The sequence below is a fragment of the Anolis carolinensis genome, chromosome 2 (assembly GCF_035594765.1).
Source record: "Anolis carolinensis isolate JA03-04 chromosome 2, rAnoCar3.1.pri, whole genome shotgun sequence".
In the NCBI taxonomy this organism is placed as follows: Eukaryota; Metazoa; Chordata; class Lepidosauria; order Squamata; family Dactyloidae; genus Anolis; species Anolis carolinensis.
Genome location: NC_085842.1, coordinates 108,877,287 through 109,002,945, shown reverse-complemented (window position 1 = coordinate 109,002,945; position 125,659 = coordinate 108,877,287). Strand labels below are relative to the sequence as shown.

Sequence of the window (125,659 nt, the reverse complement as noted above, 5' to 3'; positions counted from 1 at the left end):
ACTCACGCTGCAGCCTGGCTGGGCCAGGGCGAGTAGTGCAGGAGGCGGGGCCAGAGCTGGCCCCGCCTTCCGCACATGTGTCCTGCCCCCACCTCTCACACTGCACGCCCTGGCCCCGCCTCTCGCATTGTGTGGGAGGCGGGGCCAGGGCACGGGAGGCGGGGCCAGGCCGGGCCTGCCTATATCCCAGAATATCAAGGCAGAAAATCCCACATTATTTGAGTGTGGACTCAGATAACCCAATTCAAAGCAGATATTGTGGGATTTTCTGCCTTGATATTCTGGGATATAGGGCTGTGTGGAAGGACCCTAGGTTTGCTCCAGATGGATAGAGGAGAAGAGACAGATTAAAGGGCCCTTCTACACTGCCCTAAATCTGAAAAGAAACGGAGATATTTTATTCCAGTTCTTCAAGAGATTGCGGCCCCACACCTACCGACAACCTGAGCTTTCCCTGGGGTGGGGGGCTAAATGTCTTTTCAGGTCAATCAGAGGTTGACCCAGGTGGACATGGAGCCAACCCCTTAAACTTACCTGCATGCTCAGGAGATGGTTGTGGGGACTGACCCCCAGGATTGCAGAGCTTTAGCCAAGGGGGGGGGGGGGTAGGGGTTAACTGCCCCCTGAAAATTTTCAGTTTTTTTTAAAACCTGCTTTACTTGTGAATTTCAACTGGTTAACCAAATCCCCATGAGTGTCCACTAAAGGTTGTCTGTCTTCAGTGTCCATTGAAATTTATCGATGGAGCCTGATTTCTACATTGTTTTGCATTATGGAACTACTCTTCATGATTCGCTAAAAAAAAATTTAACACCCTCCTCCCCCTGAATTTTTTTTCTAGTTATGGCCCTGCAGGATTGTGAAAGCAGCCTCAGGAGTCAATCCATACAGGGCCTACACCTGGAAAGATCTAGACCTTAGATTAAGGTCCAGATCTTTCCAGGTGTCTAATTATTCTGGAGTAAACTGGGAAATCCCAGGGCCCTTCCACACAGCCCTATATCCCAGAATATCAAGGCAGCTAATCCCACAATACCTGCTTTGAAATGGGTTATCTGAGCCCACACTGCCATATATTCCAGTTCAAAGCAGATAATGTGGGATTTTATTCAGCTGTGTGGAAGGGGCCCCAGTTTACTAAGGTAAATTTGGGTTTACCTTAGGCATCATTTGGCAGGCTAATCTGACTTCTATTATTCTTTCTGCTTTGTTATTCACAAATGCTCAGAAGGGATTCTGGATGCAGCAACTTTCTGTTGTGTGCCTTCAAGTCATTTCGGACTTAATAGGCCTCTTCTAGACAGCTGTATAACATTTCACATTATCTGCTTTGAACTGGGTTACATGGCAGTGTGGACTCAGATAATCCAGTTCAAAGCAGGTATTGTGGGATTATCTGCCTTGATATTCTGGGTTATATGGCTGTGTGGAAGGGCCCATAGTGACTCGATCATCAGCTTTTCAGGGGTTGAAAGAATGTGACTCACTCAAGGTCACCCAGTGGCCCTGCCTTTTCTAAGCAAGTACATAAGCTACAGTAAAGAAGAATGCTATTTCCCCCCATATCAAATTTTACTGCATTGTTTACTGCATACATACTGCTGCAACCCAGCAGTAAAATTTTGTGGTTTTGCAGCCCTTCTTCACCATTCTTCCAATGGTGTGCTTGTAAAAAAAACCTGCCAGCTAGGAAGATAACAAAGAAGAAAAGGGAAGGGTGAAAATGTAAAAAGAGCTTCTTGGTAAAATAATTTATTAACTGAATTATGCCTATATGGGCCCTTTCATACAGCCATATAACCCAGAATATCAGGGCAGATAATCCAAAATATCTACTTTGAACTGGATTATCTGAGTCCACACTGCCATATAATCCAGTTCAATACAGATGTTATGCAGCTGTGTGAAAGAGGCCTATGTTACTACCATGCTTCTTTTCATACATTCATCAAAACAAAGTCTTTATCATAGACTACTATCAACATTGTTCTATTCTTCCATTATTCTGAAACAAAGTCCAGCTATGCTGTGGTAATATTAAATTGCATAGTACCCAGTTTTAATGGACTCAGCCTACAGAATTTGGGGCGAATGTTTGTAGCAGTCTGGGAAAGTTTAGACAAATGTTACAACAAAATATCCTAATTGGAAGATTTGGGGGATCCTCCCAAAAGGAGTTGGGGCTGCTATCAGCCCACTTCTGGGTTCAAGCATTAGACTAGGAGTCTGGAAACCCAGCGTTAAGTCCCTTCATGAGTCATGTAAACTCAATGGATGACCTTGGGCCAGCATGATATACCAGCAACGAGATTTTTCTGGACTAATTGCAGTACCAAATTAAGCATGCGGCTTCCAAAGTACAAATGTTGGAAAGAGACAGCCATCTCCGCTTTGTACATGGTATAGAAACAAAGCAACAGCAGAGGGCAGTAATTTAAGGATTGCCAGCTATATCTTGAAACCAGCAGGTGGCAATCCAGTATTTAAAAATAAGATTGACACAACCTGAGGAGAGGAAGTAATATATGTGTTTCTTTTTCCCTTTGCCATACTTCTGGGTTGATTCATTTTCCATTCACTCTCTTATATTCTATTCTCATACAACTCTCTTTCTTTCATGCACTCTTTCATATACAGACACGTGCTGATACCTTAATTTAGGGATAGTAAACTGGATCCACAGCTGACTTCTAGGCTCAAAGCTACAGGGGGGAAACTGTCTACATTTTAAGTGATGGAGAAAGTCCCTCCTTTTGATTGTAATGCTCCAAAAGTGCCTGAACATGTGATCCCCCGTGGGGTACTATACCCCATGATCCTTAACAACAGCAATTTTATTTGCAGAGTTTGATCATCCAGGCTTTCATGCAACCTTCCAGTCCCGAGACTATTTTGTGGAACCCTTTCAAACTACACAATTATAGCATTAAGATCCCACTACTATAGTTGCACCCTATGAAAATCTGTGCTTTATTGTTCAGAGGGAAAACAGGAACTCTTTGGGGACTGTAAATGCCACAGATCCTAAGATTCCATAGGAAGTTGCCATGGCTGTTAAAGTGGGATCATAGTGCTATATTGTAGAGAATGAAAGGGCTTTGGTACAGCACAGTGGACCCCAAGGACATAGCAGTTGACCACCTTTGTTCATTCCCTTCAAAGCTTTATAACTTTGTGACGCTCTATTTGTTGGACTCCTAAACTCCTAAGCAGCACAGCCAATGGCAAGATGGTGAAGTGGAATAGCAACAGGGTTGCAAATATGAGTAGATCAATAGGTACTGCTCTGGCAGGAAGGTAACGGTGCTCCATACACAATGCTGGCTCTTCGGCTTAGAAGTTGAGATAACCCCCCGAGTCAGACACAACTAGACTTAAAGCCAGGGGGAAACCTTTACTTTTACCTTTACCTTAACCTACATGTTCTCCTCCACAGTCTGGAACCAGTCTTCTCTCTTAACAGATTCATAATGTTGATTCTTTTATTTTGAGAAAGAATGAAAACATTACTCCACATTATGGACATGTTCATGTTAGATAATACGTATGATAAGACAGCATGAATGTGTCTATAATTTGAAGTAACTGTGTAACTCTCTCCACTGTATAAGATGTGGAAACTATTTGAGGGGAAAGGATTTGCAACCTGGGATGCAGACTAAACAGCCCAGGCATCACTACACTGACATACAAGCCTCCAACTGCCACTGTCATATTATCCAGTAGTTATTATGTCACAGATATGTGTGTTCATGGGACCTGTTATAATTTATGCACTACAGAAAGAGAGCTTTATGTTGCTCAACATGTTTTAAAATAAGTAATTGCCTCATTCAGTTGCAAATCATTGACACATAAGATGTACTTAACTCTAATTCACCTTATGGCAGTCCTTATTAAACCCCACAAATCAGTTAAATCCTGTTGTTCTTATCCATGCATGAAGTCAAAATGATTTTTTTGCTAGGAGAGAGGAGCTTTGAGTCTTTTGGAGATTTTGAACAATAACCCCTTGTAGAAGCTATAGCGATATAGGCATAGCTATGTGGATCATAACACTAATCCAAAATACAGATTGTGGTCATTCCTGTGTTAGGCCAACTAGAAAATACAAATAAAAATTGTGACACTAACTTTCAAGGCACACTGTATTCTTCATAAAAAGGGATATTGAAAGTTACCTGGGAAGGCCAAGAGCTCGAACACTGTTTCCATCCTAAATATCTCAGTGCCACCTTAGATCACTTAGGAAACACTGTATGAATAATACCAAGTACAAAGTAGCTGCATGCAACAACATCCTGCAGAAACTTACTGGCTGTGCATGAGGTGCAGACCCAAAATTAATAAGAACATCAGCCCTGGCCTTGTCTTACTTAACTGCTGAGTATGCCTGCCCCATCTGGCATAAATCTGCTCACACGAAGCAGGTGAATATAGCACTGAATGAGACATATAGAATAATTACAGGATGTCTTAAACCTACACCAGTTGATGAACTTACAAGCTAGCTAGCATTGCCCCCCCGCATATGTCACAGGAAGTTGCTGCTAACTGGGAGAGAAATAAGGCTGAACATCATGAAAGCCATCCTCTGCACGGCTATCAGCCTCCTCCCAGTAGACTCAAATCAAGGGAAAGCTTCATGAGAACCAATACTTCTCTTAGTGTTCCCCCAGCAACAACAGGAGTATCCCCCTGGGCAGTTTAACCAGGGAATCCCAAATGGATGGTCCCCCACGAGGGTCTTGCCTCCAAGGGCAAACCAAGAATGGGCAACGTGGAAGTCCCTGAACAGACTCAGAAGCGGAGTGGGCAGATCAAAAGACAACTGGCAAAATGGCACTACCTAGAAGAATCCTTCGCCTTGTGCAACTGTGGAGCAGAACAAAAAACACCACATCTGTATGCTTGCCCACAATGCCCTGCTTCATGTACAGATCTGCTTGTGTTCCCTCTATTTTTATCAGTTTTATACTTATTTATGCATTACTTTTGATATGAAATAAGTTTTTAAAAAGGATGAAAAATCATGTGGATTAAGCAATGTGACACTGCTGTTATGTAAGGAAATACTCCTCACCAGATAGAGGTCCATCCGCTTGGCTTGGCACACACTCAAATACTTCTGGCACCTCCCTATTAAATAGATCTGTTTTTATTTTAGAAATGACCTCTATTATTACTTTCAACAATGACTAAGGAAACTGGCGGTGCTCCACTACCAGCTGCATTTTTGTCCCTTTCTTTTAAATTCACTGGGAATTTCCTAACTGCTGCCTTTTAAGAGACTGAGCATGTTATTGATGAAATTCACCAGAAATTATTCTCAGTCCTCAACCAATTCCTTCCAAATAAATTTAGATGTGCAATGCATCCTCATCTGCATAGGCTTGCAAAACTGGAAGGAGTGTTGACTTTTCAAAACTAAAAAGGGGCACAGGCTGGCAAATTTGTAACATTTACAAGAATTTTAGCTGAGCCAAGATGCCATGCATCATGACTCCCTCTAGATGGTGCTCACTTCTCAACTCATTCTGAAAACTGACCAAGGTGACGCTTTCCACCTAGGCCAGCCTGGAAGCCTGCTGTGTGTTTTATTTTTGTTTTTATCTCAGTAGGAAATCTCTCTCTCTCTCTCTCTCTCTCTCTCTCTCTCTCTCTCTCTCTCTCTCTCTCTCACACACACACACACACACACACACACACACACACACACAGAGCACACACACACACGCATGTGCATACACACATTCACTGGCTACTTGGTGACCTGTTTCAAAGGACAGCAAAGAAAAAAAAGAGGTACTTTTCAGCAAGGACTTTTCCCAAGGCCATGGATTTCCCCTGACTTGCCTCAAACTGGAAGTTCCAGCTATTTTTCCCCAGTGGATTTGCGCCCAGGGATGAGTCATCCGCTACAACTCCAGCAGGGCAGTGGCACGCACAAACATAGTAATTTTAAAAGGGCTTTTTCTGGGACAATATGTGGAGGGTCAGAGGCAAAGATTGGCATCCTCTGGCTCAACCTCCAGAATACTGGAACAAGAAAGTCTCTGAGCAGATATGAATGCAAAGTATGACTCACATCACCAGGGAGGATACATTCCCAGACTTTGTATGTACTGTATTCACAAAACTGCAGATAATAGCACTTTATTAAATAAAGAACTCACGCCCCAAAAATAGCAACATAGAGTCACACTGGTGGACCTAGAAAATGCCCAGAGATAACATATTTTGATAAATGAAAGCACAGATATCAGTCCTGCAGATATAGGGTCATTCTTCTTCATTTGCGCAGTTGTTTCTGACTCTTCGTGACCTCATGGACCAGTCTACACCAGAGCTCCTTGTTGGCCATTGCCACCCCCAGTTCCCCCAAGGTCAAGCCAGTCACTTCAAGGATACCGTCCATCCATCTCGCCCTTGGTCGGCCTCTCTTTCGTTTTCCTTCCATTTTCCCCAGCATCATGATCTTTTCCAAGCTTTCCTGTCTTCTCATGATGTGGCCAAAATACTTCATATTTGCCTCTAATATCCTTCCCTCCAGTGAGCAGGGAGCAGGGTCATACCGTATCTATTTGATTCAAACCCTGCCTCTGCCCCAAGGTTGGGTCCAGATGGGTTTCATGTCTGTAGAGCTATGAATCTTCCTCAGGAAAAATCTGGGATATTTTTTCTGAAGTTTGGACTAAAATGCACAGAGGATTCAACACCAGAATCTCACAGCCTCCACTAAGGGAAGCTAACTGTGACTGAACATTAATACTAAATAAAATATATAGATAAAAACATCTCACTGGTTTTATTGGCCCCAAAAGAGAGTGAGGTCCAACAATTTATCATTCCTACAAACTCCAAGTGTGGCATTGATCTCCCAAAGCAAAGCACAAAGCCATGCTTGTGTGTGTGTGTGCGTGTGCGTGCGTGTGCGTATTTGTAGAGTTTTCTTTTAAAAATAAGCATTTCATTTTGGAAAGGGTTGCAGTCTGCTGCCAGACGTCCAGGAGGAGGGAGCAAAACTGGTTCCAGGCCTCCAGAGGTTGCTCCCTTTCATGGGCACCATACTGTTGCTGCCCAGGAATATCTGTTTTAGCTAAACCAAGTGAGCTCTAAGGAATCCGCAAACGAACAGCAGCAATGTGTTAGAGGGGACATCTCTCTGTGGGCACACCTACACTGTAGAAATAATGCAGTTTGACACTACTTAATGCTGTGGAATCTCAGAAGCTGTAGTTTTACAAGGTCTTTAGACTTTTCTGCCAAAGAGTGCTGGTGCCTCATCAAACTACAACTCCTCTGATTCCATAGGCATTGAGCCATGGCAGTTAAAGTGGTGTCAAATTGCATTAACTCTATAGTATAGATGCACCTTCTGGGTAGCTCAGCTTTGTGACCCCTAAACTACTCCACTGCTGATGTAACAGCATCAGCAATTTATTTATGCCCTGGCTTTCCTGCAAGACTGGGACTCAAGGCAGCTTACAAATTAAAATGATTGCAATTTAGTTAAAACCTGCAAAAACTCAATATTAAAACAGAATTTTATTAACAATACCAAAATAACCAAAAGTTGGATCTACACAGTTCAAATTGCATTACAGTAGAGCCTCGCTTATCCAACATCAATGGGCTAGCAGAACGTTGAATAAGCTAAAATGTTGGATAATAAGGAAGGATTAAGGAAAAGTCTGTTAAATGTCAAATTAAAGGTAAAGGGTAAAGGTTTCCCCTGACGTTAAGTCTAGTTGTGTCCAACTCTAGGGGTTGGTGCTCATCTCCATTTCTAAGCCAAAGAGCCAGCATTGTTGTCGGCATGACTGCTCGGAGCGCCATTATCTTCCCGGTAGAGCGGTACCTATTGATCTACTCACATTTGCATGTTTTCGAACTGCTAGGTTGGCAGAAGCAGGCGCTCACCCTGCTTCTCAGATTTGAACCGCCAATCTTTTGGTCAGCAAGTTCAACAGCTCAGCAGTTTAATCCGCTGCGCCACTGGGAGCTCCCAATGTCAAATTATGTTATGGTTTTACAAATTAAGCATCAAAACATTATGTTTTACAACAAATCAATAGAAAAAGCAGTTCAATATATGGTAACGTTATGTAGTAATTACTGTATTTATGAATTTAGCACAAAAACATCTCAATATATTGGAAACATTGACTACTAAAAGGCAGACTGCGTTGGATAATACAGAACGTTGGATGAGCAAAGGTTGGATAAGCAAGACTGTACTGTATATGGCAGTGTAGATCCAACCAAAAACAGTCTCAAAATGATTTTTAAAAGCAGTGTAAGCAACAGAATGTAAAGCAATATAGAGTCCCACTTTCTGTTCTGACATCATACTACTTTTAATACTAGAACTCGGGCACTATTCAATAAATCTGAATCCTGGAAGATGAAAGGAAGTACTCCTTCTGGTGCATTATTAAAAATTATAACTCAATGTATTGTTGAAGACTTTGGAGCGCACATTCATAAGATGTAGCTACTATATCCACCTGGCTATCCAAGCAAGCCCTTACCGTAGGTGTTGTGGCAAGTGAAGTGATACCCTTACTGTGTTGTTCTTGTGTGCCTTCATGTCATTTCCAACTATGGTGACCTTATTGGAGGGTGTTCTTGGCCAGATATGTTCAAAGGGGGCTTGCCATTGCCTTCCTCTGAGGCTGGGAGTGTGTGACTTGCCCAAGGTCAACCAGTGGGTTTCATGGCTGAGCAGGGATTCAAACCCTGGACTCCAGAGCCATGGTCCAAAGCTGAAAGCCTGGTTATAACTGCTTTTAAACACTCACAGGTAGTAGATCACCCTCATGTGTTGGTCTTAAACTGATCTCTGCCTTTCCCCTTCATTCTCATTCCTTTGCCTTTCTTGTATTCCTGCCTTTCTAAAGCAGAGGGCGCACCTCTCTCTTTTGAGCAATATGAGATTTCTTGGAAACCAGTGTCTTTAGAAGAAAGCAGCTCACGGAAAAGCAAGAGAAAAATGCAGACAGCACAGTGGCAACAACACGTCCCGTTTCAACATTCTAAAAGCCCTTCCGAAAAGACGGAGCTGTGTGCATGATGCCACTTAGGAACATGGGCAATATCCTCAGCATGATTAACTGAGAGCAATCCTTTCCTATGGTACTTAGGGAGAACATCAACTTTGTGTTGTCAAAGGCTTTTGTGGCTGGAATCGCTGGGTTGCTGCCAGTTTTCCTGGCTGTATGACCATGTTCCAGAAGAATTCTCTCCTGACGTTTTGCCCACATCTATGGCAGGCTTTCGATACCATCAACCATGGTATCCTTCTGGGGCGGCTCTCGGGAATGGGTCTTGGGGCATTGCTTTGCAGTGGCTCCGCTCCTTCCTGGAGGGTCGTTCCCAGATGGTGAAGCTGGGGGACACCTGCTCGGACCCCTGGCCTTTGACCTGTGGGGTCCCGCAAGGTTCCATTCTCTCCCCCATGCTTTTCAACTTCTACATGAAACCGCTGGGAGAGGTCATCCGGGGTTTTGGAGTTCGGTGCCATCTCTACGCAGATGACACTCAACTCTACTACTCTTTTCCACCAAACTCCACGGAAGCCGCTCAGACCCTAAACAGCCTGGCAGCTGTGTCGAACTGGATGAGGGCTAACAAGTTGAAGCTTAATCCAGACAAGACAGAGGCCCTCCTGGTCAGTCGTGGGACCAATTGGGGTATTGGGTGGCTACCTGTGCTCGACGGGGTTGCACTCCCCCTGAAGGTGCAGGTCCGCAGTCTGGGGGTCCTCCTAGATTCATCTCTGGCGCTTGATGCCCAGGTGTCAGTGGTGGCCGGGAGGGCCTTTGCACATTTAAAACTTGTGCGCCAGCTGCGACCATACCTCGAGAATTCTGACTTGGCCACAGTGGTCCATGCCTTAGTAATCCAGTAATCCAGACTGCAATGCTCTCTATGTGGGGCTGCCCCTGAGGACGGCTCGGAAACTCCAACTGGTTCAAAGATCGGCAGCCAGATTTCTAACGGGAGCCGGCTATAGGGAGCACACAATGCCCCTATTAAAGCAGCTTCACTGGCTGCCGATAAACTGCCGGGCCCAATTCAAGGTTTTGACCTATAAAGCCCTACACGGCTTGGGCCCTACCTATCTCCGTGATCGCATCTCCTCCTATGAGCCAGTGCGGACCTTGAGATCTTCCGGGGAGGCTCTTCTCGCGCTCCCACCACCGTCTCAAGTGCGGCTGGTGGGGACGAGGGTACGATCCTTCTCGGCAGTGGCCCCCCGGCTCTGGAATGCATTGCCAAAAGAGATCAGGCAATCCCCTACATTATCCAATTTCCGTAAGGAACTGAAGACCTGGTGGTGTCGGCAGGTTTTTGAGTAATTATATTGGACTACCGCCGATTTCTGAGCCTGAATATATTGCATAAGATTTCCCTTTATGGTTCCCGTCCCCTTGATCTGGTCATGTAAGTGTGATTTATTGTTATAATTGTATTATTTTACTTTGTTTAATAATGTGTATTATGTTGTTATGTAATGTTTGTGTTGCTTTTATGACTGTAAACCGCCCTGAGTCCCATCCGGGAGATAGGGTGGTATATAAATAAAGTTTTATTATTATTATATTATGAGGGTTGTGCTGTCAATTTTCGAGGTTGTGGGTTGTTTAGTCTACCGGCTGTTAGGAATGGTGAGAGTTGAAGTCCAAAACACCTGGAGGGCTGAAATTTGCCCACGCCTGTCATGCTGCCTCATCACACTAGAGCATGAATCCACCTTAAAATCGGTTTCTGCCTCCTGCAGAATTCTGGGGTTTGTACTTTGGTGAGGCCCAGGGCCTGTCTGGCTGAGCTGTTTAAAGCCCCCTCCCTAAAGTGGATTTAAAGTGGATCCAAACTCTAGTGCAGGAGTCCTCAAACGTTTTACGCAGAGGGCCGGTCCATGGTCTGTCAGAGTGTTGGGTGGCCGGACTATAGTTTGAAAAAAAAAACTAACAAATTCCTATGCACACTGGACATGTCTTATTTGTTGTGCAAAAAGAAAGAAAGAAAGAAAAAAAACAAAAACCCCCGCCAAAGAACAATATAATATTTAAAAATAGGAACAATTTTAACCAACATAAACCTATTAGGATTTTAATGGGAAGTGTGGGCCTGCTTCTGGCCAATGAGATAGTCAAGTTAATTAGGATTGTTGTTGTTGTGTGCCTTCAAGTCATTTCGGACTTTGGGCGGTCTAAAACTGAGGGTGGGGGCCAGGTAAATGACCTTGGAGGGCCACATCCGGCCCACGGGCCTCCGTTTGGGGACCCCTGCTCTAGTGGGATGAGGTCCTTTGATAAGGTAAAGGTTTCCCTTGACGTTAAGTCCAGTCATGTCTGACTCTGGGGGTTGGTGTTCATGTCCATTTCTAAGCTGAAGAGCCGGCGTTGTCCATAGAGAGCATGTGGCCGGCATGACTGCATGAAGCGCAGTTACCTTCCTGCCGGAGCGGTACCTATTGATCTACTCACATTGGCAAGTTTTGGAACTGCTAGGTTGGCAGAAGCTGGAGCTAACAGCGGCCACTCACGCCGCTCCCGGGGTTTGAACCTGGGGCCTTTCGGTCTGCAAGTTCAGCAGCTCAGTGCTTTAACACCCTTCACCACCGGGGTTCAGTCCTCAGATAGTTTGTAGCATTTGTTATTCTTCTATTCCTAGTTCGAGCGCCCTCTAGCGGCCGGCCGCTGCAACGCACCTGTTCCGGGAATGCTCCCTCTTTCACGGAGGCAGCTCCCTTTGCAAGAAAGCGAAACCTAAAGGCGCTTTGGAGGGAGAGGGGCTGGCCCAGTGTCGCTCGGCTTCCCGCCCCGCCTTTTCCTCGTGGACGTGCTCCCGGGGCGGGGCCAGGTCACCCACATGTGAACCCAAACCCGCGTGATGTCGAGGCCGCTCTAAGCCCGGTTTCTGTAAATCACCCGACTTAAAGCTACTGTAAGCGAAGGAGGGGGCCCGGGGCGGAGGCGGAGCTCCTGGCTCCCGAGTTCAGAGCAAACAAGGCGACTTTTCTGGCCATGACAATCTCGGGGGAATTCAGGGAGTTGTTGTTGTTGTCTGCCTGCAAGTCCGCTCCTATCATGGGGTTTTTTGGGGGGAGGCCCTCGCTTTCATAGAATGGAATCATGCAAGGTGGAAATGAACCCAAGGAACTGCCAGTCCAGCCCCGTTCTGCCTTGCAGGAGTACACAATCAAAGCACCCCCGACAGATGGCCAGCCAGCCTCTGCTTAAAAAACCCCAGAGAAAGAGACTCCGCCAAACTCCGTTCAGGTGGAATTTCTTTTCCTGCAGTTTGAATCCGTTCCGCCTTGTCCTAGTCTCCAGAGCAGTAGAAAACAAACTTGCCTCTTCCTCAATGTGGCATCCTTTTCTCACTGAGTTTTCCGGACTGTGTGGCCATGTTCCAGAAGCATTCCCTCCTGACGTTTCGCCCACATCTATACCAGGCATCCTCAGAGGTTATGAGGTATTTTGGAAACTAGGCAAGAGAGGTTACATATCTGGGTGGGAGAAAGAACTCTTGCCTGTTGGAGGCAAGTGTGAATGTTGCAATTAATTGCCTTGATTAGCATTGTATAGCCTTGCAGCTTCAAAGGCTGGCTGCTTCCTTACTGGGGGAATCCTTTATTGGGAGGTGCTAGCTTGTCCTGATTGTTTCCTGTCTGGAATTCCCCTGTTTCCAGAGTGTTGTTCTTTATTTACTGTCCTGATTTTCGAGTTTCTTTTAATACTGCTGGCCAGATTTTGTTCATTTTCATGGTTTCCTCCTTTCTGTTGAATCTGTCCCCATGCTTGTGGATTTCAGTGGCTTCTCTGTGTTGTCTGACATGGTGGTAGTTAGGGTGGTCCAGCATTTCTGTGTTCTCAATATTCTGTGTCCAGGTTGGTTCATCAAGTGCTCTGCTATGGCTGACTTCTCCGGTTGACTGAGTCTGCCGTGCCTTTCATGTTCCTTGATTCGTGTCTGGGCAATGCTGCGTTTGGTGGTCCCTATGTAGACTTGTCCACAGCTGCATAGTATACGGTAGACTCCTCCAGAGGTGAGAGGATCCTTCTTGTCCTTTGCCAATTGTAGCATTTGTTGGATTTTCATAGTGGGTCTGTAGATAGTTTTCAGGTTGTGTTTCTTCATCAGCGGTCAGTGGTTCCCTTGATGCATGGTAAGAACACTTTTCCTCTGGGTGGAGCTTTGTCTTGACTCTCATGGCTTGTTCTTGGCCCTTGCAGTTCTTCTGATGACTGTGGTGGAGTCTCCATTGGCCTGTAGAGGCCAGTTTAGGTGGTTCAGTTCACCTTGGAGGAGGTGGGGTTGCAGATTCTTTTTGCACAGTCTGCCAGGGTTTTAATTGTGCTTCTCTTTTGACTTTCAAATATTCAAACATTTCCCTCTCAGCCTTCCTTTCTCCATGGTAAACACACTCTGCTCCCCCAGTCCTTCCTCATTGGGCTTGGTTTCATTTATCATTTTGGTCGCCCTTCTCTGGACACAATGTTATTCCAGGTGAGGTCTGACCAAAGCAGAATAGAGGGGACTATGATTTCCCTCGATCTCAGCACAATACAGCCCAAAATCACATTGGCTTTTTTAGCTGCTGCATCACGCTGTTGCCTCATGTTCAGCTTGTGGTCTCCTAAGATTCGTATACCCTTTTCACATGGACTGTTTTCAAACTGAGTGTCATCTATGCTATATCTGTGCATTCAAAGTGCTTGTAGTACTGTACAGTTTCCCCTATTGATCTCCACTTTGTTAGTTTTGGCCCAGCTCTCTAACTGGTGACGGTCATTTTGGATTCTGTTCCTGTCCTTTGGGGTATTAGCTGTCCCTCCAAATTTGGTGCCATCTACAAGGCTGAGAGATTATAACTTGCTCAAGTGCATTATCAAAACCAAGCTCACACCACAATGTCCTGCTGGCTCCCCTGGGAGTGTTGTTAATGTGGGATTTGTGTATTGGTAGTGTTTAAATGAAATTTGTGTCTTGTCTGTATTGCATCCAAAGTGTACTATAGTCTGGAAAGAGTTAATTACTAAGAAGCTGTGATGGCCTTGATGTGTGACTGGAACCAGGGAGTGTCCAGACACAAGTGTTTGTACATTGCTGATTGCATTCAGTTCTGAGTAGAATCGAGTTCTGTCTGCCTGGAGTGAGAGTCAAGTCCTGTGTTCGTCCATTGTCTGGACGTCTGTTTGTCTTGATTATTACTGAATACAGTAAAATTTGTATATAGTTTTACCAACGTCTCTGATGTCTCTTCGTTCTGCGTTCCACTGATTCCATCCAACTACTGCTGCGCTGCAAATTACTCTGACAAGTTTCACATGTTGAGTTGCCTTATCCATAATACCTGGGACTGAAAATGTTCCCTATTTTGATTCCCTGCCCCCAGATTTTGGAGTACTTGCATATATACATAATGAAATACATTGAAGATCAGACCACTGTCTAAACGTGAAATTCACTTTACACACATAGCCTGAAGGTATGTTAATGATGTGCATGAAACAAAGTTTGTGAACAGGAACCAACCCCCAGTAATTTCCTGATCTTTAAAACCTCTGTGCATGAAACAAAGCTTGTGTATATTGATTAGAAAGCAAAGACGTAACTATGTCAGCCACCCATGTGCACAATTTTTAATTTAGGGTTTTTAAAAAAATTCTGGATAAGGGAAACCCAACCTGTAGCTGAATATTTTTAGTTTACAAAGTTCAGGATGCCTTTGCAGGCCCAAAAAGAACATGTCACAGAAATAGTATGGTGTCTGTCTGGCCAGTTAATCAGCAGAGCACAACAAGGCACAAAGGTAAGGATTCTGGGTGAAATATGGTTGGTGTCACACTGTTTATTTTGCCCTGGAAATGTGCTATTTGTAGGACCCTTGGGAGGTTAATTTAAGAAGGGCTGTAAAAAAGGGAGTTTCTGAGATGTTCTACCATTTGAAACAACAGAGATGGAGGGTTATCAAAACAGATAGGGTGCAAGTTAGGAATGAGAGGAGGGGTTGAGGAACAGGATTTCTTTGGCTTGTTTAGTGCAAGGATGGGCAATTTAGCAACCCTCTGGGTTGCTTCAGATCTTATGAAGTGGGACTGTCATTAGGAGCAGAAGGGAAGGGGACCATTCAGGGAGACCATCCCCTCTTGGGAAGCACGAGGATCTTGTTGACTCAGTATAGAGTAGTCATCCTTCCCTCCAAGCCAAACATTACGTGGAAGGTGGAAGCTGTCGAGGGGTTATTGCTTGCAGAACAAACATTTGGCATGCAATGTATAGCATGGAGAAAGATTACTGGCTCAGTTAAGGGCTAGGAAAGAACCATGATAGAGACACTGAGGATAAACAGTAGCCAGAACATGGACAGAGTAAAGCCAACACCGACAGGGGCTTTCTTGTGAGTGTCTGCCCTACCTGAGTATATTTAAAAGCTGAGAAAGCTGCCACCAGTTGATATTAATGCTATTTGGCTTAAAAATGGATGAAAGGTCTGACTCAGCATTAGGTTATTATTGTCCTGTCCGTTTCTAACATTACCCCATGGTAATATCCTTAGTTTCCGCAATCTAACCTCCAATCTACCCCTTATTTCCTAACCTTTTGTTGTTGTTGTTGTTGTTTACCTTCAACTCATTTCCAACATGGCGACTCTAAGGTGGCATTATCATGGGGTTTTCTTGGCAAAATTTGTTCAGAGGAGGCTTGTCTTCTCTGAGACTAAGGGCCTTTCCAGACAGCCATATAACCCAGAGTATCAAGGCAAATAATCCACAATATCTGCTTTGAACTGGGTTATCTGAGTCCACACTGCCATATAGCAGTGTGGACTCAGATAAAGCAGATAATGTGGGTTTTTATACAGCTATGTGAAAGGGGCCTTAGAGTCCAACTTGCTCAAAGGCACCGAGTGGGTTTTCATGATTAAGTGGGGATTGAACCCTTATCTCCAGAGTCACAGTCCAATGCTCTAACCACTGCAGAACACTGTCCCATTAGCCTGAACACTGTTAAGGGAAAAAACCAACACTGATAAGGAGTTTTGAGAAACCAGTAAGCAAAGGGAAATGGTTAAACATCTCTTTTTTGTAGGTGCTTGCTCCTTAGAACATTTTTGCAAATTGAGAATAGCTGGTGGGTTGAAATTACACATGGCTACAGTGTAATCCATGTTTTCCCCCCACGTATGCCATTAAATTAAGAATAATTACCCTTTGCAGGTGACATCTTTGTTCGCTGAGCCACAACACATTGGGGGCCATGGGCCTCTCCAATATGATGTCTTTTAGTCTTCCTAGAGTGAATTGTTTTAAAGAGGACAGTCTTTGTTTATTTTAGGCAAGAAATATTCCAGGCCCTGCCCTGAAAGCTACCAACTGTTGCTGCGTATATATAAATAAGGCAGTAACCAGGGAGTAGCAGCAGTGATTTCTTGTTTACTTGAGCTTTTAGCAGAATAATCAAGGAACATTGAAAATATCTCATGAGGTTTGTTTCGTTGCGGGCCTGAATTAAATTTGGAGGTAGAAGTGCAACTTGCTGATAGAAACTGACCATGTAATAATCAGTACATTTTCCACATATGAAATTATTTTCTGCAGTCTCCATTCTTTCTATAATGTAGCTTAGGCCAACCATTCCTCAGGAAACATTTTTTGTATCATTCTAAAGCCTATGTGTACCAGGAGCACAAAAATGTATAGAATATATTATTGGGGAAGAGCAAAGCTTTCTGAACAGACACCTCCACCTCCCCGGGTGCTGCTTTTTAAAAAAAAACCACAGGCATGTATATTGGGGACTGCCTGTGGGGCTCTCTTAAGATGGAAAGGCAGATGAACGCAATCTCCAGCACTCAGAATGTGATTTCACTATCCGGCATACTCCAAAATGAGCCTTTTATGTTGTGCTTCAAAATTCATTATGAGGCAGTATGGACACAACAGATAAGTAAGTAACATCATGCATGCTACCTTGTTCTTTGTACATTGTTTAACGTAAACGACTATCATTATTATTGACTGCCATTGGGTGCTTCTCTAGCATATTTATTATTTTGTTTTGTTAACATCCACTTAGGAATTTAGACTAAAAGTTACGTTTGCGTGGAAGACAACACAGAAACCTGATAAAGGGAAAGTTTCCCGAAACGAGATTACAACAACCCAGGGACCCTTGTCGTCTATTTTTGGCATCTTCAAGAACATCACAAGTATCTTTCAAGTAAATACTGACTTTTTGAACTTAAGTTACAACCAAGAAGAAAGCGGCATAGTTTTGTCTGGACTAGAAATCTCCCACGGGAGGGAGAATTCACAAGTTTATATACTCTGTCCTTTACTTTGTTAACTACTATTAATTGTTAATATGTTATTTTGATGGTTGAGATACATTAAACTGGTGGTTATATATTATAACCATTTCAATCAGTATTTACAAGAGTAAACAACTTTTATTTGGTAATAGTCGTAGTAGCAGTATGGACCTTCCCATACAGGTCTTATGGTTTATCTTCAGCTGACTCCCACACTTCTCTCCTTCTCAGAGAGATAGGGCAGAATAGAAATAAAATTATTATTATTATTATTATTATTATTATTATTATTATTATTATATTATTATCATCATCATCATCATCATCACCATCATCATCGTAAAAAATAGACTGCAGTACTACATCCTCAATCTGCTCAAGGACAGCTGGTGGGGTCTACTTAGCAAATGAAGTGGTAACCTCAGATGGCAGATACTGGGAGGTGGCAGAAAGGTGTTAGAGCAAAGAGCTGTATACTTGCAACCTGTTGTGAATTCCCAAGTTAGTCTGGGGCCTGCAATGAAATACTGTTCTGTCATAATTTTGATAATATTCCACATCAGTTGTCCTATCAGCTTTTCTAAATGAAGAGGGAAGAGGTAATATCACCACTTTGCCTCACAGCAAAATAATTTGAACGAATGAATGTTTCTGGAAAACCATGGCAGCCTTAAGAAAGATGTAGTAGTGTGGTAGTGACCTTCTGTGTGGAAGCACCCTTAGACTATACAGTGTTCCCTCACTTATCACGGGGGTTACGTTCCAGGACCATCCACAATAAGCGAAATTCCCCAATGTAGGGGCGCTATATTTATTGCAATATTTACACATATTAGTAGTTGGGTGGCCTTTCTCCCCTTTGCAATCCTTCTTCCTGTGCTTCTTTCTCTCTGGCGCCTGCCCGTTTCCCTTTTGTGCATGCGCCTCCCTCTCATCAGCATCCAGAGTGGCCCGGCTGGATGCCGACGAGAGGGAGGGCACATGCGCAAAAGGGAAATTGGCACCTTTTGCGCTTGTGCACCTCTCAGAAAAAAATGCAAAGCAGTGAGGGAGCAAAAAGCGAACCACAAAGTAGGGAGGGAACACTGTATTACCATGGTCCACCCTTCAGGTCGCTGGGGCATGCATCCATGTCTAGGGATACCCTAAGATAAAGCTGATCAAAAGTGTTTTGGTACACCTATATTCACTGCAACTACCACCATGAAGGAGGCTTTTAAAATGGGCTCGAGTTGAGTTGAGTCAGATTCATTTGAAAGTTTCACCCCATCTGGCTTAAATTAGTCTATTTGCTGCTGCATCATGTGGAATACTGGGGAAATTCATGAGTTGAGCAGTTTGGGAACAGCACTTGGGGACAGTCATATCAGCTTCCCAAATAAGGGTTGAAGCAAATGTGATATTAAATATATGAATGAATCTAGTACTTCTGTTTTCTCCATGAAAGTGGTAACATGTGAGTATGGGGTGCTGAGGGTCAGGGCAATGATGAAGAGAGAGGATTTAACCTCTATGCTGCAACGTCACCAGAAATCTTCTCTGGAGCTGCTGAAGTTCCCCTAGCTTTGGATTCTTCTCTAATGGCTAATAACTATGTATGATAGGAGGCAATTTCAGAAGGCCTGCACGATACAGATGAACAATGTCATCCTCTCTTTCCACATGTTAGTGGCGGCTGATGACTCTCATATTAATACAATGGTGAATCCACATCCTGTTCTAAGGGATCTGTCCAAGGTGCTGAACCCTAACCCACCCAATGGATGCAAAACGAGCAATTCCTTTAAAGCTTCAAAACATGGAGTGGATTAAATGACCCACCAACATGAGATCCACAAGCCGCAAAGGCTGCACACCATGGACCAAATTATTCCCATTGGTCTCTGCCACTTAAAGGAAAGTAGGACTGCTACTGATAGAATCTCAGAGTTGGAAGGGGCCTCATAAGTCATTGTGTCCAATCCACTGTATCTTTGGCCTATATCCTGCAGAGTAAAAAAGAAGTCCACTTGTATATTAGAGAACATAACCTATTAGAGAAGAGCCAAAAACCTTTGAGAGCATGATCTCCTCTAGTAGTATACAACCAAATATAATTATGCTAGGCAATGGTTTCAGTTGTTAAGACTGAATAACCTGCAATCTCCAATCTGTCAGGAAAACAGAGATTTGCCAGTTCATAAAAAACTGGTAAACTATTTTCAGTGCCTCCCAAAAAATACTCTCCCATAAAACAACTTGTTTCATATCATGCACTCAAAGAGACAAAAATTAAATAGACTTTGATGGAAATAACATATTTGGTTTACTCACAACTTTCATGTGTTCAGCATACACAGGTACAAAACGTATTAGTCCAGTTTCAAATATCTTTGAGATGGTTCCCTGTGTCAGCCAGCCAGGGCATCTCTCTTATAACAGAACAGCTATCAACAGGTCACATTGTCAAAAGGAGAGAGATGAAGAGAGAATGTGGTCTGCAGCCCCTTTTATAACTTCTCAGAAACCATAGAGTAAAGGAAACTGCACAACAAAACATACATGCAGGAAACAGTAAGCAACAAGATAATAGACAAACAAATTGCTAGAGAAGGCTTGATGAAGGTTGTCATTTCTAACATAGTATAGCTGATCTAGAGTAAACTACAGTACTAGATAAGCAGTAGTCCAAGAGGCAATGTACCCCCACTATTTCTTTACAACAGTGCCTGCAATAAAACACCTTTTAGGTTTTGTTACTGTTGCCTCAATAAATGAATACTAGCAGAACAGACCTCTCCAAATATTAATACATAATAATAAGACAATTAGCCTTGGACCAGATACCTGATTCAGTGCCCTATAGAAATGCATGGAGCAGCAGAGTTTTGCGAACAAGATGGCTTAGCACAGCAGTTTTCAACCTGTGGGTCCCCAGATGTTTTGGCCTTCAACTCCTAGAAATCCTAACAGCTGATAAACTAGCTGAGATTTCTGGGAGTTGTAAGCCAAAACACCTGGGGAGCCACAGGTCGAGAACCACTGCCTTAGCACAATACAGGGTTTTTCAAAATGATAGGCACACTTTCAAAGCAGTGCATTTAATGATGTCAACATGTTACAATTACGCAAAATGTTGCAAATGATTTAATGAGTTCTCAAGGTATCAGGTTTTCCTAACCACGTTGAGCCAGAAACAAATCTAAAAAACAACTCTGCAAATGGAGAATATCTCCTTAGACCTTATGTTGCATTATCTCCATATTGCGAATTACTGAGGCTAGGGTTTTTTGTTTTTTGTGCTTTGGGAGAGTTATCTAGTGGTAATCATTGGAATCTCTATGCCCCACTCTTTCTTTTTTAAAAAAAAGATTTTAATTGAAGGTTTATATTTACAAAAAGTGAAAAGTATGGGGTAGGGTAGGGATAAGGAACGTTGGTTATTGGGTATTTCCTAGGTATCTACCAGCTAAAGGGGAATCTACAGGAAGTGTTTAAGGAGAGAAATAGGGTAGTAAGGGTGGAGGGGATTGAAGAGTTTGGCTTCCAATCTTCTCTATTGTGGTTACTTTCCTTCTTGGTTTTCTTAAATTCTAGTCTCGATCGGCTTTTTCCTTTTCTTGTCTCTCCTATATATATAAGTCTTTGTATATTTCAACTATCAATTTAATATTTTCTTGGATCATATAGTCTTTAATTAATGACTAGTTCATCATTTTACTTTTGAAAAATTCATTGTTTTTCATCATCTATGTTAGAATGTCCATATTCATTATGTCCATTATTTTCAAAACCCATTGTTTTTTTGATGGTATTTCCTTCATCCTCCAATGACATGCATAGTTCATTCTTGCTGCTGTTGTTAGATAATGGATGAGTTTTTCTTTGTTCTCTTCCATGCCTGGCTCTGCTATTCCAAGTAGGAGGAGTTCTGGTTTTAGTGGCAAGTTTATTTTTAATGATTTTTCTATCTCTTCGTGTATATCTTTCCAATATTTTTGGGCTATTTTACAACTCCACCACATATGGTAGAAGGATCCCGTTTTTGTTCATCACATTTCCAACATTTGTTGTTCATTTTTGGATACACTTTTGAGAGTATCTGGGGGGTGATGTACCATCTGTACATCATTTTAGCCAGTTCTCCTTTAAATCATAAGCATAGGTCCATCTTGTTTTCTGGTTCCATATCTTTCCCCATTCTTCTAATTTAATTGTATGGCCAATGTTTGCAGCCCATTTGGTCATATGTTCTTTTATTTGTTCAGTTTCTGTAGACCATTCTAATAGTTTTTTATATATTTTTGTTATCAATTTATTCTCTTTTTTCATGATTCTGTCCCAAAAGTCTTCCTTTTTTATGAATCCCACTTTCTTATCTTTCATATAATATTCTCTAATTTGTCTGCATTGAAACCATGAAATTCCTTCTTCCAATTGACTTAATTTCATTTTGGGTTTTCAATGTTATCTCTCCCTCTTGTTTTTTCAAAAGCTCTTTGTATGTTAACCATTTTTCTCTTCCTGTTTCTCATCTGTGGCCTGCTTCTAGTGGCATAGTGCTTCTATACCCCGCTCTTTCAAGTGGTAAAGCTTTCATTCATGGGCACTTCCTGGTTGCAGAGATACAGCGATTTCAAATCAGGTTCATCATTTTGAAACACCCTGTAAATAAGTAAAAATACTTTTTGTTGAGTACATCAATATCCTATGTTATGAATCAATGAGCATCCAGTACAGTTATGTTATGAACCACATCATCCAGTAATTCCATTGATCTTAATTCCTTAATTCCCTTCTAACATGCTAACTGCATTCAAACTGCATTCAAATTTAGGGTGAATCTACACTGTAGAATTAATGCAATTTGGCACCCCTTTAACTGCCATGGCTCAGTACTATGGAATCTCAGGATTTGTAGTCTGATGAGACATCAGCACTCTTGGGCACAGAAGGTTAAAGACCTTCAAAAAATACAGATCACAGGATTTCATAGCATTGAGCCACAGCCGTGGTGTCAAACTCCATTAATTCTATAGTGTAGATGCATCCTGTGTCACATCTCAAGCAGATTTCTATAAATGCTCATTTTGAGGTGTCATAATGAAACAAAACATGCCTGTGTATTCTTGGTCAAGATTAAATTGTATATCAAAGATTAAACTTTTGAATTGTTTCTTTGAAATGCACAAAGCTTGTTCACCTTCAAATTCTATGTGGGAAAATGACCGTAAAGATAACAACTGAAAGACTAATTAGCTAGCTGATCATTGTGGCATAAAGTTTTTCAGATGTACCCTGACTCAAGAAATTAGTCTTTAAGATTTAAGAGGCCACAAATCTAATACTTAAAAGCCACTGATTTCTTGCTGTTTTTGCAACAGAAAGTATTGAGCTTTGAACAAAAATTAACAGGCATGTGATATACTACAGACATTTTCCATAACAATGCCTCCCCTGCCCCAGTTGCTAATAGATAAACTGGTTACATAGACTATTATAACTACTTTGACATTCTTTTGAAATATGCATTTTCCTCCCTCAAATAAGCCAAGGAGATAGAAAATATTCTTATATCTTTATGTCCTTGAACCAAGGCTTGGTTTATTTTTGGAGAACAATTTACACAATTCCCAGGCACATGGGAACTGTCGGCCCCCCACCATACCAAAAGTAGACAGTCCCATGTAGAATACATTGAAGTAGCCAGAGGTATGAGCAAACAGAGCAAGAATGACTGGCAGTCCATCTGGCCAGGGAAAAGACCCCGCTAATGAGCCAGGGCAGTTTCAATAGTCCTATATTTAAGCCCAAGTCCATATTGTAACTGATCTAAAGAAATACAATTTTTTCCCAAGAAAATCAGGCTGGCTAGTAATCACTACAGGATGAAACCCTATGTTTGTATCTACATTGTACAATTAATGCAGTTTGACACTGCCATCACTCAATGCTATAGAATTCGGGGAACTGTAGTTTTTCATGAGGAATAGTTCTCTTTGGCAGAGGGCTAAATATCATGTGAGACTACAAGTCCCAGAATTTCATTGCAAGGAGCCATAGCAGTGAACAGGATGTCAAACTGCATTTGTTTTAAGGTAAAGGTTTTCCCCTGACATGAAGCCTAGTCGTATCTGACTCTGGAGGTTGGTACTCATCTCCATTTCTAAGCTGAAGAGGTGGCATTGTCCGTAGACACCTCCAAAGTCGTGTGTCCTGCATGGCTACATGGAGCACCATTACCTTCCCGCTGAAGTGGTACCTATTGATCTATTCACCTTTGCAAGTTTTTGAACTGCTAGGTTGGCAGAAGCTAGGGCTAACAGCAGGAGCTCACCGCACGCCACAGATTCAAACCACTGACCTTTTGGTCAGCAAATTCATTAGCTCCGCGGTTTAACCCACTATGCACAGTGTAAATATATCAGTTGCCTAAAGTGGAGCTTGGCTCCAGTATTTGATTGTTTTTAAATTTTTGTACAAAAGCTATTTTAACTATTCTTTATTTTTGAAATGCTTGTAAGCCACCTTGAATCTTGTACTCAGAGAAAGGTGGAGTAGTAATCAATCAATCAATCAATTAATTAATAAGGGGTTTAGGTAAAAAAGAATTCAATCCTAAAAACGCAAACAAGTATCTTCACCTTGTTTTAAGGGCATAAAAAAGTTTCCTTATGATATGACCTGAAAGAACTGTCCTCCTTGGCAAGCCTGTTTGCCAGAGCCAGGCCTTTGGCAAGGCATTTAAGCACCGATGTTTGTTGTGACAAATTACAGGCTGAAATCTCACTCCTAAAACTCTCCCTGTTCAAAATATTAATTGCTCAAGTGGAATTGGTTTTTCCACTTTTGAAAAACAGCAAGAACAACAACAGCAACAACAAAACCCTGCTTAGAATCTATATATATAAAAGAGTGATGGTATCACGGCAATTCACAAAACAACAAAACTACAGGCCCCCCAACCTCAAAATTTGACAACACAACCCATCATCCACGCCTCAAGGTTGATACAACAAAAAGAAAAGAAAAATAAAGTCCTAATTAGAGGGAGAGCAATAATTTTTTTATCCAATTGCTGCCAGTTTAGAGGGCTAATCTCTGCCCACTTGGTTGCCTAGCAATCAAGGGACAGCCAGGTTTCAGTTAGGGGACAGGCAGATTTAGGCCTCACTTAGACTTCTTCCACAGATTATCTAATTTGCACTGGATTATATGGCAGTGTAGACTCAAGGCCCTTCAACACAGCTATATAACCCATTTATAATCTTATATTATCTGCTTTGCACTGGATTATCTTGACTCCACACTGCCATATAATCCACTTCAGTGTGCATTTTATACAGCTGTGAAGAAGGGGCCTCATATAATCCAGTTCTAAGCAGATAATTTAAGATTATCAATATACAGTAGAGTCTCACTTATCCAACGTAAACAGGCTGGCAGGATAAGTGAATATGTTGGATAATAAGAAGGGATTCAGGAAAAGCCAATTAAACATCAACTTAGGTAATCGTTATACAAATTAAGCACCAAAACATCATATTATACAACAAATTTGACAGAAAAAGTAGTTCCATGCGCAGTAATGCTATGTAGTATTTACAGTAGAGTCTCACTTATCCAACACTCGCTTATCCAACGTTCTGGATTATCCAACGCATTTTTGTAGTCAATGCTTTCAATATATCATGATATTTTGGTGCTAAATTCATAAATACAGTAATTACTATATAGCATTACTGTGTACTGAACTACTTTTCTGACAAATTTGTTGTCTAACATGATGTTTTGGTGCTTAATTTGTAAAATCATAACTTAATTTGATGTTTAATAGGGTTATCCTTAATTCCTCATTATCCAACATATTCGCTTATCCAACGTTCTGCCGGCCCGTTTATGTTGGATAAGTGAGACTCTACTGTACTGTATTTACAAATTTACCACTAAAATATCACAATGAATTTAAAACACTGACTACAAAAACATTATGAAAAGGCAGACTGCGTTGGATAATCCAGAACATTGTATAAGCGAATGTTGGATAAGTGAGATTCTTCTTTAATATGAAATAATTACTGGGATAGAATAATGCAGAACAATATAATCTCTAAAACCAGGACAGTAAATAAACAGGGGAATTCCACACAGGAAACAATCGGGGCCAGCTAACACCTCCCAACAAAGTATTCCCATCATCAAAGTCTGGCAAATCCTGTTTTCTCAGGGCCACAGACAGTAGAAGCACATAAAATATCGCAAACAACACCACTCTGAAAACAAGGGAATTCCAGACAGGAAACAATCAGGGCCAGCTAACACCTCCCAACAAAGTATTCCCATCATCAAAGTCTGGAAAATCCTCTGTTTTCTCAGGGCCACAGACAGTAAAAGCACATAAAATATCGCAAACAACACCACTCTGAAAACAAGGGAATTCCAGACAGGAAACAATCAGGGCCAGCTAACACCTCCCAACAAAAAATTCACTCAGGGAGGAAACAGCCAGGCTTTAAAGCTGCAAGGCCATTACATCCTAATCATTTTTCCTAATTGCAGCATTCATACTTGCCTCCAACAAACAAAAAAAAACAATCAGAAATATTGTATATTCACAACCTTTAGGAAATAATATCCCCTGGTGGCGCAGCGTGTAAAGCGCTGAGCTGCTGAACTTCTGGACCGAAAGGCCACAGGTTTGAATTGGGGCAGCGGAGAGAGCCCCCACTGTTAGCCCCAGCTTCTGCCAACCCAGAAGTTCGAAAACATACAAATGTGAGTGCATCAATAGGTACTGCTCCGGCGGGAAGGTAACGCCGCTCCATGTAGTCATCCCACATGACCTTGGAGGAGTCTACGGACAACGCCGGCTCTTCGGCTTAGAAAAGGAGATGAGCACCAACCTCCAGAGTCAGACACGACTGGGCTTAATGTCTGGGGAAAACCTTTACCCTTGACCTTAACTACCACCAATTCCTCAATACTTTATTTCCCATACCACCAGACTTCGCCACAGCAACGCGTGGCCGGGCACAGCTAGTCAACTTATAAGGATCAAACATTACTTTTAGGAAGCTACGTTTCTGGGAAATTATAATCAGCCCCTCCCATGATATATTTACTTCACCCAAGTATCTCCAGAAGTCAACAGTTTTATCTGGTGCCAGCTGAGCACAATTTAAAGGTTGTGCATATCATTCCTTTCCCAGGCAGCACTCCTTCCTCATTGCTTCCTTCTAACAGGGCCGTTTATAAGAAATGGAAACAGCTTTAAAGCTGACTGTGGGCTGAAGGAGGCGGAGGGAGGGAGAAGTATAAATAATACTTTTCCCTTCCTCCTCATTGCTGGAGCCGCTAGCTGAGTTTTTGTTGAGTCATCTATAGGCAAGGCTTCAGGTTTCAATGGAGAACAGTGCCATGTAGTCCCCATAACCAGTGTGGACATTTACCGATATAGTAAAAGAGGGAAGTCAGTGCTGAGAGCCACATGTCTCCACCTTTGTTGCTTCTGCTTTGCCTCTTCCTGCCCCTGCTCTCATTCTCCTCTTCCTTTCTCACGGGGTCATGCTTTGACTCACTTAACTGACTGAGGGAAACAGTTTGCTTCGTGGCTTCCCTTTGCAGAAAGACCAAAAAAGGCTGAAGAAGCCATGCTGAGGGCTACATTGCATAATTATACTGCAATGAATCTACATTGCACAATTCAACGCCACTTTAACTTCCATCCTAATGAATGCAACATAGGATAAATAGTAAAGGTATGGAGTGTGTTTGTCCACTCAAGTTTAGCGTTCTGAACAGAGCTTTCCAAACTCTGTGTTGGGACATGTGAGTCCCCGTTTACACTGCCATATAAAATTCATATTATCTGCTTTGAACTTGATTATATGACAGTGTAGAAGGGGCCTTAGTGTGTCCACTGCAGTGTTTAGGCAAACGTAACCTCTGAGTCTATTTGAAATAAGGAATGAATAATATATTTTAAAAATAGAAATGGAAGGTTTTCTATGAGATATTTTGTCTCCATACATTTTATTTATACAATGTGTATATGTGTCTGTATCTTGCAGTGGTTCCCAACCTTTGGGCCCCCAGGTGTTTTGGACTTGAACTTCCAGAAATCCCAACCAGCATACAAACTGTTAGGAACTGTGGAAACTGAAGTTCAAAACACCTGGAGGTTGGGAACCACTGTAAGGGGTTGGTTTATCCCCTGGTCTGCTAGTAAAACCAAATTACAGTCATGAAATGATGCATTTCTAAAAGGTGTGCCATCAACATTAAATGTTTTGAATGCTCTGGTTTAGAGGGATCCCCTGCAAGACCGTGCCACTGTCTTTTGCATCTATCTATCTATCTATCTATCTGTCTATATGGAGCCCCTGATGGTGCATCAGGTTAAACTACTGAGCTGCTGAACATGCTGACCGAAGAGTCAGCAGTTCGAATCTGGGAAGTGGGGTGAGCTCCCGCTGTTAGCCCCAGCTTCTGCCAACCTAGCAGTTCAAAAACATGTGCATGTGAGTAGATCAATAGGTACTGCATTGGCAGGAAGGTAATGGCACTTCATGCAGTCATGCTGGCCATGTGACCTTGGAGGTGTCTATGGACAACGCTGGCTCTTCAGCTTAGAAATAGAGATGAGCACCAATCCCCAGAGTTGGACATGACTAGACTTAATGCTAGGGAGAAACCTTTACCTTTACCATATATATATATGTATATGTATATATTGCCTAAATCCAACTAAGGCTCCATCTATACTGCCATGTAAAATCCAGGTTATCTCTTTTGAACTGGATTATATGGCAGTGTAAACTCATATAATCCAGTTCAAAGCAGATAATCTGGATTTTATATGGCAGTGTAGATGGGTCCTATTAGTCCCATCTGAAACAGAGGCAACAAATCCATTTTTGAATGGGAAATTCTCTCTTTTGTAAATCCCATTTCTTCAATGGGTCTCCTCTAGTTGGATTTGGGTCCAAAGATGGAGCCAGAGTGGTGTAGTGTTTGTTTATTGGACTAAACTCTGGAGACCAGGGTTGGAATTCCTGCTCCGGGCCATGGAAACAGTGAATGACCTTGGGCAAGTCACACTCTCTCAGCTTCAGCAGGAGGTGAAGGCAAACCTATTGAAAGAAATCTTGCCAAGAAAATTCTAGCTGAGTTAGCCTTAGGATTGCAATAAGTCAGGAACAATTTGAAAGCAAACAACAACAACAACAACAACAACAACAACAACAGCAGCATGTATTTGGATTAATGTAAAAGAGAAATTGCAATACTAACTCCCACTCTTTCTCTAAAGGTCAACAAGCACTATGAAAAATTGCTGCTCATCTCCTCCTCACTGCTGGTATTGTTGATTGTTCTGATCTGGGTGGTAAATTTGGGTGGATGACAGGGAAGGTCAAGGAAGAGCTCTGGAGTTCACTTTGCATGGAGGCCCTTCAATACTAATGTTTTTGCTTTCAGTAGTATCACAGACTTATTCATACTATGTAATCATAGTGTTATAATTCCACTTTCAGCCTCATCACACTAGAGCGTGAATCCACTTTAAATCCGCTTTCTGCCTCCTGCAGAAGTCTGGGGTTTGTAGTTTAGTGAGGCCCAGAACCTGCCTCTTGGGATACGTAGTTCAGTCAGCGCCACCAAAGTAGCTCTCTGGCTTCTAAAAGCCTTCCCTAAGCTGCATATCTCAGGATTCCATTGGGACTGTTGTGGTTAAAGTGGAATCATAGTGTTACAAGTGTATAGAGTGAACAATTGCTGAGCAGGGAGGAAAGCTTTCCTACCTCTTTAGGCCCCTTCAGATCTTTCCTTTAAAGTGTATCTGGCTATTTACATTCCAATTGCCTAGCTTCTTGTTTAACAGGGAGGAAATATATTTAAACACTTCCAAGGATACTATTTTATTTTTGCAGGAGGAGACTGATTTCAACATCTCTGCCTACTACAGTAGAGTCTCACTTATCCAAGCTAAACGGGCCGGCAGAAGCTTGGATAAGCGAATATCTTGGATAATAAGGAGGGATTAAGGAAAAGCCTATTAAACATCAAATTAGGTTATGATTTTACACATTAAGCATCCAAACATCATGTTATACAACAAATTTGACAGAAAAAGTAGTTCAATACGTAGTAATGTTATGTTGTAATTACTGTATTTACGAATTTAGCACCAAAATATCGCAATATATTGAAAACATTGACTACAAAAATGGCTTGGATTATCCAGAAGCTTGGATAAGCGAGGCTTGGATTAGTGAGACTCTACTGTAGTTCTCAAATGCATCCCATCTCTGGTGTTATGAGAATAACGTGGGTTCAGAAATTTAATGTTTGGCACACAAATGTAAACTTAAGTGAATTTTTGTATCTTTGTGTTCTTTTCAGAAAATATTTACTTGGGAGATTGTTTATACTATGTTGCAAGATTTAAAATGCATTTTCAGGGTGAATCACAAACACAATTTTTAACCAAAACTGCAAATGTAATAAACAAGTATTTTATTCCATTACTGATTTAGGGTCATTTAATGTACATGAGATTTCAGTCTATAAAATCGCAGTTTAAACTCTTAAACTCTCCTCTGCCAAATAACTAAGAAATTGGCATAAAGTAGATTATCAAACCAGAATTACATCATCAGATCCCAAAAGGCGTTTTTTTTTTTTTAGTGTCAGAAGCAATCTGAGTTGCTTCTGGTGTGAAAGAATTAGCCGTCTGCAAGGACGTTGCCCAGGGGACGCCCGGATGTTTTGATGTTTTTACCATCCTTGTGGGAGGCTTCTCTCATGTCCCCGCATGGAGCTGGAGCTGATAGAGGGAGCTCATCTGCGCTCTCCCTGGGTGGGATTCGAACCTGGCAGCCTTCAGGTCAGCAACCCAACCTTCAAGTCGCAAGGCTTTAATCCACTAGGCCACGGGGGCTCCTCCAAAAGGCATTTAAAAAAGTGGAATCAGAAGTCTGTATGAAATCAACCCGGGGAGAGCATGGATGAGCTCCCTCTATCAGCTCCACCTCCATGTGGGGACATGAGACATCTTCTCACAAGGATGGTAAAAACATCAAAAACATCTGGGCATCCCCTGGGCAACATCCTTGCAGACAGCCAATTCTCTCACACCAGAAGCAGACAGCCAATTCTCTCACACCAGAAGCGACTTGCAGTTTCTCAAGTCGCCCCTGACATGAAAAAAATTGAATTATTATATCTTCTGCCTTTCTGAATCCTAAGGTCATCATTTCATGGCGTCCAGCTGGTTTCCTTCCAAATGGGATGAAAACTGCAACTTTTCAGTGGTGGCACTTGCAATTCCCTCTCCAGCATGGTTTCCTTGGTGCCCCTGAAAATCTCTTCTTAGTGTTGTCTTCTGTTATCTTTAATCTTTCAAAGCTTCTATGGCCTGTTTTAAGTACATCTAGATTTAATTTTAGATAAAATTCTAGATGAGCGTCAGCATGTGTAGTGGCTTGCGTTTTGGACTATACAGCTCCAGAGACCAGGGTTTGAATTTTTGCTCAGCCATGAAAACCAGCTGCATGACCTTGGCCAAATTACAACCTCAAAGAAAAATGTAGCTCCTCTGGGAACATATTCTGCCAAGTAAATCCCATAATGAGTTCACCGTAAAGTAACCATAAGTCAGAAAGAACTTGAAGGGATAACAATGATAAAGATAACAGTAAATCTTCCAAGAAAACCTTGTGATAGGCTTGGAGTGCACCTTCAAGTCTCCCATTAATTTATGTCAACCCCATTAATTTTATCCAGTTTAGTTCCCTTCTATGAAATATAGCATACAGCCCCTGGTAGTCTTTGGCAATATCCCATCCAAATGGCAACCGGGGCTGACCTTGTTTAGCTTCCAAGAGCAGACAGGGTCTGGTACATGTAGAGTATTTTAGCCTTAGGGTTGCCATAAGATGGGAATGGGAGTTGAAAGCCCACACATTTAATAATAATAATAATAATAATAATAATAATAATAATAATAATAATAATAATAATAATAATACTTTATTTATACCCCACCCTATCTCCTCAAGGAGACCCAGGGAGGGGAGAGAGAGAGAGAGAGAGAGAGAGAGAGAGAGAGAGAGAGAGAGAGAGAGAGATATATTGCTGAGGGTTTTCTGTTTTGTGTGTTACATTGTACCTTATGCTGTCAATTTTATCTTTGTTTTATTGGGTAGCACCTTTAATCCCAGTTTATTTATTCTATTTTAGGGTTGCAATATATTTGTTCATTACCCAGAGGTTTCTGTTTATTGGGTGGTTGAAAAGTACATTAAAACAAGCCAACTCCAATGCAGAGCTTCCTGATATTAGGGCCACTTATAAGAAATGCAAACAGCTTGAAGCTCACAGGGTGGAGGGATGGGAGGGACATGCATAGCCATTGGTTTCCTAGATACACATTGGCTGGAGCTGGGTGCAGTTTGCTGAATCACCTTTTGCTGTGTGCCTTCAAACCATTTATGGTGACCCTAAGGAGAGCTTAGTGATACTCAAAATGGTAATCTATTAACTGGTACCAGTCTGTGGGTCATTGGATGCCAGCTGATGGTGAACTTCCAGGAAAGAGATAAACAACTGTAGAGAATGAGGACAAATATGGTAGCAATCCCAGGTACGTTAGAAACAAAAATGGCCAGTCTTGCATATTAGATGTGAAGCACAGAGGTACATCTCATAAAAAATACTTCTTTACACAATAGAATTTAGAATTGTTCCTCCTTCCTGTGCAGATTTTAGACCGCAAATTCAATAGTTATGCTAACTTCATATTCTCAAGTTCTGTTTTTGAAAGGTGCTATATGGTTTCAGGAGGTGAGGGGAAATCTGTTTACTTTCCAAAACCACATTGTAAAAAGTATTATATAAGTTCATTAGCTACCTGAAGGTTTGTTTGGTTCCTTCCACCCACATACTCTCTATCACTTGGGACACATGATACTGTAAAAAGGGAATCACAACAGGGCTGTGACTGATGTGTAGCCCATCGTTTTTTATCCCAGTACTTTTGTAACCATTTATTTGTTGAAAGAATACATTACAACAATTGGGTTACAGATTGTAGAAAGTTGTGTGTGTACATTTTACTGAGGACAATGATAACATATTTATAGCATTTGACACACATTTTAGTAGTTTGATACCAGTTTAACTGTTTTTGTTTCATCCTATGGAAACCTGACATTTGCAATTTGGTATGTATGATGAATTTTCTTCCAGAGAAATCTATTCCATTCTTTTGAATTGCAGCATTAGAACTATCAAATAGAAAATTTCAAGTATCTCACCAAATTATGAATCCCAGGAATCCTTTGTAGGAATCGAACGTTGAATCTACACTACCATACGATCCAATTCAAACAGATAATCTGGGATCAAATACTGGATTATACGACAGTGTAAAAGAAGCTTAAGATAACTTTTTGACGGTGCAGTACACATAGCAGGGTAGTGGTGTTCTTTTAAAAAAAAATTGTAACATTTTTATTTCAAAGTGATAGAACCCCAATTTGGTAGCAATACAATACAAGGAATAATACTTGACATGCTAGTCTTTTAAATATGTTATGCGTTTTCTATATACAGTAGAGTCTCACTTATCCAACATAAACGGGCCGGCTGAATGTTGGATAAGCGAATATGTTGGATGATAAGGAGGGATTAATGAAAAACCTATTAAACATCAAATTAGGTTATGATTTTACAAATTAAGCACCAAAACATCATGTTATACAACAAATTTGACAGAAAAAGTAGTTCAACACGCGGTAATGCTATGTAGTAATTACTCTATTTACAAATTTAGCACCAAAATATCATGATGTATTGAAAACATTGGCTACAAAAATGCGTTGGATAATCCAGAACGTTGGATAAGTGAGTGTTGGATAAGTGAGACTCTACTGTATACACACACACACACACACACACACACATTTAAATCTAACAATAAAACAACAACAATGGTGGATTAGGGGAACACACTTACACATACACAAGGGAAGGGTTTCTGTCCCCTGTAAAGGGATGACACCCAAAAACTAGGCAACAGGGTAATGGTGTTCTTAAGTGATGCCCAGCACTATCAAACTTTAATATTTCTCTCTGCCCCAGAAGCTTTTTAAATGTAATTTAAAACTGCCTGAATACTTCTAAAGATACATGTCTGTCTGCGTGAGTTTTAATAGAGAGTTTGTTTAGATAATTATGCTTGTTAATTATTAATTTTATTTCTTGTCTAGTAATTTATGAGTCTATATTGATGTTTACCTTTCACTGTTTGATTTATGTGCTGTTTATTACCAAGGCATAGAATTTTTCCTTTTTGTTTTTGCCTGCAAGTCACCTTGAGTCCCCCCAGGGAGACAGGGTGGCCTGTAAATAAAGTTTATTATTATTTATTCTTATTTTGGGAAAAGGTAGTTCTTCCCCCTTCCTTTGTCTCTTTTGATGTCATTCCATGGGAAAGGCAAAGGGTAGGATGCAGAAATGGCATAAAAAGGGATGGCTTAAAAAGACGTGAAGTGCTGTGGCATACCCACAGAGTCACCACTCAGAATTGTTCATACCTCAACCACTCCCACTTGGAGAAAACCAAATATGTGAAAGATTTGAGGCTATAAGTTGAGTTATCAAAGAGAAAATGTAGATTTAGCCACAGTGATGCATTCTGAAGTCTACAGAACTTACAGCGAAATTTGAAGATGACAACAACTGGAGAGCAGGAGTGTCAAACTGAACTGGAGTCCTGATAACAGACCCAGAAAATCCTGGTCTTGCTGTTGTTCCCCTGGCAAGGTCTTGTGCCTCTGGATACAATCTCAATTTCATCATGAGCTGAGTCTTTGACCTCATAAGTAAGAGGCCACTAACATAAAATGTGATGATAATACAGTCTAGGCCCAAAGCCCCCATTTGAGGCGCAATGCCTGCTCCATTTTGCCACATTGCACTGAAGGATTTCTAATCTGGCCCAGAACTCTACAGGGCAAAATGTTTCCAGAAGCACAGACCATATAGAAATTAAGGAACAAAACATGAACTATTTCATCATTTACATATATCGTATCTAATGACAATCAACATGCCAGTAATGATGAAAGCATATTGTGTTCACTTTCAGAATAACTATATAGTTAAAGCCGCCATAGATGTTTTATAGCACTTTTGGTCCAATCTAATGGAATCCTGGAATTTGGTGAGATTTGCTGTCTGTGCATCTGAGACACAGGCTGGATCTACACAACCATATAATGCAGTTTGGAAGTGCATTATATGATCAGTGTAGTAGACCCATATAATGCAATTGCAGCCAGTTAAACTGCATTATATGGGTCGACACTGACCATATAATGCACTTCCAAACTGCATTATATGGCTTGTAGATTCCCTCCCCCCCCCAGGTTCCCAAAATACCATGTTTCTATTAACACTACAGGTTCAAAGTTATTTCATCTTCAGTTCCTTCCCTCTCAGAGTACCATGATACCTTTCAAGTATCCCAACAAAGTGCACAATTGTGAAGAGAGCCATGACAATAAGTTATCACACTGATATAAGTATGCAGTGCAGAAACCCCTTAAGATTGTCTCTTCTGAATGGGAGTAGCTTTCCAAGGAATGAGACAGGAAGCGTTACCAGCCCAACCTTGAGATTCCTGGAAATGCACTGGCGCCTTTGGAAGGGAAAGCACGTGCTCTCCTACTCAGAGCAGGTGCAGAGTGGCTGTGGCAGTGGCAACTTAGCCTTGACTTGTGATGAGATTGTAACCAAGGATTCCCTGTCTCTGAGATAATAGTCACACCCAGCTCTCAAGTCCCTCAGAAACACACAAAAAAGCAGAATGGTATGCCTTTAATTTGAATTGTGTGGTTTTAATTGTAACTTATTTTAATATATGTGTGTATGGCATCGAATTGTGCCTGTTCTCATTCCCAGGGTGAGAAGCTCGAGGTACATATATGGTAAATAAATAAATAACCCAGTCATGATACAGTAGAGTCTCACTTATGCAAGCTAAACGGGCCGGCAGAAGCTTGGATAAGCGAATATCTTGGATAATAAGAAGGGATTAAGGAAACGCCTATTAAACATCAAATTAGGTTATGATTTTACAAATTAAGCACCAAAACATCATGTTTTATAACAAATTTGACAGAAAAAGCAGTTCAATACGCAGTAATGTTATGTTGTAATTACTGTATTTACGAATTTAGCACCAAAATATCACGATATATTGAAAACATTGATTACAAAAATGGCTTGGATAATGCAGAAACTTGGATAAGTGAGGCTTTGATAAGTGAGACTCTACTGTATCAAGTTGCTATCATAGTGTTAAGGTTCACATGATTAACTGTTATAATAATAATAATAATAAAAATAAAATATTATTATTTTATTATATAAAATAATAATATTTTATTATTATATAAATATAATAATAAAAATGACAAAATTACGATCTGCCATCTGCAAAAGGCCATCCTGCTGGGATCTGCGCGCATCATCTGAAAATACATCACACAGTCCTAGACACTTGGGAAATGTTCGACTTGTGATTTTGTGATATGAAATCCAGCATATCTATCTTGTTTGCTGTGTCATAATAAAATAATAATAATATAATTTTATTTTTGTATGCCGCCTCCATCTCCCCAACAGGGACTCGAAGAGACTCACATGGGGGCAATCACAATACAATCATATAATATCATAAAATCAATAGTTAAGACATCAAAGTATGCATTTAAAACAAATTAACAAGTCATGATTTAAAATAGACATAATTAAAATATTAAAATGTTAAACAATCATCCAAGGCATTAAAAGGTCCAATATATATGTTACAGCCTTGCCATGTGGCAAATTTCTAGAAGAGCATCCCCTGTGCTTCTTGTGCTGTTTGCTGCTGTCACCTAAAGCAGTGCTGGTTAAAGGCGTGGTCTATGGACCAGTGCCAGTGTACAAACCATCGGCCATGGAGAGTTTTCAGGAAAGCAAGAAACAGTTGAAGCTAATGGATGCAATTACGGTGCCAGTTCCTGGCACATAAGGGGGGGGGGGAACCCTACTGTTCCCCCACCTCAGGTACCATGAGAAGCACTGTCCCAAAGGTGTTGGTGTTATTAGTTGTCTAGTCAGCTTTGACTTGCAGAGATCCTATGCATAAGAGACTTCCAAATCTGTCATCAACAACTCTATGCTCAGGATCATGGCTTCCATGATTGAATCAATCTACTTGTCCTGCCGTTTCTCACTTTTCCTACTATTTTTGACTTTACTAAAGATTATTGTCTTTTCTATGAGTCATGTTGTCTTATGCCCAAAGTATAGCAGCCTCAATTTAGTAAAGTTCACTTCCTGTTCAGGCTTGATTTGCTCCAAGACCCATTCACTTGTCTTCTGGGTAGTCCATTGTATCCATACATCTTCCCCCAGCACCGCATTTCAAATCAGTCAATTTTCCCCATTAACGTTCTCAACTTTTATGCACATGCATAGAACGAGAGTTAAATGAAAAGTAATGCCTCCACCTTCGTTACTTGATATTTTAATAAATCAAATGCAGAAATAATCCTTAGAATGTGCTCTTTAACTTTCTCACTGTGAGAGCTGTTTGGCAGTGGAACTCTCTGCCCTGGACTGTGGTGGAGGCTCCTTCTTTAGAGGCTTTTAAGCAGAGACTGGATGGCCATCTGTCGGGGGTGTTTTGAATGAGATTTTCCTGCTTCTTGCAGGGGGTTGGGCTGGATGGCCCATGAGGTCTCTTCCAACTCAACTCAGACAATTGGATACATTTCTGCCAATGATGAACATGTTTTCTGAAGCCGTCACAGAAGAAGTCAACACTCTGTTTCTGCAATCAGCGTCTCACAGTACCCATCGTACACAGATCTTCCGACAGCCAAGCAAAGCAATAATGTGACCCACACGTTCTTGTGAAATGCCGATTATGCTTGAAATTTCTCTCTGGGCGATACGACGGTTGTCCTGAATCAATCTGTCAACCTTTTGCTTGTGAAACTCGGTGGTTGCTGTCACAGGATGTCCAACTCTTTGTTTGTCACACAAGTCAGATGTTACCACCTCAACATCTTTAAACATACTCGCTGAATGACACACAGTACTCACATCAACACAATCACCCTAAACAGCTTGCATTCTCTGATGAATCTCCTTTGGAGTGACACTTTCTGTTGTCAAAAATTCAATGACTGCACATTGCTTAAATCACATTGACTGACCGTCTGTGCAAGGTTCTATACTTTGCACTTTAACAACACAACCGTTCAATACTAAGGCTTCCCACCAAATGGAACTGTAGAGTCTACTGAACGAGCCAGTACCTGCCGCATACCAGTACTGCCATCTGTTGAGGAGTTATGAAGGTGGAGGCATTACTTTTCATTCAACCCTCATAATTGGGCTTACTATGGCCTGGATGATTCTGACTTTGGGATTTATATGTATGTCTTTAGACTTAAGGACCTCATCAAGTTCCTTCATGACTGCTTTTCAAAGTCTTATTTTGGTTTACATCTGAACTAAGATATGGGAAATATTGTTTCCATGTTTGTGTCCTAAAAGATACATACAGGAAGATTGCAGAAAGCTATCCTCAGGAAATGCCAGAAGTAATCACTGCTGAGTTCTGTACTATTTCTTTTTCCTGTGCATGGTGGACTGACATGAGCAGATTTCAAGGGCTATTTCAGAGCTGCAAGAATTTACAGTGCGCTCCTAACCCCATTTGTCCTAATGCGTGTGTGCGTGTATACAGTGGGCTCTTCTGGAGTTTGGTTCCAGGACCTCCATGGATGGCAAAATCTGTGGATGCTCAAGTCCCATTACATATCATGGCATAAAAAATTTACTTTTGGGGAAAATTGTGGATTTTCAAATTGTGGATATGGAGGGCTGAATGCATATGCCTTCAAGTCAACTTACTGTATGGCAACCTATTATTTGATGTGTTGATGAAGGCTTTCATGGCTGGAATCACTGGGTTGTTGAGCATTTTCCGGGCTGTATGGCCATGTTCCAGAAGCATGCTCTCCTAACGTTTCACCTACATCTATGGCAGGCATCCTCAGAGGTTGTGAGGTCTGTTGGAAACTAGGCATGTAGCGTTTATATATCTGTGGAATGTTCAAGGGTGGGAGAAAGAACTCTTGTCTGTTGGAGGCAAGTGTGAATGTTGGAATTAATCACCTTGATTAGCATTGAATAGACTTGTAGCTTCAAAGCTTGGCTGCTTCCTGCCTGGGGGAATCCTTTGTATTAGCTGGCACTGATTGTTTCATATCTGGAATTCCCCTGTTTTCAGAGTGTTTTCTTTATTTACTGTCCTGGTTTTAGAATTTTTTATTACTGGTATCCAGATTTTGTTCATATTCATTGTTTCCTCCTTTCTGTTGAAATTGTCCACATGTTTGTGGATTTCAGTGGCTTCTCTGTGTAGTCTGACATGGTGGTTGTCAGAGTGGTCCAGCATTTCTGTGTTCTCAAATAATATTCTGTGTCCAGGTTGGTTCATCAAGTGCTCTGCTATGGCTGACTTCTCCGGTTTAGTCTGCAGTGCCTTTCATGTCCCTTGATTCAAGTTGGGGTGCTAGGTTTGGTTGACCCATGAAAATAAACAAAATCTGGTTACCAGTATTTAAAAAACTCTAAAATCAGGTCAATAAATAAAGAACAACACTCTGAAAACAGGGGGATTCCAGACATGAAACAATCAGGGCCAGCTAACACCTCCCAGCAAAGGTTTCCCCCAGGGAGGAATCAGCCAGGCCTTGAATCAAGGTGATTAATTGCAACATTCACACTTTCACAGATGTAAACCTCACTGACCTAGTTTCCAACAGGCCTCACAACCTCTGGAGATGCCTGCCATAGATGTAGACGAAACATCCGGAGAGAATGCTTCTTGAACATGGCCATACAGGCCAGAAAACTCACAGCAACCCATTATTCCTTTATAGGATTTTCTTAGGCAAGGAAATCGCAGAGGTGATTCTGCGAGGTCCTTCTGAAATGTGCTCTGCAGCACCTGTTATTTCTTGGCCATTGCAAGAAATATGCATGTATGCAGATTATGCATGTATGCAGATTGGGCATGTATATATGCATGTATGCAGATTGGGCAGTGTGTGCACCTGTGTATTTAATATTAATTAAATGCACTCTCACACACTTTTCCTTGAATGCTACACTTTTACTCTAAGCAGCAGATAGCACACTTCTCACTTCTTCCTGCAACAACTCTGTGGGAAGGAGCAGGCTAAAGATGGCTGTACACTGTTGAATTAATACAGCTTGAGACCGCTTCAACTGCCATGGCACCAGCATTCTTTGGCAGAGAGGGCTTACAACTTTGCAAAACGACACCTCCCAGGATTTCATAGCATTGAGCCATGGTGTTTAAAGTTGTGTCCAACTGCATTCATTCTGCAACATAGATGCTGCCTAGAAAAAAGGCACAAAAATTTAGTATGGGTTAGAACTAGATGTCCCAAGTCCCAGTCAATCTGCACTGTAGAATGAATGCAGTTTAGCACCCTTTTCATTGCCATAGCTCAGTGCTATGGAGGGGCTGGAGAAATAATACTGTTTAGTTAGTATTGCACCACCTGACATCCGCCGAGAAGTAGCATCCAATAATGAAAGAACAAAGGCAGTGACATTTCCAGCCCATCCCGTTCGGATATCACACAGCACGCCATCAAGAAATAGTTTTCTGAGATCTACAGAGATACTCGCAGGAACACCTCGGCAAGCGAGAGTCCAGAAGTGGCAGACTAAAACCCGGAACCTCAAGCCGTGGCTGATACTGAATTAGATACTCCCTCCTGTGCACACAGGAGACCCAGTGGCGAAGTGTGTTAAAGCACTGAGCTGCTGAACTTGCAGACCGAAAGGTCCCAGGTTCAAACCCCGGGAGCAGCGTAAGCGACCACTGTTAGCTCCAGCTTCTGCCAACCTAGCAGTTCGAAAACATGCCAATGTGAGTAGATCAATAGGTACCGCTCCGGCAGGAAGGTAACAGCGCTCCATGCAGTCATACCGGCCACATGACCTTGGAGGTGTCTACGGACAATGCTGACTCTTCGGCTTAGAAATGGACATGAGCACCAACCCCCAGAGTCGGATATGACTGGACTTAACGTCAGGGGAAACCTTTACCTTTTTAACCTGTGCACACAGAAGATTGGAAGGCGCTGAACAGGCTGCGCTCTGGCATCATGCAATGAAGAGCCAACCTTAAGAAATGGGGCCACAAAGTGGAGTCCACAACATGAGTGGGCGGAGAAGAGCAAACCAGAGACCACCTAGGACAATGCAGCCTGAGCCCTGCCACATGCACAATGGAGGACCTTCTTAGAGCAACACCAGAGGCACTCCAAGTGGCCAGCTTCTGGTATCATGTCAAGCTTTTAACTTGGTGTTTTTAAATACAGTAGAGTCTTACTTATCCAACATAAACGGGCCAGCAGAATGTTGGATAAGCGAATATGTTGGATAATAAGGAGGCATTAAGGAAAAGCCTATTAAATATCAAATTAGTTTATGATTTTACAAATTAAGCACCAAAAACATCATGTTATACAACAAATTTGACAGAAAAAGTAGTTCAGTATGCAGTAATGCTATGTAGTAATTACTGTATTTACGAATTTAGCACCAAAATATCATGATGTATTGAAAGCATTGACTACCAAAATGCGTTGGATAATCCAGAACGTTGGATAAGCGAGTGTTGGATAAGTGAGACTCTACTGTACATTACAACTGTACCCTCGGTTCACTTCTGATACAATAAAGAAATAGGAAGGGCTTGAGCCCCACCTGCCAGAGAGTGCTGCTGCCTCCCCAAACTGCTACTCCTATGGCTGCAAAGTATTGAGCCATGGCAGTGAAAGTGGCGCCAGCCTGCATTCATTCTGCAGTGTAGATGCGCCCTCTCTGGCTCTCCCTCCCTGCCGGGAGTAGCCAACGGGGCTCCAGGCCGAGGGCCGAGGGGCGGGGCCAGGGAAGCCGGACTTCCCCTTCGCTCGCTGGTGCTACAACAGGCTGATTTCCCCGAAATGATGCGGCGCTCCAAGCGGACTCCTCGCCGGGCGCTGATTGGCGGAGTCGCTCCCCTCGGCGGCGCTGATTGGGCGCGGCGCACGGCTCCCTCGGCTGGGGATTCCCAGTGACCTGCGAGAGATAATACCCGCGCTCTCGGTCCAGCGCGGGCAGAAGGTGCCAGACACGGACTGAGAAAGAGGCGCAGGGAGCCCAGGTGGAGCAGGCACATCCCTCGCCCCGGTTCTCTTCTGCAGGGAGGAAAGCGCGCCAGTGCAGCCCATCCGCCACAGAAGCGAAGAAGGTGGGTTGGATGAACTTCTCTGCAGTGTTTTTGTTTTTATTTGAGTTTCCTTTCAGGGATACAATAATAATAACAATAAAAGAAACTTGCAGCGGAGTGAAGCTAGATGCCACAAGGAACATAATAATAATCATCATCATCATCTGCAGTGTAGATAATATATATTAGTAATGGTGAAGGTTTTCCTCTGACGTTAAGTCCAACTCTGGGGGTTGGTGCTCATCTCCATTTCTAAGCCGAAGAGCCGGCATAACCGCATGGAGCCCCATTACCTTCCCGCCGGAGCGGTACCTATTGATCTACCCACATTTGCATATTTTTGAAGTGCTAGGTTGGCTGGAGCTGGAGTTGAGAGCGGGAGCTCACTCCGCTCCCCACATTCGAACCGCCGACCTTTCGGTCAGCAAGTTCAGCAGCTAAGCGTTTAATCCACTGCGCCACCGGGGGCTCCTATTGTTAATATATATCTTAATATAATAATACAATATAATAATATAATAAATTAAAATATAATATATATTATTCTGCAGTGTAGATAATATATTAAATATTAATATATATTACATAAAATATAATATTCTGCAGTGTAGATAATATATAGCAATAATATATAATATAATATAATATAATAATATTATATAATATATAATATATAATGTATAATAATATATTATTCTGCAGTGTAGATAATATATAGCAATAATGTATAATATATTAATATTATCATTATAATATAGTATTATAATATATAATGTATAATAATATATTATTCTGCAGGGTAGATAATATATTAATATATTAAATATTAATGCATATTATATAATAATATTCTGCAGTGTAGATAATATATAGCAATGATCGATAATATATTAATATAATTATAATATAGTATTATATATAATGTATAATATATTATTCTGCAGGGTAGATAATATGTTATTAATATATTATATATAATAATAATAATAATAATAATAATAATAATAATAATAATAATAATAATAATTTGTTCCTTGTGGCATCTAGCTTTCTTCCGGTGCAAGTTGCTACTCTGAACATGTAACAAACACCAGCTCCCCTGGAGCTCAGCAAAGATTTCTTTAGCACTGACCCGCGTAGGATTGCGCCCTGCTTAAATTTGTGCAAGTGGGGGAAAGAACGTGCAGGTTGCGCACTCCAAGCATGCATCTACACTGCAGAATGAGTGCGGTTTGGTACCGCTTTAACCGCAATGGCTCAATGCTGCGATTCCATAGCATTGAGCCGTGGGCGGTTAAAGTGGTGCCAAACTGTATTAATCCTGCAGTGTAGATGCACCCGAAGGGGAAGAGTGAATGGGCACCAATTTCTGGCGGGCTCAAGTCCGTTGGAAGTAACTGTAAAACAACCCGGAGCCGAGGGGTAAAAACAAAGCAAACAAAAAAAGTCGCGCCCGTTTCCAGCAGAAGCGGAGCGAATGCAAAAGGTCTGAGAGGTGGGTAAGGTCCATAGCTGCTCTCAGGTGCTGGTTGAGAAGTTACTCAAACGTGTCGCGACATCCCGATTTCTTCAAAGCTGGGGCGACTTTGAAACGGGAGGAGATCAAAAGTCCATGCCTGCAGCGGGGAGTCCCAGGCCCTCCAGGTGTTTTGGACTTCAACTCCCACAATTCCTGGCCTCAGGCCCTTTCCTTTTCCCCCTCAGCCGCTTAAGCGGCTGAGGGGGAAAAGGAAAGGGCCTGAGGCCAGGAATTGTGGGAGTTGAAGTCCAAAACACCTGGAGGGCCAAGGTTTGCCCATGCCTACTCAAGATCTTGCAAAACCAAGACTGTTTGGATTCCATAGCATTGATTCCAGACAGTGGAATCATTCATTTACTATGTGGATGCATCCCTAGGCGTTCAAGGAACATTCTGGCTGCAATGAGAAGGTGGTTTTAATGGCTGCAGCAATTATTCTATTAAAAGTGCAAAGAGTGAGAATCTCTGCTGGTTTCAGCGCAGCCAAAAGGAACTGACTGTGCAGAAGAGCAAAGGTGCTTCATGTACTGCTGGGACCAGGAAGTAACACCTGTAAAAAGGAGGCAGAGTGTGCAGGGAAACCAACCTAGCTTTGCCTCCTTGATTCTCAGTGTCAACAAGTCTTGAAAGACCTGCTGGAGAAAGTTGGAGGATCTTCAGGGGCATCTGAGTCCCCTCATGGAGAGAGGGTGGTCTATAAATAAAGTAGTAGTAGTAGTAGTTATTATTATTATTTACACTGTAGATAATACAGTAGACTCTCACTTATCCAACATAAACAGGCTGGCAGAACGTTGGATAAGGGAAATGTTGGATAAGAAGGATTAAAGAGAAGCCTATTAAATGTAAAATTATGTTAAATTTTACAAATTAAGCACCAAAGCATGTTTTACAACAAGTTTGCCACTTGTTTGGGAGTGTGGCTGCATTTGTGTTGTTGTTGGGTGTGTTGGCCTGCTGCGCGTTGGTAGTGAGAGAAACAACTGTTGATCTGGGTGGTCAGCAGACTGCGTTGGATAATACAGTGTTGGATAACTGAAGGTTGGATAAGTGAGACTCTACTGTAATAATAATAATAATCTACACTGTAAAAGGACCCCCCCTCCGTAGCGCAGCAGGTTAAAATGCTGAGCTGCTGAACTTGCAAACTGAAAGGTCGGCAGTTCAAATCTGGGGAGCGGGGTGAGCTCCTGCTATTAGCCCCAGCTTCTGCCAAGCAAGCAGTTCAAAAACATACAAATGTGATTAAATCAACAGACAACGCCAGCTCTTTGGCTTAGAAATGGAGATGAGCACCAACCCCCAGAGTCTGACACAACTAGACTTAATGTTGGGAAAAACTTTACTTACCTTACACTGTAGAATTATTGCAGTTTGATACCACTAGTACTGCCATGCAGCAATGCTATGGGATTGTGGGAGTTGTCATTTGGTGAAGCACCTGCATTCTCTGGCAGAAAAGGCTAAACAACTCCGCAGATTCCATAGCATTGAGCCATAGCAGCTGAAGTGGTGTTGAATTGTATTAATTTTATATTAATTCTTTCCAACTTGTGGTTGCCCTAAGGCAGGCCTGCCCAACCTGCAGCCCTCCAGGTGTTTTGGACTTCAGTTCCTAGAATTCCTGGCCATTGGAACAGTTCGCTAGAGCTTCTGGGTGTTAGAGACCCAAACAGTTGGAGGGTTGCAGGTTGTGCAGGCCTGCCCTAAGGCTTAGTGTGGCTTTTCCTGGCAATATTTTTCCAGAGGGGTTTTGCCTTTGCCTTTCTTTGAAGCCGATAGACTTGCCCAAAAGGTTTCATAGTCTCCAGGGTGCTTTCTAGTCCACCACTTAAACTGCAGCCCTCATCAGTAATTTGACTGTAGAAGCTTTTTTCTGGCAGTTCTCAACCTGGGGGTCCCCAAATGTTTTTGGCCTACAATCCCAGAAACCCTAGCCAGTTTACCAGCTATTAGGATTTCTGGGAATTGAAGGCCAGAAACATCTGGGGACCCCAGGTTGAGAACCACTGTGTTAGAGGCTCCATTAGGGCAGCAGGAGGTCTCTATTCAGCAATTGATATTCTTGGAACATTCCTTCCTGTTTGTTTTTTCTTCAAGAATCACAGCAGTTGAGACCAGACTCTTCTTACTAACTCCAAGTCTATTAATAAATAATTAATAATAATAATAATAATAATAATAATAATAATAATAATAATAATGCTGCCCAGTTGTCCCTTAAAATGCTACTCTAATCTGGAACTTGCACAGCCCCGATTCAGAAAAGCACAACCAGGAAATTGGCAGGGCTTGTGTAGACCGGTGCCAAATGGCTCCTCTCCCTGCTGTATCTCACACTGCTTTGTAAACATGTCTCCAGAGTTTTAAGAAACAGTTTGCAGCAATGTGGGTTACAAGATGTATCTAGCCCTTGGCCCAGACAAGAAACTGTGCTCTGCATCTGTACAGTGTTCCCTCACTTATCTCTGGGGTTAGGTTCCAGGGCCACCCGCAATAAGTGAAAATCCGCAAAGTAGGGACACTATATTTATTTTAATATTTATACATTATTTTAGTAGTTATACACTATTTTAAGTCTTTATCAACCAATTGTGTGTTGATAAATTGCCTCCTCCTCCTCCTGTTGCCACTTGGGCTCCTTTTCTCTCCCTTCGGCTTCTCCTTCCTCCCTTCCTTAGGCTCTAAATTGTAATGTTTTCTGATTTATAATAGTCTTTTAGAGTTTATTGAAAAATCGCAAAACAGTGAATCCGTGAAAAGTGAACTGTGAAGTAGTGAGGGAATACTGTATGTGACATTGCACAGGAAATTCAGTAACTTTTAAATCCCATTAAACCCGAGTAGACCTAGGTACTTCTCTTGGATGTAGTTCTTGACTAACTTTAAGAGGCCTAGAAATTGCTTGCCAAGGATACACAGCTGGGCGCTTGTGCTCTGTAGATATCAAGATTGTAAATCAGCCCCGTGTTTTGGCACACCACTGACACATAAATTTGTGGAATTGCATCTGAGCTTGAAAAAGAAAGTGTGTTCCAAATATTTCCTTCATTTCCTTGTATTCCATTTTCATGGAAATCAATGGGGCTAACTGAGCTAACTGTGGATAAAAAGGCACAATCATCTTAATTCTCTAATATAGACCTATCGAAACAAATGGTTTTGCATTCCAAATGCATTTAGGATTAAGATGTTAGATGGCAGCTCCCTCCCTAACTATTCTTAAGGTATGAGAGGTCTCAACATTGGCAGAGTTTTGCCTACTTGCAGGTATTTATGAGAGAGTCAAATGACTTTTTTCTATCCATTCAAATGCCTTTAAATATCAAGGCTTTTGTGCATACAAAGTATACTTAGAAGTGCCTGGTCAGTGTAACCTATGCCCATGTAGCTGTGCAATCTGTGGGCTCCCAGGTATTCCTGGACAGTTTCCACTGTAAGAGCTATTCTCATATTTTTTTTAGTAATTTAGTGCTTTTCTGACTAAGGTGGTCCAATTTTGCCCAGATAATTCAAGACACTTCCTTCAAAGCCCATATAGAATAATTTACAATTCTTTTTCCATCCTGCCCGCCACTCATTATTTACGATATTCGATTTTGGTTATGCCCTCTTCCCTGCATTGCAACTATGGCTTGTTTTCCCACCCCCCTCAATGTCCTGCTGTTGCTGGTGACTGCTGAGTTCAATGGCTTTCACCATCTTTCAGAAGCACCCTTTAATCTGGACTCTACCCAGAAGCATACAGTTATATACCTCACCAAATATGGATAAAACCTGATTCTTCAGATACGCACTCCAAATTTGCATAATGGTACAATATATAGTACATATCAGAAACTTGTTGGGGCATGTAGGGCATTGTTTCTGCCGAAGAGGAAGGGACGAGAAGTGCTATGAGGTAGAGGCTTTCTGTGTCCCTCAGAAATTTATCAGAGCTCTGCAGTGAACAGCCGTGTTGGAGTATTGAGTGTCTTGTTTTGGGAGAAAGGTAAAAAATTAATAAACTGGCAGATAAGCTACTTAAATATGTTTTTTTAGGTGCTGGGATGTTTCAATTGCATGCAACTCAGATGTCTAAAAAATAGCATTGGGCTCAGGAGGGTGGTGAAAGACCCCTTGAACAGAGTGGATAGCATATGACATGTCCTTCTTATTAGTCCTTAGTGGACTAAGTCTCTGATCAGTGTGTTCAGAGGACTGTAATTCAAAACAGGCAACCGGTGCTGGATTTCCATTCCATTTTTTAATGAATCCACTCCTGAAGTGAAACTTCCCTTTGCTATCACATGATAGTTGTGCTATAAGTTTCAATTTTTTCCATTTCAGAGCCAAAATGCCACAAGCAAGATTGCGCATGAGACCTTGGCTGGAGAAACAAATCAATTCGAATAGATTTGATGGACTTGTGTGGCTTAATAAGGTATTGGAGTGCTTTTAAACTCTTATTTGCCCTTAAAAAAAGGCTAACCTGAAATATTTTCTATTTAAAATTCAAAACACAAGAAATGTTTAGTATGATAACAAGGTATGGGCAAATATCAAATTATGGTCAGAAAAATAATGTCATGTCATTCAGATTACATCCCTTAACATTAGAAACCTTGACTAAGATTACTCCTGGTACCAATTCGTTTCCAGGCAAAACACAAAGTGTTGCTTATTATCTTCAAAGCCCAACATGGTTACCTACAGAATCACCTTCTCTCACATAATCTGCGGCTTACCCTCAGGTCCTCTGATCTACTTGAATCAGTAAGAGCTTGTTCTTCTGAGAGTAATAAAATGGATTTTGTATGCAAAAAAGAAAGACCAGCTGTTACCCAGAGAGGGCATTTTCTTTGGCTGCCCCTTGGCTTATCTTCCAAGGAAGCTGCCAGTAGAATTATTTGGTTGTGTTACAACAAATGACACCAAATCAAGAAAGGTGGATATCAAATGTCTTCCTCATACTGCTATTATTATATTAATCATGATACATTACATAATAATGATGTAGTAGTAGGAAAAGTATATTGACAATACAATAGCTACATGGAGATACTATGTAGACTATAATACTTTTTTTTGTTCAAAATATCTTTGTATTGATGACTTTTGTTTTACATATGAAGCCAACTGACATCTACTTGATACTGTCTTGCAGGAGCAGAAGTTGTTCCAGATCCCATGGAAACATGCAGCTAAGCATGGTTGGGACTTGGAGAAAGATGCTTCCCTTTTCAAAAGTTGGGCCATCCATACTGGTATGTGTTGGTGTTGTTTTTGTTGTTATTAGAGGCCAAGGCATATTGTTTCTAGAGGCTCCTTCTGTGCAGCCATATATGAGAACATTTGTTTTGGGGGGTTAGCCAAAATAATAGTTCTTTACATCTTGCCTGTTTCTCCCTATCCCACAAACACTTTCCTGAACAGCTGTGATTGTTGTGTATAGTGGCCAAATCCAACTCAAAGAAATCCTGAATATTTGCATGCCTGGGTGTGGCTAATATTGAAGTGGATTTTACTTGTCAGTCGATTGCATGTGTATGTTTACATTCATTTATACACACACAAATCTGCTTATTGGACTGGCTTTCCATGATGTAGCCACAAAGACCAGTTTCTGGCTCCTACATTAGAGTTTCGGTTATCCGAGATAAAGGGACGGGCCCAATCTCGGATAACCGAACTCCTCGGATAAGGCGAGGGCTCACTGAGGGACGTCTCCCTGGATCTCCCTCAGCCAGGCCCTTGCTGGAGGAAAGAGTTTCTTCCAGCAAGGTCTTGGCTGAGGAAAACCCATGGCACAGATCTCCCTCGGCCAGGCCCTTGCTGGAGGAAACTCTTTCCTCCAGCAAGGGCCTGGCCGAGGGAGATCTGGGGAGACATCCCTCGGCGAGCCCTCACACCTTGGGAAGCAGCCCACGAGCACTGCTGCCTAGCAGCACTTGTGGGGTGCTTCCTAAGGGGCGAGGGCTCAGCCCGGGGAAGCAGCCCATGAGTGCTGCTGCAGCAGTGATCGCGAGATGCTTCCGGGACGCTTCCTCCTCCCTCCTTCTCTCGAGCTCCCTTCACTCGAGAGATGGAGAGGGAGAGGAAGGGGTGCCCCCGGCAGTGCCTCGGATGATATGGAGGCTTGGTTAACTGGGGCTCGGATAACCGAGACTCTACTGTATTTAGTGAAATAATTGAACAGTCCCCTGCCAAGTTTATATCATTTAAACCCAGTTTTTAAGAGTTTTTGGCTGGGCTTAATGTGGCAAGTGGCTGGCAAGCATCCAGTAGCATTCCAGATGTGAACTTGTAGTTCCTACCATCACTGACCCATACTAATGATTCTCAGTACATCTGTCTTGTTACAACTAAATTTATTTACTTATTCATTTAATATCATTAGATTGACCATGGGGGTTGACCTTCCTAAGCAATCTAAAGTGTGTTTTTGTCTCCAAATAATTATACATAGTGTTGCAATTCCTTGTCAAGATGCCATGCCTTCCTGAGCACAGAGATATTTAAATACCTTCTAATTGACAATAAACAAATGAAAGCATGGTCGATAGAACAGCTGATGCTGCAGTCATGCTTAAAGTAGAGTGACTGGTGAAAATAATAATCAAAATTAAGAATAAAAGATAACAATAAAAATTAAGCATAGATTCGACTCATGTTCAACCATGTGAGTTATGTTGGGCAACACAGACTTAAAGGAGTCATCATCAAACACACGGATCTGGGTTCTTGACAGAACATGAGTGGAACATGTCATAAGATGTTATTTCTCATTCATATATGTTATCTGTTACTTTACAGGGAGATACAAAGAAGGTGATGTTCAGCCAGACCCTAAAACATGGAAAGCAAATTTCCGCTGTGCCATGAATTCATTGCCTGATATTGAAGAGGTGAAGGACAAAAGTATTAGCAAAGGTTCCAGTGCTGTTCGTGTTTACAGGATGCTGGAAACCTCAGCTAAAACACAGAAAAAAGGTATTGTTCTAAAAATGTGATAGTTGTGAAATGTGAAATGAGATTTTGTTTTAAAATATGATTTTGAAATGTTATCCCACTTTTCTTGAATGGTAGTCATCATTTATAGTTAGGGGAAGGGCCACACACATGCCAAAAGCTCCTGCAGAAGCAACTGTGGTCAGCAGTTTGCCTGGATCAGTGTAGTCATGGCCACGAACCTCCCTGGTTTTCAAAAGGGATTATGCAGTGGATCTCAACTTGTGGGTCTCCAGGTGTTTTGGCCTACAACTCCCAGAAATCCAAACCAGCTTACCAGCTGTTAGGATTTCTGGTAGTTGAAGGCCAAAAACATCTGGGGATCCCAGGTTGAGAACTACTGGATTATACAAATCCATGGAGAAGAGACTGCCAGTGGTTATTAGCATTGACTACTATGTGGTACCTCCAGGGTCAGAGATAGCATCTCTTTACCAAGTGCTGTGCTTTTGGAAATTACTTTTTGTCAGAATAAAGCTATTTAGTCTATTTCAGATGAGACTGGTGGCCTCCACAACATTGTGGCCATCCAATGGTTACTCTTATAGACTGTGACGTTTTAACTAAAATCAGTGGGACAGTATTCCAATGCTAGATACAATTTTGTATGAGTAACCTTAGGGTGATACCATTTTGCCCTGATGATTAGTATTGCAAGTCACAAGAAAACTACTTGTGAGAAACTAGGATTGATATTTCAATTGTCCTTCAATTGTTTGAACTATGTGTCACTTCTTTGTACTAAATATGTGCTTTCATTTTTCTTGAGCAGAAAAGAAGTCAAAGTCCCTAAGAGCCAAAAGTGTAAAAAGGGTATGTATATATTCACTCTGGTAGATAAGAAGTAAATCATGCCATAGATCTTGGAGGCTTGGGTTTTAATTTACTTTCCATGAAGGGAACAGGGCCCACACTCAGAAAACAGGGCTTTCCAAGAGACTTAGTAATCACTCCTCCATTAAGCAATGCCTTCCTTGTGGCACTCCCTCCCCAAGGATGATAGGTTGGCCCCACCTCCCACCTCTTTTAAGCTTCTGATGGGTAGCCAAAACAATCACATTCAATGTTTAAAAATGCTGTTTTAACTGTTCTAAAACTGGATTCTAGGATTGGTTTTAGACTGCTTTCAGGTGTATTCATCTTTTTTTTTTTAAATACCTCTCTTGTTTCAATTGGTTTTTATTGGTTCATTAGCTCTGGAGTCCTCATGGACTGAGAGGTAATGCAGAAATACTTTCTTAAGAACCAATTAGGTTCCAACAGTTTTCACCAGTTGCTTTGCTCTCCATTGGTTTATCAATTCATTTGATTATTTTAAATAACAAAGCACCTCCATTCATTTGCTGAATACTCAATCAAGATTACAGCTGCATTTCTAGGTTGAAAATGAAATAAATAGGAATTGTATTAGTTGTAACAATTTTGAGCCACAGTGCTTTCAGTGCATATGCTTGAAGTATGCCTAAGTCTTTATAGAACTCTGTAGATGGCATTCTTTCAATGACATATGCAGGTGCAAGTCAATCTTAATCCTATGTATGTCTATTTTTGGTCATTGAAGAAAGAGATTGGTATCTCCTTACCACTGTAATAACTAAAACACCTCTGCTGGATTTACCATAAAGTTTCTACTGCCCACTCAAGGATACTATTCCATGGCTGCAAAGAAGTATCTGATTATATCCACAGAACCAGATATAAAATTATTACATTATCTGATAAGATACCATGATTACCTGTGGACCACAGTGGCTGATGTCATAATTGTGCACCTGACAAGAAGGACATAGCCAGACACTACCCGTCACCATCTCCACCGTTACAGAATGGTCATAGGGATTAAGCTGCAGTAATTCTATAGCAGGTCCATGGTGTGTTGAATGGGAAGCTATAGCACAAGTCCATATGTGGAACTACTACATTATGCTGGGCTGTACAAGATGCTGGCCTGTGCATTTCTGCATAGTTAGGGTACTTTTAAAAGAGAAAGCAGTTTACTCCTTTTGCCTAAGAATGAATGTAATACAGTCTTTCCAGAATACCTCTGGCTGAGCTCCCACTTCTTCCACCGTTCTTATTCATGCATTAGCTATCTAAAGTTTCATCCCGAGGCTTCTACAAGATAAAACAGGCAATTGGACTAAATTGCAAATAATCTCAAACACTGAAGGCAAGGCAAAACTGCGACAGAAAGGTTATGCCAAAACCTTCTGCATGGAGTATCAGTTTCTAAGAGAGGACTCAAATGGCAATTTGATGTAGAAATGTGCATGTATTGTCTGTGCTTAAGAAGCTGGTAACTCCAGTCAGTTAGGTGATGCTTTCTGTCCTAATATGACTGCATACAATACCTTGGTAGAGACTGCAATTAAAGAGGTCTCCCCCCCCCCCCCTTTTTTCTTTTTTCTTTGCAGTCAGTGGAAGAAGATATCAAGGAGGAAGAGACAGTTGAAGCAACAAACAGCATCCAGCTACCAGATGATCACAGTGGTTATGTTCTTTCCAGTTACTCATCACCAGAAATGGAAGTGGGGAGCACATTAGGTGAGAAACACTTTTGTCAACTTAGTAGTTTTCAGGATGCTTGGTTCACCTAATGATGCTGGAAAGAGTTTTTCACCATGCATGAATAGAGAAGTGTCCCTAGAATACCAAGGCTCTCTTGTCATCATCTGCTGATATCGTTCACAGGGTATTTTATATTGTAATTATTGATCCCGTTAAAAAATCCCTGTGGCAAACTGCCTCTGAATATTTCTTGCCTAAGAAAGCCACATCAGATCATAGTAACTCTAGGAAACCCTATGCAATTCAGGGAGTCCCCTAAATCAACAGATGACTTGAAGGCATATGCATAGCCATTCATAGCCTGCCTAATACAATATTTTACAGCAACCTGATGACAAACCAGAGTCCTATGGGATATTAATGATCAGGTTATAAGTGCAAAAATGACTTTTTAAACTCAGCATCTCACATTCTGCATGATATGCCCGTTCCCCATGAACTGGCAAGTCGGTGATCATATCTTGTAGTAGCAAAGAGATTAGAATAAAGCAGATTCAAAATTCTTAGGAAATAACTTCTTCCATTATAATCCTGACATGTTTTTATGAATTTTGCAGATCTTGCTACATGTGACTTAACCAATACTGACTGGAGGACTCACTCAATGGAGATGCAGTTACCTGACAGCACAAATGACATCTACCCACTTCAAGTGTCACCTATTCCATCCTCCTCTGATGGTTAGTATTTATTAATTGTTCATAACAGTTGTGTAACTAATTAGAACTATATTGAGAAGAGAAATTAAGAATGCAAAAGGGCAGGAACTTAGGGTAAGGTTTCAATTTCTTAAAATATAGAACTTACTGAGTTCCTTAGACTTGTTGAAAGCTATCTTTAATGAAAACCAAAATAATATAAAAACAAATATATATGTGCAAAGTCAGCACTTTTAGATCTCATTAATTTTGGATCAATCTAAAAGTCTTGCACTGGAATACATGAGACTAAATGTGTTTACCCCTAGTTGGTGTGTGCCTTTTCCTGTGAAAGGAATGATGCACATACCTATTACAGTACTATAAATCTACAGAAGCCAGTAACTATACCTGTGCAAATATGGCCCTTAAACTTTATAGTTTGTCCCAGTTGGAATAGATCCATTTAATCAATTGAATTTGCCTCTTAATTCACCATTCAACAGTCTTTCAGCTGGGAGTAAGCAATAGGATTCACGACAAGAATTTTTAACTTTGTAGTGTTTCAGGCAACTACTACTCAGTTGTTATTGGTAGCAGAAAATTGAGAAATAAAAATTATAAACCAAGTCAACAAAAACTCCTGAGTAATACTGAATGTGTTTTTCTTCTTTTTTTCTCTCTTTCCAATAATTCCATTGAACATCACAGTAACTGATGAAGATGACGACCACTTTCCTCAAGAGTTTTACCCGGTAAGACTTTCTCTTTATTCCAAAATGCTCTTGGGTATAATGTTATGTCCTTATGTGCAGACCACTGCAGCAGTTGCTTCACTATCTCTTCCCAAAGAGCCTGTGAGAGACACTGTTCACCTGGGAACTTTGGGACTGGGGAACTTCATCTGGCTCTCCAGATGCTACACTTAAGTTTTAACTTCCATCACCTCATGTCGTCATATCCAGAGGTCAGGATTGATGGGAACTGTAGTATATAGGTTAACTTAGTCTGTTTATATAAACACCTCTATTCCACCTTTCTAGAGATCCTCAGGACATCCAGGAACTATTAAAAGCAATAAAATAAAAAGAAATTATAAAACAAAATAAAACCAGATCCATAATATAAATAAAAGCAAATGTAATATAAAGGAATGTCATCACCATTCAGTGACCCACAGCCAAAGAGTAAGTGCCTAGCCTGTCAGGGCAAGAAATTTAAGTTTTTTGGTGAAGCCTACATGATCAGTTCAAAAACATGCAAATGTGAGTAGATCAATAGGTACCACTCCAGCAGGAAGGTAACGGTGCTCCATGCAGTCATGCCGGCCACATGACCTTGGAGGTGGGTCTACACTCTTCGGCTTAGAAATGGAGATGAGCAACCCCCCCCCCCCCCAAGAGTTGGACACGAACAGACTTAACGTCTGTCTTAACTTTACCTTTACCTTAGGGCAGTAGCAGGTTTGGTGGCAAGCCACTTCCACTGCTGCTTGATGCTACTTTTAAGTGAACATGTTTACAGACTCTGCAAGCCTCACAAGGAGTGTGTATTATAATGAAAAACAAAAGAAGGTGCTGCTTTAGTTTTTATGAGATACGTTTACAACATTAAATTTGGTATGAGCAGTTATTACAGCTTGGCTTTTACTGAATTAGATTTTTTTTTAAAAAAACCCAAATAATATTCTTTTATAATTCCTTACTATTTGGATTGACAAAGGGATTGCTCATTCTCTTTACATCTACTTTGTGTCCTGTACTTCTGAAGATATGTATTACAGTGGCTATTGAACTTAATGAAATAAAGATCTTGGAAACTAATAATTTAATGTTTCTTTGGTATTTTGTCTTCTAGCAACTCTTTAACAACTCCAATTGGCACCAGACATGTGTTGGAGAGAAAGGATTCCTACTTAATGAAACTGGCATGCAAAACCTATCCTTTGATTTTACTTTTCAAGACCCAGATGCTGCCATCGATGCAACAAACACAGGTATAGAAACTTTAACATACAAAGTATAACTGAGGATAGAAAAGATATGCAGGATAAGCACAATTTACAGTTTCTTCGTGCAAGTCCTTCTGAGATATACACGAGGCCCACTGTATCCACAGCATTGTTAATGGCATATTGGCAAAGAACCTGAGGTACAAACTCATTATTTCATTAAAATTCTTAGCAGTTTGAGAATAATTCTATCTGAAAGGGCTTTCACATATTCAGAGACAAAATTTGTGAAATAGTTTAAATATCTTAATCTGCCCATTTCTACCTAAATAATAGGGCCCCTGATTTTTAAACATCAGAAGCATCTTATGCTTTTTTTAAGACGGCAAGGGCTATTTTAAATATCTTAAGAGATGGCTAAGGCAGCCTTTGCATACAATGCCTTAGGGTTCTGATGTGCTTTCCTTTTATTTTGCTTATGGCTATTCAATAAATGGACACTATCCATAGGATCCCCTATGGAAGTATCTAACCCAGTGGTTCCTAAACTTTGGCTCTTCAGATGTTTTGGACTTCAGCTCCTACATTCCTGACTGTTAGCCACACTGAAAACTGGAAGTGCAACACACTGGGAGTTTGGTCTAACCTGAAAAATATGTATACAGTGGGATGTAGTTCCATGGATTTGAGCAATCATGGTTTGAAAATAATTTTTAAAAAATCAAACTTTCAAAACTACATAAATAAATACACAAATAAGAGTATTAAAAAGCAATGTGGGGTGTCTTGTCTCTTTCCATAGTGCCTGGTGCTTTAGTGAGGGGACTGTGGCAGGAGCTATTTTACAGCCCTTGGCTACTGTAATGTAGCTAAAATATGCCTAGTCTTTCCACTGCAATCATGTTGCCTTATTTTAATAATGACCTTCGCTGATAAAATATTCAAGCTGCTTACATATATTTGATTCCTATATTCACAAAAATGTATCAGTGGTTTCATTAATAAATAGTGCTGCTTTATAAATGTTTTTGGTTTGGTTAAATTTGTAAGGATTTTATGGTGAAATATTTCAAACCTATGTATAGAAATTTTGCAATAACCATGTCACTAATTAAATTGTGCATAACTTTTTGTTTGTTTGTTTCTGCAGAATTACTTCAGATTGAGTTTTCCATGTTGGATTCACTACGACTTACCGCCGTACCTTGTTAGGACGTGAACTTCATTTCACCTATCATTGCATTATTTCCAATGCTACCTGTGGAACAGGAAAGAAGTGTTGAAAACTGAACTGTCAACAAATGTGGTTGTGAGGAAAGCTATCCTTATGGTCACACTGTGTGCATTTCTGTCATTTGACATCCAATATACGTGAGACTGTCTTAAATGTCGACTCTCAACAGTCAGAATACATGAAAAGTTGCCTCATACCTGTAACAAGTCAGTACATATTTTAGTCACATCTATGGCTTATGCTTGCCATTACTATGTAAAATAGCAGAAGACTTTTTAAAAGTTTAACATATTTTATGTCATAGCAAGATTTTGTGTTCAACAAAATAATTTAACAGGGAGCTTTGCTGTCCAGGTGTATAAATATGTCTATGTTGAATTGTGAAAAATCAGATCCAGTTTGCTCCCTATATTAGATATCCAGATATTCCCGATTATCTGAATTCCTGGCTTCATTATGACATTTTTCAGATCACCTGTCCTTTCAGGTGAACAATATATCTGACATTCCTTCAGTACTAAATGGTAGAATCCCATGGTTAATTTACATTTACAAGAGAGATCTGAGTGGATTTTTGAGAGTCTTTAGAATAGGCATTAAAGTGCACTTTGTGGGGTTTCAAGATACAGGAAAGTATTTTGATAAAGCATCAGAATGCTCAGTTGAACCTTGAGTTGCTTTTCCCCTTGTACATATGTCAAGTGTATATAAAGTTTACAATTGTTGTAATAAAGTATTTTATATGTTTTAAATCTTGTTTTATTTTATTGTTTTATTTCCTAATGATGGTTGGAAAAATGGGGGGGTGGTGGTTAAAGAGAGGCTTTATTCTCCCTTTAGTGTGGGTGACATTGCTGTTCTGTAATAGGATGGAAATACAGGCAGTCCCCGGGTTGTATGGACAAGGTAGGCCTGTTCTCAAGTTGAATTTGTATGTGTCAGAATATTTTTAAAGTATATATATATAATATATATAGGATAGCATAGGAAAGCAACCGCCTGTGGGGTTTGTTTTGCTGTCTGTGTCCCTGTTCAGAAGATTTCACCTCACTTTGTGTCCCTGTGATAATTGGATTTTATAAAAATGGCTTGTTGTGGAAACATGAATTGGTGATAAAGCTTCACTGGAGTCACATATTCCCCCGACAACTCTTCCAGGAGTGAATTTCCCTTCCTAGAGGTAGATTTCCTCTCAATTCTTGTTGTCTCACCCCTGCTCTTGTTCTTAACTAGGAGTTGCATGTAAGCCAGATGTCTGTAATTCAGGGACTGCTTGTATCATTTCAGAGCTGGCCAATGGGAATGCAGCCTGGCAAAGTAAAATATTTTGCACTACAATTCCCAGAACCCAATAGTCAGCATGGTCAGCTTCTCAGGGATTCTGGGATTTGTCATCCTAAAACAATGTTGCATGGTCAGAACCTCTGATGCTGACTCAAGTAAACTCTAATTCAAAATTCCTGATAACCTTCTTTGCTCATTAGTTTACACATTTATTGCTTTCTGTTATAATCCCTTTTTTGGAGTTAGATGTTTGTGTTCAAACTTTTTATTCAGTTTCTCCAAATTATATTGATTTCACAAAGTGGGATGGGGAATCATGTTAGGACTACAACTTCAGCAAGCAGCATGCTCAAGGATGAGGCGTGTTGGGATCCGCACTTCCACAGCATCCAGAGGGCCACATAATCCCTTCCCAGGACTCTTTAAACAACCGTTTCCCTCCTTTAAAAAAAAAAAAAAAGCACCAGTCTTCATTGTATAGCAGTGGTTCCCAACCTTTGGGCCTCCTGGTGTTTTGGACTTCAGCTCCCACAGTTCCTAACAGCTGGTAAGCTGGCTGGGATTTCTGGGAGTTGGAGTCCAAAACACCTGGAGGCCCAAAGGTTGGGAACCACTGCTGTATAGTGAATGAAAAAATGGAAAAGAAGAATTAAAAGGGAATAGTTGGATTTAGCTCATTAATCTCCTTCCATTTTTCATTTCTATTTTTTTTCCAGCCTAAGTAGATCCATTGAAACATGGGAATTGGTCCCATTCATTTCAATAGTCTAGAAAGAGATACCATTGGATTTTGGGCCAGTAATTAAACCTCTTCCAGTAATCCTTACTTAGACTTGGCTTTTGTTCTGTTTCTTCTATTTCTAAATCTTGAGAATAACCATTGGGCCTCACCCTGCCTAGACTTGTCCTATTACTGCTTCACTGAAACAGACCCAGATAGATAACACAAAACATAGAATTTAAAATTTCTTTTTAATGTCCAAACTACTTTGCATATTTTTCCTTGCAATTTGTTTTCGGTGGTATTCTCAAATTGCTGAGGGATGCAGGGAGATGCTGAGGATGAAACAGTTTAAAGAAACAATGGATTTTACAAGGAAGATTTTCAGAATTAGTTGCTTGGGCTCTTTGCCAATATTTTTGAAGCTTCAAAAGCTCGTTTCATCCAAGACGTAGGTTGTCTACCTGTTTATTAATATTTCACTTTTCAATCATCTCAAAGTAGCATACCATGGTGGGTATCTGGTTAATGATTTATATGTACTGTATTTGCTTATGGTGCATGTAAGTCCCTTTTTTTTTGGAGTGGCATGGAGAAATCTATTCATTTACCCTTTTGCTCCTTCTCATTGCCTGGGAAGCCCTTTTGCTGCTGTCACCTATTGGTAGGGAGAGAGGTGAAGGGTTCCAGTTCATGACCATCTGGCTGCTCTTAACTTTTGGGAGAAAAGAAAAGACTGGTACATTCCACTTGAAAGTCCATTCTCATTTCATCCTGCCCCCAGGGGAGGCCAGTTGCTTCTCTATAGTCTGAACTGTCTTCCTTCCCTCTAGTACTGCCAGTAAGACCTCTCTTGGAACTTCTCAGCTTGCCAGGGAGCAGAAGTTATGCTCACGCAGAGCTATGCACAGACATGGCCTCTTCTCCCCACTAAATTGTCTTTGTCATATGCCTTCAAGTCATGCCCAACTTATGACAACTTTTAAGGTGAACCTATCAGGGAGTTTTCTGTGGCTTGTCCAATCAAACTCTGGTCTCCAGTGTCAATACTCATACCACTACACCACACTGGCTCAGCACTTGATGCCTACCACATACCTGTGAGTCTAGGCTGGTAAACCGGTTAGCTCAAGTCACTCAGTAAATGTCAGGACTCAATGGGGAATGAAATATGAATTTCCCAAATTGTAGTCCATTATTCTACATCACACTGGCTTTCTTGTTCTTAAATATATCAATTGCTTGAATCAACTATGTTGAGCTCTTCCATGATATTTCACCCAAAGATTTTACTGAAAATTTCCTCAGATTGAAGGAGAGCCCTGGTTGTTAAATTTGGCAGAAGGGAAAATTGCACAAACAAACAAAAGCAAGCACATTATTGGAACACCTTAACAAGTCCACTACAAATGTAATCATTTTTCATTAGACCATGTCCAAACGTGGTAATTGTAAATCAGTTACTTGGAATCTAGAAGTGCATATACACTGTAGAATTACTGCAGTTCTATACCACTTTAACTGCCATGGCTCAGTGCTATGGAATCATGGTATCGAGACATCAGTACTTCTTGACAGAGAAGGTTAAAGACTTTGTTAAAACTACAACTCACAGGATTCCATAGCATTGAAGTTGTGCCAAACTACAGTAATTCTACAGTGTAGATCCACCCACTGAGACTTCATTAAGGCATGATTAATTTAAACCTGGTTTAATTTAATTTGAGAGTGGATTTCAGTGGGTTTACTCCAAGGCTGGGTCCAATCTATTATTTCCTCTATGCTTGAGGCTCTTAATTCCTAATCAAGGAATTCAGTCTTGCCAGAACATGTAAAAACATGAACGCTGATTTTCTTTTCAACAATAAAAATATGGCTTGGCTCTTCCTATAAAATCATGTTTGGACCAGCTGCATGGAGGACCTAGAGATTATCAATTCTGTGAATAATCAAACCCCCCCTCCCCCAAATTTAACCTGCAAATGCAGAGGGCTGTTGTTGAAAAAAAATGGCATGGACGTATCCCACAGATGTAAACTGATTTCATAATTACTTAATCACCCTAAAGAAGTGGAGTTTTCTGAATAAGATAAAACATATTTTACAGAATCTGTCAACAACCATATCAATATGGAATTTCCCATTTTTTGTGGGAAGCCACAACTGTATGACCAGATGATATAACTCATGTTCCTGAAAAGTAGATTAAGCCTTTCTATTACAAGGACAGTAACATAAAACTAATATCACTTTTCGTGTTTTCCAAAATGGTAAGGAAACTAGTATTTTTAACATCATTTCTGTATTTTCTACATCAGTCAATCAACAGTAACACCACTGTGATTAATGGTTGCATTCGTTTCTTAAAAAGCTCTTTCCTACTTCACAAGATATAGAAATGGCATGCTAAAACTTAAGTTCTGCCTGAATTTGCAAGATGTGATCAGAGTTGTTAAAAGCAAGGAGGATTTCCATTTATAGGGTTAGTATGAGTCAAACCTGACTCAACAGCATACAACAATAAGATTAAGTAATGGTTTTATTGCATTACTTATAATAGTTCATGGGGGAAAAACATCCCAGAATTCTGACACCATTAAAATTAACAATTTATCATAACCTAGAACTCAGGATACATCTAAACTGTAAAATTAATGCAGTTTGACACATGTATTGCCATGGCTTAATGCTATGGGATCAAATTCAGTGAGGCACCATTACATCTTTGGCAGAGAAGGCTAAAGATCTACAGCTCCTATTCCATGACTGCGAAAGTGGTGTCAAACTGCAGTAATTCTGGAGTGTAGATCAGTGGTTCTCTTGGGACCCACAGGTTTAGAATTACTAGGGATTCTGGGAGCTCAAGTCTAAAAAAATCAGGAATATCTGGGAAGCACTGCTTCAGAGAACGACTGCTTCAATTCTATAATATAAATGCACCCTCAGACTTCAAGGTCAAATTATTCATAGAAAACAAACAATCAAATTCTCACTTTAGATCACTTAATACAGAAAGAAAATATTTTTATCATTTTTTCTTACTTTTAAGAAACACATATGCTGGGATTCTGTTGGGATGGTTTTCATTAAAATGGACATATAGATTCAACTTTTGGATTGTGAGCCAACATGTAGGGAAATTTTCTTAGTTCAATGGGATTACGCTTGTTGGGACGCCCAAAAGGATATAGAACTATAGGCTGTCTCATACCTCCAAATAGCAATGCTTCCAACTTAAACATGAATTTCGTTCTAAATTGACTTCTTTTACCCTCAGGACAGATCCCTGCAGCACTCCACTAACCAATTACAAACCCACCCAACAGTAGTGTTGTCAATCTCACATTTTACTAGTTTGTTCACAGAAAGATCATGGGGGACCTTATTGAAAGTCTTACTGAAATCAAGATATGCTACATCTACAGCATTCCCTGCATCTACCAAGCTTGTAACTCTTATTGAAAAAAGAGATAGGATTGGTCTGGCATGACTTATTTTTGAGAAATCCGTGTTGACTTTTAATAATCACAGCATTCTTTTCTAAGAGTTTACAGACTATCTTCTTAATGACTTTTGCAATACATCAGCAAGAACTGCCAATTTTCAATGATGTAACAAGAGCCAAAACACTTGCCACTTGCAGCAATTGCTTCTGTGTTTACAGGGAATGGTATCTGGCCACCCTCCTGTTTGTTGTGGGAGTTTCTGGGATAAAGGTAATGTCTGGACAGGCCCCCTGTGCTAATAATGAAGACCAAGCTGTGAGTGTGCTCTGCCACACCAGGTTACTCAGGCCCCTTCTACACTGCCACAGTAGACCCCTGGTTATCCGATTTAAATGGGCGGACCCAAACTCAGGTTACCTTGATTAATCGGATAACCCGACTGTAGGCCCAGGCGCTTAGCAGAGGGAGAAAACTTCTCCCTTCACCCGGCGCTTGGACCCAGGGAAGCACGAGGCATGCCGCTGCTTAGCGACATACCTCATGCTTCCCTAAAGGCCCAAGCACCGGGCAAAGGGAGCTCCTTCTCCTGAGAGGAGAGGGAGAGGGAAGCGCCCCGCCTCTTCCTCCTCTTGCGCAAAGGAGCTCCTTCTTGTGAGAGGAGAGGGAGAGACCGGAGGAAGTGGCCCGCAATCACTGCTGCAGCAGCGCTTGTGGCCTACTTCCCTGGGCTGAGCCTTCACCCCTTGGGAAGCAGCCCACGAGCGCTGCTAGGCAGCGGTGCTTGTGGGCTCCTTCCAAGAGGTGAGGGCTCCTTTGGTAGGGGGAGGTGGGAGGGCGGCCCCTTGGATAATCCAGTGGATCGGATTACCGGAGCTCGGTTTACCGAGGTTTTACTGTATATGGCTGAGTAGACTCAGATAATTCAGTTCAAAGCAGATAATGTAGATTATCTGCTTTGATAATATGGATTTTATATGGCAGTGTAGAAGGGGCCTCAGTTGTACATCCTAAGTCAACATCTTGCACTGGGTTTTATTAGACCAGTGGTTTCCAACCTTTGGGCCTCCAGGTGTTTTGGACTTCAACTCCCAGAAATCTGAGTCATCTTATCAGCTGTTAGGAAGTGTGGGAGCTGAAGACCAAAACACTGGGAGAGCCGCTCTGAGTCCCCTTGGGGAGAAGGGCGGGGTATAAATGCATGTAATAAATAAATAAATAAATAAAGGTTGAGAAACACTGCATTAGACTGATCTGAGGGACCCCATGAAAATAAAGTTGCCTAAAGAATGCCCAGTTCTAACCAGAAGAAAATATTCTAACCTCTCTGGTGGCTAAACATGGCAGGGGATGGTTGTTAATGCAGATAAAACCCAGAACCTCAATCAGTGGCTGACATCAGATGAGAGACTCCCTCCTGGGCACACAGAAGACTGGGCGACTTGGAAGGCGCTGAACAGATTGCGCTTTGGCACCACGAGATGCAGAGCCAACCTTAAGAAATGGGGCTACAAAGTGGAGTCCACAACATGCAAGTGTGGAGAAGAGCAAATAAGAAACCACCTATTACAATGCAGTTTGAGCCCTGCCACAGGCACTACGGAGGACCTTCTAATAGCAACACCAGAGGCACTCCAAGTGGCCAGCTACTGGTCAAAAGACATTTAGTATAATGCCAAGTTGTTGTTGTTGTGCATTTTTAAAAATGTTACAACTTGTACCCTCAGTTCGCTTCTGACACGATAAATAAATAAATAACAAAATGCAGATTAAATACTTTTTGAAGGGAAGTTTGAATGCTATGATGAGTCACTGACCACTTGCCTCAGTTTATTTATTTATTATTTATTTTATTACAACATTTATATCCCGCCCTTCTCACCCAAGAGGGGACTCAGGGCGGCTTACAATAAACACACATATAAAAATTATACAGTACACATAAATCAGATTAAAAATTATTAATTTACATCAACATTCATAAAAACATTCTAAAATACAAATGGACATGTTCAGGTTCAAAAGACTGGGTCTGTCAATTGGGTTCTGGCGTACATAATAATAATTGGTGCTGCTGATTCTTATTTGAAAGCCTGGCCCCACAACCAAGTTTTAACCTTCTTACAAAAGGATAGGAGGGAGGGAGCCTGCCTGACTTCACTGGGGAGGGTGTTCCATAGGCGGGGAGCCACTACTGAAAAAGCCCTGTCTCTCGTCCCCACCAGCCGCACCTGTGAGGCTGACGGGACCATGAGCACGGCCTCATCTGATGATCCTAAGCTTCGAGATGGGTCGTAGCGGGAGACACGTTTAGACAAATAAGCTGGGCTGGAACCGTTTAGAGCTTTATAGGCTAAAGCCAGCACCTTGAATTGTGCTTGGTAGCTAATCAGCAGCCAGTGGAGCTGGTGTAACAGAGGAGTAGTACGCTCCCTGAAAGCCGCTTCAGTTATTAACCAGGCAGCCTCCCGTTGGACTAATTGAACCTTCCGAACAGTCTTCAAAGGCAGCCCCACGTAGAGTGCGTTCCAGTAGTCTAAACGGGATGTAATGAGAGCGTGGACCACCATGGCCAAGTCCGGCTTCCCAAGGTACGGTTGCAGCTGGCGCATGAGTTTTAACTGTGCAAAGGCACCCTGTCCAGCTAGCCACCGCTGAGACCTGGGTTTCCAGGCTCAACGATGAGTCTAGGATCACCCCCAGACTGCGAACCTGTGTCTTCAGGGGGAGTGTGACCCCATCCAGCACAGACTGCAATCCAGTACCCTGATCGGCCTTCCGACTGACCAGGAGGACCTCTGTCTTATCTGGATTCAATTTCAATTTGTTGGCCCTCATCCAGTCCGACACAGCAGCCAAGCACCGGTTCAGGACCTGAACAGCCTCCTTAGTGACAGGTGGAAAGGAGTAACAGAGCTGGACATCATCTGCGTACAGATGACACCGGACTCCGAAACTCCTGATGATCTCTCCCAGCGGCTTCATGTAAATGTTAAACAACATGGGAGACAATACAGAGCCCTGCGGGACCCCACAAGTCAACGGTTGTGGGGCCGAGCAGGTGTCCCCCAATGACACCATCTGGGAACCACCCTCCACTGCAGAACAGTACCTCCAAGTCCCATTCCTGCAAGCAGGGCCGGCCCCACTCATGCGGCAGCTGACGCCGCCGCCTCGGGCGCAGGCCCGGGGGGGCGCCGTCAGGCTGGGCGGGAGGCGGGGCACCGCCCTGACGGTGCCCCGCCTCCCGCCCAGTGCGCCCTGGCCCGTCTGGCCTGCTTGAAAAGGCCAGACGGGCGAGCGGGAGTAGCGTGGGAGGCGGGGCCAGCTCTGACGCCGCTCCCCCCCCCGCCCAGCGTGCCTTGGCCCCGCCTCCCACGCTGCGTGGGAGGCAGGGCCAAGGCACGCTGGGCGGGGGGGGAGCGGCGTCAGAGCTGGCCCCGCCTCCCACGCTACTCCCGCTCGCCCGTCTGGCCTTCCTAGAAGGCCAGAAAGCAGCGGAGGTCCCTCCAGGCCGCGATTGCGGCCTGGAGGGACCTCCGCTGCTTTCTGGCCTGGTAGGAAAGGCCAGACGGGCGAGCGGGAGTAGCGGAGGCGGAGCCAGCTCTGACGCCGCTCCCCCCCGCCCAGCCTTTCCTACCAGGCCAGAAAGCAGCGGAGGTCCCTCCAGGCCGCAATCGCGGCCTGGAGGGACCTCCGCTGCTTTCTGGCCTTCTAGGAAGGCCAGACGGGCGAGCGGGAGTAGCGTGGGAGGCGGAGCCAGCTCTGACGCCGCTCCCCCCCCGCCCAGCGTGCCTTGGCCCTGCCTCCCACGCAGCGTGGGAGGCGGGGCCAAGGCACGCTGGGCGGGGGGGGGGAGCGGCGTCAGAGCTGGCTCCGCCTCCGCTACTCCCGCTCGCCCGTCTGGCCTTTCCTACCAGGCCAGAAAGCAGCGGAGGTCCCTCCAGGCCGCAATCGCGGCCTGGAGGGACCTCCGCTGCTTTCTGGCCTTCTAGGAAGGCCAGACGGGCGAGCGGGAGTAGCGTGGGAGGCGGAGCCAGCTCTGACGCCGCTCCCCCCCCGCCCAGCGTGCCTTGGCCCTGCCTCCCACGCAGCGTGGGAGGCGGGGCCAAGGCACGCTGGGCGGGGGGGGAGCGGCGTCAGAGCTGGCTCCGCCTCCGCTACTCCCGCTCGCCCGTCTGGCCTTTCCTACCAGGCCAGAAAGCAGCGGAGGTCCCTCCAGGCCGCAATCGCGGCCTGGAGGGACCTCCGCTGCTTTCTGGCCTGCTAGGAAGGCCAGACGGGCGAGTGGGAGTAGCGTGGGAGGCGGGGCCAACTCTGGCCCCGCCCCCCCGCCCAGCGTGCCCTGGCCCCGCCTCCCACGCAGCGTGGGAGGCGGGGCCAGGGCACGCTGGGCGGGGGCGGGGCCAACTGTGGCCCCGCCCCCTCACTAATCGCCATGGCCCCGCCTCCCACGCAGCGTGGGAGGCGGGGCCAGGGCGCGGGAGGCGGGGCCGGTGGCGGGGGCGCTTTTCAGCACCCCCGCTTCCCATTAAAAATTATCTCCGGCCGGCCCTGCCTGCAAGGCATCCCAGAAGGATACCGTGATCAACGGTATCGAAGGCCGCTGAGAGGTCCAGCAGAACCAGCAGGGACACACTCCCCCTGTCCAGCTCCCGGTGAAGAACATCGACTAAGGTGACCAAGGCTGTCTTGGTACCATGCCCCGGCCTGAAGCCAGACTGTGCCAGATCCAGAAAATCAGTGTCAACCAAGAATCCCTGGAGCTGTGAGGCAACCACATGTACCAAGACCTTGCCCAAATAGGGGAGATTGGAAATAGGCCAAAAGTTTCCAAATTGAATGGGATCCAGTGATGGCTTTTTCAACAGCGGCTTGATCACAGCCATTTTTAGGCTCGCTGGAAACTTGTCCTCCCGAAGGGAGGCATTCTCACCACCTTCACCCACTCAGCCAATCCCCCTCTGGCTTCTCTCACCAGCCAGGATGGGCAGGGGTCCAGGATGCATGTGGTCGATCTCGCCTCTCCAAGGATCTTGTCCACATCCTCGAGCTCAACCAATTGAAATGAATCCAACAAAACTGGACAAGCAGGTGCACTCGATACATCCTCAGAGACTGCCGTTAACATGGTGTCAAAGTCGGAACGGATCAGAGCAACTTTGTCCGCAAAGAACCAAGCAAATGCTTCACAGTGGGCTGCCGAATTATCAGGGCTCCCACGTTGATTGGTGGGAGTTAACAACCCTCTGATGACACGGAACAGCGCCGCCGGATGGTTCAGTGCAGACGCAATGTTGGCCGCAAGGTGGACTCTTCTTGCAGCTTTGATTGCCACGGCATATGCCCTAAGATAGGAGCCTAGCCATGTTCGGTCTGACTCGTTATACTCTGATCGCCACATGCACTCTAGTTCCCCCTTCTTTCGCTTCATCGCTGCCAGCTCCTCAGCAAACCAAGGAGCTGGTTTAGCTCGGTTACTTGAGAGGGGACGCTCCGGAGCGATCGTGTCTATTGCCCTAGTCACCTCCTTGTTCCAGAGGGTGACTAGAGCATCAACAGGATCACCTGCCAAGAAGGCGGAAAATTCCCCAAGAGCCGTCAGGAATCCTTCTGGATCCATAAGTCTCCTGGGGCAGACCATTTTAATGGGTCCACCACCCCTGCAGAGGTTGGGGTGTGTGGTAAGTCTAAACCTGATCAGGTGATGGTCAGTCCATGACAAAGGAGTGATGGTGAGCTCCTCCACACCGCCACCTTCCTCCCATCCCTGACAGCAGACCAGGTCTAGTGTGTGCCCTGCGCTGTGGGTGGGACCAGATACCAATTGGGACAGACCCATGGTTGCCATGGCGGCCATAAAGTCCTGAAAAGTTAGTCTTGGCATGGACATTGAAGTCCCCCAGCACTATGAGCCGCTGGGATTCCAACGCCAGGCCTGAGACCACCTCAGCTAGCTTAGGCAGGGAGACTGTAGTGCAGCGGGGTGGTTGGTACACTAACAGAATCCCTAATCTGTCCTGGTCTCCTACCCTCAGGTGGAGACATTCAAACCTGGTCGACTGTGGGACGGGGCACCTGGTCAGGGGGATGGAATCCTTATAGACCACTATGACCCCACCTCCCCTCCCTCCAGATCTCGGCTGGTGCTGTACGGAGTAACCTGGCGGGCAGAGCTGGGTGAGATTAACTCCTCCCATCTCGTCCAGCCAGGTCTCCGTAATACATGCCAGGTCTACATGCTCATCCAAGATGAGGTCTTGGATGAAAGATGTTTTTCCATTCACTGACCTGGCATTAAACAGCACCACCTGGGGGGGGGGGCATCCTGGCTACCCAGATTAGCTATGTCAGGAGACTGTTTTGGAACTATTAATGTCCTACCAAAAACCCTAGTCTGAATTAAATGATTTGGTCTCCCTTTCCCGTATCTCCCCCTCCCAGACACCACCTCTATAGGGGCTCCCCACCCATCGGAACACCCCCCTCCCCTGGCATGCTGTCTTCTCTCTTCCAGTTCCCCTGGTCCGGACAATAATTTTTGATTTATTATTTCCCTATTATAAATTGGCATCCTTTCATACCCATTCCCTCCCCCCGCCCTGCAGTCCCCACAATCTTCCAGCCTCTCCCACCCCCCTCCAACAATACGAAGTGCAAGTGCAGTTGTAAAGTGCAGAGGGTGCATGAGCAGCATAGGTATTGGGTCAGATGACTAAAGTGCAAGGCAGGAGGAATGGTTATGATAGTAAAATTAATTCAGTATATGGTACAATATAAATTTTTATAAGGTGCCAATTAGGACCAATTAGGATGATAATCTTAATAGGTAGAACAAGGGAACCAGGCTTCACAGTTATTATGGCAGCAATATGTACACAATGAATGGAACTCAGTAGAATTGAGTGGACAGACACTCAGTACTGGTGTAACCTTAAATTATTCTGATGTTAAGTTAAAGAGGGACATGGTCATACAGCTCCTGAAGAATCCCATTATTCCCTACAATACAGTTTGGAAATTTCCAGCACAAGCAATTATTATAGATACAGGAGGAATCTGCATTTGACACATAATATATAGATGAAGAAACGGGCACCAACTGCTGACCGACCCAAAAGACCTGAAAAGATGTCTAATAGGACAGCATATGATACAATGTAGAATTACCAAATGTGAGTGCATATGAAGAAAAATAAAGATTTCACAAGAACATAATTATTTTTTAAAACTACATTGTTTACAGTTTTTTTTTAGATCACATATTCATCCTGAAGATACTGGGGCCCCAATGTATTTTCTTGCACTGCTCCTGGAAGACTTTCAGGTCAAGCAGATCAAACTGTGGGTCTACAATCTAGCAAATGTATCTAGAACTCTGTTCGATTATACCTGTAATATTTCACACTATAATTATTTTCCAGGAATTGCTCTCCTTCACAGACTGCACCATTATGCTTCTAAGTATGTCATTAAATAATAAACTAGAGAAACTGAGACTTTGCACTCATAAACATTGTCCAATCTGTTTGCCCTAATTATAATGAAATGGGCGAGAATGTTAATCGACAACAGCAAAACCAACAAAGATTTCTATGCATTTTAAAGACTAACAAGACATTTCTTATAGAATAAGCATTTTTGAGCCATAGCCCTCTTCATCAAATAGATTGTTATTTCAAATTTCAGATAAGCATACATAGCAATGGAGGGCAGCAATGGAGACAGTGAGGTCAGAAGGAAATTAAATGCAGAAAATACTGACAGTTATAACTGTATTAAGTACACTGGCTTTACTCAAACACTGATAATATAATCATCCTGGGCTAGAATATAAGCTCTGGAGCAATTTGCTCTATGATGCTGGGTTGGATTGTGTGTGTGTGGCTGTATATATATTTCAAATATATAATGACACATAATGACTCCTTGTTGTGCCTTGCCAAATTCTCTTATTGACATTGGTTAAAATCTGCTTCATGTCATTTTGGAAATAACACTTAGAATGAGATCCATCCACACACACAGCATGCTGTAAAGGTGTGGATCATCTCTCTGATAGCAAAAAGTATTATGCTTACAGTGAAAATGCCCTTTCTAACTCTTGACATCCTACCTCGGATCCCACACGGGGTCAAAGACAAGTTATAAATTATTCATTCATGTTATCTGTTGTAGATAGGGGTGGGAGTGTGGAGGAATGGGTGTGTTGTTTTGTGATGTGTGCTGGGAAAAGCATTTAATTTTGTTGTAAAATGACAAAGTTATTATACACACACACACACACACACACACACAATAGATAACATCAATATAGATGTAAGGTCTGACTTATTAAGTCCTATTGATAAAATGGGTTTAGTCTACCTGGGGCTGTATTTACACTGCCATATAATACAGATTATCAAAGCAGATAATCCAGATTATCTACTTTGTACTGGATTATATGAGTCTACACTGCCATATAATCTGGATTTTATATAACAGTTGGGGCCTGGGACTAACAGTTGGATTTAAACCATATGGTTCAGATTAGAAAACTGAAATTCCATTTCCTAGACATCAAATGAGCAATAAAATACTTCTCATGGCTATATTCAAATCCTTGGGATTTTGCATTAAATAACTTTCGAGAAAGGTTGGGTTTTTGCTCATCTCTCAACCCTTTTACATCAGGCTGTATCTGCAGGCCAGTTTCACAATTATTTTGTTGTGATCTATCTGACTCACAAATCAAAAACCACTTCTGCTTAGTGTTCTGCTGCCAAGTCTAAGAATGCACTGGCATTCATTATTTTCAGTGTTCTTTCCCCTAGTAAACAAATAAGTCTCCTGCAACTTTCTCTATTTAAGAGTGAGAGGCCGAAGGTAAATCCAAATAAAGCCTGAGTAAACTGGGATTTCCCAGTTTACTCTGGATAAATTGGAAACCTGGAAAGATCCAGACCTTAATGCAGTGGTTCTCAACCTGAGATCCCCAGATGTTTTTGGCCTACAACTCTCAGAAATCCAGCCAGTTTTTCAGTTATTAGGATTTCTGGGAGTTGAAGGCCAAAAACACCTGGGGATCCCAAGTTGAGAACCACTGCCTTAATGTAAGGTCCACATATTTCCAGGTGTGGGCCCTGTAGGGAGTGACTCCCAGGACTGCTTCCGAGATAACGGGGGTCAATCCCCACAGCAATCCCAGTTCTAGGGTGTTTCTTTGCAATTATGATCTATTAAAATTATGAGCTACTATATGAAAATATGTATACCCTGCCTTATGCCATGGGATCTTAGAGCATAATACAATTAAAATAATCTTGAGTTCCAATTTTGGAGAAAGAGAAGGATAATGCTAGTAATTTTACACTGTTTCAAACAATTCAAAATTAAAAAAGGATTGCAAGGATATTAAAAATCCAACTGATCAAAATAGATTTAAAATGTGGAAGACATTCAAAATTATGCACATGCACATTTCTCAAAAAGATCAGTTAAAGCTCAAAGGCCATATTAGTATGAAAGAATGCATTGGCATTTTGCTAACTTTCCAATCACAGAAGCAGTTTTCAAACAGAATGAGCCAAAACAATGACCCGCATGCCCTTCCATCCACATTGTAGAAGTATAGCAGTTTGGCAATACATTAACTGCCATGGCTCAATGCTCTGGAATCTTGTGATTTCTATGTAGCTTATTGTGGCAACAGAGCTCTCTGACGAAGAATGGTAAATATCTCACAAAACCACAAATCCCAATAGCATTGAGCCATGGCAGTTAGTGTGGAGTCACATTAAACCAGATACATTGACTGTTTAAATCCATAGAGCAAAGAAATGTTAAACAATTTATGGATGGGTTTTTTAGAGCTCATTGGTGGCATTATGTATCAGATATGTCCTACTTACACATACCTATTAAAGGTATATGAAATCAACCTGCTTTGATATCTTGCTACTGTAGGCTAAGGCTCCATCTATACTGCAATACACAATGCAGATTATCTGATTTGAACTGGATTATATACAGTAGAGTCTCACTTATCCAACACTCACGTATCCAAAGTTCTGGATTATCCAACACATTTTTGTAGTCAATTTTTTCAATATATCGTGATATTTTGGTGCTAAATTTGTAAATACAGTAATTACTACGTAGCATTACTGCATATTGAACTACTTTTTCTATCAAATTTGTTGTATAACATGATGTTTTGGTGCTTAATTTGTAAAATCATAACCTAATTTGATGTCTAATAGGCTTCTCCTTAATCTCTCCTTATTATCCAACATATTCGCTTATCAAACGTTCTGCTGGCCCGTTTATGTTGGATAAGTGAGACTCTACTGTACCAGTGTAGACTCATATAATCCGGTTCATCTCACCTCTACCACAAAAGAATGAGCAAGCCCCAGGCAAGCCCTATGTGTAGCCTCAACTGGGACTGCGTTGTCAGGATGGCTGTGAGGTTAGCTGAGGTTGGACAGAACTGTTCCCCTGCCTTTTTTCAAAAGGGATGCTCCCAAATCTGACAGGTCCATTGCACCAGGTGGAGGGCATCTAAAGAGAACAATGCTGGTGGGGTAGTCAAATTGCAACATGGCCTATGCAATATAAATAGTCTAACTTCTATTGGTATAAGAACATTGCACTTTTGAATAAAAACTACTTTTAATCAGGCAAAAATTAGCATCAATACACATATACACAGGAAAACATGAATAAAAATCATATTCAAGTCATTATACCTTATCGTATTTAGAGCCCCCAGTGGCTCAGTGGGTTAAACCACTGAGCTGTTGAACTTTCTGACCAAAAAGTCAGTGGTTTGAATCCGGGGAGTGGGGTGAGCTCCCACTGTTAGCCCCAGCTTCTGCCAACTTAGCAATTCAAAAACATGCAAATGTGAGTAGATCAATAGGTACCACTCCGGTGGGAAGGTAATGGCCCTCTATGCCATCATGCTGCCCACATGACCTTGGAGGTGTCTATGGCCAACACCAGCTCTTTGGCTTAGAAATGGAGATGAGCACCACCCCCAGTCAGACACGACTAGACTTAAACGTCAGGGAAAACCTTTACCTTTACCTTACCTTATACTTGTTATATATTGAACCACACAATTTTCCTGGATGAAGTATTCAGAGTAATGTGAACATTTGCAAATTCTAGCATCAACAGCCCAATGAAAGACATCTGTTTATTGCCCACTCATGGTTTCTCAGAAAAATGACTTCTGTGTGCAGTGAAGCAAGCACGTTCAGGATGCAAACTTACAGCCCTATCATACAATGTGTTTCTTCTGACATAAATCCTTTTTACTCCAATATGATTTACTCTGTTATAAGTCATTTTGGATTAAGAGTGCAACCTTTGTTTCAATGGAGGCGATCTGGCTATTTTGTTTATTGGTCAAAGAACATGGGATGAGGGCTCTTTATGCATAACCTGAAGAAACAGAGACTTAAGGCCAGAACTTTCAGAGAAATCAATGTGTATATTATTCATTCTCTTTCTTTTAACTATATACAATTCTTTCATGAACAGGACTGGTTTTGAATAGAAAACCAAGCTAAGAGAGCAGTCATGTGGTAACAGAAGGACTGCAAATATTTCTAACATTTGAAACTTCTGTGAGGAAGCCAGAGCTTCCTGTACTACAGAAGCAAGCGGAACAGCTCTTGACAAAACATGTTTCATTGCTCAGATGTGACACCTGCCATTTTCTTATACAGTAGACTCTCATTTAACTGGACTTCTCAAGCAACTAGCAAAAAACAACTAAAATTGTATATTGCATTCACAATGCTGTTTTCATAATATAGTACAACTGTGTTGCATTAAATTTGTCTTAATTTGCTTTTAATATTAAATATCAGTCAATAAAGAGTTAATGGTATGTTATAGTACAGGGTATAGCATTAGGCCTATTTTTAATAGTAACTCTCAAACAACCGGGAACTACATTTATTTGGCACCGCCCCATGGGTGCCAATTAACTGAGAGTCTACTGTAATACCAATATGCCTAATAATGTTGTGAATCTCATGCAAAGGTAAAGCCCATTATGCCGTATATCATCTAGTAAGAGTGGCCCACTGCAAAAGAGAATGGGGCTTCTGCAACCTCATCAAATGGGTGTTTAAATTCCCATAACTACCTAATTAAGTGTAGGAATTATGTCCTCTTCTGCTTTTTGCACACATTACAGATGGAATGAAAATCCATCAATTCCCCAACCGAAGTTAAATGTGGAGTTCTCAAGAATAATAGAATCATAGAGCTGGAAGAAACCACTAAGGCCATCCAGTCCAATCCCATTTTGCCATGAAAGCACACACAATCAAACATTCCTGACAGATGGCCATCCAGCCTCTGCTTAAAAGCTCCAAAGAAGGAGACTCCACCATGCTCTAAGGGATCACTGCCAAACAACTCTTACTGCCAGGAAGTTTTTCCTAAAGTTTAGGTAGAATCTATTTTCCTGTAATTGGAATCCACAGCAATGTAGTGCAAAATTGGCTGTGTTGCACACAAAAAAAGCCATGTGGTTTTCTTACTTTGTACTTTTTGACTTTTTTAAAAAAGTAAAATTCTGCAATGTACAACCCAGCAACAAAAATACTGTGTAAAATCAACATAGTAGCATGAAAATATCTAAATGGTTTTGTTGTGTGTTGATATAATTCTGTAACATTTTTGTTGCACGACAAGGCTGGTTTTTATGTAGATGTGGCATCAATGTTGTGGAAAACATGGTCATATGGTTTGAAGTGACTGGCTTGACCTTGTAGGAATTGGGGGCGGAGACGGCCGACAGGAAGCTCTGGTGTGGACTGGTCCAGGAGATCATGAAGAGTCGGAAACGACTGTGCAAATGAAGAAGAAGATGGTTTGTTGTTCAGCAGCACTGGTTTTCTATGATGCATTTTTGTTATGAAGCATTGCTGTTTGCTACGTAAAAAAAGAAATCTTGCCTAAACTCACACATAGTTGCCTACAAGCAGTTCATTCCACATGAAAAGCTGCACAGATTTCAGAAAAATCCCCAAGCATCAGGTAGGACGCATTGTCACGGCTGTAGTCAGTTTTAAAGGCAGACTGCCCCAATCTGTGAAATCTTTGCTATGGGGTCTTGGAAGAATCAATCCTGGCAACCCCAATTCAGTGATCATGTGTGTAATGTTAGCTCGATCTTGATTTTGATCAGGAGCTTGATTCTATTGGTAGAAGTTTTTAACAGTGGAGATGGTTTCAATTGTGGAAATAGGTGTCTCATAAAACTGAAGTCCAGTCCAAGAACAAATTGAGATTAACAAATCACAATAAACTCTCCTGTTCTTTCAATGGAAATCACTTTGCATGTTTTGAAGCCCCTCTGTTTTTTATCAATGAGTTTGTGAAAGAAATCAGGGAAACCCCTCAAAAGTGCTAGACTCTTTTGCAAATGAATGCAACTATAATTTAGGTCACTTAGCACAGCAAAAAGATGGCAATGCCACTCATCCATGCATGTCATGTCTGCTCTGAAACCTCAGCACACTTTACTAAAATAACTTTGAAGACCCAAGCCTAAGTTGGAGTCTTCCAGGAAGCAACAAATTCCCAGACTGAACTGAACCCAACCTACTAGTGGACTCATGGATGTAAAGAATGATCGTGTATGACTCGTAACTACCCTCTGTCTTCTGAACAGCTTGGCAATGCCACTAAGAGGCTACAGGATGGGCCCCATTCATTAACTCAAATGCAGCTGAGCCAATCAGGGTCTTCCCAGGGGCACTGGAATCGCAAGGAGTCTTCCTTCTGGTCCACTAGGGAATGCTTACAGGCAATAAGTTTTGGCTCTTCCCACCCTTCTTCCTTGCTATCAGTCTGCCATTTTTCTTTATATATATTGTGTTAGCTTTAGATGTAGGATTCCTTGTTGTTTATTACTTTTGTTTCATATCACAAATTTGGAAGCAGCCTACTGGGGTGGATCCAGGCATGGAAAAACGCTTACATCCCCATTTTGTGGGTTTACTTTGTATCTATTGGACAGGGGAGGGAGCTATACAGTGGCTGGTACACATGCGTTCATCTGATGCCAGGATCCATTCCAAATGCTGCACCAGAACTCTAACAGCTGATAAATTTACATATTTACATCAAATTTCACTCCAGTAATAAAGTGCTTCCCACCCATCTTTCCACTTTAATGCAAGGTAGGATTGCAGACCGTGATTATTTCACCTGCTCATCCAACCGTTGGTTAATTATCAGAAATTTTCTTCAGAATTTATATTTGGATCTGCCTATCTCCACCTTCTCAAATAGCTTGAATGAGCAATCTTGCTTTATATAAATTTTCTTTTCTCCCATTCTTGTGTGCAGCACTGTAAATAGCTCGATGCCATTCTCAAGAGACTATATCCTATATTCTTACCCAAACAAAACAAAAGAAAATATATTACTATGTTTTAATGCAGCAGTTTTCTTTCCATTTGTTTGGAGTTTAATTTGTGCTGGGTTTGATTTAATAACTCTCCTTGTTTTAGAGTGGAGTACGTTATGGAAAAAGTTACTTTCTTTGAAACATTTTTACATTTTGTGTGTGCATGACTTTGTTTCTTCTAGCTAAATGGGAGTGATTAATTTCCAGATGAAACTTCATGAGCTGATTTCAGCCATTAACACTTCCAGGCCTAATACAGTATTTCTTTCAAACACTTCTATGCTTAGCTAAGGCATTTCAGAGGAAATGTTATTCCACTGTAATGCTGTTATGAGATAATGTGTTATCATGTTTCAAGTGAAAGAGGATATATACAGGTGGTGGTGCGGATCATTCAAATGCATTATCCCATATCTGCTGTGCATTTTTGAATGAGCTGTCACAGATTAAGTTCTGCAAATAAAACGTCCACATCACCTCAGTTTGACTGGCTTCATAGATCCCATTGTGTTTGGCTGTGACTCACGCAGTGGCAAACAGATGTGTATCGACCTGTCCTCCCACAATTACTGCTCCTGGGTGTGTTTTAAGAGATGGGAACTATCAGTAATTAAAATGTTGTATACTACAGAGGATAAATAGGATCATATTAAGATAAAGCAGGCTGTATATAGAATCCTTTTTTATGTGCCATCAAGTAGCTTCTGACTCATATTGGCCTTAAGGCAAAACCGACCACAGGTTTTTGAGAGGAAGGGGGCAAGATTTGTTCAGAGGGGGGGTTGCCTTTGATTCCCTTTGAGGCTGAGAGAGTGTGACTTGTCCAAGGTCAACCCTTAGATTTCCATGGACAGAGTGGGGATTAGAAAATGGTCCTGAAAAAAACTGGTTTGTGTGTTTTAGGGACCTTCCAGACAGGCCCAAAAATGAGGGGCCTGTTACGCTTTTACTGGAGGCATTCAAATGATGTCTCTGGTAAAAGTGAATCAATTCAGAACAAAGCAAAGTTTCTCTGATTTGTTCCAAATTAATTAGATATTTGGTTAAACCCGGATCTTAGGTAAGATCTGGGGGTTACCAGGTGTGGGCCCTGTGTGAATTGGGCCCGGGGACTGTGTCATGTGATCCCTGGGCCCAATCCACACAGCCATCTCACATAGCAGAGAGGGCACTCACCCCCTCCTTCAAAACAAGCCCTTAAAATGTAAAGCAACTTACCCGGCCACTGTTAAGAAACTCCTGGAGTTCTTCTGGCATGCAGAAATTACGTGGAAGGAGACGGGGGTGAAGGGGGGGGGGTGAGGAGTGATTGTCCTCCCCCCCCCCCCACTGTCTCCTGGTACATCAATTCTATGTGCCAGGAGGATTCCAGGAGTTCCTTAATGGAGGGTGGGTAAGTTGTTTTACATTTTAAGGGCTTATATTGGAGGGCTTCTGGGTGTCTGGGTGCCATCCCGGCATCTAGACATCCTGCATGGAAAAGCCTGGGTTTGGGGAACCCTTGTGGGGACAAAAACCCATGCCGAAGCAAGTTTTTAAAACCCGCTTTGGCGTGGGCTTTACCCCTGTCTGGAAGCACCCTTAGCCAATTGTTTGAGCCAATCTCGAATGTGTTATAAATATACAGTTTGATTATTAATGTTGCTCGTGGGGACCAAAGATGTAGAGAACATGTGTTAGCGATGGTGACAACATAATGCAACAGTCTTTGGGGCAACACAATAAGGAACAAACTTTAAGAAGTTTTAGTGCGTCATCAAACTAGAGCATGACTCCACTTTAAATCCAGTTTCTGTCTCCTGCAGACCTCTGGGCTTTGTAGTTTGGTGAGGCCCAGGACCTGTCTGGCTGAGCTGTTGAAAGCCCCCTCCCTAAAGTGGATTTAAAGTGCATCCCAGCTCTAGTGTGATGAGGTCCTTAATTCACTATACTCTTCCTTTCTCTATTGTCTTCCAGCATGTATTTTACTTCTCTCCTCCTTTTAAATAAGAATAACAACATCCTGAAATATAACTGTAATTAATGTTAAATGCAGCTAAAGGAAACAAGCCACCAAACCATAGTTTGAAGTTGCATTCCCTCCCATTTATCACAGTTAAGATTAAACCCAAATTGTTGTGTTCAAACAAAACAGCAGGCTGTGGCTAATCAAAAATTCTTGTGGTTGAAACTGAAAGAACAAAAGGAAGGACAAAGTGCATGAGATTGACGCTTTCTGAGTGTTATTCTCCTCATGACAAAAGAGTGGTTTACTGTGACATCTCAATGCACCCAACATGGACACTTTCAGAATGGCTGTTAGTTGCTGAGCTCTGTAATTCTATCAGGAACTCTTAAGGGGCCTTTTGAAGCTTATTCTAGTTTAATAAAGTGTCTGAGCATTGTTTCATTATCTGTAAAAGAACAAATGTGTATTTAAAATGGATAACAAATGGCAATGAAAGTTTAGACAAAATTACAAAAAGACCAATCACAGAGTACAAGAAAATTCAAAATCTACAAAACAGTGATATCTTTATTAAGTCAATCAAAAAACCCACAAAATACTTACTGGTAGTGAAAACTTTTGGAGCTCTATTGGCTTCTTCCTTTCTTAGGCTGGATCTACACTGCCATATAATTCAGTTTCTGAATCCAGATTATCTGCTTTGAACTGGATTACATGGAAGTCTAGTTGGGGCCCTAGGCTCCACTGCTTCAGAAAAGGGCTGGAATCTGCCACAGGACAAATACAGCTTGGATATCAAGGAAGTTACTTTTCTGTTGGTAAATTTGACAGACAGTCCTTTGTTTCCCAATCCCTCACACACACAGGCATACAAACCCATATCCTCCAGACAATTTTAACTGACAACAAAAGTAATGCCCTATGACAAAATATAGTCCTCTGACTCTTACTTGTTAATTTTTCTTTTTCTGTATGATTTTAACACCCTGGACTATAAAAAAAGCCACTGGACTTTTGAAAGCTTGCATGTCACACCTTTTTAGTTATACAGTGTTCCCTCACTTATCACGGGGGTTAGGTTCCAACACCTGCAGTAAGTGAAAATCCGCGAAGTAAGGACACTATATTTATTTTAATATTTATACATTATTTGAGTAGTTATACACTATTTTAAGTCTTTATTAACCAATCGTGTGTTGATAAATTGTCTCCTTCTCCTTCTGTTGCCACTTGGGGTCCCTTTCTCTCCCTTTGGCTTCTCCTACATCCCTTTCTTAGCCTTAAATTGTAATGTTTTATGATTTATAATAGTATGTTAGAGTTTATTGAAAAACCGCGAGACAGCAAATCCGCGAAAAGTGAACCACGAAGTAGTGACGGAACACTGTACTAATAAAGGTATCACGATTTTGTAAATACTAGATTTTGTTGTATTGTGCTGCATGGCCAATACAGCTATTTCTAGATACGTTTCCTAACAGAAGAATCTAGATAGTTTTGAAATACAAAGTGTTTACACCATTAGGAAGTCTGTTGAAATGCAGCTCTTAAATATCTCTTTCCCATAGCTTTAGGAAGGAAGTAACATGATATCATGTTTGGTATTATCTGTAGTTCAACTAAGGTAGTGTATTGTTTTGATGGCACAGAGAAAGTTTGCACTTATGAATATAAGGGAGCCCTTGAATCTCTCTTGGCCCTAAATATACACTCTCGGAACCTCTATTCTGGACCAAAGCTCTATACCAGTGGATGTAGTGACAAATGAAAGTAGACAACATTGCTGTGTATGTTAATATCTTGCACCCTCAAACTTCAAAACAATGCTTGGAAGTTTAATCAATTTTGAACTTCAATTTCTGGTTTCAATTCTATTATTTCCCAATATTTTAGTTGCCAAACGTTTTCAGATAGATGGAATGATTAATTACAAACAACTTGGAGAGGACCACTAGAAGGCAAGGACTGGAAACCTCGATTTGTCACTGTTTTTAGTGCCTCAGACCACTCCCTCAGTCTTCCCCACCAGTTCTCAAAATAGAAAGCATAACGGCAAAAACTGCCAGGAGAGCTCCAGTTGCCAATGTCAATGGAGAAATAAATCCTCTCTAGACTTAAGTCCAAGAGTTGGCAACTGTGGAGGAGGTGAAGGTGGCATTCCCGAAACCCCCAAGTGGGGAGAAATGGTCCTCCGTCATACCCTTTTGGGGTTTTCCTTTTTCCATGATTTTGCTGTATGTATAGGGCTCTGGAGTGGGGTGGAGGAACAAAATCACCCATATGCAGCCATTTAATCTGAATAGTTCTCTCACACCAGAAGTGACTTGCAGTATGTTTTCAAGTTGCTTCTGACATGATAAAAAAATCTGAATAGTAAGGGAGCTATCCCAATGAGCCTCTTTTGAAGGCACTTTTCAACATCTTGGCTATCTCCTTAAAGTTTGCAGTGATTCCCAGTGGGACTCATCACCTCACTGACCTCAGACACATCTGTCATCAAGAAGGGACTCTTCCCAGTGGGTATTTTTAAGGTAAGAAGATGACCAGATGCCACACGTGCCCTAGCTTCCAGTCCTCTCTAAAATTAATCTGTGAAATTATCTGCCTTGTTTGACATGTTTGAACAGAAGACCTTACCTGTTGGATATACCCGTTGGATGAAATACTATTTGAGTATTCATTCAAGAGGAATCTTTCAAAAGGTTCCTTTTTTGTCTCTGTACACCATCCAATGAAAGGGATGGCCCAAATGTTAGTGGCTTACAGTCATGTAACCCAACGTTGCAAGAATGCATGTGCTTCTCGGTATGTTGTTCATGAAGCAATCCAATACCTCTGCGAACAATGCCTCCTTCCCATATAGGGAACTGCTGTGCATTACCCCTGCCATTTGGTGATGAGGAAAGGCACAGAAAGCACTTTCGTGGAAGAGACAAGGTGGAAGGGGGCATCTGGACAGTGTCAGGCTCCCCTTCTGCACCTGGAAGGAAAGGATATACACAACAGTGATTTTTCTGTTTTCTCCTTCCAAACTTTCCTCATAGAGCTACTTTCTATGGGAAATGGGGTGAGCCTTGCATAACAACCTACATAGACTGTTAGGGCACAGGAGTGTCATAGGATCATAGCCAATACTTGTACTCACTAAGTGACAATTTTTCAAACAGAAGACACCTCCTCCTTTGAATATGATCACAGGATTGGATAGGAAAACAGATGCCCTCCTCTCCATCTCCCTGCCCCAGGTGCTATCATTCCTCAGGCTATGGCTGTGCAACATCTGGAGCCCTCTAAGCCAGGGCTTCTCAGGCTCCCATCTACAATGTCACATAATCCTGTTCAATGCAGTTAATCGGCATTCAGAAACTTGATTATATGGCAGTGTAGATGGGGCCTAAAACTAATTGATGTGTTTTATGGGGAGCAAGTATTGTTTTCCAGTGTGCCAGAGGCCAGCATTACATTTGTGTCCATGAGTTACAACTTTCTTTCTTTCCTGGACACCTGCCAGGGGCTGGCAACCAGGAACTGATGGCACTTCAGGGACCCCCACTTTGAACAGCACTACTCTAACTGAAAGTTGACTTGTAAATATTTAAAAGTGAACTGAAAAAGTTCAGTTCACTGCCAAGGATCCTCTTCACATGTGTCAGCCAAGGTGAAATTATTCATTAACCAGAGAGGGAAACAGAAGACTGGCTAAGCATATGGAGGTAAACATGTATGTGGGTGTTTTTGAGGTAGGAATTCCTCCACAGACTGCACTTGAACCACGTGATATCCTTCCTTCAATGCTGAGTGATGCCACACCCCACAAAGTTTAATTGGTACATTATTATGCCTTAGCTAATTAGACATGGGGATTAACTATAAATAGCTTGCCACTTGTAACTGGATATACCCAAGTTCTGATAGGCTGTAAATAAATGTAAGCAGACAGACCATAAGGGTAAAGTGACCTGAGTACTCAAATATTTCCCTCTGGGTGCTGGTTTTGTGTGCTGAAACCCGTTTATTAGCCATTCATATCTGCTGATTAAAATGACTGATAGATTTACGATCTATAAATACCGCAATTTTGAGAGATTTCTATAGCTCAAATAAGTAGTTTTGACACCATTTCAACTGCCCTGGCTCAATGCTATGGAATTATGGGAGCTGTAGTTTAGGTCTTCTTTGCAGAGGACTGGTGCCTCACCAAACTACAGCTCCCAGGATTCCACAGCATTGAGTCATGACAGTAAAAGTAAAAGTTAAACCTGGGGACCCACAGCTTGAGAATCACTGGTGTGGCTGCACCCCAAGTCATCTGTGACCAATTGTCCTCCCGCCTCTACACCCCTTTAAGAATGAAGCAGAAAGGCTTGTTTTCAGTCACAGAAAAATCAAATACTTGCCATACTGTGTAACTACAGCAGCAGGAAACAGAAATACTGATTTCCTTGTAGTCCAGTTTATAAACAAATGTCATGCTGCCCATGTCAGGGAAAGTTCAATGCTGCCTTCACATCCCTTGTAGAACACTCCCCTTGTTTTGTTTGGTTCTTGATTTAATGCAACAGTTTGACATGATAAATGGTGAACCGGTGACACAACAGAATGGAATGAGGGGAGGAAAAAGAAACTCTACAATTTAAAGTCTCTGGCCTGAAGCCTTTGATCCAGTCATGCCAGGATACATTTTCCTGAAAGGGGGGGGAAGGACTCTGGTGTGTTTCCTTTTTGCCTTGTTCACGGGAGGCATTCTAGCCAACACCCTTGACTTTGGGGACAGTTTTCTCAGCTTAATTCTTTAATGCTTGCCTGAACTAGTGCCCTCCAAATGGTCAGATGCAACCCTACCATGCAAAACAGTATGACCAACCTGTGCAGAGATGATGGTGTTTATAGTCCATATACAGTACATTTCAAAGACATTTTGGTTGGGGAAAAGCTGATTTCAGAGCATTTTATGACCCTGCTAGTATTTTTCAGTGTCCTCAAATACTCCTAGGTGGTGTCCAGAGAAATTTTGTTATGTTTTGGGCCCTTCCCTGAGCTGTTTTAAGACCAGGAGAGGCTTTTTTCCTCAACAAGAAACTATCCTGAGTCTAAAATTGCCCAGAGAGAGCCAGAAATTGGTATAATTGTCACTTCATGAACATCTCGTGGTCGATGGTCTGTCATGTAAACATTTTAAAATCAAATCTGGCAATATTTGATGATTCCAAGTTTGTTGTTTATCAGCTCAGCTCTTACTCAGGAGACATTCCGGTCTATATCGCAAATACAGACAACTCCGAACACATAAATATTTGTAAGTGGAAGGAACAAAAGAGACAAAATCCAACATGAAAAGAAGCTGTATCTTAAATTCTGAATTGCTCCACCACTACCAGCACCTGGAAACTTAAAGTAGTGTGAGGTCTTCTGTCAGTTATCTCTGGTGGTTTCTGCACTCAAACATCAAAGCACTTTGCATCTCACATGCCAAAGTTAAAAAATATATAGCACTGCTGTGGTTTGTAAGAAAAGGCACAAATATTTATTTATTTCATAGATTTATTACAACCCTCTTCCTCCAAGTCATAAGGACATGCAAAACAGAACTTCTGCTTTTCAAAGCATACTTTAATTCTCCTGACAATTCTTCTCAGAACTCAACAATTACCATAATCCACAGCTTGGGATAAGATTTACAAATTACTCAGAATAAATAATTAGAATACATAATATAAGGAAAAGGCTAGACTTTTTTCTTGACCTAGTATATATATATGTGTGTGTGTGTGCGTGTGCGTGCGTGTGTGTGTGTGTGTGTGTATATATATATATATACACACACACACACACACACACACGTCATCCTATAACAAAAGATGTCAAGATAGCTTAGAAAAAATTGTTACATGTTTGTTCTGCTTTTATACAGAACATTTCTTTAGGGTGTGAGTCTTTATGTGACTTCATGGGGTTTTCTTGGCAAGATTTGTTCAAAGGGGATTTGTCACTGCCTTACTCTGAGGGAGAGTGGGACTTGGACTGCATCTACACTGTGAAATTAATGCAGCTTGATACCACTGTAACTGCCATAGAATCATGGGCAATGTAGTTCTACAAGGCATTTAGCCTTCTTTGCCAAATAGTGCTAATCAAACTACAACTCCCACTGATTCCATAGCTTTGGGCCATGACAGTTTAAATAATGTCAAATTAGATTAATTCTACTGTGAAGATGCACCTTTGCTCAAGGTCATCCAGGGGATCTCTATGTCTGAGCAAAATTTCAAACCCTGGTTTCTAGAGCCATAATTCAATGCTCATCCACTACAACCATGCTGTCTTTTATATGTCTAGCTGGTGTTTTTTTCCTCACAATGACAGCTTTTGATAGTTTAATTTCAAACTCTTAACTTTGCCCTAAAGTTTTTGAGAAATTCAATCCCACTCAAAATAAATGAAATTAATTATTGCAGTGACTGAAGTTAAACCCCTTGAACACTGAGCTTTGCCGGTCCTGTAACAACTAATTGTGTTGTAGGAAAGGAGGAAGGTTAGTGGGTTTTCTGTTGTATCTAAAACTGTTATATCCAGGTGGCTTTGATTCTTAACATCTTAATTAGCTAGACTTGCAGACTCAACTGTCTATGAATGGCAATTCAAAGTAATTGCACTCTGCCAAAACGGGGGAGTTTGAAAGCCAGACGGTGCTCTAAAGGAGTTGTGTGGATTTTTAATTGCAGGAGGAGGTTGTTATGAAGAACAGGCACAGGATCAAGATATGTGTAGGCCAAATCCATTAAGAGAGAAAGGTGTTCAGCATGGATGAATATGCACAGCTTTCCCATAAATTTCACACTGTAATCAAAAGATCTTCTTTCACTCTACATAAGCCAAAGCAAAAGGAAAGAAAGGAGGTTGTAAATTCAGATGGTTTTTCTCAAGGTAAATCTAACAGGTAAGGTTGTTTTCTAAGTAGGACCACTGGTTTCTAGCCCCTTTGCCCATCTTTTGTTCAGAGCTATTTGAACAAATACAAGAAGCTGGTGGCATAGCAGTCTATACATTTATACTTAGAGCAACCCTATACTTATATACTCCGCAGGAAGACTAAGGATGCATCCACACTGTGGAATTAATGCAGTTTGACCCCATTTTAACTGCCATGGCTCAGTGCTATAGAATCCTGGAAGTTGTAGTTCTGCAAGGTTCTTCACCTTCTCTGCCAAAGAGTGCTGGTGCCTCATCAACTACAACTCCGAGGGGTCTATAGCATTGAGCCGCAGCAGTCAATCTGCATTAATTCTAAATGTGCAAAAAAGAAGAAGTAAACCTCGCAGAACAAAGCTGTACATATCTAAAAAAGGTAAAGGTTTCCCCCGACATCAAGTCCAGCCGTGTCCAACCCTGGGGATTGGTGCTCATCTCCATTTCTAAGGTCATGTGGCCAGCATGACTGCATGGAATGCTGTTACCGTCTTGCCAGAGCGGTACCTGTTGATCTACTCACATTTGCAAGTTTTCGAACTGCTAGGTTTGCAGAAGCTGGGGTTATCAGCGGGAGTTCACCCCGCTCCCTAGATTCGAACTGCCGACCTTTCGGTCAGCAAGTTCAGCAGCTCAGCGGTGTTTAATCCGCTGCACCACCAGGGGCTGTACATATCTACTCAGTCTAAATCTTCTTTTGGACTGTTCATGGAGTGTTCAGTTGTAATATTCACATGTGGTACAGGTATAGCTCAGTAAACAAAGTACTGCTGTGACTAGGAAGCATTTCTTTAACAGAATATCTGGTACTAGAGGCAAAAGTAACATTGAAAGGATAGGGATACATTCCTATACCAAAAAAATAGAAGAGCAGGTTCAACATGTTTTAGAAAACCAATCAAACAAGATTCAGCCTACTACACAAAAGGCATCATGACAATCCCTTTGGATAAATCAAGATAACCTAACAGTGAAAACTGTTAATTCAAAACTAACAAGAAGTACATTTGAAAGACTCGGTCAGTAGGACTTGCATAAGGAAAGAAACACACTTTTCATAGAGCAGTGGATCTTAACCTTTTTTGTTCCACAGACCTCTTTTAAAAATGTGGCAACAGGTTTTATGACATCGGGCATTTCACACAATAGTTTGTACACAGCAGGACTGCGATCACACATCGGGTCTAACAACTACCATAATTTCAAAGTATGGTAAGCGTAAGTGATTTTTGAGAGACGCAACAACTGTAATGTGACATGAAATGAACACTACTGTAATTTATTGCATATATTCCTAAGTGAAGAAAATGCCAGATTTCAGTTAGAGGTCAGAGAAAATAAAGACAATATAGTGGGGTCAATATGTTTTCTAGAATCCCCTTTCTTGTTTCAGGGAGGACAGGCGAGGTTGCATGTCTGTTCACAAGTAGTAAATGGCTGACACATAGAAGAAAATATTTCAAGAACAATAGTGAGAAAGTGGATGAGATACTTGATTATTATGCCAGCAATGAGGAAGGATTAGAACATGGTTTTTAGATATATCTTTAAGTGTAAAGTTTTTTGAATGTGGACTTTTTGGGGTTTTCTTTTTTAATACTTTTGTGAGCTTGGCTCTGTAATTTCTGCAAAGAAAAGCACATGCTAAAAGGCCTGATGTCCTCCTCACAGAACTGGACAATCCAGATAATTTCCTGATCATTTTATTTTGAATTTTTATCCTGCACAGAACAGCTACCAAAATAGTCTCTATGCATTTCAAAACAAACAATGGTCCAAACTGTTGTTCATCAAAGAACAATTGGGCAACTTTTGCTACCTCCGGTCTGCTTCACCAGGAGACATCCCTGGAGACCTGGAAGTGATATTATATCATTTCTGGTTTGGGTTTTGGTTAGGGGCCAAGTCTAAACAAACACTGGTACTCTGAAGCACATTTACAACAGTTTGGCTGTTTTTGGATATATACATATTGTTTGCACATTCCATCCAGGGGCTTTGGCTGTGTCCTAGTCCTGGGTGGCTAGGGGTCCCCATGTGGTCTATGAGCAATGCTTTCCTCATCTCCAATCTACTCTGTTCTTGCTTTTAATATTGTTAGACACCCTGAGTGTTGTGAAATAACATTTTGAACGAATGCAAGGAAAGATGTAAAGTATTGTAAAAATGGAAATAAAGACATAAAATAATCAAGATGAGCAACTGAACTGACAACCCAGACAGTATTAAACAAATAAAATACCTTGCTTCAGGATAAGTCTATGTGGGTGAGTCATTTACACAATGTAAAATGAATGCTACACTTAAATGGACTACTCTCTTGTGATTAGCTTGTTGAGTCAAGAAGCCTCTATTGAAAAGAAAAAAAGCAAACAAACCATAACCAAAACAAACATTTTGACATTAAAAAAAAAAAACTTTGAAGAAACTTTGTGTGGGATGCCTGTGAGGATAATCTCTAACCTCTATTCTTCCCACGCTTGGTTTCCATTTCCTAGAAATACTGCCTAACAATGCAACACTTTGTGCCAGCTTTAATTATGGCTAGAGCTGCATTGCTGGATCATGTAGAGAAGCAAAGAGAAATGGAGTTTACAGAGGAACGCATGCCACTTAGAGCAAACCTTAGGATGCCTCAGCACATTCCTTCATTCTGAAGCTACTTGGAAGACAACTGACCTGAATGGGATCAGACAGGCTTCCAACAAAAATAAAAGCCAATTTGGTCATATTATCACCGATTATTCACACTACACCAGTATGGCAGAAACCAGCAGCAAATGAGTCGGCAAAACAGGATGGTTACACACCCACTTTTACAGAATATGGTTCTTTGTTTCAGCCTTTGGGTAGTCCTGAAGATGGTCTCTGTTTGGAGGACATCTCTCCAGTCCAAGTTTGATTTAAAGACAAAAAAACAATATGGAGGGAGTCTGAAAAGTTGTCTACCCACAGTTATTCCTTAGACCAGAAACCCAGCACATTCTCAAAAGTCATCTGGTCACGCACTCCTCTACCGGAATGAAAGGTATTAAAATTCTGTTTTTGAAAAATCTGCTTTTGTATCTTAATATTTAAATGAATGTATATAATGTTATGTACATTTATCATTCTGTTTTTTCATCTTTTTTGGAGTAATACATAATTCCTCCCTCACACACAGACAAAATGACAGCCCTGCTGAAGGTCCCAAGATGTCCAGATATATAGTCCTCTTCATAGGTCCTGGAAATTTTTTACAACTTGCAAAATTCCCCAGCCATGCTCTGCTTCTTCCAGGCCAACATTTCTGAAAAGCCCTATTTGTTTAGAGAATCTCAGTTTATTTCACCTTGTTTCTTGTCCAACTTGTTTTTTAAATTTTAATTCATTTAAACTTCTAAATTTCTTCCATGTCTGACATGCAGCATCTTGCCGGATCACAGTAATCCTTTTTGGGTTTTTTTTTTTTTACATTAATGGGTGAAGTCCTAGAATGGTCTGGATTGCATCATACTCTCGTTAAAACAACAGCAGCATATTTAGCTTGGATTCTAGCAAGCTCCCTTTGTACACCATGCTTTAATTGCCAAGATTATCATCTTGGAAGCCTCTGCAAAACAATTAACTTCCTATGTAACTACTCAAGTAAAAACAAACCAAAAAGAAGGCAACACTGATCAGATTTCAAATCTGAAGAAGAATGGAAGCTTCCAGCCCATCAATTATCTTGGTAGGGAACTTGGCAGTCCTGACACCATGATTTGGGAATCTGATCATTGCTTAAAAAAAAAAGTGTTATTTGACATCTCTGTTACAAGCCAGCAAAGTGTGAATGTATCCGCCAGCTAATTATACTGGGGTGGGGGACTTGTTGCAGTAGCTTCCTTTGACTATAGCAAACCCCAGAACCACAAGAGTGATACTTTTATTGGCCAGCCAAAATGCAAAAATAGATCCCTAGCTTCTTCATCAGGCAAAGATGTTAAAAATAATTTTGTCTCATGTATTACTTTTATTGTCAGTTAAGATTGTCCACAATGCACTAATATCCCCTCTTAGATCAACTTATTTCTGTCAACAGATACTGTCAGTGGTCCTCAACCTGAGAGTCCCCAGATGTTTTGGCCTTCAACTTCCAGAAATCCTAACAGTTGGTAAACTGGCTGGGACTTCTGGGAGTTGTAGGCCAAAACACCTGGGGACCCACAGGTCGAGAACCACTGCTGTAGGTGAATACTATAATTATGGAAAAACTAGGCTTCCCCTTTAAAGGCTTTTTTGAACGAGTTCTACATAGTTTGTAATGAACTTCAGGATTTAAGAACTTAAATCATTGTTTTACTTTACAATGTCACATCAAACACACACACACTCAGCAGGAGAATGCAACCTGATAGTAATAAAATATTTTAAATGCTTTTATAAAAAAAAATAAGCCATAAAAAAACAACAAATGGATACAATGTAGTGAACACTTGGATTGTCTCATCATAGGTTTTTTTTATAAAGAAAATCAGAAGTACAATAATTGACTGGTGTGTCCTTTTGCTCAGTACTAGCAAGCATGTCCCTGAGTGTTGTCTTTGAGAGGTTCTCTACCAGTGTCTACTACTGCTGCCACCCAGTCACTGTTGGTCACACTTAGTCCAACTCTTTAAGCCTATGTGACATGGAAAACCCCTGCCAGGAGCCAAGCCTCTTGACTCACAGCTGCATGCAATTCCAGCACTGCAGAAACATAGGGCTGTGTTGGGTAACCAAAGACTTCCCTAAAAAGGAAGCTCTGTTTGATGCCACCTAAAGGAGAAAGCTGTTCAGACTACATTAGATGTTTATTCAGCAAATGAACAAACAAAGCTTTAAGGATTCCTTTGTAGTGAATATCCTTCATATGTTAGGGAATTTCGTGTGCTTGACATGATTTCAAAGAGCTGTTGCCCTATCAGAGGATCACTGCATTCTACACATGTTTCTAAGCATCATATGATGTATTTTTAAAAAATCAAAATGATGGTTCCTTTCCCATCAAAGCATCTGGAAAGGCATTTGCTATTTACTTAGAGGTGAATGTTTCAGAATGTCTGAAAGCAGTATCAGGCAGATCCACCTGTATCTTATCTCCTAGTTATGCATTAAGAGACTGCATAACTAGGAGGATAAATACAGTATAAAACAGGTGTCTTAGCTGGCAGCTACATATAAGAGTATGTTCATTGAACATGAAGGAGGTAACAATGAATCTCTTATCACTGTACCTTGGAACTTCTCTTCTTGGTAAAAACCATGAAACTGACTCTGGAGATACACACACAAACACACCTATATTCTGTGACCAGCATTCACTTATTACTGACTCTAATAATAGATAATGGAACTGATAATAGAGCAAAGGAAAATGGTTACAGCTTTCAAAGCAAAGCTTCTCAGCCAAAAAAAGGCACCCCAAGTGCAAAGGTCCACTTCGGTGCCATCCTTAGGTTGCAAATCAGCCAGATCAGGAAACGGGAAACTGAGCTTACCCTGGCATACATACTGGCATAGGGCAACCACTCCCACAGAGAGCAAAGTTCTTCTTTAATTAACAATCATTTTCCTAATACATCAGCAACAAAACAAAACATAAAAACCTCAAAGGCTTTGCTTTGAGTTTAACACAAAAGCAACAAAAGTCCAACAATTGAAATGCCACTCCCTCTACCTTTGCTGCTCTGGCATTCTCCATAGCAGCAAGTAACTGGGCAGCAGTGGCTAATCTCTGTGCCTGAAGAATGAGGAGTATTTGGGAAAGCTTACCGTATGTGTGTGCATATCACCTGTCACCGATACGAGCCCCCGTGGCAAAGTAGGTTAAACACTTGTGCCGGCAGGACTGATGACTTGAAGGTTGGGTTGCTGACCTGAACGTTGCCGGTTCGAATAGTTCAAATCCAACCCGGGGAGAGTGCAGATGAGCTCCCTCTATCAGCTCCAGCTCCATGCAGGGACATGAGAGAAGCCTCCCACAAGGATGGTAAAACATCAACATATCCGGACATCCCCTGGGCAACATCTTGCAGACAGCCAATTTTCTCACATCAGAAGCGACTTGCAGTTTCTCAAGAAAAAAAAAACCTGTCAACAAATGACGCCCTATTGAATGCCACAGGGTTTTCTTTGTTGTTTATTCATTCAGTCGATTCCAACTCTTCGTGACCTCTTCGGGTTTTCTTAGGCAAAATATTTAGAGGTAGCTTTGCTAATTCCTTCCCTTAAATATGGTCTACAACACCTTGTATTAATTGGTCTCCCATCTCACTATTGACTTTGCTTCCAAGTTCGTGCAGGGTGTGGTGCCCTTTTAGGTCCATTTGGAAAAGCTCACTCTTCAACATTTCACAGGAGCAAATTGAGACCTGTGGACCAATTTCGGAGTATGGTCACACTGGTAAAAATCAGTGAAGAACACAGTGAAGAAGGCAGAAGCAGTTACAGCAGTTTGCGTTTGCCTGACTCTACAGGGAAACGCAAGATTCTGCCCCCTTCTCTACGCTCCCAAGTTGTCTGAGTGCAAAGTTTTGCAAGTTGGATTCAGTCTGCACAACTGAAATAAGCTGAGGACAAATGGGGAAAGTGGAGAGAAGAGGGAGAAGCAAGGATATTTTAAATGCATCTGAAAAAGAGGGATGACAGAAAATTAATCAAAACTGTTCCTGCCAATTTGAGACCATTAGTATATATGTGGAAATTACAGTTTTGGGCTAAGATTCCAAGGATTCCCCCAGTCAGCTGGGGAATTCTGGAAGCAGTGACACAAAGGAGTAGCATTTTCCCCAATTTCTATGTTATTTCTTGTAACTTGTAAGAAAAAACTCTGAGGGTTGTGATCCACAATAATACATTTTCCAGGTTCTTTGTTTTGTTTGTTTTTTTGTTTGTTTTTTTGATGTCATGCTTGAAGGATTCAGTTTGGAAGAAAGTTAAAGGGTGCTTCTCACTCACAGAGGGTTTTGCATTTGCATTTAGTATTATTTCATAGTTGGAGGAAAAATCCTAAAATAAAGCCAAGCAAGCAACATTGATTTAAACCTCATTCATGAAAATAAGTGGAGTAGTACCAAAGCTGATGCATGAAAATGAATGACAAATGCTACTTATGCAGCCCAGCCTTGGGCAGAAGTTTTTAAAAGTGTATTCTAAAAATATGCAACCAAAGTTCATTTTTACAGGCTGAGAGCAGGCAAAATACCAGTGTGTTTTTTAATTATGTCATGCAAATAAAAGCATCTTTTTGCGAGCAGCCACTGCTCTTGTTGGAAAACTGGATCTGATTTTAGCATTTGGCTTACTGTAGCAAGTCCTATACATGTTTACTCAGGAGTAGTCCTCATTGTTTCCTGTGGCACTTATTTCCCAAAGCATGTTTTGGGTGGCAACTTTTCTCATTATCCAAAATGGATCTTCAAATCCTCTTTGTGGCACAGGATCTCTATGCTGACTCAATCTTTTGGGCCATGGGAGCATGAAACAAAGGGAACACACCTAATAAAAACACAAGACTGACACTTTGCATGTGTCAAACACATGTTTTTTCTCTTCCAGCAGGGGAAAGGAAATAAGCACGCCCAGCATCTTGCCCGGAGAGCGATTCTTCAAAATCATGTGACTTGTTTTCAGAGAGGCAACGTGCCAAGTCATCTTTGACCTAGCTTACATCATGCCCAGCGGCTGCTGTTACACAGCAAGACAAAGCAGTAAAGAAATACAGAGAAGCTTGAAATACGGCATCAGTTCTGAATCCTATTTTCATATACTTCTTCATTGCCATTTAGCCTGTCACTAAACATTTAGCAGGTTATTTTAATAGCCTCCTGCCTCTCATTTGCTTATTTTTCAGAGTTTTCCCTGACAAGCCCTGGAGGAAATGGGTTGTGAAGGTGATGTGGTTTACTTACGTCTTTTTGTTTTTTCAAAATGAATTATACACTTTTTAAAGAGTATAAATGGGTGGAATATTTATGTTGTGTTTTTAAAAATATAGATTTGAAAAGTTAACAGGATCAGTGGTCTGAGTGATGGATGTGTGTACGTTAAGACCCCTGTAACTGCAGAGCCCATATCCATGGTTTCACACTCAGGGGAAATGATCTCTTTGGGCATTTCCTAGATCCTCCAGATGATTGTATGGTATGCTATCTCCAGAAAGGTTACCACAGCGAATCATGAAGAGTAGTTCCATAATGCAAAATAATTTAGTGGACATCAATAAACTTCAATGGACACTCAAGACAAATAAACTTCAGTGGACACTCATGGGGATTTGGTTAACCAGTTAAAATTAATGAGTAAACCAGTTTTTTTAAAAAATACCTGGAATTTGGGGGGGATTCAACCCCTAACCCCCCCCCCCCCCCCCCCGCCGGGCTACAGCCCTACATAGAGTTACACTGGAGGATCTAACAAATTTGAGAGTGGATACTAGGTATGTCCAAAAAATAGTTTTGAATCTTATATCGGAATTATATCAGATTGTTCTCACTTTTTGAGATGCATTCCGAGACATTGTCTCACGGCGCAACCGGCAATGTAATTTGAACCATCGTTGGCCCATTCTCTAATTGTCTCTTAATGTTTCGTTAATTCCCCCCCTCCCAATTTTTTAAATATATATTTAAAAATATTTTTAATTTTTTTGTTTGTTTCTGCAACCTATCTTGAATGGGAGCTTAGCGCAGCTTAACTTGGCTGCAGCTCCCCAACATGGCTGCCGCTCCCCAGCCAATCAGAAGCTTCCACGATGGATGCAAAGGTGGGGGGCTAGGGTCCTCTGCGTCCACGTGGAAGATTGGCATAAAAGCCCGTTGCACAGCCTGGGCGAGCCATTCTGGGATGGGTTTTGTGCGGAGAGGGTGGTGGTCTGCAAACGGAGAGCAAGCAAGCCTGTCTTGAGGGAGAGAGGGAGAAGGGGTCCGGTCTGGTCTGGCTGTTCCCACAGAGGAGTTTGGAGAAAGGGTTAGGCTTTTGTTGCTGGTTCCTTCTCTTGTGAGTGACTGAGTGTGTTAATTTTGGGTAGTGCTCAGCTATAGAGTTGTGAATTCCAGGTTTTTTCCCCCCATATTAAAAAAAAATATCTAGCTTTCAATTTCGTTAAGAATAGTTCTTGCTGGATCACAGCATACCTTTGTTGCAAAATCAGTAGTCTATTTCATTAAGAAGGCATTGCCTTTGAGGCTTGTGGCATCACATAGCCAAACACCATTGATTTCCAGAGTTCTTGCTTACAAATATAGCAAGGGAATTTATAGTTTTCAAGGTATCTTTGCACTCCTGGCCAGGGCATAGCTTGGCGTAGTCACAGCTCCATTTCTAATTGAAGGCAAGGCATTGCCTTTGAGGCTTGTGGCATCACATGGCCAAACAACATTGATTTCTGGTGTCCTTCTTGCTTAAAAATATAACAAGGGAATTTCTAGTTTTCAAAGTATCTGTGCACTCCTTACCAGGGCATTGGCCAGCTTGCTCACAGGTACATTACCAAAGGAAGGCAAGGCATTGCCTTTGAGGCTTGTGGGATCACATAGCAAGCCACACCATTGATTTCCAGTGTCCTTCTTGCTTAAAAATATAACAAGGGAATCTCTAGTTTCCAAAGTTTCTTTGCACACATTGCCTGAGCATTGCCTGGCTTGGTCACAGGTACATTTCCTAATGAAGGCATTGGGTTTGGGGCTTCTGGGAGCGCATAGCAAGACATAACATTGATTTCCAGTGTCCCTTTTCCTTAAAAATATTACAAAGGGAAAATCGGACACAGAAACAAAGTTACACAAGTAGAAGAAGGACTTTCACATTGAAAAAAAAAACACAATTGAACAGGAAATAAAACTTTCAAACCAGGAACAGGTTTCTTCAATTATTAAAAAATAGTTTATTATAAAAGCTATGAAAATTCGCCAAAAATCGGAGGATACAGGACACGTTCTGCAATTTGGTGAGCTAGGAGGGTTGAATGTGTTCTCTCACTGTACCAAATTTGATCAGGATAGCTCAAGAAATGAGGGTGGGAGAGCCCTGTAAAAGTCCTCCCCAAGTGCTGTTTTTTTTGGTGATTGCGCATGTGTGTCCGCCATTTTAGAAACATTTAGAAACATTACAAATTTTCAGAAATATCTGAAATTTTTGAGGGAAATATCGGAAATAGTTTCTATATCGAAGCGCCGGCGCTCCCTACTTTAGAAACGAGAATTGAAACATTTTTTTCATCGATCGGACATGCCTAGTGGATACCTCTCTAGAAATGTCACTGACTTGACATTAATGTGGATTGTAATCTTGTGGTTACAAGATAACATTAATGTCAGGTCAGTGAGATCCCACAAGATTAATTCATGTAAGTCTGTTATATCAAAACTGCATGTTCAATAAGAGACTCTCAGAGTCATAAATACTTAATGGATTGATTGTGGTATACATTTCAGTGGGCTGGAGTTTACTTCATAAGAAGGACTATCCTTAATTAGTCGTTAGATTCCTAGAGATAAGCAACAGGGAGGGGGATAAACAGTGGGGTCCAACAGGCAGAAAATACATGTAACGTTTTCTGCAGATTCCACTAAAAATAAGGAAAGCATTTTAAAATGGAAGTTAGCTGTATACAAAAAAGTCAAGCAATACAATTAAGACAATGTTCAAGCAGCAAGCAGCAAAACAATGGCTGGTTGGTGTTCCCTTTCCCCCCTTGTTAGAGCAGCAGTGAGAAGTTTGAACACTATGTCAGAGCATGTGCTCCTAATCTAAGTCTCCCACATGTTTATTCATCTAATCCTTTCAATGTCTTCAGATTTGATGCAGGCAATTTTGGAGGAAAAGCAACATCTGCATCTACATCAAAATATATGCACTGTGGAGACTGCAAGGTTTTGTAGGTTAGCTCTGTCCTGTAGAATTAATGCAGTCTGACACTACTTTAACTGCCACAGCTCAAAGCTATGGAACCATGGAAATTGTAGTTCGGTGAGGAGCCAGCCATCTTTGGCAAAGAAGACCGAAGACCTTGTAGAACTACAGATCCCAGGATTCAACAGCATGGAAACCATGGCAATAAAAGTAGTGTCCACTGCGTTCATTATGTAATATAAAATTAGATGCACCCTAAGTTAACACTGTTTATATCTAAGTTAAGATATTTAACAAACCTACAAATAATCAAATCCACAAAAGTTAAAGCCACAAATGTGGATGGCCAACTATAATAACCAGAAATTGCTGCCTTTTCATGGTATAAAAATCTTACCATATGGTAATGCTAGATATCTGAAAACATATATGTATAAGCCATGCGTCTATATTAGAGGTCAGCACCACTTCAATCCAGTCTCTAGCCTATAGGTTACTGGCACTGTTATGTGTTCAAATTGTTGTTTTATATACAGTAGAGTCTCACTTATCCAACCTTCGCTCATCCAACTCAGTCTGCCTCCTGCCCGGATCCACAGCTGTTTCTCTCATCAGCAACGCGCAGCGGGCCAACATGCCCAACAATAACACAAGTGCAGCCACACTCCCAAACAAGTGGTAGACTTGTTGTAAAACATGATGTTTTGGTGCTTAATTTGTAAAATCATAAAGTAAGTTGACATTTAATAGGCTTTTCCTTAATCCTTAATCCAAGGGATCCATTTTGTATTGTACTGTGTGTTTATTTTATATGTTGTTTTAAGCACCTTGTCCCATATGTAAGCCACCCTGAGTCCCTTCAGAGAGATGTTATAATAATAATAATAATAATAATAATAATAATAATAATAATAATAATTCTATTCAGTCCCCTCACAGAAGTAAATGTTTTTACTGTAACTGAACTTTAGAATTTATTATATTCTCCTTCAGAAATGAGTGAAAGAATGTACATCTCTCAATAGTGGGAATAAGAGAAAAACAATGTGTTAGTTTTCATCTGACGTGGAGTTTTCTGTGCTTTATCTTTATTGTTCACTAGAAATCATTAACAAAAGTCCATTATTTGATATCATGGATGCTTAATTAACACAACTGTTATTACCATCCATATCTACAAATGGATGAAATTGCTGATGCCACAATGTGTAGAGAACTAATGCGTTTTCATTTATCAATTGCCACTTCAGTACATGCAGGGCCTAAATTTCCAAAGGGTTTTGTGCAAAACAGGTGTGAATTTCTCTCTTTTTTGTTTTCTTGTTTGTATTTATGTGGTTATGTAGAGCACCATATATTTTGTGTGTGTGTGTATGTGTGTGTGTGTGTGTGTGTGTGTGTGTGTATATATATATAGTGCAGCCCTGATATTAACATACTAGTCTATGAAATCCATGATGTTGCAATAGTTCTTTGGGGGGCTCATCAGGATTTGTTTATGCTGTATTTTCAACTAGGATATATTATGTTTTGCTCAAGAAATTAAGACAGGTTAGCTACAATTACACAAGGCCTGGTGATTCTATTCATGTTAGAAAATGGTAATTGGAAGGCAGTGAATGACAGCATGTTTTAACAGCTGGGAAATTTTAATCCTGTCTCCTCCCCCCCCCCTTCCTAGCCATAAGAATGAGGAAAGGCTCATTGGTATAAACTGATAGATGGAAATTAAAATTAGCATGTGTCATACAAGGGGATTTAGCAATGGTGAATTAATCTGAGTTGTGTCAACAAAGTTTTATGATGTCAGAAACCCTGACATCACAAAGCACTGAAACTTTGTGGTACAACATGCGACCCAAGATGCTTACAGCCCCTTTTCGACCATCAGCATCAACATGAGAAAAAGAGGGAACAGAGCACGTACCCGAGCTCTTTCCAGATATAACAGTAAAGCACTGCTTGACAAATGCCCGATGATGACACAGTTTTGGCAACGCACTCAGTCCAGCCTTGCCAATTTGCAAAAACAGGTAGGTAGGTAGGTAGGTAATCATACAAGAGTGTCAATAAAGCTTGTCAGACTTATCTACAAGCAGATGATAGAAAAAGCAGATGGGTGGGGCAGTGGCAAGCGGAAAGGCTTCATGCAGGTAAGTGTTGCCACTCTGACAAGCTTGGCATGTAATCCAGTGTGTTGCTTTTCCAGTAACAAGTGGCCTGGCAGGTTTTGTCAGTTTCTGGGTTATTACCACAAGCTATTGTGCAGTGGCATTGGCAAAACAGCCTAGTCTCAATTGTAACAAATAACCCGGAGGGTAGTCAATACTATGATGAACAAATCTGTGCATGCCCTGAATGGACAGCCTCCAAAACGATCAGAGGACCATTCAAACACCGGATCCAGGGTTGGGCCTATCAATTTGACCCTTATTGAAAGGCTATAGTAAAATGCCAGCCTACCATGGGAGGCCTCATAACTACATACCACCCAAGTCACTATCAGAGGAGAGAGATATAAGATCTTCACATGAACTGACAGCCTGTGTTTTGCCTTTCCAGTCTATTAATAAGATAGCAGCAGAATAACATTGGTGATAAATATACTCTTAGACCTGATGGGGCAGAACTAAGAGCTGTCTTTCATGGATGAGGGAACCCCCCTCACTGAGGGTTCTTCCACCTTATTAGTGAGGAAAAAAGTGAGGGGAGACATCCTTCCACTGCTCACTTCATGTTCTCCAAATCTGGGCAGTATACTTGCATATTATGCTAATTTCTGTAATATTAAATGATGTACTTTATTGTTTTTCAGTGAAAACTTGAGACTCCAGTTTTCACTTAAACTGTTTTCACTTAAACAGCTAATGGTCTCATATCTGATTAAAATCTTATTTATAAGTAACTGAAATATGTTCAGTTCCTTATAAGTTATATATATGTACTCACTCGTTTTCCATTGGGACTGAAAAAGTATCATAGCAATACTTACACAGTAATACAACAAGTGGGATTGTATTTCCTTAACTGATGGAAAGAGCAATCTTTAAACTTACCTTTAAAATGTACTCCTTTATTCAAGTTTCATTCCAATTTATTATCAACTTTAAGATGTCTCCTACTCCAAACAAACACACACAACATGTTTATTTTCAAGTATTGTTGAGTAACAAACTACAAAGCATTACCACTATACTACAATGATTTTCCAAGCTCCAAAATAAAACAAATGTTCAGTATTCCCCCTTCTAGATAGTTGCTCAAGACCTTTTGCCACCAGAAGCAGCATCATTCAAGGTGAAGATCCTGTTGGTGTTCAGAAGAAGTTTCTCTTCAAAAACTTCTCTTTGGAAGCTGACTCAAAACTCTGATGCCAACATTGACCTCACTTCATTCTAAGAAAGAGAAAAGACTGAGAAGTCAGTCTGTTCTTTTTCCAGCAAAAACGTGAAGGAACCCAAACAAATCAATATAATCCAATCTCTGTGGTTGTGGGGAGGAAGTTCTGCATATCTACTTGTCGACTGATCTATCTATCTATCTATTCATTTTGCCTAAATTAAATCTCATTGTGTGTATTTGAATTGTAGAATTAATGCAGTCTGACATCATTTTAACTGCTATGGCTTAATGTGATGGAATCATGGGAGTTGCACTTTTACAAAATGTTTAGCCTTCTCTGCCAAAGAATTCTGGTGCCTTGCCAAACTACAGATCCCATGATTCCACACCACTGCATCATGGCAGTTAAAGTGGTGTCAACATGCATTAATTCTACAGTGTAGATGCACCTTCAGAGGCTAAGGAAAGGGATAGAATTTATTCAGATAGTAGAGTCTCTAGGGTTAACCACATTACTTTTCTGACAACTCTGTAAGCACAGAATCCAAGATATTTCACAATGTTTAGATTCCTAACTGAACGATCACACAAGTTTTTCTTGAAGGAATGTGGCTCAGACAGAAAATACGGTGCAGACATAACCTTCATGAAACACAATAAACCACAATTTACTGAGTAAGATAAAAATATGTGCAGATTTCCATCCATTTCGCATGGCGTGTTTTGATGAGCAATTTTGCCTTTAGATGATCACCACTTCTGGGTGAACAAGAAGTTTTGCTGGGTCACGGTAACACTGTTTTAGCAGTCTTGGCACGTGGCTTTAGACTATTTTATTGACTGCATTTGTATTTTACCTCATTTGCTACATTGTTTAAACAAAAAAGTAGTTAACCCATGTATACATAAACCATAATAAGATATTGCTGAATCAAAGCACAACTTAAACTATTTCTTCCCAGCAAAGCTACCAAGGGGCAGTAATGTCTGCTTTGACTTTGAATTGCTACTAACTGTGAGCAAAAAAGTGAAACAAGCACACAACCCTGGAGTACTTTCGTCATTCACAAAATACAATCTGGGCCAAAGAGTAGCTAAGAAATAGAGAATGAAAGTTACTTCCTTAAAAGATAGAGATTTAGTTCCAGATCTCTGCTCAGCCATAAAGTAAGCTGGGTAATTTTAGGCCTGCTGTTAGGTTTCAGCCCATTGTCAACGACCCTTCTCGGGCTTTACAGACTCAGGGCTGTGGCTTCCTTGGTTGCCTCTATCTATCTGAAATGGGGGTTTCCTCTTTGCCTACAGCCCTCCTCCACCTTATCAAACAGTATTGTATTTTCTAGTAAATCATGTCTTCTCGTGATATTTCCAAAGCACAACAACTTCAGTTTAGTCATGATAGCTTCTAGAAAGCACTTGGGCCTGATTTGCTCTAGGACCTATTTATTTGACCTTTAAGCAGTCCATGGTATCTATAGATATTTTCTCTAGCAGCACATTTCAAATGAGTTGATTTTCTTCCTATTGGCTTTCTTTACAGCTTAGTTTTCAAAATCATAAATAGAAACTGAAAATACAATGGCATGGGCAATCCTAGCTTCAATGTTCAATAATGTATCTTTACACTGGATAATGTTGTTCAGTTCCTTCATAGCTGGCATTTCATATCCTAGACTTCTTTTGATTTCTTGACTACAATCTCCTTCTGATTAATGACAGAGCATCAAGGCACTGAAAATCGTGAACTGCTTCAATGTCTTCATTGACTCTTTTATAATTATGGAAATTCTCTGTCATCATTATTTTTATTTTCTTTTTAAAAATATTTTTACTGAAAACAATACAATATATTTTACAATATAAAAAATAACATAGGAATGATAGGGAAGGGGCTGGTGGGATAACTAGGAGGTATAACAAGTTGCAAAAAGAATATGAAAAAAAGAAGAAGAAAGGGGGAGTCTACAAGAGATGGGTACAGGAAAAAAGGGAAGGAAGGTGTGGAAAAGGTTTGGCTTCCAATCTTGTCCACTGTAGTTTATATTGTCATTTCTTAATTATTTTTAGTTTCACTATCCCCTTTTCCTATTGTCTCATAGTAGAACAATTTTTCTTATGTCCTCAAGTTGGCTCTATTATCAATTCCATTTTTTCTGGTATCATATATTTTCTCAGTGGTGACCAGTCTGTTGTTATTTTCTTTCCATTTGAGGTTTGGGACAGTAAATACATTAATTTATCCATATTCATTTTATCAATTATGCCCTTCATGCTGTTATTACTGTTATTTTTGTTGTTAAGAAATATTAACTGAATAAGAGAAATTTAATAAACTTCTGCTGCAACTATGGTGGAGATCCTCAAAGGAAATCAGCAATGAAGTGCTAAGCTTTGGCTTCTCTGATGAAGAATAATAATTAGACACAAAGAAGTGTGGTACAGGAATTGTCATGACAGCAAGCTACAGGAAGTGAGAGATTTCAAGTCACTGAACTGAGCTGTTAAAAAAGTACTTTGGGCAGTATATGTGAGTCTGTGAAGAAAGGGTGAAAGCGACTGCAGGTTAGAGCTGCCTTTGCAATGGCAGCTCTAACCTCCACCAGTCCCTGCACTTTTTTGGAGCTGCTGTGGCACATTTAACAACATTTACTATATACTTTCAAGTAGTAACGTTGGAAATATGCACATATCAACTGGGGCATGGCTCTGACCTTGAAATGTTTGGAGTGCTGGTATTTTATTACTGGATGGGAAATGTAAATAAGTTATATGAAGGAGGGATCAACAAATCAGTAATAGCGATTCTCAATAGGGTGACCGCATACACAACAGTGGACAGAAACAGGCCAGAGTTCTGATTAAAATTACATTTGCTAAGTTATTGGTATAAATGAAAGCTAAGACATACAGTATGACCGCCCCGCCCTCTCAAATCCACGGTTTTATTTACCCAAGTCCAACAAAGTATGTACTCGCTAAGCATTTTCTAGGTCCTCCAGTGCAGCTCTTTGGAATTCTTGAACCAAAAGTCCTTCATTTCAGTAGGATTTGATAGTCCCCCTGGTTTTATGTATCCACACAAAGTTTGGAAATATATCTCTTGCAGATACAGAGTTCCTGCTGTGTGTGCTGTAATTTCCTTATGCTTATATCCCATCCCTGGAAGAAAACCTGTCAGCCAGTGTCCTGAATGTTGGCTCGGTCTGCTGTCCAGGTGCTGACTGTAGACAAGCCATGCCACAGCATGCTGAGTTTATCATTAATGCTTTGGACTGCGAGTGTGAACCTACTGCAGGGCGCATTCAAAGGAAATCCAGAGTATCCAGAATCCTGGCTTACTCTTTCTTTTAAGTTCACCTATGTCATGCTTGATGCCATTTCTAATGTATTGGTCAACTGGAGAGCTCTATATCGCTCTTAGCAGCTACCCAATCTGCTCTATTCTAACCAGATATCAATATTGATTGCTCATCTTTACAAGGAGAATCACAATTCCCTTAACAAGAGGTCTTAATTTTAGGTGTTAGATGCTGATGTTATGAGGCAATGGTTTTGGAAATAAATCAAAAAGATTTAAATTGCATTTTGAAGTGAGCAAAATTTGGAGAGTGGAAGACAGCTCATTGTCTTTATTATGCCAGGGCAACTAGCTCAATAATACTCTTGAAGAGATGAGAAATCCAAGCCAGATCCAGGTTTAGAACCACTGACTAAAGGCTTAGTGCAGTGGTTCTCAACCTGTGGGTCCCCAGGTTTTTGGCCTACAACTCCCAGAAATCCCAGCCAGTTTACCAGCTGTTAGGATTTCTGGGAGCTGAAGGCCAAAACATCTGGGGACCCACAGGCTGAGAAGCACTGGCTTAGCGTGACCTGCATTGATCACAATTCAAACAAAAACAATATTTTTGGGCTGTGAAAGAAACTCATACAGAATAAGCAGCACTTACTGTATATACTCTAGTATAAGGCTAGTTTTTTCAGCCCTTTTTTAGGACTGAAAAAGCTCCCCTCAGCTTATACTCGAGTGAGGATCCTGGCTAGTTTATGTTCGGGTCGGCTTATACTCAAGTATATAGGTAATCAGACTTAGACAGTCTTATCTTATTAAAGTTTTATTATTACAGTAGAGTCTTGCTTATCCAACATAAACGGGCCGGCAGAACATTGGATAAGCGAATATGTTGGATAATAACGAGAGATTAAGGAAAAGCCTATTAAACATTAAATTAGGTTATGATTTTACAAATTAAGCACCAAAACATCATGTTATACAACAAATTTGACAGAAAAAGTAGTTCAATACACAGTAATGCTATGTAGTAATTACTGTATTTACGAATTTAGCACTAAAATATCACGATATATTGAAAACATTGACTACAAAAATGCGTTGGATAATCCAGAACCTTGGATAAGCAACTGTTGGATAAGTGAGACTCTACTGTATTATTATAAATTACAATTTATGTAAACATTCAAAATATTTAACCTATTGACACCTCAAATAATGTAATTTTATTAGTACTGTATCTATATTTATTTTTATTTTTGAAATTTGTCAGTAGCTGTTGCATTTCCCACTCTCATCAATAGGTTTTCCCAGTTTTGTGAAAAAATTAGGTGCCTTGGCTTATTTTCGGGTCAGCTTATACTCGAGTATATACGGTATTTATGCTTACATGCAAGTGTTTCAGCTTTAGGCATGTAGGGAGGGGAGGAGAGATATTCAAGAAGGAAAAAGAGCAGGAAGCCAAATTTTCACTGTGGCCTAAACTGGTAGAAATCTTCATAAGTCCAGTGGAATCATACAGACTTGCTCTAGCTATGCTATAAATAGAAAAGCATAAAACATGTTTCCTGTCTCCATTTTTTCTTTGCTTATTTTTCTAACACGAGGAGAGAAATGCTGCTTGTTAAAGCTAAGATCCACCTCATTTACTTTTTTTCTAAGGTTTGTTGTTGTCTTCCTCTGAGGCTAAAAGAGCATGGCTTGCTCAAGTGGGTTCCCATGGGCAAGTAGCAATTCAAGCCCTGGACTCCAAAGCCATAGTCCAAAACTATACCATGAATTATATAATTATTACTTCATTCACATTATCAGGAAGATGATAAAGTGATTTAGAACATTTTTTTAATTATTTAAAAACTCTTAAATCTAGTTGTGTTTGGCCTGGAAGTATACAGAAGTGAATCCCTTGTATTAGGTCAGGTTTTGGTGGTAGTGGTGGTAGTAGTGGGGTTATTATTATTATTATTATTATTATTATTATTATTATTATTATTATTATTATTAACTACATTTCTATCCCGCTCTTCTCACCGCGCAGGGGACTCAGAATGGCGTACAACATACATTTAGGCAAAAATTCAATGCCTCGTTATACAAATTTTTGGTTGAGCAAAAGGACACCAAAATGTGTGAAAACTTTTGAGATCTGCAGATGTGTACATCTAGAAAGATGATATAAAAATCAGCAGAAGCAAGTATTATGTGTGTGTGTGGGTGGGGCAGGCAAGACACTTTTTTAATGTCATGTTGTTAACATGTCATTTTGAGATAAAAGAAATAAAAGAAAAGGCCAGCTAACTCACAGTAGGGTTTAACGTGATACCATTGGGTTTTGCCCAGATCAGTCCCTAAAGTTGCTGGGGGAAGAAAAATTGAAATGTAAGAAACATAGTTCCAAGGTCTGGCAGAGTGCAGAGAGAACGGGAGCCAATTCGCACTGTAGAATTATAGCACCATGATTCCGTTTTAATTGCCAGGATTTCATAGAATCATAGAATAGTAGAGTTGGAAGAGACCTCATGGGCCATCCAGTCCAAGAAGCAGGAAATCACATTCAAAGCACCCCCGACAGACGGCCATTCAGCCTCTGCTTAAAAGCCTCCAAAGAAGGAGCCTCCACCACAGTCTGGGGCAGAGAGTTCCACTGCCGAACAGCTCTCACAGTGAGGAAGTTCTTCCTGATGTTCAGGTGGAATCTCCTTCCCTGTAGTTTGAAGCCATTGCTCCACGTCCTAGTCTCCAGGGCAACAGAAAACAAGCTTGCTCCCTCCTCCCTATGATTTCCCCTCACATATTTATACATGGCTATCATGTCTCCTCTAAGCCTTCTCTTCTGCAGGCTAAACATGCCCAGTTCTTTAAGCCGCTCCTCATAGGGCTTGTTCTCCAGACCCTTGATCATTTTTAGTTGCCCTCCTCTGGACACATCCCATGGAATCTCAGGACCTGAAGTTCTGCGGGAGATGCCTTTAGAATCTGAGCTGGATACAACACATTAATCTCACTAAGTTATGAAATTCACAGGATGTTCATCACTCCCTTGCAGCCTAGCTTACTTACGCCATAGAGTTTTCATGAGGACAAACTCATAAACTTCTAAGAAGTATATCCAGAAAAGAAATGCCATTTATCAGACTTAACAGATTTATTGTGGTGCAAACATTCATGGACTGCAAAAGATTTTGGTTTAGGTAGTTGCAAGATTTTTTAAACTGGGGACACAGTCAACCATTTTTGTGGACTTCTGATAGGATGCTGCCATCTGTTGGTTTAAAAATTGTATCGCTGGAAATCAGATTGCAGGATCATTTCATTTTAAAACATAGCAAACAGTATTGGAGAAGTATTCTATTACTAGCAAGGTTTTTGGAACGGCTTGTTCATAAGAAAATGGCTTTTTGTACTGTGTTGTACTTTGTTTCCTTCTCACCTTTTAGTGGATCCATTTCAAACTGCAGTTAGCTCTATAGATATTTATATTTTAGGACATCTTTTTGAGTTTTTAATTTTTGTTAAATATCTATGTTAATTTTTGTTTGCCTGTTTGGTGAATAAAGGCAGGATGAGGATTATTATGATGACACCAGGACAATTTTGTTTGTTTTAGGCAAAAATGGTATACAAGGCAAACTATTTATCTATGAGAGTGAAATGTAATACTGTATCTATATTCAGAGAATCTTCTTGGAATACAATAGCTAATATTAGCTATTGTGTCTACCTATCACAATAGCTAATATTACTAATACATTCTCATGGAGATTAGACTCTTTTTCTGCCAAGACAGTGGTTCTCAACCTGGGGTCCCCAGATGTTTTGGCCTACATCTCCCAGAAATCCCAGCCAGTTTACCAGCTGTTAGGACTTCTGGGAGTTGAAGGCTTAAACATCTAGGGACCCACAGATGTTTACCTTTGCTAACGGGTAAAGGCACAGTGTGTTAAAGCGCTGAGCTGCTGAACTTGCGGACCAAAAGGTTCAAATCCCAGGAGCAGAATGAGCACCCGCTGTAAGCCCCAGCTCCTGCTAACCTAGCAGTTTGAAAACATGCTAATGTGAGTAGATCAATAGGTACCGCTCTGGCAGGAAGGTAACGGCACTCCATGCAGTCATGCTGGCCACATGACCTTGGAGGTGTCTACGGACAACGCCGGCTCTTCGGCTTAGAAATGGAAATGAGCACCAATCCCCAGAGTCGGTCACGACTGGACTTAACGTCAGGGGAAAATCTTTCCCTTACCTTTTACCTTTAAAGGCTATTCTGACAGGCCTTTAAGGGTGGATTGCACATGGCCAGGTCTGCCTAAACAAAGTACTCAACTTTCTGTTCGTTATTTTGTTGTGCTATGGCATTTCTTATGGTTTGCATTTTTAACTGGCTTGATTTATTTTATATAGCTTAGATGTTTTTTAAACTTTTGTATTTAAAACTTTTTCCATTTTTTCTGTTTTAATTGTAATTGGTTTTATCTGAGGTCAAATCCAATTGTTAGTCTCAACTAGACTAGTATCCTTGGATCAGTGGGATTTATTCAAATGCTATCTCTCCGAGTTTGTACAGATTCACTCTGCATAACTGGGATAACCAGTACATTTAGGCCACTGCTAGTTCCCTTGAAAGCTATTTTTGAGCAAAAGATGCAGTACACCAATTCAATAAGCAGGCACTGACCCCTGTGAACAGCACAGAGAACTATATGATCCATTGGGGCTTTTTTTGTAGGGTGTGGTGGTGATCTGAGATCTGTAAACTACATCACCCCTGGGGGATCCCCCAATCCAGTTCACTGTTTTTCACCCACAAAATACACTTGCAATTTCATCAGTTGCAAAATATACTTGCAATTGGTTTTACGTTTATATGATATTTTGGGGATCCCTCAGTCTAATGCAGCAAAGTATCACTCCCCAAAAAGTGTTTGAAAGTAAACAAACCACGATTTATGGTCCTGAAAAAAAATGCAGTCATATAGTCTGCTTGATCTTGGAAACTAAGCGGGATGATTGCTTGCTAGTACTTGGATGGGGAATTGCCAATGAACACACAGCACGATAAGATGCATTTCCGAAGAAGGAACTGGCAAAACCACCTCTAAGCATTTCTTGCCTAAGGATATCCTGTGAAATGAATGGTGTCACCATATGCTGACAGGTACCTACCGTGTTTCCCCGAAAATAAAACAGTGTCTTATATTATTTTTTACTCCCAAAGATGTGCTAGGTCTTATTTTCAGGGGATGTCTTATTTTTCCATGAAGAAGAATTCACATTTATTGTTGAATAAAAAAAATCAACATTTATTCTATAGTAATTGTCATCACAAACCAACATAACCAAACCAGACAAACTGTGACTTCTGTCAATAATTTCTTGTTACTGCCATTATTTCCATATACAACTGGTATGTACATTTACCGATCTTGCATGCTCTGGTGTTCTGTTCGTTGGGCATGCTTCCAAACAAAAACTTTGCTAGGTCTTACTTTTGGGGGAGGCCTTATATTTAGCAAAACCTCTACTAGGTCTTATTTTTTGGGGATGTCTTATTTTAGGGGAAACAGGGTATATATACCAAGGTACTTCTTTGCTTTCTTAAAATCTATAAACTATTGCCAATTACAGTTGTAATCAGATTATTGCCATGCTTCTATGGAATCCCAGGATTTAAGTTTGGGAAATCACTTTTTTTTTCATGTCAGGAGCCACTCGAGAAAGTGAAAGTTGCTTTTGGTGTGAGAGATTGGTCGTCTGCAAGGCCACTGCCCAGGGGATGCCTGGATGTTTGATGTTTTACTATCCTTGTGGGAGGCCTCTTTCATATCCCCGCATGGAGCTGGAGCTGATAGAGGGAGCTCATTCATGCTTTCCCCGGGTTGGATTCGAACCGACAGTCTTCAGGTCAGCAGCCCAACCTTCAAGTTAGCAGACCTGCCAGCACAAAGATTTAACCCATTGCGCCAGGTAGCTGCAGGTAGCTGTCTGGCTTATTATAGAAGATGTCCATGGAGGCAATTGGTTCAATTGCTGAAGAAATCCTTCTAATCTTCCGTTCAAACCTACCCACCAGTAATTTAAAGAATATACTATGATCCATGTATCCACTAAGGATTCATTCCTTGACCTTATGTGGCTATGTGAAACTGCAGAAAAAAGCCAATCTTATTAAAACTATGGATATACAGCTGAGGAATATCACAGAAGCTTTCTAGAGAACTTAGAAAATATCTAGAGATGTCACATTTCATCAGATGTGGATAAATGAAAACACAGGTATCAGTCCTGTAAATAAGGAGCCCATACAGTATAATTGTGTCGCATTTGAGTCTTCTCTTTACCAGGTGGAACAAGTCCAACTCTCTCAACCTTTCCTCATATATTTTGTTTTCCATACCATGTTCTCTTGTTGCCCTTTTCTGAACCACTCCAACTCATCTATCCTTCTTAAAATGTGGCACCCAAAAATAAGCATAGTACTCCAGATGTGGTTTGAGTAGTCAGACTATTACTTTAGCAATCATAATTTATATTATGAGATAGATAGATAGATAGATAGATAGATAGATAGATAGATAGATAGATAGATAGATAGACAGACAGACAGACAGACAGACTGAGCAGGTTAGGATATCACCACCAAGAATTGTCTAAGACAACTTCCATTGTTTCTGTCTAACAATGGGCAATAGATTCAGGCTAAATTTTCTCCACTTCTGCTCAGACAGTCCTCTCATCCCCACCCCCAATGCTCCATCACTCTGAGTAGGCATATTCTCAGTCTAATAGGATCATGGCCGTTTTTCGTAGACTATGATTATGTGCTGAAGTATATCTTTAGAAGGGCTAAGCTGACAACACAGCTCTTTCTCTGGCTCTCTCAGAACTGGACAATGTCCTTTTGACTTTCCTGCAGTTTCTAAAACAAAATTCACTGATACAGCTATCACAACCCCAGAGGAAAATTGCTCAATTGCTATCACAGGTGTCTCCAGTGAGTGATTTCCTTTTCTTTAGCCACGTGACTTAACTTGGGAAAACCACCAACTGTAGTGTTACAGTGCCTACAAACACTGAAACACAAGTATTAGGTGTTTTAGTAACACTCAGCTTTGCTGTGAAGTTGAGTCGATGCTTGTGCAGAAAATAATTTTGCTTGCAACAGCTTTGAGTCTTGTTAGGCCAGGAATTAACAAACGAGTCCTTTGTAATGAGAACATGAGGCATGTTTACTTTAACTCTCCTTCCTGTTTGTTTTAAGCTCCACATAGCAACTCGGCATCTGGGGAATCGAAACTCACTCCAAGTGGACATTTCAACTAAATCTCTGATGTGAACAATCAGAAGTTTTTCTCTTTTAATGTGACAAGGGCTGGTCCATATTTGGGCCCACTGTCTGTCACTCTGAACCTTGAGGAAACATACCATGTACTCTATACCATTCTAAACTTCCTATACAATTTACAATTCATGCAATCATTTATGTAGTGATGTACCGCCTGAAACAGGATATAAATGTCAACAGATTTCCTTTTTGGCTTCTTAACAACAAAAAGGAACACTCCTGATAATAAAATAAAAAATAATGAATTAAGAAGCCAATTCTTTCTGCCCCTTTCTGGAACTTCAAAACAATGGCCTAATGGTAGAGGATTTAAAAATTCAAAATGCAAACCTTGATTTTGCTATTTTGATAAACCACTGAGTATACAGTAACAGTCATGGATTTTAGTGTGTGTGTGTGTGTGTGTGTGTGTGTGTGTGTGTCCTGGAATCAAACCCCAAAGGACAGCAATAATTCACTATCTGTGGTAAAAATATAACACGCAACAGTGATTCTATACAAACAGTAGAAATTGTGGCTACCTCAAATTGCTCATCCCTTAATAATGTGATCTATAATATCCTTTGTCAACAACGCCCTTCAGCTCTCTACAGTGCGCAAACAGACCATTCTCTGTCCAGAGAATATATATATATAAATCAGACATTATGAATGAAAAAACTAGTTACAGAGCACTTCAGTCTTCCTGGACATTCCAGCTCAGATTCAAAACACTAGCCAACAAAAGTACTTCAAAGGGAGATAAGGAAGAGAAACGATAGAATTGGAATATATCCTCAAACTCTAGTCCATTGAGACTGGGTTGAATAGAGGCAATAGTTCCTGACATACTGCACATATTATAACATTATTGAACTTCTCAGCCTCATGAAAGGTCAAATGCTTATTTTATCACATCTCTTCTGTTTCCTAGCCAGTATCATGTAGCACTCCAAAACCTTTTCTCCACCATTAGTGTGTTTTTTCCAACTCATTTTGTCTTCATGCAATATACTTTCTCCCACCTTTGTTTCTCAATGGCCATTTTTATTACTGAACTTATCATCCCACCATATTATCTACAGGTATTTCATTTCTGTTACCATTTACACACCCTACTGATTCATGGGAATAAAAGTCTCTCCTTAGGCACTTCATGTATTTGATAAAGTAGACAAAAATTATGAAAGTTTATGTGATAAACATCTTCCTAGTTTCAAATGTGCTACAGGCTCCCCTCACATACTGATGCAAACTACCATGGCTATGTCTTTGAATACTACTTTCAATGGTGTGTAAGCTATGCAGCAGAGATAAATGCCGCACCTATCAGAGCTGCTTCTGGTGTTATATATCAGGACTGCACTACCTGGCAGTAATAAGGGGCCAAATTTAAAATAGAGGAAACCTCTTCAGGCAGCAGATGGGATTTCAGCTCTCCAGGGGGAAAACTTTTTAAGTCACTTCTTTATAGGGAAGTATGTGCCACTGGCAAATCCAGGCAGGAATGGAGTTAAGAGATGGGCAAGGGAGAGAGTGACATCACCAGGGCTGCACAGGAAAACTCAAGGTGACCAAACTCCCAGTGACCTCCTCCTAAGAGCCTTATGCTTAGTCCTTATAGCCTGCATTCTGCCCTCAGGTGGTATGCTGTGCAGTCCTGTTGTACAGCATGCTATCACCCACATCAGAAGACTACATGTTAAGTTTGGTCAGCTTGTATGTTAACCTATGACTAATGTGCTTATTTTCCCTCCTTTTGACTTTTTTTAAAAATAAAATGCAAAGCCAAGGAATATAGAAGACTGTAAAACTCAACCAAGAGTCAATCCAAAGTAGGAATTGTGCAAAGCAAGAACTCCACCACTATCATCATAATCTGAAAAGTGTCACAGCTGGATCTCCCCTCTGGAGGCAGCACAAAGAAGGCTCCTAGGGTGGACCAATTGGCCTAACTATGAAGAAGTAATAAAGAAACAGGGTTCAGAGTATATATTAAAAACACAACAAGAAATAAAAGAAGACCACATAAACATATCATGGTTACAATACGGTCAACTTAAAGAATATTATAAAAAGGACAAGACAGTGGGTTTCATGGAGAAAAATAGCTTATGGGATAGAGTACTGTTTACAGAAGGAAAGATAATTGCAAAAATCTATAAAATATTATTAGAATGGGACACTGAAACTGAGTTAATTAAAAATTGTATGGTCAAATGGGCCAAAGATATTGGCAGACCAATTCAAATGGAGGAATGGGAAGCATGTTGGAGCAGAAAGCTAAAGTTCACATATGCTTTTGAATTAAAAGAAAATTGGATGAAAATGCTCCACAGATGGCATATTACACCCCAAAAAATAGGATTTATAAATAAAAGTATGAATACAAAATGCTGGAAATGTAGAGAAGAGGAAGGAACCTACTACCATATTTGGTGGAGGTGCAAAAAAGCAAAAGAGTATTGGTCTATGATTCATGACTGCATCCAGACAATTTTAGACAATAAATTTATTAAACTGCCAGAAACATACTTACTGGGCATCTCCAAAATTCCCCTGGGGTCAAACGAGGAAAAAATAATGACATATCTCACAACAGCAGCAAGAATTACATATGCCAGATGCTGGAGACAAATAGATATACCCTCCAGGATGGAGTGGTTAATTAAAGTATTAGAAATAAAAAATATGGATAGACTAACCTACCTAACAGCTAAAGATCAGGGGAAGCCAAGGAAGAAGACAAATTGGCAACAGGTGGAGAAATACTTAACTATAAGTGATATAGGAAAATCTAGAGTAGACTTGAAGTGAACAATAAGATTTAAAAGAAAAAGAACCACCCCCAGATATAAGGGGAAACGAATATGAAAAAAAGAAACTGAAGAAACGAATGAGGACAACGAAGGAAGACACCGAACTCCAAGAATACCTCCTCGGTAGTGACCTGGAAGTCAATGTTTTAACCCCCATCCCTCAACTTCCCTACCCTATGAGCCTCCCCCATTTACCTGAAACCCCCCCATCCCCAATACACCAACCCCAACCCTAACCCAGCCACACCCAACACCTACCCTTATCCAACTTCCCCTTTCTTGCTTCTTCAACATGTAATAACAAATCTCTAATAAAGATTATTTTATAAAAATGAAAAGTGTCACAGCTTTACCTCTGAAATATTTCTTAGAAAAAGCCTTTGACCTTGCATTTTCACTAAAGTTGAAACTACAGTTGAAATTGTCTTTGGGATCTATCCATGTTAAACAGATTTGCTTAAAATAGACTTGTTATTATGGCCACCAACGTTACAGATCTGTGAACAAAATTTTCTTCTTTAGGGCCCTTTTACACGGCCCAAAAATCCAGGAGGAAGCGGGTTAAAATAACCCGCTTCCTCCTGGGTTTCAGTCCTCACCCCCTTCCACAACCCCAGGCTTTCCTTTGGACACCTCCGTTAAAAGCGAGATAGGACCTGCATTTTGGTCTAATGTGGACGTGTCTTTAGTTTTTTAGAAGAAGGGATCCTACTGAAGGGTAAAAGTTATTAATAAAAATTATGACAGGGTAAAGTGAGGTGAGCTGGCAGAGATAGAAAATTGCTCTGTTTCTTTATCCTTTGCCCTCCTGCTTGGCATGAAGGGAAGTCCCTTCTTCCCCAGGTGGGCTGACCAAAGGAAAACACATCCACCAGTTTCTTATTTGCAAGATTTTTCACTTTCCACCATGACTGTGGAGAAAGCAGAGCTCTTCCCTTTACTGCCAATAGAGAAGTTGGCAACGGGACACAGACTGACTGATTCCTCTTTTCACCAGCCTGATTGCTCAGCTGCAGAAAACTCTTTGCTATTGTAGCTATAAACAAAGACTAACTTAAAGCACTATTCACAAAAAAGCAGAAAGCATAGCATGTGGCATTAAGTGTATACCAGCCAAAAAGGTATCTCACATTACAGAACAAGTCTCATAGCACAAGGATGAATATCTTACAGCCCTCTGCACTGCAACTTTCAGCATTCTCCATCGCTGTTGGGGGACTGCAGTCCAGGGACATTGGGAAAACTTCGTGATTTCCACCTGCAACATCATGGGGGAGTGGGGGGAGAAGACCTTCACACAACTAGTAAACAAAAAGAGCTTCAATGGGAGATATTTCAATACTTTTACAGAAAAGGAGGGGTGGAGTTTGCTAATCCTCTTCCAACCCACATTTTTTCCCAAGCTACTTACTCATCAGAGAGACACATCTGCAAAACAGAAATACTTTTCTAAACAATAATATGAGGCACTTCTATGCAGATTTCAGAATTCAAAGTTAGCACTTCACTCCAGTTAAAAAGCACAGACATAAGAAGCTCATTTAGGGAATCTGTGTTGCCATATTAGGCAAACTAGTCAGGTTATTTTACAACCAGAAATGCTGTACACCAGGGCAGAATTGTGCAGCCAGCAAACCACAAATAGACCTTTGTGCTCCCTGTCCATTTTTGGCTTTAAAAAAGCATAAATATTTAGAAACCTCTCTGTGAGACTACCAAATGGGTCTCTCCACCCCAAAACATCCCCAAACACAGACCCCAGAATGGCTTGAAAGGCAACCTGTAGGGATTCCAGCAAATGCAACAATGTGTTGTGGCTCTTCAAACGACTTTTCACATCACATAATTACAGCACTATGATTCCACTTTAATTCCCATGGCAATGTCTGGTGAATCCCTGGGGTTGGCAGTTCAGGGAGGGGCCTTGAGAATCACCTGGTGCCTCTGATCAAACTACAAACTCCGGATTGCAGAGGAGGCAGCCATGGAAGCAAAAGTGGAATCATGGTGCTATAACTGTGAAAGGGTCCGAGGGCTCTGGAAGAGCTGAAAAAGTTGCATTGTGGCCATCCAGGCTCCAGAGCATGTCCACCCTACTGTGTTGTTGTTATTGTCTTGTGTGCCTTCAATTCTTTTCTAATTTATGGCAATCCTAACTACTGTATAGTGGAACCTCCAGATCCTTGACTTTCACCAACCAAAGGTTGTCATATCCTATGTGTAAAAGTGACAACGTGAATGCTGATTCACTGAAACATCTGTGCACATATTGCTGACATTAAATAATATGTAGCATGATCACCTCCTTTTTAGGCATCTACATGGGGTTCTAGAACTGGACTTCCACAGATCTGAAGGGTCCATCACGGTCTGTGTCTAAAATATATATATAATTATCAACATTAAACAAAGCAAAGCAAGCAAACAGAACTAAAACACAGATAACAAAAGGTTAATTGACCCAACACTTTCCCCTCCACAACAGCAATAATGATGCAGTACTGAAATGCTTCATAGCAACCAAGAGCAATCCAACTCAGCTTCAAGAAATATGTGTATTATCTATTGCAGAAAGTGCCTAGACCCAGAAGCAACAAAAAGACCCTCCCTCCATCTCAACTGTTGAACTAAACTGCCATTCCCTTTTCCTTGTGTTGTGTGACTTTTTAGATTATAAACCTGGGGGAAAGAACTGTCAAGTTAACAATTTGCAAGCCACAAGAACCTTTATGGTTGAAGAGCTGGGTATAAATACTAAGCAAATGCATGCATAAATAAAACGGATTAATGTCAAATCCCAATAATTAAAAAGAAACAGTAAGGATAGGAAGGCACCGTATGTATTATTTACTTACATATTTTTAAAGAAAAAATAATCAGGACAATTAGCTGAAGAAGTAGAACATATTATCATGCTTTGATTAGGCTCAACTAAAAATCGGAAGGGAGGCTGATTTTGAGCATCATATTCTCAAAAAATATCAGAAGAAGGGTGGGGGGGGGGGAAAATAAGAGAACTTTCCTACTTCTCTCTCAAATTTGGAAGTGTAGGACATAAAGCTATAAAGTATCCTTCCACTGCTGGATGTACCATTGTGCTTAGGTATACTTAAGCACAGGGCCTCGTTGGACAGGGGAAATAATCTTCCTATCAAAAAAAGTGTTTACAATGGATTTTGCTTATGTGGTGCGATTCTAAATTTGAAGGCATTCTGTTTCGGAGCAATTCCAGACATAATGATCATAAATAAGAAAGGAGACTCATTACTGAACTAGCAATGGCCCTCATTTGTCATTAGTTAGGCACTGAATCCTTCCCTCCCATCACAGTATAGCTGGATCTATTAAAAACTTACCTTTCCAAGTCTTTCTCACTTCTCATAAACTTCAAAGGAGAGATAATTTCCAAATAATCCATGTATATTTTTTGCTTCTTTGATTCCACATGGAACAACATGTCACCAGCCAATATGTCATGGATTCAGATGTTCTCAGAGCCCCTCAAGTAGCTTGGCAAGCAAAATAAAAAATGGTCAGTAAGCAGTCCCTCTAATCCAGGTGGGTTGTACAGGCTTGGCAATGTCCAAATGTCTTTTTCTCCCAGTATGTTCATCTTTCATGTCAGAAAGTCTGGGCTGCAAACCTCAGATTGCCTGCTCAAAACAAAAAGTAGATTATAACGGCTTTCACTTTCCCTTTTGCTTTGTTTCATATCTGTCCTCAAAGGTGGGGAAATGAAAGAGCAACGTTAAGGGAGAAAGAAAAGAGAAATCTGAGAAAGGCAACAAATGATGTGCCTTTATTCAAGAAATTGTTTTTTGCTAAAGCAGTATTTCTCCAACTCTGGTCTTTCAGGTGTTTTTGGACTTTGTCTCCCAAAATCCCTGATCTTTGGCCAAGGCAGCAGAGCCTTCTGGGAGTTAACATCCAAAATGCCTGGACAACTAGAATTTGGAAATCACTGAAGTACAGGGTGTTTGAAAAATAACTCCCTATCTGAACAACCATTCACTCCCTGCCGCTGGTGACTATAGTATGACCACACAGTATCCATAGTGGATATATTCCAACACACACACACTGGATACCTGGGCAGGAAGCATACCTGGAGGACCCAGAGAAGTTCATAAACACATATGGGATAATTTTGGGAGTGTTGGTAAGTGAAACCATGGGTAAGGAAGTCAAATTACATAGAGTAGAGGACAAACCATAGTCAATGCTGAAGTGGAGCCAGGGCTAATAGAGTCTAAATGCTGAGATGTATTGGTCAGCATACATGTTGGTCTAGGCTGAGATCCTATTATATACTGGACACCATATAAAAGGTAAAGGTTTTCCCCTGACATTAAGTCCAGTCATGTCCTACTCTGGAGGTTGGTGCTCATTTCCATTTCTAAGCCGAAGAGCTGGCGTTGTCCGTAGACATCTCCAAGGTCATGTGGCCAGCATGACTGCATGGAGCGCTGTTACCTTCCCACTGGAGCGGTACCTATTGATCTACTCACATTTGCATGTTTTCAAACTGCACTTTTGTACTTGGAGAAGAGATCAATGGCTGCCTACTAGAAGTAGCATAGAAGAGTTCTCTCAGTGAACCTTCTCAGCCTGTTAGTGTCTCTTTAATTGGGGGAAGGGGTGGTAAGAGTTATGTTGGTTGCTATCCAACAACCATTGAGCAATGCTGGGGAATCTACATACAATTCTAACCCAATTGCTGCCACTCCAGTCACTTCATTGTTTCCTCTGAGTTTATCTGCAATTTGTTTTACTGCAGCTGGAGATGGGGATGGAATTAATTTTCCCAGAAATAATATGGTATATTGATTTTTAATGTGGAGCGTTTTGGAATGACTCTGTCTCAAATGGGTAAGATTCATTATCGCTATAAAATACTTACTCTTAGTAAATGTTAGAATTGCTAATTTTGTTTTGTTGATATAGATCATCACAGGTGTTAACTGCTTCCAGCTTTCTGTAGGAATCTGGCTCATTAGGATTTCATGATGAGTGCTTGGACTTCATAATTTACCACTATGCTATTTCTCATGATTGTTAAAACATGTACATATATATGAGGAAGGGACTTGAGTGCAGATCTAATTACTAACTGTGAGAATTGAGTGTAAATACCAAATCCAAAGGAAGCATGTCTCTGAATTGCAAATGTAGGGAACCAGTAATGTAGGTCAGCTGCTGAGATGCATCTGGCTTTTCAGGAAACTGAACAGCCTTTTCTCTTCTCTTTTAATTTAATCTAAAAACAGAACCAAAACATTAGAGGAAAAGGAAAGGATTTTTTACATAGATAAAAATAGATGAAAAGAAAATCAGTTTATAGAATGTTTTAAATATATATCATCAAAACAAAACTGTGTCTGTGTTGACATGGATTAGTTACCCAGACTGTTACTTGTTGAATTCTTGATTGATGTTGTGTCTTAATCGGATGTTAAAGACAAACCATGGCTTGTTAGCCAGACATAAACTACAGTTAGAAGTCACGGATTGCTATTGGCTTAGAAAGCCAATAGCAATTTTGTCATTACATTTGTCATTACATTTGAACTTAGAACAGTGGCTTTTACCCTGTGTGTTTCATCCATTGCTGATTCTGAAACAGGAGATGATCAAATTGGGACTGGGATGAAAAAAAGACCAAAAATTAAGAAAAAGATCCTGGTTTGTTTGGGTTTCCAGTGGGAAAATTCATAGCGAAAGTTAAGCATAAGCCATGGCTCAGTGTGACTGGTTAATGTGGCAGTGGTGTTAGGGAAATGTGTAGGGACTGAAGTCCAAAATAAAATACAATATCAGTGTATATGCAAATGACAAACACATAGAGAATAGTCAGGGTGTTGCAAAGGCAACTTACCACGTATAAGGTTTTATAATTTAGGTTGCCTCAGGTTTGTACCAGCATTTCTTGTAGCCCAGTGAAGTTTGTTGTATGTAGGTTTCCACATAAAACTACGATGAATTGGTCATTGGGTTTGAAATTACACCTGTCCAATATTAATGGCTTAGACCTGGAACATTGTTTCTCTGCTGAATGATATAAGATGCAATTAGTCTTTAGAACAAAGTTGGGGAGCATAGATTTCCACATGTTTTGGGCCCTCAATAATTACTGTTAGCTATAGTATGCATTGCTGCTAGTGATGGTGTAAAGAAGTATGAATTTTAATTTACAGATGCCATGTTTAACTGTGTTTTAAAAAAGGTTAATATTTCAGTTACTCTGCTCTCATGAGTGGTTGCCATGGAGAAGGGGGCGGAGTCAACTGGGTTAGCTGAAGAGCGAGCAGAATTTGGAGGGAAAACTCAGTCAGTGTCTGTGGTCAGCGAACCACAGGGAAGTCTGATTCTCAGTTGGAGGATCAGGGTGGCTCAAATGTGGGATTTTGAGTCAATTCTAAAATAAGTTTGGTGACTTATTTTAAGATAGTCTGTGGTCAGAGAACTACAGGGAAGGTTGATTTTAAGCAGAGGCTGGATGGCCATCTGTCGGGGGTGCTTTGAATGCGATTTCCTGCTTCTTAGCAGGGGGTTGGACTAGATGGCCCATGTGGTCTCTTCCAACTCTACTATTCTATGATTCTATGATTCTAGTGTGGGCTCTGTTGAAGCTCAGGGAAGGCTGATCCTAAGTTAGGGGATCAGGGATAAAATAAGTTTGGTGACTTATTTTAAGGTAGTCTGTTAGTGGAGAAAGAACTGACATTTTAAGAAGTTTGGAACACCTCAATATAGTTTTGCAACTGTTCAGTAACGTGCCTCAAACAAGAAGAGAAGTTATTGTAACCATTAAGCTGTGCCTGAATAAACTTGTTATTGTTCTCTCAAACATCTCAGTCTCTGTCATATATACACTGTTGTGACTGCGCCTTCGGGGATTATGGTTGATGGTGATGGGATTCGAAGAGGAAGAAAAAACCCTCGTGATGAGGGTTCACTGGAGGAGTTGCGCAGGAAGCGACTTAGAGAGCTATATGGGGGATCTTCTGAGGAAGATTCAGATGGGGAGTTTGGGGAAATGGATGCTGAGGAACAGGTGGTGGCTGGGGAAGTGGGCACTGAATGGGCACAGCCACCGGAGATGTCTGGGGATTTGGGGCCTATGGATAATACTGAACCTGGGGTTTCTGCAGGATCTGATCCCACTTGGGATGCTTGGAGAAGGGAGGATGGTTCTTTAAGTGTTCATGGGGCTAAGTGTGGGCAGGATGATTGGGACTCCGACGAATTGCTAGGTACTCCGAATCCACGAGCTCTAGCTGTGTGGAGTTCGGACTCTGAGTAGATTTGGGACACCTGGTGTTTGGGTATGAGTGTTTGGTCACCCAGGAGGAAGGGGAATAAAATGGGAATGTTTGGCCATTGCACTTTGTGTGTGGCAAGGTGTTGCTGAGGCGCCATTGGGATCTCTGTGTTTCCGTGAAGACTGGACTTGGACTGTGATTCGGATGTAAGTTATCTGGGACTGCTCTGCAGCAGAGGGATGGAACTGTGTGGGTTTCCCTGGACTGCATTCTGATTACTATTTCTAGCTGCTGATACCATCTGGCTTGGCTCTCACTGTGTCTTATCGTGGACCTGGTTTGGATGACTGCACCCTCTTCGGACTTTGGATTGCATTTGACCTGGCTTCTGTCTACGCCCTCTGACTGACGACTACTCCCGGCTTCTGACTACTAGTTTGCCTTTCGGAATTTGCTGCTGCCTCCTGACCTGACCTTGGATTCTCCTGACGACGGCAATTCATCATCCCTTTGAAGCTTTCGGCTTTATCTGCTCCGTGGAAGCAGTTTACTGCTCTTCTAGTTTGCTTGTTTTCAAGCCAGTTTGCTGTTTTTCTTTTGGGAACTGTCCCTTTAAATCCGCAGAGCCAGCTGTCTGTTTTCAGAAATGGTTTGAAGCCAAAAGAGGCTTTTGCACTTTCAGTTATACTCTGCAGCTTCTGGAAGGTTTCTAGCCTTCGTTTATTTTGCATATTTTCTTGCAGTCAACTCTATTTGTTCTCCAAAGCTGAATTGAAGCGTTTTTTAGTTTTTATTGAATGCCAGCATAGTGTGGCTTGTTTTTGAGTTATTTTTGTCCAAACTACTCTTGAAACACTGATAAGTGAAGTGTTTCAAGGATACTTTCTGTGTTTATGTTATTTTTAGCTTATCTTCGGAATAAACTCTGTTTTGTTTGTTAACTGGCGTCTGACTCTTGACATACACACATCAAGAAGAAAGAAGAAGAAAGAAAAACCAAGATTTAAAAGTCTTCTTTCTAAGTAGCCAGTGGCTAAATCTTCCAATAGTGGTGGCAAGAGTTGATAATCCCCTTAACATTTGGTGGCAGCATTATAAAATCTCTATAATTTGGTGGCAGCTTTTAAATAAAAACATCTTTATATTGGTGGCAGCGGATATATAATATAATTAATTAATAGAAACTCCTCCACATCTCTGAAATCGGTGTCAGAGGTGGGATTTTTTGAAGGATTTCTCCCCCTTCTTGACATCACCACAGATGGCTATATGAATTGCAACCCAGAAACATGCATATATCCCCTGTAGTTTGGCACTGCAAAGATGGTAAGAAGTGCTTGTCTTTTATTCAGCTGGAAAATCTCTGCTCCACAGAATTTTTTTCCCATGGCTTCCCTGCTTCTCCCCTATAGAACAACAATGCTTATTAAGAATAATGTATTAAAATCTGCATGAAAATTACACCCACTGCATGGCAATGAGCCATGAAACAAACTCCATTTGATTGCAATGAGGGTCTTTTCATGTATGTGTGTGTGTGTGTGTGTTGGGGGTTTTTTGAGTGTTTTGCCCATGCCATTCTTTGCATGAAGGGGCCTTCTACACAGCCATATAACCCAGAATATCAGGGCATAAAATCCTACAATATCTGCTTTGAATTTGGTTATCCAACTCCATACTGCTGTATATTCCAGTTCAAAGCAGATAATGTGTTTTGATTCATTTGTGTGGAAGGGGCAAAAGCCTCAAGGCAAGCTTGAAATCAGAAAGAAAAATGGAAGTAGACATTTGACAAGTAAAGTTTTTTTTCACTAGGCAGATACAGGATATCTAGAACTGAATCTGGTAACAAAACCTTGGGCAAAAATAATCAGTATTCATGGAGTTTTCTCAAAGTGGGAGAGAATAACCATATTTCATCAATTTTAAGACACATCCCCCCTTGTATAGATATCTCTAAAAATAAAATGCATTTAGAGTCATGGCTGGATATATATGTATATGTATATCTTGGTTTCTGTTGTTGGTACTTAAATTAGTGTGAATCTTACAATTGGTGGCATCTTAGAATTGAAGAAGTACAGTATTATCCTCATGTCTGGCTGCTGGGCTTCCCATACCATCTGCTTGCTTCTTCTGAGAACTGAGGCCTTTGGTCTTATCTAATATTGCTATTTATATTCATATGAGGTCAGAAGGGAAGAGAACTACTTAGAGCTTATTACCCTCATCTAGAGTTCGTAGTTCTGGACCATTCCTATCTCTGAAGTTTCCAGGTCAAAACCTGAGACATAGGCCCTTGGTGGAGTCATTTAGCTTTATGAATTAACTACCAACCACAGTTACTGTTAGAGTTTTGGTTTATGTAGTATGATATTTTCACTTATGGTTTAAAGCAATTGTGTTTCTGCCTGCAATATACAAGTAGTGCAAGAGTTCAATGCATAAAAATTAATTGCTAGAGTGACACTGTGTAGTTTCCGCAGACGTTACCGGACATCCGTCACTGTTCTGGAATGTAGGCATTAACATGTTTAGAGATAAGAGGCTTATCTCGTTGCCATCAATGAGCCGGACCTGTAGATGGTATTCTCCAGCTGTGCTTTGTATCTAGGGGCCGGGCTGTGGCGCAGCTGTTGAGCAGCTGCCTTAAATCACTCTGACCATGAGGTCATGAGTTCGAGGCCAGCCCGTGGCGGGGTGAGCACCCGTCAATTAAAAATAAAAAATAGCCCCTGCTCGTTGCTGACCTAGCAACCCGAAAGATAGTTGCATCTATCAAGTAGGAGATAAGGTACCACTTATAAAGTGGGGAGGCAAGATTAACTAATTTATGACCTGGAATGAGGAAGTGCCGTCAGTGTGGATGATGAAGCAGCTGCTCCCCCCTGTGGCCAGAATCAAACATCCCCTCAGAAGAACGTTAACTTGCCTCTGCGTGTGTCTCTCTGTCTCTGTTTGATGTGTTTATGGGCATTCAATGTTTGCCCTATGTGTGTTATAATGTGATCCGCCCTGAGTCCCCTTCGGGGTGAGAAGGGCGGAATATAAATACTGTAAATAAATAAATAAATAAGTTGACTCAATAAAGATAAGAACCTGTTCGGCTGAAAGCGGAGAGTCTTGATTTATCTTTGTGTGACTAAGCAGATCACTAGATCGCCAAAGGAGGGAGAGGAATTGAGACTAGAAGGTGAATGTGTCTCAATTTAATTCCAACACCAAGAGTTACAGCTTGAACAGCTTGTCATTCAAGCACACACATGCCACATTTTCCTGTTTGGAAATCAAGACAGATATTTTAGCTGAAGGGGCTGTCCCCAGATTAAGGTGGAAAGAGTGAATTATTCTTTCTGACATACTTATGAGAATAGGATAAGGAACATTTCATGTAGTTTACTTGCTTCTGGCCATAAGATGGATGCAGAGTAGAGGATTAACTATGAGGGGAAAGAGGAAACGAAGGAAATAAATAGATCCCCTGGCAAGTCTCTATAAGTTGCAACAACAAATCAATTGAAGCTTGCCAATGTAAACCAGGCTATTTTGCCAGGTGAACTGGAGATTTCCATACAGTCTTTTCCTCTTGTTTGATGCAGAGTCCAATAAAACTGGAGAATTTACACATTTGTCTCTTGCCTGAAAACTGGAGAGTCAGAGCCAGACACTGAGATCTGGAAACTATCCTTCCATCAGCCCTATTCAGTAGAACCAATGATGAGGTATTATGGGAGTTGTACTACAAACTCGGCAGGGTCACAAGTTCTCCACTCTATCCTAGGGGTGCGTGCTACTGCAATCATTAGTAAGAATGATCTGCCAGTAAACAAAATTGTTTTGAATCAAGTGCTTAGTGAAAAGTGAACAGGCAATGTTAATGATATTGACCTCTCTCCAGAGGAAAGAGCATCCATGTTAAATGCTACATTGTTTGTTCATGTAACACTGGGGCAACTGTGTATGATGTCATAGAATAGTATCAATGGACTCCAAATATTGAATATCCAGATATAGGATACTGAAGAGCTAAGCTACAGGGATGGATCTAAATCAGTGTGTTCTCAAACTGTGTTCCTTCAGATGTTTTGGACTTCAGCTCCCAGAAATCCCAGAGTTTACCAGCTTTTAAGAATTGTGGGAGCTGAAGTCCAAAACACCTTGAGTAGCAGTTTGAGAAACTCTGATCTAAATAGTGACCTCAATGGAACTTGCTGAGAGGTAGGAGCACATGTGGATGCGTCCATCTGTTCTAAGCTCCAGTTTACCATCTGACACAGGATAGAGGCCTTTGGGGTGTTGGGTAATTAAAAAAAGGAAAAATATCTAAGATTAAAGTTGCAACAGCAGCAGTTTAGCAGATCTGAAGCTTCTTGAACTAGCAGTAGAGCAAATGAGTTTCAGCGATAACATAAAAGTCAAGCTTTAAAAGTTACAAAAAACTTTATTGAAAGAACTACATTTCTATATAGGAAAGTAAGGGCCTATCTATCTATCTCTCTGGAGACATCTTGTCTTTCTTCATACTCACAGAAGAACAAAAAATGAAGAACCCAGAGGCTTGCCATATGACCTGGAAACTTTGAATATAAAGAGCCCTGCCAATGTCCTCTACAAACACCATATTACCCACCACCCAAGTGAAGGCTTTCATACGGGGACAAATTCATCCTAGATTGGCTGTTTTCCCCCCAGAATGGACATCACAGGGTTCCTTACTCCCTCCATTTGTGTGAAATTTGTATGACCTTGCCCACTGCCTCTCCCTTAACCCTTTCCTACCCTTTCCTATGGCACACAGCAAACAGAAGGAATTGATCAACAACTAAACATACTGGAGGGGTGACTCAGCATGATGGAAGTTGTAGCTCACCCTGCATCAAGACACAACACTGTGACACTCACCGACAATGGACCTGCACCACATTTGGCACACAGAACCCTCATGACCAACAGAACATACTGGGAAAATTTGGGGGAAATTGGCCTTGACATTTGGAAGTTGTAGGCGCTGGGATTTATAGTTCACCTGCAATCAAAGAGCACGCTGATCCCCATTAACGTTGGACCTGGACCTAACTTGGTACACAGAACCCTCATGACCAACAAAAAATACTGGAGGGCTTTGGGGGGGATTCATTTTGATTTATAGGAGTTGTAGTTCTACATCCAGATAGCACTGTGAACCCAAACAATTATCTGGACCAAATTTAGCACATATACCCTATATGCCCAATTTTGAGTAGTGGTAGGTTTTTTTGGGGGGGGGGGGGAATTGGCCCTTGTCAGGGAGTTTGGGAGTTGTAGGTACTGGGATTAATAGTTCACCTGCAATCAAACAGAACTCTGGATCCCACCTACAATGGACTTGGACCAAACTTGGTACACATACCCAATATGCCCA

At 41.1% G+C, this 125,659-nt stretch overlaps 1 protein-coding gene and 1 long non-coding RNA gene across 2 annotated transcripts; one reads left to right on the top strand and one right to left on the bottom strand.

Moving 5' to 3' along the window:
* Window positions 1–19,610: 19,610 nt before the first annotated feature.
* LOC134297111 (uncharacterized) lies at window positions 19,611–116,929 on the bottom strand. The gene is made up of 2 exons (XR_010003858.1): window positions 116,353–116,929; window positions 19,611–21,973 (listed from the first exon to the last, which is right to left on the bottom strand). It is a non-coding gene; the product is annotated as an uncharacterized LOC134297111 (long non-coding RNA).
* irf1 (interferon regulatory factor 1) lies at window positions 41,549–57,342 on the top strand. Its single transcript, XM_008104730.3, has 10 exons — window positions 41,549–41,711; window positions 47,539–47,632; window positions 48,356–48,455; window positions 50,005–50,181; window positions 50,972–51,012; window positions 52,614–52,743; window positions 53,325–53,447; window positions 54,117–54,160; window positions 55,263–55,401; window positions 56,507–57,342. The coding sequence occupies exons 2-10, from the start codon at window positions 47,546–47,548 to the stop codon at window positions 56,566–56,568; spliced, it is 903 nt and encodes a 300-aa protein (XP_008102937.2). The 5' UTR covers window positions 41,549–41,711; window positions 47,539–47,545; the 3' UTR covers window positions 56,569–57,342.
* Window positions 116,930–125,659: the final 8,730 nt, after the last annotated feature.

What these genes read in the sequence shown, in the direction of transcription:
- irf1 (XM_008104730.3), top strand. Translation starts at nt 47,546, where the DNA reads ATGCCACAAGCAAGATTGCGCATGAGACCTTGGCTGGAGAAACAAATC. An exon ending in GGAAGTGGGGAGCACATTAG is followed by an intron (nt 52,744 to 53,324) that starts GTGAGAAACACT and finishes TGAATTTTGCAG; the next exon opens with ATCTTGCTACATGTGACTTA. An exon ending in TATTCCATCCTCCTCTGATG is followed by an intron (nt 53,448 to 54,116) that starts GTTAGTATTTAT and finishes TGAACATCACAG; the next exon opens with TAACTGATGAAGATGACGAC.